Source organism: Gambusia affinis, linkage group LG14 (assembly GCF_019740435.1).
Source record: "Gambusia affinis linkage group LG14, SWU_Gaff_1.0, whole genome shotgun sequence".
Classification (NCBI taxonomy): Eukaryota; Metazoa; Chordata; class Actinopteri; order Cyprinodontiformes; family Poeciliidae; genus Gambusia; species Gambusia affinis.
In genome coordinates, this window is record NC_057881.1 from 9,666,484 (window position 1) to 9,778,010 (window position 111,527).

A 111,527-nucleotide genomic window follows, 5' to 3' on the forward strand; every position below is an offset into this window, starting at 1 on the left:
GCAAAAGTTAACTGTATGGTTTTCCAGGCTGGAATTAAAGCTGTTTATGACGGCCCTATAAGCTTCTTGCAGCCAACAAAAAATAAAGCAAATGCTCTCCTAAATTATAGCATCAACAATATGCACAGACTTCAGCATACAATATGCTGTCAGCACATGCACAGGAGCAGCAGCTAAAACGCTTACACTGTTTCATGCTGTCAATTTACGTGCAAATCCAGACTTTTTAAAACGCTTAGGGACTGTAAGCTGAACTCCCCTGCAATTATCAGTCTATCAGAGAAGATGAACAAACATCAGAGTGAATAGAAAGTTGTAATCTATGAACAGACATACTGTATATAGAGGTTATTGTAACTGGCATGCTATATATATATATATATATATTATAGCATCAACAATATGCACAGACTATATATATATATATATATATATATATATATATATATATATAAGACCAACCCAAAAATTGGAAGTGCAGAAACACTCCACTGAATCTGTTCCACTTCCTGATTTTGGATCTTGTGTGCAACATCAAAGTAAAAATCTCCTCTGGCCCCTTTTGTCCCTTTTTGACATGGACATTAGTGCATCTGAGATGTGTCCCTCACTTTGTCACCTCCTTTCTGTGGTGTGTAGAAGATCAGAAAGAAGCCGACAGGGGCGAGGGGGAGAAAGGAGAGTGATGTGGAGTGGCAAATCTGCAGAGACATGAATGGCTTGCAGGTGTTTTTTTTTTTTGTTTTTTTCTTTCAGAGTGACAGAGTGGAGAAATCTGGAGCACTGGATCTGCCTCCACTCCATGCTGTGATTATGTTTCATGGCAGGCTGTTCGTTAAACTCAAGTGAGAGCCTCTAAAGACGGACCAGTAGAAAAACTGATCCCTCATGCCCAACGTAAGTGTTTTTACCTTGGTGTGTCTAAAAACAGAGAGTTTATGAGAAAAAGAAACAGATCTGAGATCAGAACCATGGGAAAATCTAACTTCTTGCTTTTAAATAGTTGTACTTCAGCTGCACTCTAAAAAGTGTATTTGGGCTGTAGTTCATGTTGTGGATTATTTATATTAACCTCACTTTATTCTTTAGGGCTATTAAAGACAACTTTCTTTTTTGTTTTGGATTAACTTAAAAGTCACCCTTTTTTTCTTTGACTTCACTTGAAGCAATTAAGTTTAATGCCCCTATGTCATGACGCAAACTTCACCAGGCACAGATCTTATAGGAACCAGGGTGTCGTGGTGGTGCAGGGACAGAGCACAACCCACATAAGAAGACCTTATTCCCTGATTCCCGGCCTGATGACCTTTACTACACTTGTCACACTACTCTCAAATAAAGGCCATCTAAAATCCTAGAAAAAAGATCCTGTATTAGTTTCCTTCTGCGACAGACTGGCGACCTATCCAGGGTGATCCCGCCTCTCGCCCGGAACGTAGCTGGAGATAGGCACCAGCAACCCTCCCGACCCCATTAGGGACAAGGAGATGGATGGATGGATGGATTAGTTTCCTTCTTTATTTGAAGTAAACTAAATGATTTGAGTAAGACTGACTTACATCTGTCATTTTAATCACACTTGATGAATTCAGTTGAACCAACTTAATTGAAATATTTGTTACCAATTGAAGCAATTCAACTAAGTTGGTTCAACTATTTCCTTTTTTCAGTGTACAGGATCTTTGAAAAACTAAAATAACATGTTAAAACACATATTTAAAATAATTTTAATTCCAGTTGTATTTTATGTACAATGTGAGTGATAATATAATTAAATGTTTGGAAAAACTTGAAGTTTGAGTTGACTTTATGTAGAATAAAGTCAAAGAGATTTTAATTATTTATTAGAAAAAACAAAACAAATGATTTGAGTAAGAGTGACTTAAATTTATCATGCTAAACACACTTGCATTAAATTATTAAAACTTAATTGAGTTGAATGATCACAATATACTGAGTTGGTCAAACCTAGGATACGAACGCAGCATTGGCCTTAATTGTTTCAATTAAAGTAAAAAGTTCCTTTAAGTAACTTAAAGGATTTGTAACGTTTAAGTCAATTGAGCACAAAAAGGTAAGTTGTCATCACTGAATCAAAAGAATTAAGTGAGATTAATGTAAATAAGTCCATAAAAGAACTACAGCCCAAATGATCTTTCTATTCTATTCTATTCTATTCTAGAGTGTTGCTAACTTCACTTTCAGGTAATGTTTGTGCAGAGACAAGTTAGTTTGATGCAGACAGAAAAATAAAACCTCTAAAACAAGTTTGCAAAAAGATTTTAATTAGCATCATTTTGATCATTCTTGGTTTAATTTACAGTTTATTCATTCTTGTCAAACATAAACACATCTTGTGGTTGTCTTCAGTAAAAGTAAATGCTTTTGCCGGCATCTCGAGTCCCTTCCCTCCCTCCCGCCCTTTAAACATAAACTAACATGACTGAAAAGCGCATTCTCCCTCATACACGCTTGCATATTCAGATCCTACAAATGACTCCGCTAACGGGTACGAAATTTTCTAAATGCCACGTACTTTAAAAGCGCGGACAAACACGTTCCACCTACATACATCCTCTCTTTCACTCCCAAGCACGCAGACATACGCACATACAAAAAAACAAACAAAAAAAAAAAACCACACACACACACCCGCTAAAACATTCATACACATTCTGGAACCCTGCATGTATTTATAAATTTACATTACAGTGCAGGCTCAAACGACACCAGTTCTGTCTGTGCATTCCCAGTTGGTTTATGACATGCTTCTCAGCAATAGTATCAGCTGCATCTTTTTACACAAGACTCAGCTAACTGAGTGTATGCTTGCACTGAATCATTAACTAATAACTGTCTGTGACCGGCTGAAATACATCTATTTGTCTAAACAAGCAAAATACTGCAGTACAAATCCAATAGTTTTGAGAAAAATGCTAAAAAATGGTACGATAGCTTATCGTGCATTCTTAGGCAAAGACCTAAGAATGCACATTAATAAATTATGTAGATAAATACACTTTAATGTCAAAATAAGAGCATTTTAAAAGTAAATAAATAAAAACGCACAACATTGTAATTTGATTTAAGGTTTGCCTACGCAGTATAAAAGAACTTCTCATAAGTTTCACATTCACGCATTTTATTTATCTTTTGATTTTAAATTTTTTTTATCAAGATGGTGCCACAATTAGCTCCAGACACCGAAGAGTAGACGCTGCATTGGCCTCGATGCCCCACAGAGACGATCCATTACCACATCTGCCATATTGCGAATTCTCTTTGGAAAGCAACAAAAGCTTGAGTTCTGAATGAAGCACTAAAGTTTACAATTAAATCATTTTTGCATTTTTTTTTTCTAGAAATAATGTTAATGAAGTGGAATCTGATAGTCTGTCTAGGAAGCTAAAGATTAGTTATGGAAGGAGGCTTTCCAAACTTAAAGACTTGAAGCTCATAACCCATTTGTCAAAATACCATCGGAATAAAGAAGGTTAACAATTTTAACATTGGTTTATAGTTGCAGCAGGAGCAGTAGTAGTAGTAGGCTGCATGGTGGCAAAGTTGATTTAACTGTTACCTTAAAGCACCAAGGTCCCGGGTTCAAATCCTGGTCTTTCTGCATGGATTTTAAATGTTCTCTTATTTATGATAGAGATCAAAATTGCGTGTTTTTTATTATTATTGTTATTATTATTATTAGTGGAATACTGACAAGTTTTTGCACAGCTTTCATTGCCCTGTGATGTATGGTGAGGTTTTAGTGCCAACATTAAGACCATTTCCCATCCAGTGGTGGTTTCTCCCTCATCACAGGAGACCATCTCCATTCCAAAGCAAGCTACTGATCTGATTTATGATGGGCAAGCATCAGAAACCAAGCGACCAACTATTTTTCTAGATAAAGTTTTCTTTAAAGAAAAAAGTATGAGACACAGGAGACCATCAGCTATGCTAGTCACCTGCCTCTTCAAAGCTAACTTAAGTGATAAGTCTCTTTCTCTACTGGCACTAGCCGCTCAGTTACCATGCCAACCTACCAAGAATCAGATCAGTAGTTGGCTTTGGGATAGAGATAACTTCCTGCGACAAGGATGTAGTCACTACTGGGTGTGTAATCTTAATTATGGCACTACAGCCATGCCTTAGTGAGGGCTGGTGTACCGCCGCTTGCCCAATTCCTACTGGAGATGGCAGCAACTTCCTACTGGAGATGGCTTGTATATTGTTCTGGAGTAAAACAGCGCTCTCTAGTGAATTAGTATGGACTGATTCTGGTTAAGTTCACTGACCTCAAAGCAATTTTATGCGGTACACGGCGCTCATGGTGATCTGTCAAAAATGTTTTAGTTACATTACGGCTACCGTAGTCAAGAGTATCGCAGAGTAATAGATGACTGACTTATCTGACTGTTTTGTTTCGCTTAAAGTCCCTTGTAATGCTTTACATATGAATAAAGATCGGATGCAGAAAATACAGTTAACTAACTTGTCAGTGCCAGCTTTTTGCCTGTTTACACAAGTAATTTGATGATTAATCTTTGGGTTGAGTTCCAACTTAATGAAGGTTCGAAGGCGTTCTTTCCATCACTCTAATCTTTAGTTTCGTCCAAAGATTCTCTATGAGATTCAAGCCAGAAAACTGACTGGGCCACTTCATTATGTTAGTTTTACTTCCATTCAGAGGAAACAGGTTGGCAATAATGATTAGCACTACATCTGTCAGGAATATGAATAATTCTGGAGACAACAATACCATTTATCTTCATATAATTTAGGTTAGAATATTTCTTCTTTTACTTTAAGAGTTTTGTGATGATAGCACCATTTTTCATACAGCGTTACCTAAAAAACTTTGGAGCAAAACTTTGTTGTTTCCATAAAAATGGCTCTCACAATACGCCGTATGATCAGGAATGCTCATACTGGGTCTATTTTTCCATGCCTACAGATTGAGATTCTAAGCATAATTTCTCCTCAGGCACCTGCCGCACTTTGGCGACTGTATGGGGTCGTCTCCGTGGTAACTGGGACTGCTGCGGTGGCTATCAGCCCTGATTGGCTGCGAGCCCCTGAAGTGGAGGGGAAAAAAAAAAAAAACAGGTAATCTGGGAGTGAAAAGAGGGCAAGTTGCTGCTGACAGTTTCTGAACAATTGCAAATTAGAGGCGTTTCTGAACAACGGTGCTGATTGCTGCAATTCTTCTATTTTTTATTTATTTATTTTTTAAGATTTGACATCTGGAACTTTTCTAAGCCCGTTGCTGGAGGTAAATGCGGCGGAACAAAACGCACGTCTATGCCACATCTAGTGCGTCTAAGTGCAGTCAAATTACAAGTCCAGGGTCTGTATTTTTCTCGCGTTGTTACAGTGCGAAGGCAGGAAACGCAGACAAAAAACTGAGGGACACTCGGTACCCTTCGAAGAAAAGCAGGCTTTGAATCTGTGCCTATCACAAAGCCAGAGAATATTTGATGTCTGGAGAAAATGAATTACTGAAGGGCCCTTGGATATTCTTATAAATTCTCACCCTTTTCCCTGGGCTTTGATCACCAGCAGCTACCACACACCAGTATGAAAACATTCTACAATGTCCAGGACAATGACAGTGGTTTTCATTACTCACTAATCATATAAAGGCCTTGTTACAGTTTCCAAAGTCCATCTTGCCTTTTTTCTTTTTACCACATCAAAGTTTGGTTTGATGCAGCAAAGCCTTAAAAAAAAAAAATCCACTCTAGAGTCTAAAGTTGTCATCTTCTTCAAAGCCAACACAAAAACCTTCCTTCCGATGAGAGTTATGCTTCAAATTTTCTGTTCTCTATCATGCTACAAAAAAATCTCTCATCTGCATCCATTGAGAGCAGCACAAGAAAAATTGGATTCTTAATATTGGTTGTAATCTCCATGTGGTCATCACACCTGCATGAAATATTGTAGTTTTAATGTGATACAGGTGTAAATATGACAGCAAAAAGGCCTCGCTTCTTTTCTCTTTGTCTTTGACTTTTCTTCGTTTGCTTCGTTGAGCAATCACATCTTCAAAAGAAACAAAAAAACTCGTAGGGATACAAAGCCCTTTGGACAAGATGGTCCAACAAGCTCCCTGTGACGGTCGCTAGGACAACAGGACGGCCAGCACGAGCATCGTTGCCACGGTGAGGAGTAGGCGGTCACGCGACGGGCTGCTGCCGCTCACACTCTTCTCCAGCTTGGGAACTTCAGGGTTAAATTCATCTGGAAAACAAAAAGCGCAGAAAAAAATAAGCAAACCCAGAGGGAACAAAACCAGGACAAAATATTGCCGTTTTATAATTTAATCAATTTAAAATCGCCGAGCGATGCATGCAAATTGGGCTTTCACATATGCAGGGAAAGAGGCATGAAGCGATTATCAACAAACTACCAATTATCATCAGCTACATATGGCCTTTCCCTGTGGGAGAGAAAATTAAAAAACAAAGTCGTATTTGATGTGCTTTTTTATGTGTTCCGTTTTTCAGGCTAATGATGTTTTTGTCCTCGAGGGAATTCAATCAAATCAAATTACTATGGCCTTAGCATTGATTTGACACAACAGAACATTAGCTCGAGGGGAAAGATGGAGGAAGAGCTCGAGGAACGTGTTTAGGAATATTCAGTAAAAGTGGATTACAGGCTCATCATGTTCATTTCCTAACTAATGCTTCCCATTATCTCTACAATATAAGGCAAACAAACAAGACAGAGCTGATTAAACCATCACAGGTCGTTATATAAACCTGAGGTAAATGTTGCTCAATTATTGAACGCAACACACCGTACAAAAACAAACCACTTATTAAACATGAAATTACTTAAGATGATTACTTATGTTTTTGATTTTTGTCACATTTTACAGTTTCAGATTAGATAGCATTTTACATCAAAGATAATCTGCAAGACTTGAAATGGATTGAGAAGCTGTAGCATGACCTTAAAAAAATAACTTTTTATTGAAAATCATCCAATGTAGTTGAACTGAAACAATTCAGCAAAAAAAGAGTGGGTCAAAATTAATTCACTGTGATGTAAAACTCTGGAAAAAATTAAGAGACCACTGCAAAATAACCAGTTTCTCTGATTTTAATTTCTATAAGTTTATGTTTGAGTAAAATGAACATTGTTATTTTACCCTATGAATTACTGACAAAATGTCTCCGAAATACCAAGAAAATATTTAATATTTATTTGCGGAAAATGAGAAATGGTCAAAATAAGAAAAAGATGCAGTGCTTTCAGACTTCAAATAATGCCAACAAAACACATTTATATTCATTTAGAAACAACAATATTAATGTTTTAACTCAGGAAGAGTTCAATTTTTGGTGGAATAACCAGGAGGTGGAGTGGGCCCTTAATTACTTCCACAGCTGTACATTACTTGACGGTAGTTGCTATAATCAATTTAGAGGGCAATTAAGGAAATAAAGTATGTTTTAATTCAAAAAACAAATGTACGCTTATAGATGATGTCAGCTTTAGTGAAGATCAGATCAAAACAGATTTAATTTGTTGGGTTTACTTACAAGCTGGTATTTATAGGAAACAAAGTTTGCTTATGCAGTCCACAGCTTGAATTATTAAGGTTAACTTTAACATGTAGTGCTCTGCTCTCTAATCCAAAGATAGCATTATTATTCTCAGAAATTGCAACCCAGGTAACCACAGATCTCAACATAAATCGTTGAACAGCTTCCAAACTCTGCCAGATCAAATGTTGTACAAGCAACCTGTGATAAAATCAATATACCTGTCCCAAAGATAAAGCCTCTGTGCTTGCATTATAATCCCTTATAATCATCACCTTTAATATAATCCGACTGTTATGGAAAATTAGGATTACAGTACATGAGATAAGATTATTCCATCAATGTTTATGTAATACTCTATGATGTAAGAAAAGGTTTTAAATGGTTTTTAGTCTTGGAAAAGTGCAAGGATAAAATTGCTCATCGGATCAACTCAAAATAACAAAAAGATCCAATATCTGATGATCTAAACCAGAACAAAAATGATTCATTTCACCACATTGATGTTAGAAAAGTTCAAACAAATAAACTGTTTTCCAGCAAACTTGCAAGATGATGAGTGATAAGGAGAACAACGACCAGACGGCCTGGAAAACTGAGATAAATGGGTTTGACGTAGATTTATCTTTTGTTCCTTTTGAACAACGCACGTCTGGCTTTACGTCCAACACTGACATTTACGTGAGGTTACAGCAACAAATAGAGGAGGCTATGTGAAAGCTGGACAGGGAATCTAAAGCAGCACAGCCTTGGGTGACGTCTACAGCTCATATCAGGGATGCGCTGGAGGCATGACATAGATCCGTAGAACTAGATGAACATTTGGTCCCTGCAGAAGATGAAGAGCTTGACATGAAACGCCCTCTGGTCAAAATGTTATCTTCAAAATAAATGTATCTGATGATTTTGCTCTTTCTTTATGCTTTACGTTTTGAGTAAATCGGTGTCTAAACGTTTATTCAATACTGTGTTCATGTTTCCTGGGGTTTATTAACTGAAGCATGAAGCCAGCGTCTCTTAGCCATTCTTTAAAACAGAAAGATAGTAGTCAACATCACCAAGAAAGGCTTCATCTTGCAAATTGAGTCAATGTTAAGGGAGCTAAAAAGATTTCTGCAAAACCTGCAGCAAGAAGTGGCAGCTTAGAGTATCCTGAACACCATAGCAACCATTTGATCCATCTATATACCAAACTAAGTAGATAATTCTCTGTGCTAGCAACATAAAAGGTTTTCTGAACCCTACTCTGTTCAGATGAGACAAAATCTGAGCTCTTAAACAGAAAATATACCAGGTGGGTTTGTGATAAATAGGATGAACATTAGGAAAAACATGTCAAGTTTACTGTCTGGTATGGTGAGCCTCTTTCCAAAGATCCTGGAAAGCCTGACATGGTATCAGGTACTTTATCTGGAATAATGGGCAGTTTAAATATTTGATGATCTCTGTCAGAAAACTAAATATTTATTCCATATGGATCTTTCTGCAAGACAATAATCTAAAAACATTTGGCCAAATCAACACAGAAATAGTTTGACAGAAAAAAAAAAAAATAATCAACCTTCTTCTATTGAAGAACTTTGCCAGTAAGTCCAATAGAGGCAATCAAGTTAATCAAGTGTCACTAGGTAGTGGTATTGTAAAAGAGAAATCCCAGTGCAACATCGTGACTTAAAAGTACATAGCGCCACTAAAAACACAAGTCTCATTGTGTTCAAAAACTCAAGTCCTTTCCAGTCTTAATGGGATCTGATTTCAGTCAAAATAGAATGAAGGACAACCAAATACATTATGAATCATTACAGGTCAAAACATGTTCGTACAAAACATCCAAACTGGCACTTAGAGGCTTGTTTACAGGCTCCAGTAACTTGGACACACTGCAGAGTAAAACCCTCGTTTTTCAAGAAATCTTGCAGAAAAAAAAACTGCGGGGGATGCTAAACGCCTCTGGGCTGCTGCAACTTATCAAAGGTCTCCAGTATGGCACCTGTCTCCACGGTCCAAATTTAGGATCCAGGAATCAATTTCCGCTGCTGCATTTTTGCCTCTCTGAGGCCCAACAGCACAACGGGAGGCTGTGTCCACAGAAAAAACACCCGAGGCGTTTCCAGTGAGATGAGAAACATCAACTCTGGACTGTCGATAGGTGGGAAAGGTTGTCTGGGTGGATAAATCTTTCTGCCAACGACGCTGCAGCAATGGTGGATTTACAGCGAGCCATAAACAGCAGGAAGAGACGCACATCTACATCTGGATGGGAATAAAATACACAGTATCTCTGAGAGTTAACTACTTTCAGTAATTCCAGAATTTTTTTTTTTTTTAAAATAACGCCCACATTCAATAAGTTCAGCCAAAAGCTTATTGTCTCATTTCAGAATGACTTTGATTAAGCTGTTGATTTTAAACAGGCTTTCAGAATGACCGAGTGCTTGGTCAGTGCATTGCTCAGACCGCAGTCTATTTATTTTATTGTTATTGCAACCTGTGACACTTAGACACTTGGTTTATTCAGCTCAGAGACCACATGTCTATTATTTGACTGTTACAGCAGCAGAGGCGGAGCGCCACCGCTACAGCTGCTCTGTTTGCAGGGTTCACAGAGTTTAGAGATCAAGATGGATTCAATCCTTTTTTTTTACACTTTTTGAGAAATTCTGCTCATTAGTAGGCTAACAGGGCTAAATTGCAAATTTTTATCAAATCACATGCCACTTGTTGCTTGTAGAAAGTTTGTAGCAGATGAACAGCTATATGAAGAGACAAGATGCTTTAGGAAAACAAAAACAAGAGCTGTGAAAGTGCTACGTCTTCTTCTTTGCTTATTTTGTCACATTTAAATGATCCTCAAACATAATTTAATATAAAAAAGAACTTGAGTAGCTACATCATGTTGTTATACAGATACTATTTAGGTGATTTAATGGTACTAAATGTGATAAATTAGGCCTGAGTTTGGTGAATAAAACTGAACTACTTTAATTTCTTTAATTTATTTCTATAGGTCTATGTTTGAGAAAAATTAACATTGTTATTTTATTCTATGAACTACTGACAACATGTCTTTGAAATTCTAAGTAAAAAAATTGTTTTTTTGAAGAAAATGAGATATGGTCAAAATTACAAAACAGATGCAACGCTTCCAGACCTCAAACAATGCAAAGAAAAGAAGTTCATATTCATTTACAAACCACAATACAAATGTTTTAGCTCAGGAAGAGTTCAGGAATCAATGTTTGGTGGAATAACCAGGAGGTTTTCAATATGGTTCAGTGCGTTGATCTCTTGCGTTTTCCAGAGCCGTTTGTTTTCCTTTCAAAATGTAACACATTTAGTAGATTGGTTTTCCCTTAATAAACTACATCAAAAATTTAAAACATTTTTCACACAGGTTGTCTTTATCCGATATAAAAGTTTGCTTGGGGCTAATTCCAATGTGATAAAAATGGATTAAACTGTAAGAGGAACACTGTAGATAATTAAATCAACAATCTCGTCTGTAAGATGGTCAGCAATAACACACTGCTGCTATTCATAAATAGCGTCGTAAACAAGCCAAAAGAATTGAGTCGCAGAGAGTAAAATAGCAAATCCAATTATTTCATAGTTCATCAATCATTTCTGTGGGTTGCGTTGTGCACTGGACCAAGCAACATTAATTGCAGAGATGTGGAAATTCTTTTTTAATAGGGCAACAGCAAGCAAATTAGACAAGATGACAGACTGCAAACAAATAGTGGCCCTGTTCCTGAAAGTGATTTGTAAGTGCTGCTCTCATGCAGCCTGCAAATGGCCCTAGTTTCTGGAGAAACAACTGATTAAGTGTGATGAATGTTTACAGCGGACTGTCTGAGTAGTATTTAATTGTTCTCCCTTACTTTTCTCGCCCAGGTTAGTTGGGCTGACTGTGAAATTTCTCTGCAGAGGATGCATTTAACTGGTTTTGTTTGTTTTCCCTCACATGATTTCCTGCATGTAAAAATCTGCAAAGAAGAACTAAAAGAACCAAAACTTCTAAATCTGGGACATGTAACCACTGTTAAAATGTAGCCACCATATACTCCACTACATCCTGAGTCTTCTTCATTTGGAGTGATATTTGATACTCCTCCAGTTAGTTTAGCATAATTTGCTAAAAATAAGTCTTGTATTATCATACAAGCAGAACGCAGAAATTGCATACTGGTAACAGAGCAGTGTTATCCTTAAAGCACTGAGTTAAATAAGGAAAATGTGACGCAGAAGGTTAGATAACAATTTAAGTAAAAAAAAATAAAAAAATAAAAAAAAAAAGATGGCAGAAGGGCAAACATATGCGATGGAGAAACGTTGACGCTGAGCCAGTCTGTGGGCTGGTCTGGACCTGAGGCTGAATCAGAGTGGGAGTCCAGCGGTCAGTGGAGCCACAGGGGGCTGTGTTGTAAAGCGCGTTCCTGTGAGTGAAAGTCTGTGCATGTGCATCAATGTGTATCCTCCTCCAAATGTATTCAACAGAATGAATCACAGCACTGGAGGCTGTCATATTTTATAATTTCCTGCTAGCGAGTGTGTGTGTGTGTGTGTAAATTCTACGCAAGCTGGAGCCTGAGTTACCACTGAGCAAGTCGTCTACCACTGAATTTCTCTTTTACTACGTTCCTTCCCTCTACAATCTTTTCTTCACCTCTCTTATCAGTTTTTTTTGTTCCTCGTCTGTCCGTTTTACTTTACTGCTGCATTTCTCTCTGTCATCTTTTATCTCACTGACTTCCTCTTCTCCCTTTAACTGTGAATCCTCATATTCTCTCAGCTCGAGCTTTTCTTTTTTTTTTTTTGGTTGGTCTCTGTTGGTCATGGTTTCCATCTCAGGCGGGTCACATTCTCTCAGACCTTGTCACAGACTGCCACAGTGACCAGAAAAAAAAAACGCAGTAAATGATTCCCAGCAAAAGGCTTTTGTTTGAGGTGGTGATAGAAAAAGACAAAGAAAAAATACAGGGTTTACATTACAGTTCGACTGAACAACTGACTCGTTCTCTGACATTTGCTCTCCGAAGGTAAACACAAACCTTTAGTTTACTTGTAAGACCTCAATTTTCTTTGCGGATTTTTGTATGCAAGAAGAAAAAGCAGCTGAAAGAGTTTTCTGGAATAACCTCAGTTAATCTTAATGCTTTTGGGCCTCTAGGATTCAAACAATGAACTTATCCCGACTTATTTTAATGGTTTCTTGGAGGCATTTGCTTCACCAAGCAAAGATTTTCTTTCACAGAGTCCCTAAGTAATTGTTCTGTATGCCTCACTGTGCTGCTCATTAGGCTCATTCTCATGTAAGATAATGTGAGGTCATGAAATTTTGTGTCGCATTCTGACTGGATTAATGCAGCTGATGGAGGAAATAATTAATCTTACAATGACAATGATAAATGAACAGCGTAATAAGGTCAAGCAATGAGGCTAATTCTGTTTTAGAGGTTTGGTTCAGTCCACCCCCTCATTTATTGTAATTATTATGTTAACATTACCAATACAAATGATTGCTGGTTATAACTCCAGACTTACTGTATGCTGCTGTGTAACCTTGATTCAATAAGTGGCTGTTTACCCCAAATAATGAATGCAAAAACTTAATCTAAGTTTAGAAAAGCCAAAGTTTCCGCCTTTCAAAGAACATTTTGATTAATAAATACAATTAGACATTAATAATACTCACAGCTAATGAAAAACAAAATACAGTTACGTTTTATGACACCAGTCATGCTACTGAAAGTCCCTACATGATTCTCTAATGTTTCCATAACACTCTATGATAATGTCTGAACCACTATACCTGAACTTGGTCACTAAATCTATAGTGCAAGTAAAATAGCTAAACATAATCTGGTAGAATATTTTAGTTTAGGGTGAATCTATCTTGGCATTCTGGGTTATTATATTTATCTCAACCTGCAAAGTTTAAAAAACAAAAAAAAATTAAAAAATAAAACATAAAAGTGTGTGAATCCCCGCTCACTCCAGAATGATCCAACTAAAGTCCGAACAGCCTAAGTATTTTAGATTTTTAGAAAAAGATTGCCAAAAATTGTCCAGATTATAAAAATAAAAATAAAAACTGTAAAAAAGGGCTGTAATTCAGAGCCAAATCTTAATGTTATAAAACATTCATATTGCTTTTGAATTTTTTAGTGTTTACAATTAAATCAAAATCCAATTAAAAATATGTTATTGATCCCAAGAGAAATTAAAAGTTGTTGTAGCTTATTTAATTAAAGAGTTATTGTAGATGATGGCTGTGGGCAGGAAGGATCTCCTCCATCAGTCTGTAGTACAACAAATTTAAAGAAGCCTCTGACTGAAGACATGACAGTTTCACAAAGAGGATGCTAATAGTTTCCTTCATTTGATGTAAAAATCTTTCATTTTTGTTGGTTTGTCTTGTAGACATCTTCACGGCTGAGTGTCCAGTCTCAAATGAGTGCCATGTACTCAACTGACTGGACATGAGCAACATAAAACTCAGTTAGTGCTCAGGTGTCCCCTGGCAGAATGGTGCCCTGAGTGGAGAGTCAATCATCCATATCAGAAGCCTCCAATTAAAATGTGTGCAAATGAAAAGACCAAAAATCAAATTCTCAAAGATGTTCTGCCACTTTTATCTAAATTAAAGCATAATTTAAAAAAATTAAATAATAGGAGCCTTTTCAAGTATTTTAAATACCTGCAGGAATCTGACTCCAATTATTTTAGAGGTTTTATGGAAGCAATGTTGGAAAAGATGAGTAAGGAGTTGCAGTACAGCTCTAAGCTCTTCCAGTTATAAAAAAAACCCTAATGTTTTCATGGATTGTCTTCAGCAAATCACAAATAGGAAAATAAACAACAACTCAACATTTTTCCACAAATTGAGATTTATATCAACCTGCCAGTATGGATTTTTTCTCGCTTTTGTGTCGACTAGTCACTTACCAATGTTGTGTATTTTGATGTTCGGTCTGACTGTGTAGTCGGGAGAAGTTTGACTGGAGTCGTCATCTGCCTGAGAGGCTGAGGAGCACAACAGAGACAGACAGATGGAGAGAAAAGGGAAAAGAAAAACAGGAGAAAACAATTATGGGAGACACACACACACACACACACATACACAGAAAGAGAAAGAGAAAAGTGAGATTTGCAGCATGATCAATCTGCGTACATTAATGGGTCAGCTTGGTGGAGTTAAAGTGGATTGGAGAAACAGTTAAGAAATTGTGGACGGTAAATCCAGACTGCGCCTGGAGGATTTAAAGAATTTATTTAGGCAGTGCAGGACAAAAATCATTACTTTGACTGTTTGTCTAGACTTGGAATTAAATCCAGTTTGCTTTTTGAATGGATGACATCTGGGTTTGCTAATGTAGGCATGAATGGATTAACAGTGAGCAGCAGTACCAGCGTACGCCGGGACAAAAGTAGCAGCAGTATGCTCTACTTTGCACAGCAATGTCTATAATTCTGACTAGAAACTAAAAATAAAGGAAGGAAGTTCGTGATAATAAAGCTGTGACCAAAGCAGCGGGGTACACTAAGGAAAACTGAGCAGAAGCAGTGATGACTGGAAATGATGGAAAGGCTTTAATCCACAAAGATGATGGAAATGCAAAAATACTTCAGCTGGAATCTTTGCAGGTTACCGCAATTTGGCTCAGACCTAACCAAGCTTTAATGTATGCTCAGCTGTTTCTCAGCTAAGAAAACCTCTGAAGGTGAAGAACGTCCCCACTGAGCTCCTGCAGACTAGCAGCAGCAGCAACCAGCAGCAGCAACCAGCAAACACAGGTGGAACTGCACAGTAATTCACTTATACGAACTACAAAGCTCCAAAGAACGGTTGTAAACAGCATCAGTGAAGAAACATTGAAACTGAGTGTCAGAAAGAGTAGGAGGTTCTTAAAGAGACAGAGCCCAATTTCAAGGTGTCAGATTTATTTTAAGTTGTTTTTGATATGTACAGCATTTTCATAACAACTTTAGGTAACATAGTTACTTGATTGTGGTATAAAATTGCATCATATGCCTGGAAAATACATAATACCCCCTTTAGCAAGTGTTGATAGTTTAAAGTAGTTGAAGAAAGTCTCTTTTCTCTAAAAAGAACACGTTTGTGAACTCTTTTGAATTCGACAGTGAAATGTGAGGACATCTGTCCAGCAGCAGAAGTCTGACTGCAACTAGGTCATAAAAAACACAATGTTCAAAATTGCTCCTCCTGATGGGGTTTAGTCAACATATCATCATTGTTAAACATCAACTATGCCACAACAAAAGAGCTGAATTATGTACCCAGAACATTTGAATTTCTTTTCTTGAACACGCAAAAGCCAGTTTCAGAAGCAGAGAAAAACACTGAAGCAGTAATTTAGCAAACACACTAATTTTATGGAGAATCTGCGTAGATTTAGGACTACAAGACACTGCAGCAACTCTGCAAAAAAAAGATAACAATTAGATTTTATATTTTTTAGCTGTAAAAATCAAACCTGAACAACAGCACTGAAATTATTGTCTTGTTTAGGCCATTTGCTAAACAACACCAATGATTTTTGGTGTCTGAAAAATGAGACACCATCATCCTGTTGATGGTGAACAGACAGAAGCAATGCTTTGCATTAGCTAAGTCATCATTATTCTCCCCTCTGTCTCATCTTGAAGCCTTGTTCTGTCAGGGTTAAAGCAGGCAACAAAAGAGAACGAAGGGCAGCTGAAGTCAATAACACTTCTGAAAGCACGCTGTAAAAATGACAGGATGCCATGAACCCTTCAATGCATGTGCACACATCAGACAAATTGACGGCAGAAATGTGAAGACAGACATGAAATGCCCTCAAACGCTTTAGCACAACAACACAGATGCAAATGGAGGTGCATCAACAGATTGGCAGTGACACTGGGGTGTGTTAAGGTGATCTGTACATGGGGAATGACACTGGCCTCAGAGTGGGATGTATTAGTGCTGACAAGGTTAGAAGAGAGGGGGAGGGAGAGCTTTCTGTACCACGCTGCCTGATCAAAGGCCTGCAGGGGAGAGCGCAGACTACCAGGGTAAAAATAACACACACACTATACAGAGCAGCAGGGATCAGAGAGGAAGAAAGAGAGACGGGGAGAAAGGTGGAGGGGTGGTCAAGAAGAAAGCTGAGGAAGGGGAGTGACAGACGGAGGGGAGGGCAGAGAGATCTGAATCTCACAGTTGAATGTATTTTTTTCTTCTCTCTACATCTTTTGTAGATCTTCACGAAAGCATGTCAGTCACAGAATGAGATGGAGCATTACTGTAATAGAACAGACAGGGAATAACATCAGGCTGCCATTCTCAAAGAGCTGCTTTGAGGGAGAAAACTGCATCATCAAAACCTCGTCAAGGCAGCACGGGGGAGACGAGCCTCCCTCTCTCTCTTCCTGAGATACAACTCTTAGATCTTCTTTATTTCTTTCTCTGTCAGCAGCTTTCTGTCTCTTTGTTTCTCTGTTTGTGGAACAAAAAACAGACATGAGCAGACTGGCGAGTGGAAGCAGAGTCGTCTCACCAGTGGAGCAGCAGACGAAGACCCTCAGTCTCAGGCAGCTGTGGCCGTGATGGTGGATGGGTGTGGCTAAAACAGAGAACAAAAATACATAAAATGTCAACATTGTGCCCTCTGCAGGCCACATCATTCTTACGGCCTTGTCCATAGCTCCTCCAGAGTTACTACCATCCTATTGGCTGGTTCCCTGGTAAATCCTTGTTCCACCTTTCAGCTTAGGTGGACAGTCATGTCTTGGTAGATTTGCAGTTGTGCCTTTCTCTTCATCTTCAAATGTTAGATTGAATAGTGCCCTTCAGAGCTTTTGTTTTGTTTCATAATGTAATCCTGCAATCAACTTCTCCACAGCTTTATCCTCGGGCTGTCTGGAAAGTTTTTTTGTTTTCAAGATGCTGGGGGTTTTTTTTCCACTAATCTTCTTTAACAAACCCCACAGGCTTTAAAAAAGCCGCTGTAATTATACTGATATTAAATTACACACAACCACACTCTATTTACTGACTACAACTTCTAAAGGAAAATGGTAAATAGACATTGAATAGTCATTCACCCATTCACGCATACACTCACGTGCAAATGGTGGCAAGTTATACTGCACTTCAGCTGTATTCATCTGTAACAGAACACTATTATTTTTCTCCCACTTCACAACTCTGCACTCCTTGTGATGATCTAGCACATAAATTCCCACTAAAATAAATTAAAGTTGTGGTTCTAATGAGACGAAATCTGAAGAAGTTCAAGAGGTGTGATCATTTTTGCAAGGTTCAGTACACAAACTATACAAACTGCAGCACCAGGAAACTCAATGTCCTCAGCTAAACTTCGACAATCTATTACCAAAACCCACACGGCATCAATACACGTGGGCGAAGAGACGTTCTAAATTACGGCCTCGGATCACGATATTGGATGTGCAGCACCCTCAGGCCTTTTCCATCTATCACAATGAGCTAGTGACTCACAGATGTAATAGTACTCCTGGCCCACGGTGAACTCGTAGCCCAGCGAGAAGGCGCTGTACCGCTGGAACTTCTCAGAGAACTTGATGGGCGTATGCGGCGCGTGGGGCCGGTTGCACTCCCAGCGTTTGACACCCATCTGGGGGTTGCAGGTGTAGTAGCCCCGGTAGTTCACCATGTAGAGGATGTACTGCTCGGCCACCACGCGCTCCAGAGTGCCACGCTGGCTGGTGTTGTAGTGCGGGCAGTAGATGTCCAGGTAGTCGTTGACGCTGACTTGCACGGTGTATCCCTCTCTCCGAAGCCTGAAAATTAAAACACAGATCGGGATGAGAAGCTGCAGTTAATAAAAATTCATTATGCATTTCAGAAGAACGTTTGGCTGGAAAATTGGTAAAATGTCTGAGGCTGCGTTCACACCATTTCTGTTTAATCTGCTTTAATCAAACTCCAGTTGGTTTGGGGAGGCGTGGATACGCAATCAACAAAGGAGGTTTTGCAGCGCCACCACAGGCGAGGAGGGTGAATAGGTTTTCGTTTGACACTAACTCCATTTCCAGTACAAATGTGTGCAAAACTTGGTTGATATTCCCCTAATGTTGGGAAAACACAGTTTCTCAACTGCGGCCTTTCCATTAATTAAGATCAAGAAATAAGTTTGTTCTCATGATAAGTAATTAAAAACATACAAGGCCATCATGCTCCTATCACTTTTCATCGTCTTTTTTCATCTTTTGATAATAACATCCGATTGCTGATCACATAACTCATTTGATGCAAAAAGTGTTTCCATTGCAGTTTTGGGTGAATTGTTGCTCATCCAAAGCATCAGCTTTCTATTGGAAAACGTGACTTTTATTTTTCAAAATTGGTTTGTTTCCGTCAAGCAAATTTATTCTTGTAACTCTAATTTGCAAAATTTTATCATCAATGGACACACAGCGACAGTGCAGGGGGAAAGCAAACTACAGCGGCTGAAAATGCAACAAGTGGTGCAATTTTGGTCCCCAATCAAGTGTTAAAACATCCTAACTTAATGATTGTACTTTTAGAAAATATCTAATAAATAGATACTGTGATTACATAAAAATTTAAATAAAATATCAGATTTTTTCAAATGTATGTAGCAGTAAAGCAGGAATATCATCTTCACATCAGCATCCATAAACAATAGAGGCTATTAACATGGTGCACAAGTGCAGTTTGGACCCTCCACGTGTGAAAACACGTTTCCTCCCTTAATGCATCCTGGCGAGGGCCGAGGATCATGCTGGGAATGATAATCTGCCCTCCTGGGTGTTAACACCTGCTCTGAGCACGTCCGTGTCATTGAGGTAGAAGGAGATCTTGTCAGGAGCGATGTATGTTCTGGATGCAGAAGAACCGGTCTGCACATTGTACCCATCATGGAGCTCGCTCCTCAGGGATGAGCTTCTGTTCGCAGGCAGGCGCAGCCTCTCTGTGGTCAAGCAGATGTGATGGTAACATAACCCTCTCAGCTGACTTTACGCCCCTCACTGAACAGCTGTGAGGGTGCTGTGACTGCTGTTACCTACACTGTGTGTAAAACTGAGTACACCTATTATGTAAATTACACAGTCTGTAATTAGACAAAGTAGAAATCATTACAAAGGCTCTTGCAGGTGAGCTGATGAGATGGGAATTGTCCTCTGCTGCAGTGATGTGTAACCTGCGCTTACTAACTGTAATGACTCCTTTCTACCTTTAGGTGGAGATATTGTGCTGAACAAAAGGTCCAACGTGTCCATGCTTCCCTATGCAACATTTATCTCTTGGTTGTCTTCTCCTCCATACACATTATCTGTTCTGTTCCTATAGCAGCACTTACAGAGCCATAACTATCCATCATCAAGCTTCTTACAACAGTTTCAGACTCATTACACGTTTAGGCCTCCACAGTTCTGATTGTTGAATTAAAAAAATAAGACAGGAATGGCATAAGCCTCTCCTTTTCTCTCTTCATGTCTCACTATCGAGCATGCTACAACTGCACCTTTTATTTCTAGATTTTTATCCTTTTAGTCATTTGCCCACATGCTGAGACAGATGTTTATCTACTTTTTAATGGCTCCTCTTCTTTTTCTGGCCATCAATCTTATCTGTACTTTCTGTCCCCGTTGCTGCAGATGTGAGATGACAGACTTTTGTCTCGCAGCGTTGCAGGAAGAGACGACGCAGCTACGCTTTGCAGGGACTATATTTAGTGAGACTGGGCTGGGGGGAATATGGTGGAGGAGATGGGGGTGAGTGATGAGATGTGTATAAAAAGTTGGAGGGAGTCAAGTGTTGTGTAAAAAGTAAGGGAGAGTTATTATCCTAGAGGATGGTAGTGTGTTTGACTAATGCTGAAGCTACCCGAGGAGGGTTTATGGCTGACTATTTCTGAAAAATAGAAATGCTTTGTTCTGTGATACCTAAAAGTGCCAGTTAGGTATTAAAAGGCAGTCCACCTTGAAATTTGCAAGTAAAGACACCAAAAAATTGCTAATTGTACAGGAGAGGCTACCAAAGTGGCTCATTTGCACATTTTAATGAGGTTAAAACCACATTAGCTTATATTAACATTCATACGTCAATCGGTCTCACAACTTATTAAAAAGAACTTTGAAGAGAGGATAGTTTTCCCTCCCACAGAGCTCCATACATTACCCTAAATGTTCTGAAATTATGTAAAACCAATTCACAAAAAAATTTAGCTAAAAATATAAAAGATCTGAGAACCAATAGATTCAAATGTATTATTAACTGAACAGCTAAGATGAAGTATAAGGACTAGTGGACACCACTGTTAACACCACCAATTCCCATTACTGTTATAATGACAATACTATGGGTCATTTTTATCAGATGTATAGAGATAGATAGATAAATACTATAATATAAAAATGGCAAAGGGGCAGACTGAGCTTTAGTAAATTTTAGTCCAACTTAAAATAAAAAAAAACTATTGGAAATGTTATCACATGTAGAATAAGAATACACTTTGGCATGTAAGACGTATTTTCCGCAAAGGTTTTTAAAGTATTTATTTCTGGGACACATATCTACTGTTAAGGACATAAAAATACAACTAAATATTTTAGATTTACAACGTTACCTTTTATTGAACCTTATAAAAATGTAACACATTCAAACTATATATTTAACTCTAAAGGGAACAGACCAACTAATAAACAGAACATAAAGGCGGCAAAACCAAAAGCTTTCTGGTATTTTTCTGCAGAAAGTGTATTTATGTTGAAAATTCTTCCCAAGGGAAAAAAGTATAACATTGTCCACCATGGCTGACAGACAGCTTGCAGCAACATGTGGAGGAGGGGCATCAATATTCTGTGCTGATTAAAACTATATAAAAGTTTTCACTGTCTTTGGAATCCAAATAAAAAGAAACTTAAGCCACGAGAACAGCATGATGGAACGGCTTTTTCAAAATTGTGATGCAACTAAAGCCGACCCAGACTTTCCTTAACTCATTAACCAAACCTCAACTGCAGAAGAGCCATTTGTTTCAAGCATAATCAGCTCCAGAGCGAAACAAGGAGAAAAGAAACAGGAGGCGAGCCAGATGAGAGAAGAAAGCAAGAGCAAAGGATGGAGAGAAATGATGTGGAGTGTGTGGGTGAGAGGAATAGAGGAAGAGAGGAGTCCCCCCTCAGGTGTTTCCCGTTATATAAGCCGTCCACTTAGTGGCACAAGACAAAAAGGTCGCCGGGTAGAGAGAAATGAAGAGCAGACAGGAGAAGAAAAGTAAAGAGAGGGGGGCTGAGCTTGACTTCATAAGTTAAGATAGGATGAGGAGAAGAGAAGGGAACAGTGAGGGGAAAAATGCACTGAATGACAATGACAATAAAGAGCCAAGAAAAGGACAGGAAGGTCCAGAAAGAGACATAATGCTTTTCTGGAATGAACATACGTGGTAAAAGAGCATTAGAGAGAAAGATGGCTCTCTTTCTTACATTTTTTTTTCCTGCAGCTCTTTCACTTTCCTCCTCTTTCTGCCCTGCATTGTCTCTGCCGTGATTTTGCTGTCTCATCATCATTTCTCTACGAGTGGGAGTGCACAGCTAGTTAGTAAAGGCTGCACAAGCTGGAGAAGACTGCCAGGGGAGGCAGCTTGCAGGGGGTGGAGTAAAAGAGCAGGGGGAGAGGTGGAGTAAGTGAAGAGGACAAGAGGATGAGACAAAGATAGCACCACTATACCTTACACATCTGCACAGAAGGGAGTCTTTGGAGAATACAGACAGCAATAAATAACAGCGGTAAGGTCGGGATATAGTAGGAGACACTGGTACTGCTAACAGAATATTTGAAGCGACTGCATTAAATAAATGTAATAAAAACGAAACTCATCATTCTGAAGATGCAACAAGGTCTAAACAATTAATTGTTAGAGCGATAAACGTCTCTCCAGTTTCATACTTCTGTGCAAAAAGGCTGCCATAGAAATACTATCTGTTTGTTTGTGTAAATAATTAGGAGATCACTGCACTGAACCCCATTAAACCTCCTGGTTATTCCATCAAATACTAATTTCTGAAATCTTCCTGAGTTAAAACATTAGTATTGTTGTCTCTAAATTAATATAAACTTGTTTTCTTTGCATTATTTGAGGTCTGAAAGCACTGCATCCTTTTAGTTATTTTCACCATTTCTCATTTTCTGCAAATAATAAAAAAAAAAAATTGCTTAGAATTTCAGAGACATTTTGTCAGTAGTTCATAGAATAAAAGAACAATGTTCATTTTGCTCAAAATAAACCTATAAAGAGTAAAATCAGAGAAACTAATCATTTTAAGTGGTATGTTAAGTTCTTCCAGAGCTGCATACATTTATATATATCCACCTTTTTATGGATGCCAGTAGTAAGCATTACTGGAAGTGTAAATAAATTACCAGTGACACTGATCATGCTAACTTATTATTATTAAAATTCATACTTTTCTCCACTCTATTCATTTCTAGATCATAATAGAAATATTAAAGGGAACATATTATGCAAAATCTACTATTTTAGCCCTTAAATGCATTTTGTCGGGTACTTGGAGTCTTTAGGAGTGTAAAAAAGTTAAATTTAGTTTCTCCTGGTGCAGCTTAGCTTTAGTTATATTCTGCCTTAGTCATATTTTTAAACATTTGTTCATGTTGTCTCTATTCTATTGCCATTTTCTCTTCTTCTTCCCCTTTAAATAGTTGTAGCTCTACTGCTAAACCTTCAAAGGGTTTGAAAGTGCTGTATAACTCTGATGTCATTTCATTACTATCAATGTAAAAAAAAAAAAATGGCCAAACATGGTGGAGTGGAATGCTCTGGAGAGGGGGCAGGGTGTTAAATGCCTTAGTTTCATTTGAAGGGACCAAACCAAAACAAGTCGCTCTCAGATGCACCTCAGAACAGGAGTAAAAGAGAGGCCTGTGCAGGTACAATAACAAAGATCTGAGAGCAAAGCATTGCAGTTCCACTTTACATAGACCATACCCGAATTATTTAAATGTGAAAAGGAAGAATTTAAAAGCATATGTTCAGGTTAAACACCAATTATTTTTGTATCTTATTTATCACAGCCATAAATAAAATAGACCCTGTCTGACAAATAGATCTCAAAAAGCAATACATCATAAACTTATTAAAGAAATTTAGACACATGAGTAATTAAGCTACTAATATAATTTATAAACCCTAACAAACCACAATGGAGAAAACATAAAACAATTCTGAGGTTCTGAAGAGAGTGAATGGAAGACCAGAAGTATCAAAGATTCACCCAGTAGGTCGCAAAAGACCCCAGAATAATATCTAACAACAGGGCAACAATAAGGTCAGAGCTTGTGACCAATAGTAGAAAACCCCAAGACTTATGGAAAAATATTCTGTTGACCGATGAGACAAAAGATGTGTGTCCTGTTACGTCTGACGCTAAACTAACATGTCAGAACATAGTGCTGGCAGTGTGTTAGTTTGAGCCATTTGTTTAGCAGCTTCATTACTAGGATGGCTTCATGCAGTTGATAAAGTCATTATTTCTGCTTTCTACCATAAAAAAGCCTTAAGGACAGTTTGCAACAATCAGTTTGTGACCATAAAACTTAATGGGTAATGCTGCGGCAGGACTATGATCCAAAGCACCAGAATATCCATCTCTGAAAACATCCCAAATTTACATTTAAATTTGATTTAAAAAAAAAAGTGTAAAGTGTAAGAAATTCTGCAAAGAAGTCTGGGCTATGGGAGTTGTTGCAGAAATTGATTTTTCTTAAAGAGACATGCATTCCTTGGTTCCCCTGCTGCTTTTCATGCTTCCACATCTTCAAAGCAAATATGAAAACGGTTTTATAAACAACAAATGACATAACACAAATAGGACTTCATTGCCAAAGTAATTTAGAATTCATTGTCAGGGTAATTTGTTTTGATCTACTTCCATTATGCTTGTGATAATAAATTAGGAGAGTCTGTTAAATGTAAAAATCCTGCAGGTATGCTTTTGCAGCATTCCCACAAGACGCAGTGTTCCAAGATGCTCTCAGTAGTGATGAGGTCAGCTGGACAACATCAACGATGACCTTAAAAGGCCCTCCCCAGGGTAATCAACATCAGCCTCATCAGGAGGATAAACCAAGGCTTTACAAACCGCTGCAGCTCAAATGCCATTCACCAGGCCTCTGCTTACCCCCGCTAAGACGCTTACAATCAAGTTGGACAAGCAACACTCTGCTGTTTTTCTCTTTACGTCAGCAACTCATTACTCGGGCACTATGCATCCAAAAAGACACAGACAAAACCTGCACATGCACACAAGCTCCATCTCCAGTGAGTCATCCCTGATTGAGTTAACGCTGCAATTAACGGGCCAGTTTACGACGCTTCGATCCAAAATGGAGGACTGAGAAAGAAACGAGTGCTGAGCGAGTTAGTGGGAAGAGGCCGACGCTGCCTTCCTCCTCTGTTGCTATTAAACCGCAGGGAGACATTCATCGCTCTCTTTCATAACCTTTCAGCCATTCTGGCCTCACAAAAACCAATGAACCTTTTTTTATATATATTTATTTTCCATCTCTCCCCATCCTTAGTTTTGGCTGTTTATTTTTTTTACATGTTTAGGTTCAGTTTTATTATAAGAACACTTTGTAATAAATGTTTAACATTACCAATAACTACGATGAGGATCTGAGCAATAAAGCATGGATTTCTGCTTAAGTAAATGTGAGTCAAGGACACCTTGACAGAGTTGTCCTTTTCTAACCTATTACTTCGACAGCAATTTATTGATTTCTGTTCTCTGACTGGCCTTTCCCAAAACGCAGACAGTTTTTCTGCTGCTTCTTTAAGCTTTATATCAGAATTACAATCTGAGGCAGAAAGTAAAGACCTGGGGAGAAGTATTAACACCGAACATCACAATGAGCTCATCATCCCCATGGTGAGACACGGGGGTGGCAGCAACAGACTGTGGGGATGATTTCTTCAGAAGAGACAGGGAGGATTATTGGTGTTGATAGGAAGATGCATGGAGCTTAATACAGGGCAATCCTGACAGAAAACAGAAAATGAGACTGCCGCTCATCCTCCAAATTCAACTGAGAATCTGAAGCAAGAAAACTGAGGTTTAGAGAGAGAGGCTCTGTAACTAATCTGATTAAGCTTGAGCTATTTTGAAAAGAATAATGAGCATAAAAGTGTCTCTAAAGACTTAGAGGAGTTGGTTTTACAAAGTATCAACATGGTGAGGATGAATACATAAACAAGCCACAGATAGGTTGGTATTTTTTAAAACATTTGAAAACTGTCCATAATTTCTTTAAACCTCTTAGTGAAAGAAGTGCTGGTCTACTAAATTAAATACTAGTGAATTACATTGAATATTGTGCTTCTTAAGTGATAAAAATGTGAAACAGTCTAGTATGAAGTATCAATACTTTTCCAAGCTACTGAAATAATCGTGAACTTATCGTTTAATCACAGGGATTTTAGATTAAACCCCAAAAGCTGCTTGCAGACATTTGCAGAGCTGAGACATGTTGAAATGCCAAAGCTTTCAGATGAAGAATCATTCTGGTAATTGATACATTTGTGAGAAGTTGTCTGGTCATGACATTTACTGGGCATGCCAACAAAGATAAACTGAAACAGCTTCATAAATAAAACAATAACCAGTCAGAGCTGCAGTCCCACCCTGACAATTGCTAGATGTTATCAATCCAGTGTCTTATCTGTGAGTTCCCCTCTTATGGGAGCGAGGTGGGAGAGTTGCAGATGGTTCAGGCTGAAAGTGGACATTTTAGTAAAATTGAAGCAATGTCTTCCTCTCTGTGGTTCAGCTGCTTCGTGACCGTTTCCTTCACCATCACTTCAAATATGTTTGAGTTTTAGAGATCCGTCCTTCTCCTCAGTACCACGCATAAAAATGACTATTTTTTTCATAAATGACCTAGATTTATGTAACTACTAACATTTAAATCTATTTAAACTCTTAAGATATTTTTGAGCCATTAGCTGGTGACCAATTTTTCCTACAGCTGTGGCTAAAATTATTAATGTAATTGATTATCCTGACAATTAATTGAGTAATCAGATTTCTTTAAAAAAGGTAAACAAAACAATAAATACACCTACACTTTTCAGAATCAAGATACAGGAACTGTTTCCTGTCTGCCAAATAAATATTAGCTGAGATGAAATTCAGCCTTCAGTTTTTGCTTCTCATCACTCAAAAAGGAAAATTTTTTCGGTGACGGAGTTGGATAACGAAGCGTTGATTAAAATAGACACTAACAGATGTTTGTTTGAGTTGTAGTTGTGAAAATAACAAAACATGATCAACATAATAATGAGACTTTAGCATCTTCATCCTCTGATTTAATCACTTGCAAAGCAATATGAGTTACACTCAGCTTTATTTGAAGGGAATATGAACTGGCATCTCATTTTTAATAATACATGCACTTTATGATGTTGTTTACTTGCTGGACTTGCACAGAGTAAGTTTAAATGTCAGACAAAAATACAGTTAAAAATTAAACATTAACTCTCCACCACTCGACTTCCTGCATACAATAAATCTACCAGAGGACAGACGGCATTTTTTATTTGCTTTTATCACAGCAGGGATGTTTGCAAAGAGAATCTGTGTATCATTGTTTGATCCTGATCCCACTGTGGGTTTATAGGTTGAATAACAGTTTTCACCAGTAAACTGTACAGTAATGAGAAGTGTGGCAGTTCACATCATCAAAATGTTAAAAATAACCTAATACGCATTTTCAAACAAGCAAGGGGAATAGTGGACACTTTAATCTGTACAAAGTACATAAAATGTAATCTAAACAGATAACAGTTTAACTTTTATTAATCATTTAGTTATCAGTTTTTATCTAACATCCAGTAGTAAAAATGTATAACATTAATTTGAGGGGGGAAGTTTTTGAGAAAACAAAGAAAAATCAAATAAGATTAAGACATGTTAATTTTTCCCTACAAGAAAACATGATTCCTTACCGTAGCCTGGAAACTGTTTTGAACTCTGTGTAAATTTTAAAAATAAATTTAGAAGGATTACAGTCTATCCACAAATCTAGTGTGTTAGTGGCCACTTCACTGCCCGATGTACAATTTCTATGCGAATGATTTTTTTTTTTTTATCAAAACAAAATCTAATCATGGAAAAAAGAAATATATGTCACTAATAAATAATAATTACAATAATAGAAAAACTAACAAGGAAGCAAAAATGGTAAATTTGAAAAACAAATCGTGAATCCAGGCCGCATGGTGGGAACCTTGAACACCTTAAAGCAAGAAGGTCAAAGGTCAGGGGTCTGTTTAGAGCTGTAAAATGTTACATGACCACTAGAAAAAGTGACAGTTTGTAACTTTTAATAAGTATCTAAGACATTTGTAGTAATTTTTAAAGAACCATCATTTCATTTCTATTTTTAGAATAGAAGATGGATCCATTCTCTTCTATAAGCTGTTGATATTTTTGGAAAATGATGTAAGATTTTTTTAAAGAAGCACCTAATTTCTATATGAATGATAGAAAAAATTTAAACTAAGAAATATTACCAGTATTTTAGTGTCATTCTCTTGTGGAAATTCAATGCGACATCAGTTGCTTTTTTATCCTTTTTAATCAAAGTTATTGAGAGCCATTGCAGAAGCTCCAAAGAGCCACAGGTTGCAGACCGCTGTCCCAGACGACCTGTCCAGGGTGTCCCCCACCTCCCATCCAATAATCACTGGAGATCGGCACCACTGTCTTTTAAGGATAAGCCGGTATAGGCAGTGACTGGATGTAAAGTGGGAATGCTTTCTCACTTAATAGCTGCAGACAGAAATCCTTCATGGTACTATTGCATTACAGGCTGGTCCATACTCATGGACAGTCCTTATTAGTGATGTTACCTGCTGAGTTATTGCTGTGATTATACTCTGCGACATGCAGATAAAAAAGGCATCCATCTTTTGAAGGTGTGTCTCTAATTGTATCTCCCTATTAAAGGCTTTATCCCTCTCATCAGTTTCTCCAGCACAGAGTCAGATCAGCAGGATCATAAAAAGCACAAATCGTTCACTGTTTTCCTGTAAAGATCCAAAATCAACCTAATGAACTGAACCAACAGTTCAAATGACACTGCATTGTGGGACTGTGAAATAATGAGCTTAAAGGATTTTCATAAGAATAGTTTAAGTTATGAGGAGTAAATTGGAGGCGTTGGGGAGGCAGCTGGAAAAAAGACAAAGACAACACTGTCAGTGGCTGTGATTAATTTTCAGCGGGGATGAATACAGGAGGGACATGCAACTGGTTTTTGAAATGATAAATGAAACAGAAGGTGGCTTGTTGCCGAAATCCAACAGGATGGACAGATGATTCTTTTCTTGCCAAACACAAGGGGGGCGGAGGATTTGATTACTTGCATGAATGCTTGGATGTACTCAGATTTCATGATTGATATTCCCTTCTCAGTCTTTCATAATGAGACCTTTATATTAAAAAAAATAACTTATTTTCACTACCAACTGAAAAAGTAGCTGTAATACAGTTATTTAAGCAATATTTACATATTAATTGATGATTCTGTGACCATTTTTGGAAACTGTATGCTCAAACATTTCCATCTATAAATAATTTATGCTCCTGACCAGTCACTAAAACAGATGTGTACTCAGCCACATTTACAATTTAAGGTCATGTTTTCTAACATTTTACCACAGAAGCCCTATTTTTGCATCACTATGAAAGCTCACAATATCAGCACACAAGAATTACAGATTTACAAGAATTATTTGCAGCAAATGTAAAAGCACTAAACATCTGAACCACAGTGAACAGAGAAAGAAGAGAGTCTGACGTCCACAGCTGATTTATAACCAGTTGGAGAATACCGTCACCATCCAGTAGTCTGAGTTTAGCCTAATTAAGCATATTTGCATAATAAATGTCAAATTTTGGATTTATGTTTAATTGTTTAAATCAGCAATCTCTACTTAATTTAGAATCTGATTGACAGCAGATGCATGAAAAATGTATTTAATTGTGTAATTGTAATTATATACAAGCAGGAGGAAGTTAAACAAATGTTCTGTCCTGGTCATTAGGTCTTCTGACAAAATATTAATCCAAAATATATGATCAAATCAAGACCAAAATTGTTCACCTGATACAAAATCAAGATTTTTCAAAGCCCATTTCAGATATTTCAAATAACCTGCAGGACAAGTAAAAGAGATCATGAAGGTGAACCTACAACTCTGGATAATGAAGAGAGAAATGGTTAAAGATTCCTCTCTCTATAAGCTCTAACTTTGTAACACAAGACTAAGTGTGTCCAATTGGCAAACAGGGTCAAAGTATTGAAAACAAGGATGTCTAAGACCAAATCCTTTAAAACTTAAATTTGATCATATTTTCACCAAAATGATCAACAGCTTGACTTTGAGATAGTAGGATAAGATTTTCCTACTATATTTAAAAAAATAACATTAACATGTTATGTATATAGTGCATTAGACAAAAGAGAGTTTAAATAATGAACAATCTTGAAGGAAACATTCATGCTCAGCAAGTGATCCAATGTAAAATTCTCTTTTGAGTTGTGACAGACGTTTCAGCACTTTTTACTTCACGTTATTCTAGGGAAGAGGTTCGTTTTCTGTTTTGTTCATTTTTTAGTACAAGATTTTGACTTTAGAGAGAAAAAGAACCAAAATAGAGACGGCAAAGTAAACAAAAAGCAACCCAGCAAGAGGAGCTGTGACAGACAATAGACAGTGCCATCAAGATGAATTCTTCACAATACACACCCTCTGCAACTGTGCCAGGCAGCACACGCTGGTCCACCAGGCTACATCCAAAAACAAACTACTTATCCTGCCAATCTCCAGCTGGCTCGCTAAAGAAGAGACCACAAACCCGAGAAAAGGTCTGAGAAGGTTGCACATTCAGAAAAACGCAGCTGAGCATTCATACATAAAGAAAAAAGCTATAAATTAGTTATTAGAGATGGAGTAGATACACAAATGAAGACAACAATAGGAGACGAGAAAATATATGTAAAAATGTGTGCATGGAGTCTACAGAGAGCAACAGTGGCTCTAAATGTTATCTGTCTAGAGCTTAGTATGCAAGCTTTGAAGTTCAGAGTGTGAGGGGCTGCGTCTGCTCTCTCAGGAAGCCGACCACGGCAGGGAGTTCATTTTTGATTTTTTTAAGCTCCTTCTTAGGGCTGGCACACACACTGCCTTCTGAACAAGTACAAAAAAAAAAAAAAGCACAGAGAACAATGGAGGGAGAGAGGGAGAAGGAGAAAAGTGGAAAGAAAGATGAAGGAAAATACTTCTGGGTCAGATTTAGACTGGACCACTTTCAGGCAGCGCCAGCCTAATGGAAGTAGAATAAATCGGGTATTTTATCTCCTGGACCCAGCAGTGGCAGGGCTTCATGTAGACACAAAACTCCTCCTGCAAGGACTCAAATGGAGGCTCTTGTAAGAAACACGGACATGCCCAGTCATCACTACATGCTCTGGTAATTCAGTATTATAATATGAGTGCCATAGAGACCGTGTTTGCATTTCTAACAGCCACACAGAAAGTTTTTTGTCACCGCTGCTAGAAATGTGCAAAAAAACCAAAATAATATTTTATTGCATATTTATAATGAAATAATTAGCTTAAAAAAGTAATCCAACTTCTAACTGGAGAACATTCATCCAGTGAAGAAATAATGCTACGCCAAGAAATTGTTGTCTTTACAAAATCACCATACTTTTTAAGTTAGCTATTTTCTCTAGCAAGCCTGTAATAGTTATTTGTTATTTATTTATTTATTTCGGACATGATCGCCGTATAAAGTAACAGACATGAACAAGAAATGGAAAAGATGCATTTCATAGCACAATAGTAACACGCTCGAAAAGGAGAAGGAAGAAGTAAAAAACTTATAAACTCCTTCCCCATAAGCTCATACCATGTTTTCAGATGGGCCCTTTTTATTAAATGAAAAAAAGGAAAATACAGCATTTTATTTTCCCCTAAAGAATAAATTCACCTTAACACAGAAATCCATTTCTCTAAGGCGCTTTCCAAATGGGAAAGGCCAAAGAAAGTGCTTTCATTGCATTGATCTCTATAAATGAGAAAATTTGTAAAACATTTTTTGCCTAAACCTTCCTAACATTGCACTCAGCGATGCGAAAAAGTTTCTCCTTCCTTCCTTTCTTCCTTTTGTCTTTCTTTCTTTCTCTTTTTCTTGTTTGTTTGCATGGGAACAAATGTTAAGCATGAATAAATACTGATTTTGGCACATTTTAGGAGTTTAAACACCAGAAAATTTATGTTAATGTGCAACAGTACACACAGAAGAAAGTGTCTCGGCATTACCACAGAAGCCTTGTTTTTCTCCACTCTGGGGGCTGCAGCCAATCAGCACAAAGTAAAATGAATGGCACTCCTTGATGCTTTGCAAATACCAGCCAGTAGTGTGTCAAGAAGCATTGCACCTTGGGCTTTCTGCTTCCCAGCAAGCTCCATTTTATTTAGAATATTTTAGAAAGAAATCAACAAATTAACAAACTTTGTGGGAGTAATTTGCAGTTACAAATACTGAGCCGCAAACAGGTGGGTATCCCGCCGGGATCAACATGAATATATCCAAACAATATGTCTCTGTCGCTGTTTGATATCAGTTGAATGCTGCATCTTGACTATTTCATCCGGGACCTAAAAATCTTAAATTGTAATAGAGGATTATGTTTCGACAAAACTCCAAACACATTGTGAAAACTTGTGCATTTTCAAGAGATATCACACTCATCTGATCTCTTAACATTTAATGTTTTTGAATGATAAATTTTCTACAGTTTATTAGTTTGTAAAGTAACTTATTGTATTTTAACTAATTTATTTGGACTATTTTGGGTTATGCTTTGCAGGTTTGTTTTGTTAACCAGTTTCCTGGCCAACATAAAAAGTAAAATGATGTTTAGTTCATCATTAAGCTTGTGAATATTTTTGTAAATAATTGTTTACATTGTTTACATTGTCTCTGTGTGTAAAAAGATGTCTAATGATGTCTAAATGTGCTAGGTTGGGCAAATGGACGTAGCTCAGAAAGACAGCTCAATTTAACTAAATATTGCATATTATTTCTTTTTTTCCATCTCCACTTCTTTGTGCAAACAGCCCTCCAGCTTGCACACCACGGTGGTCATGTAGTAATTATTTACATGAGCCACCAGAGAGGACTGATAAGAGCCTGTCCAGATGAGGAGAGAGGCTTTGAGGGGGGCGAAGGTGAGGAGAGTCTGCTCAGGTAGCATGTCAATCTGTGGCCCATTAGCAGGTGATGCCAGGCGGATGAGCTGAAAGCCGCTCCCAGGATGCAACAGACCTTTTCTCTTCTGAATAATTGACTGGCTGCTGAACACGTTTTCTCACTCTCCTTCACGGCCCTTTATCCGTTCAGCTGCCTGCTTTCCCTCCTTTGATTGTTCCAAAACAGCTCCTGGGGCATGAACATGGTGTCAGGGAGGGAAACTGGGATCACTGGGTGCAGTGGCAATGGAATATAAAATAATTTTAAAAAAAAAGAAATATTTGTAGAACTGGAGCGTAAATTTATCTGGTGAGCAGATTAAGGTGAGTTTCAGCTTGATCACCCCTGACTGGTCAGAAATTATTTGAAAAACAAATTTAAAGCACTGCAATAATAATAATAATAATTTGCCACCAGGTCACAGTTTAAGTTTCTCTCTCTTACGCACACACACACGCGCATGCCCACGCCCACACACACACACACACCCACACACACACACACACACACTCACCATGTGACATCCTCTGCATAAACAGTTTTTGGGTCTCAAACTTAAATTTTCAAATATCTCAATGAATTTTCTCTGTTAAACCGGAAGCAGTGATGACTTTTTTAAACAGTATTTGGGAAATGAAATCTCAATCTCTTAACACTAAAAGCTCCAAAATCGCACAAGATCCACTTTGGCTTTGAATGTTTTTGATACTATTTACAAATTTGTTTAGCTCTTTATTCTCAACAAATTAAATATTGAGTTTTTGTTGCATTAAATTTCAATACCTCCATGTGTCAAGTGTTGGTTTTAATAAAAGATATAATAAAACTCACAAGAGATTACAAAACTGTCAAACTCATTTTCTTTAACAGTTTTCTATATCTCACTGTAATATGATAATATTTCAAGATTGTTTTGTACCAATAACAGAATTAATTTCTTAGAATAAGATTTCAAATTTGGTTTTTCATGATATAATTTAATGTCTCATTATTCCTGGATACCATCTCAATCTTGTTTTATTGTCTAAAAAAAAACATGAATTTCATTTTACATAAGTTTAAGACAATTATTATTTTCACTTCATTTTGAAATAAGGAATTGTTCTTCACATATTTGATGTATAATTGCATCTTCTAACTTGTTTTGATTTGACAACCGTTTCACATTTTTGGGTTTTGTAGCAATGATTGAAATATCTTATTAGTTTGAGAAAAATGTTTATTAAGAAATGAAGAATTTGAAGCCTTCAGTTTGAAGCCGTGCAAACAGAAACATTGATAAAGCACAAAACAATAGCAATCGACCAAAATGCTGTATAGAAAATGGCAAAGTAAAGCTGGAGCAGACAATATAATAAGCCACAAAGATGACAAAATATCCAGAAAAAATAAGAAAAACAACAAACATACAATTTTAATAATGACATCCACTTTCAAACTTATTGAAAAGCAACTATGCTGAAGGATTATTCTGGCCAGCTCAAAAGATTATTTTTTCCTTGTGATATAAGATACTAAACTGATGACCTTATTTATGTTCTTCCAAATGTAACATGGAGTCTGAAAATGTATACAGAACTGTTTTCTATCTTTATCCAGACTTCCAGGGCTTTTTAGGGCTGTGAACCAGACTTTACAAAATATCATGACTAATTTTCATCTCATTATTGTTACAATCTTATAAAAGAAAATGTTGTTATTTTTGGAAATTACACCACCTGCTTCCTCAAGTAGCCAAAGCCCCTGATTTCTGACAACCGGAACCTCGTCTCTGTAACAACTTTGTGATGCGGTGTGATGCATTATCCTGAGGAATCAAATAAAATTCAAATATCCCCACGCCTTCATTTCATGTGAAGCGCAGCGTCTGGCGGGGGCCATTAATGAATGCTGCCTCATACCATCTCCTAATGGAATTGCCTCGTCTTGGACTTCACTGCTGTGACACCGGCTCAGCAGTGGCAAGAAGATTACTGGACAGATTAAAAGACAGAATAAACCGCAGTCTGAGCATGAAAGGCAGCCAGGCGAACAGATCACACATTAGATAATTGGTGCAAAAGAAAGAGCGCCAGAGAAAAAAAATCCCTCATCTCTGCCTCATTTTTTTTATTACTTTTTGTACTAGGGTTTAGAGATGGTGGGCAGAAGATCCCCCGCCTGGCGCGCTGTCACACCTCCACAGTGAAAACTGTTTGAAGAAGCTGGAACAAAGCCTGCGTGCGATGAGTTATGATGTCTGTGTGAAAATGTTGCCTTTTCTTGACGAGCCATGGGTCTGATGCCAACAGCTTACTTGGCCATTCTTCATGCAGCTGGTTAGATTTGGTGAAAACACACAGCAGGTTTTACAGAGACACAAACACAAGCACACACACTTCCTGCATCCCTCCCTGGTTCCCTCCATCCATCCATTCGAACCAAACCCAACCAACCCCCCTCTTACTCCAGCACACATTGTATGTGTGAAGAGGAAAAAGAGGCACCACCGCCTTTTTTTCCTCTGCCTCCCTGCTTGCCCCTACAACATCTTTCTATCTACATCGTGTCATTATCTCCACCGCCATCTCTTTCCAGCAATGGACTTGTGCGCTTTCATAATTCATGGAGTTGTTCTTATGGCTCAGGCAGCCATGTCCTATGTGAATCTGTGCGCCTCAAAGGCTCGCTCAGCCTGAACTCCCTCAGTTGGGAGGGTTGCTGCTCCGCGGGCTCCTGGGCTCATCGTACAAGGCTGAGCCAGCCCGCTCGATCACACCTGGATCTACCTGCTGCCCAAGCAGATTGATTGTTTATACTTTCACACACATTTTTTTTTCAAGGAGACCTTGGTTTTATGTAGTACACTGTAAAAAAAATTCCGTTGTTTTTACAATAAAAAACTGGCAGCTGTGGTTGCCAGAATAATTCAGTAAAAAACACAGTGAACATGTAAACTGTTTTACTGACCAAACAGTAATTACTACAGTTTTAAATTGTGAAATAAACAGATTGTCCCACAGTTTTGCACAAATTTTAACTGTGATTTGAACAGGGTTATTTTGTTAATAAAACAGTTTTATCAAGTAATTTTAACCAACTTTTTCTGATGAATTATCATAATAATGCTGTTATTTAAAAAAAATTTTCCAGTAAGATTTACCCAGTTTTTGTTTGTTGTACAAAAAACTTCAGTTAGTCCTACTGATAAAATACCTTTGAATAACAGATTAAAACTGTTAAAATGTCAATTTAAAACATTTTTTTAATACTTTCTGAAAAACTGAAATTTGCTTTAAATTTTTTTTCTTTTTACTAATAATTATATTTTTAAATATCCATAAGCATCACATTTCAACAAACATTTCCCACTTAAAGGAAACTTTAAAACACAAGGAAGCCCAATATAAATTGTATCTATGATAATCTTAAAAAAATAAACATACACTTGCATGCCTTTGAAATATTTATTTTCAATGAAGTTCTGAACATCTTTTCTGAACATCATGAAGCAAATGCACCTGCTGAATAGATATACATTTCTTCAACCTTTTTAATTTTATCAGAAACAGTATGAGAACAAACTTTCACCCCGTTTTTTGGAGGGGGGGCTTGAAGATTATAACATACAATAAATTTCTATTTCCAGTATACATTTCAATAATAATGTTTGTTTGCTTCAAAAGTTTTTCTTATTTTAGAAACAATTCTATTTTCAAATATCTATAAACATCAAATTTCAACAAACATTTACCAGTTAAATGCAAATTAAAAACACAAGGAAGCCCAATATAAACTGTATCTATAATAATAATTCAAATTTTTTTAAACAAATAAACATTTTAATTGAAAACATATTTTCAATGAAATTCTCATTTGTCCTTTCTGACATGGAGCAAAATTTAACCACTGAACAAATATAAATATGTCTTTTCAACTTTTTTAACTTCACCAGACACGGTGTGAGATGCAACATACATTTACAAATCTATTCAGCTCTGTTAAGATTAAACACTGTCCTGATAACTCACTGACTTTAGTCCTTTCTCAAACATCACGCCACTCATAATCCGAAAGTTCCTGGATCAAGGTGAGTACACGGGGGTTCACATGCAGTCTGGGTTTACGGGTTTCTTCCACCTTACTGCCCTTGTCTGGGTTGATTGAGAAGAAACACCTTAAGATAAAGAGGACAAACAGAAAACTACATCAAAATGTGCCTCACACAGAAATAAACATTTTATTCAAGATATAAAAGTTGTCAAAAGTCAAATTAAACTCCCTCCAATTTATAAAAAAAGAACAAACAAAAATAAAACTCATACCTCTGCAGAAACTCCAGTGTAGACGCCAGCCCCGATGGATAATGTATGTTAAAACAATAATAGCTCCCAAACATCATGCAGAGGGCAGAAATAAAACAGGAGATGTTGTTGTTTCCAATCTGTTGATCCACACTCAGCATGAATCGTTTAGCATGGAAGCAGGATTGACCTAAGGAGAAAGAACAAATAAATTTAGACTCCTGATACAACAAAACAATGACATTTATATAAAACATAACAAATTAAGTGAAAAGTATGAAAAAAAATTAGTATAGTAGAAGGATAAGAAAAGAATTGAAAAAAAACCCCCAATATTAAACAAAATGCCAGATGGACAAAAGGGCAAAGAAAGGGGACAAGACAACAAAAAAGACAACAGGTCAAAGAAACTGGAAAAACAAAAATGAACTCACCACACACAATGATAGTGGGAGTCAAGGAGACATTCTCCATCTGTACTTCTTCAGCTAGGCATGTGTCCTCCACACAGAAGAACATTGCTTCTTCATTTTCATTGAAGTAGCAGAGAAGTAGGAGCATCAGCTCTTTAACATCTTCAGAGTAACCGTCCAGTTCTCCCTTTAACATCTTCAACTTTGTCTGAGCCTGGAAAAACCTTTTGTTTTTGTTCACACAAACAGTGTTCATGTAGTTCAGCAGTCTTTTTCCCTTCATATCCATGTTCCTCATGAAGGTTTCCTTCAATCCAAGTCCAGTAAGTTCCTTGTAGTGTACAGCCATCCCAATGTCATGAAATAAAACAGGCCAGGCTTCCAAGACATCTTGAATGCTTTTCCCCTGGTTAATATCTTTGCTGTGAGTAGAAAGTTGTCCTCAGTAATTGTTTCATCTCCTCAGGATTGGCCTCCTTCTGCAGAGACATCATCTTGAGCTTGTCCTTCTTCTGTTGCTGACTTTCAGCAGTTTCTCCAAGAGGAAGGAATTTTACATTCCAGTTGATACACCCATAGGTGTCCTGAATTGCAGCTCTCTGTTCCTGAGGAATTTCATCTGTGTCAGAGTTTTCAGAGCAGCGCTTTCGCTTTCTTTTAGGCTAGGCATTGTAGATCGCTTCACGTTCTCAATTCGATATTGAAGTTGTTTGACGAGTGAATGATAGCCAGGGCCAATGACATCTCCATCGATAACATCTTGTAGAGATTTTGGATATTTTGCCACCATCTTCTTTGCAACCTCTGTAGAACTCCTTTTACCCAAGTAAGAACTTTTTCGCATCATTTCAGACACCACAATCCTGACCATCTCCTTCCTCATTTTTGGACTTGGCCGTTTACCTCTCTCTAATGCCTGCATCAGTTCTTCTGAGAACTTTTCCCATGGTATCTCAAAGGTGTCCACCCAGTCTGCTGCAGATGACTGGTTGCTGCTGGAGGAGTTTGATGACACACTTAGCGGGGACAAAGACGGCTGTGATGGAGGAGTATCTGGTGATGCATTACTTGAGGACCTGCTGGTTTCAGGGGTCCGGCCTTCAAAAACACAAAAAAACAAATAAGTTATCAGAACGGAATAGGAATATTAGTGTTTAATGATTGATTTTTGCTTTTCTAGAATTTTACTTACATCTGAATTTCCAAGCAGCAAGTGCCTTTCTGGCTTGAATTGGTCTTAATGCTGACAGCAAGTCTTCCTCAACAATGAACTGGAAGTCATCATACGTTTCTACTCCAATTGACTGTAAAGTCTCCTCAAGAATGTCTTTTGAAGCCTCTGTAAGATCGGGCAACACTTCACTGATAGCGCTGCGTAAAAATGTTTGCTCAGCCATTTCTGGAATAAAATCAGACAAAATAATGGTAAAAAAACAAGATCACCATAATATAACATGTATTCAACTATGTACAAATTAAAGAGACTCATACTTAGTGTCAAACAAAATATTGTGCCCAATTCACACTTTTTAGTCATGTACTTCCTTAAATTTCTAGTCAAACTTCTCTCCCTGTTTTTTCTTTATTATTTTTGTTCACATCAACCTATCTGTTTTAAGTGGACTTTCCATCATGGTATATAAAGACATTTTTATTTTGAAAACACACTGTGTTTCAGAGGAACAACTTGTTGTCCATTTACCTGATAAGAGGTCAAAGGGTAAAAGTCAACCAAGTCATTTATGTTAATACACAAAGTGCTTGAAGTCTGTTTTGTCACTGAATACAGATGGTAATCAGGATGATAGACAGCTGTTTGTACATCCATAACACAATACACATCAGTTTCATTTTGAATCAGAATTAAAACCAGCTCTCCAAACTCCATATACTCATCATTCTTTGAAACCAAGAAATGCCCCTTTTTATACACTGTTCCCTTATATTGTATCTCTGTGGAAATACTTGTGTCTTTTTCAGAAAATCCCAGGTATTTTACTGCATGTTTTATTTCATCACTGTAGAGGCTTGAGTAAAAAACACAACTGTCCTTGACCAGCAGCAGTTGATTGCATCTAGGGCCAGCTGAGATGTAAGCCTGAAACATCTGGTGTCTTTCTGATAGTGTCAAGCATATGTTTTTAAAATTTTTGAAATGCCTTGCACATCTTTTAAAGTAGACATGTTTACTCTCAAAACGCATTGTCCACAACCTAATCAAAGGTCCAAATTTCAAAATTAGGGCTGGATAGTGCCGCAAGAAATGATGTTTTGGTTTAAGTGAAGTTTCAGGAAATAAAGATTTTCTTGATTCCAAATATTCTTGGATTATTATTTCAAGAAAGGCAACCTGTGGCAAAGAAATTTGTTGTGCACAAATCAAATCCACAATGTCTTTGAGCTGGAGAGTTATCTGCCAAACATCATCTTGTGGATTTTGTATCTTGTCACCAATAATCACTGGCAACAATCTCAGCAAGTTCCAGTTTTGAACAGCTTGACCTGAAAGCCTGATTGCCTCAGAGTTGACAGGGCATGGCTTTGTGAGAGCATCTGATCCTTTGTACTTGAATTGCTTGATTCTACGGTTGAACTGGGAATATGTAAACCATTTCTTTGTTTTAACGAAATATTTCAAGTATAATGCAAGATCATAGGATACGACACCCTCAAATACGTCGTGGCCTAAGCAAGGTGGAAGACCAGGTTGGCAAACATGAAAAGACTTTAGTGAGTTGAAGTCAGAGTTTACCTTAACACCTTTGATGTCTTGATTGCTTCCAATCTCTCGATGATGGACAGCCAAGTTGTAAGCTTCAGGGGTTCGCTGTGGACCACAAGTATTTGGATCATTAAGAAAGTCTTTTCTTGTGATTTCACAGTACCTACAAAAGTACTGAGAAGTACTAAAGTTTTCAGTAAACCCACCAATGCTGTGTGATCCTAAATTGTCACCAGCAATACAGAACAGTGCCCCTTTGACCGTTTCTTCACCTGCAATAATGCCATGTTCCTCTAAATCTCTCAAATCCACGAGAAGTTCAGAGCAAACCTTTGCAGTTCCAAACTGTTTGAAATCGTTTTCAGAACACAATGAAACTAGAGACATGTGATCAGTGCTTGACCGCACGTGAGCAGGTAAGTTAGCCACAGATAGATAAATAGCGACAACTTTGTGTTTCTTCTTTGCTGAACCAAGGGGGTTAACAATTTCAAAGGCATCTTGGTAGAGAATAAGCTTCAGGCACCCAGGATTTTCAATGAAGAACTGGTTGCACTTGAAGTTTTGGCCATCACTTATGTCACAGAAAACATCCGGGTGTGAGTCATTGGACTGTTCCAACACTGAATTCTTCCATAAATCGGATTCTAAAAGTGCACTTAGTGTCTGTTTAATGGGTATGTAGTAATAAAATCTCTGGGTCATATTTTCATCACTTCCTAAAGATATTTGCTTTGGTTCTGTGTATTTGAACAATTTTTTAAAAGTCTGACTTCTTGAATATGTTGTTCTCAGTGGCCCATGATGACAAACAGAAAATAAATCTGAATCTCTTACACAATCACAGATTTTAGCAACAGCATCATCTGCAAGACACATGTCATCTTTTAAAAGCGACTTTAGTTTAGTTAAAGTGTAATCCATTCCCAGCTCATGCACATTTTGCATCTCTTCAACGATGTTCTGTATTGTGGAAGCTGGAAGAAGCAGCTGTCCTTGAAGTTTCAGGTAGAAAAGACACAAGTTTCTGAGATAATCCTTGTTGAAATTTGGAGATAATTCGTGACTTTCATTAGTCAGAGCATCATTAAAGCTCTCAGAAGGCCCATCGTTTTCTGACAGACTAACGATCTTACTTGTAGTTTCCTTGTACAAAACATCAATGTCATTAACAGAAAAATCTCTATGTTTACGGGACATATGAGCTGTAAATGATGATTTGACGCTGAAAACTTTTTTGCAGGCTTTCACTGGACATGCTACAGGCCGCTGTTATGCCGAGAAAAGCATGCCTGCCGAGAATTGCATCCCCTGTCGCGGGAGCGCGCATCGCTCTAAACTCTCGCATTTTAATGAGGAAACGGACTGAAATATGACCGAAGACGAAACTTTTAAAGATATTCGTAACATTATCACGTTTCTTAACGATGTAAGCCTTAAAACGGTGGGTTTTATATCGCAGATTAATTGAAATAAATACGGTTTTTACACCTTTATTGAGACAAATGAGTCGAACGTTTTTGAGTCAGTGTCTGAAGAAAATATTCTCCGCATTTGGTTTTAAATTTCCCGATTTTTCTTTTAACAACATAATAGCTTAAAGTATTACAAAACAGAGGCCCATTATGTAGAACATTTTATATCATGCTTAACCGTCTAGTCTATTAATGCAGAGGGGATGCATTTTAATTACTGAGCCTGCCAATATTTGTATCCCCTGTTTATTGTTGATATGAAACGTATAGCAGTAGCACAGAGAATAAGTGTCAATACGTAGGAAAGGTGAAGTCCCTCTTAACTCTTCATTTCTTCAAGTTAGCAGAGGGATGCATTTTTTGGCATAGCAAAAAATGTTTCCTCAAATTTTATTATTACCTTGCCAATATATATAGGCCTTATATATTTTACACATATATTATTCTACTGATACAAAATGTATACCAGCAGTTCATAAAACAAGTGTGATTGTATAGAAAAAGTTATTTCACTCTTAACTCTTTATTTCTCCATGAAAGCAAGGGATGCATGTACAGCAAAGCCTATTATTAGCCTGCCAAAATATGCATGGCCTCTCCATGTTCTTCAAATATTATCCTATTGATATAAAACTCATACCAGTGATTCATAAAACATCTCTGATTATGTAGAAAATGTGAAATCCCTCTCTAACTCTTTATTTCTCCAAGTTAGCAGGGGATGCATTTTTTGGCAATATGGATGTCGAGCCTGCCAAAATATGGATGCCCTATCTATTTTCCTGAAATATTATCTTATTGATTTAAAACTTATATCAGCAGTTCATAGAAAATCTCTGATTATGTAGAAAAAGTTATTTCACTCTAAACTCTTTAATTATCCAAGTTAGCAGGGGATGCATTTTTTGGCAATATGGATGTCGAGCCTGCCAAAATATGCATGCCCTATCTATTTTCCTCAAATTTTATCCTATTGCTATGAAATTCATACCAGTAGTTCATAGAACTACTCTGACTATGTAGAAAAAGTTATTTCACTCTAAACTCTTTATTTCATCAAGTTAGCAGGGGATGCATTTTTTGGCAATATGGATGTCGAGCCTGCCAAAATATGCATGCCCTATCTATTTTCCTCAAATTTTATCCTATTGCTATGAAATTCATACCAGTAGTTCATAGAACTACTCTGACTATGTAGAAAAAGTTATTTCACTCTAAACTCTTTATTTCTCCAAGTTAGCAGGGGATGCATTTTTTGGCAATATGGATGTTGAGCCTGCCAAAATATGCATGCCCTATCTATTTTCCTCAAATGTTATACTACTGCTTTGAAATTCATACCAGCAGTTCATACAACTACTCTGATTATGTAGAAAAAGTTATTTCACTCTAAACTCTCTATTTCTCCTTATTAGCAGGGGAAGCGTTTTACAGCAACGCCTATTATTAGCCTGCCAAAATCTCCATGCCTTACTTATTGACCTCTATATATGAAATTAATGTATTCCTTATTATTATCATGTAAGATGGTCAGTTATGATGTCTTTAAAAATGTCATGTGAATGATGCTTACACAATTGTCTGTACTGTTGTAATTGTAAATGGTTCCCTTTCTTACAAACTTTAATTTATTAACAGCATCATTAAATATGAAATAATTTCAACTGATGGTTCCATACAGTAATTGTATTCACTTAAAAGTCACACTTGTCTATATGACCAGGGTCCTTTTTATGGTATTGCATGTATCCAACAAGGTGAGAAAAACAAGAACAATTATTGTTTATTATAATCAAAAATGTCATAATTGGGTAACTAGGATGTTAATTTAACATTCTATCCTCTCAACAAGGGCATTTATGAGAAGCAAAGGGATGAAAGTGTCAAGATGGAAATGTGAAACAGTTCAACATCCAGCAAGATGTGGTTTCATGTTGTGTGTTTGCTCTTAAAGTAAGTGATGTTTATATATATATATATATATATATATATATATATATATATATATATATATATATATATATATATATATATATATATATATATATATATATGGTGAGGGCGAACCAACCAGACATAGTCGTGATGGATAAACAACAGAGGAAAGCCGTTGTGGTGGATGTGGCAATACCAAGTGACTGCAACATCAGGAAAAAGGAGCATGAGAAACTAGAGAAATACCAGGGCCTAAGGGAGGAACTGGAGAGGGCCTGGAAGGTGAAGACCACAGTGGTGCCTGTGGTCATCGGGACCCTCGGGGCAGTCACCCCCAAACTGGAACAGTGGCTACAACAGATCCCAGGAACAACATCAGACATCTCAGTCCAGAAATGTGCAGTCCTAGGCACAGCCAAGATACTGCGCAGAACCCTCAAGCTCCCAGGCCTCTGGTAGAGGACCCGAGCTAAGAGGAAGAAGAATCACCACCCGTGGTGGGTGAGAAGGGAATTTTTTATATATATATATAAAGTTACTTATATTTCCTATGTAATGTTGAACATTGTCTGTTTACAAATTCATTTATATAACCTTTATGTGCACTGTTCTGTCACTTTCCACATATATGTATATCTATCTATGTCTGTAGATAGATAGAATTGTATATCACTATATTTGTGTACATGCTAGTTTATGTTTTTGATGTTTTGTTGTGAAAAAAGAATAATATGAAAGTGGTGGTCTAATAATCACAACTAATGCATTAGATTAATAGCATTAGATTAATTGTTATTAATCTAATGCTATTTTGCATGAGTAGAACTTTTAAGATGATGAACAGCTTTTGCTAAGTTAAACTGTGCATATCTGCCGGAAATATAATGTAGTTTATGAATTATATTGCTTTATTACATGGTTGATTTCTCTTAATGACAATGGAAAGATTCTGAAATAAGTATAGCAAAAATGTTTAATTATTCATAAATGTCATGACCTCGACTTTGACAAATATTTTATCTTTGTATTGTGTCTACTGTTTATCTTCTTTCCATTTAAAAAATATATATATTTGTCGTTACAGTTTGCAGGGTGACCTGAACTTTCCATCACCAGCAGAAGCTGTTAATACCATGAGACTCAACATTTCTTCCACACTTCTTTCAGGATCAGGTGTCTTGAAATGTTTTTATTCAGTTCCCTTGTGCGTGGGATACTATGTTTTGTGTAAAATCATGTACGCACAAAAAAAATTGTGTTAGGTCAACTATTTTATCTAATTAGAAATATTAAAACACTGAACTTTGCAGATGTGTGAAGTACAATCATGTTAGTGTTTATGTAAAATTCAATTAGTGAAGAACATTTCAATACACCTGGCCTTGATCTCTTATAAATAAATTACACATAACAAAGCCCAATGTAAAACTATTGATGCAAAAAACATAATAAACAAACTTAAAATTGTTCTAGAATACAATTCCACCTTTTGTGAGTAGCTTTAATGTAACATAAAAAGCAAAAAAGGATTTGCAGTTTATGAAAGTACAAAACTGGAATGAGATGTATCATGTGAACCTTTATATTCATTACTGTGTTTTTATAAAATTAACATTTACAAAATGACAACTTTCACAACATATACATACATATGTAGACATATTAACATTTTCTGAATGCCATTTTTATAGTTTCAGTCGCATAAGTTGGAGAAAATTATAAAAAAGTAAACACTCAGTGATACTTTCTTTTACCATAAATCCCAAAAATACCTTAAATACATATGTGTTTCAATTTATGAATAGACAGACACCATGTGATCTTGCCTAATATGCCAATATGATGTGCAGTTTCTATTACTTGTATCTGTTTATGAGACCAGACATTATCAAAAAGGGATGATTAGAAGACTGAGACACACACAGAGGATTATTGTTGTTCAACTTTCTAAAGAGCACTAACAAATGTAATTATTAAAAAAATAAATAAATAATAATAATAAAAAAGAAACGGAAAAAAATTACCGTTAAGTTTATTTTCTAACATTGATTTACAGTTGCGGTTTGTTTTTCTGTAGAGTTAGTGGATAAACTCTGCAGACACTGTGGCAGTGAGGACAAAGAAGATCAGACGTGGGTAAGACAACAATGTAATGCATTGAAAACTAAATTCAAGTAAACCATATACCTTAAAACAGCTGCAAAGTATTGAGATATACAAAGGGTTTTTTTAAGTACAGTCGTAAAACATTAAACACAGTTGCTTATGTTCCCAGAATTTGTTTTTACCTCCATACATGTCAGGAACAGGCTGTAATCTCCTCAAATATTGGGCTACCAAGCATATATTGATAATTAAGAAGAGGCTTTATGTTGACTAAACCCAATATCACCTTCAGTAAACAGATAAAGAACTAAAAACATTATTTATGTTAAATATTCTTTATGTTGTTACTTGACCATTTTGATTTTTTTATTTACAGATTGCATGTGACAGATGCAAGTGGTGGTACCACCTAGGCTGTGTTAAGTTCCCACAAACCGACACAAACAACTGCTGTGCAATGTGTTTGTAGATTTTGTTTGCAGGAATCTGGACCTTTAATGACTGCAGTTCAATGGATTTGCAGTTTAAACATGTGACATAATTTTACTTGACATAATTGGTTTTCCAAAAAATTACTGTTATAAATATTCTTTTGTAGAATTTAATAAAAAGTGATTTAATTTTTACGTTAAACCAAAATGAAAATTGTTGGTGCATGCTTTACATTTACCAAGGTTGCATTGTCTGATTTATTTCTTTAGTATCCTTGCAATAGATAATAAAGAAATAACATTTTCCACATGATCACGCTTTTTCTATGAACTGCTGGTATGAATTTCATAGCAATAGGATAAAGTTTGAGGAAAATAGATAGGGCATGCATATTTTGGCAGGCTCGACAGCCATATTGCCAAAAAATGCATCCCCTGCTAACTTGGAGAAATAAAGAGTTTAGAGTGAAATAACATTTTCTACATAATCAGAGTAGTTCTATGAACTACTGGTATGAATTTCATAGCAATAGGATAAATTTGAGGAAAATAGATAGGGCATGCATATTTTGGCAGGCTCGACATCCATATTGCCAAAAATGCATCCCTGCTAACTTGGAGAAATAAAGAGTTTTGAGTGTAATAAATTTTTCTACATAATCAGAGTAGTTGTATGAAGTGCTGGTATGAATTTCATAGCAATAGGATAACATTTGAGGAAAATAGATAGGGCATGCATATTTTGGCAGGCTCGACATCCATATTGCCAAAAAATGCATCCCCTGCTAACTTGGAGAAATAAAGAGTTTAGAGTGAAATAACTTTTTCTACATAGTCAGAGTAGTTCTATGAACTACTGGTATGAATTTCGTAGCAATAGGATAACATTTGAGGAAAATAGATAGGGCATGCATATTTTGGCAGGCTCAACATCCATATTGCCAAAAAATGCATCCCCTGCTAACTTGGAGAAATAAAGAGTTTAGAGTGAAATAACATTTTCTACATAACCAGAGTAGTTCTATGAACTTCTGGTATGAATTTCATAGCAATAGGATAACATTTGAGGAAAATAGATAGGGCATGCATATTTTGGCAGGCTCAACCTCCATATTGCCAAAAAATGCATCCCCTGCTAACTTGGAGAAATAAGTTTAGAGTGAAATAACATTTTCTACATAATCAGAGTAGTTCTATGAACTACTGGTATGAATTTCGTAGCAATAGGATAACATTTGAGGAAAATAGATAGGGCATGCATATTTTGGCAGGCTCAACATCCATATTGCCAAAAAATGCATCCCCTGCTAACTTGGATAAATAACGAGTTTAGAGTGAAATAACATTTTCTACATAATCAGAGTAGTTCTATGAACTACTGGTATGAATTTCATAGCAATAGGATAAAGTTTGAGGAAAATAGATAGGGCATGCATATTTTGGCAGGCTCGACAGCCATATTGCCAAAAAATGCATCCCCTGCTAACTTGGAGAAATAAAGAGTTTAGAGTGAAATAACATTTTCTACATAATCAGAGTAGTTCTATGAACTACTGGTATGAATTTCATAGCAATAGGATAAAGTTTGAGGAAAATAGATAGGGCATGCATATTTTGGCAGGCTCAACAGCCATATTGCCAAAAAATGCATCCCCTGCTAACTTGGATAATTAAAGAGTTTAGAGTGAAATAACTTTTTCTACATAATCAGAGATTTTCTATGAACTGCTGATATAAGTTTTAAATCAATAAGATAATATTTCAGGAAAATAGATAGGGCATGCATATTTTGGCAGGCTTAACATCCATATTGCCATAAAATGCATCCCCTGCTAACATGAAGAAATAAAGAATTAGAGAGGGATTTCACCTTTTCTACATAATCAGAGATGTTCTATGAATCACTGGTATGAGTTTTATGTCAATAGGATAATATTTGAAGAACATGGAGAGGCCATGCATATTTTGGCAGGCTAATAATAGGCTTTTCTGTACATGCATCCCCTGCTTACATGGAGAAATAAAGAGTTAAGAGTGAAATAACTTTTTCTATATAATAACACTTGTTTTATGAACTGCTGGTATACGTTTTCTGTCAGTAGAATTATATTTGCAGAAAATATATAAGGTCTACATGTATTGGCAAGCTAATAATTTGATATGTCAAAAAATGCATCCCTCTGCTAACTTGAAGAAATGAAGAGTTAAGAGGGACTTCACCTTTTCTACGTATTGACACTTATTCTCTGTGCTACTGCTATACGTTTCATATCAACAATAGACAGGGGATACAAATATTGGCAGGCTCAGTAATTAAAATGCATCCCCTCTACATTAATAGACTAGACAGTTAAGCATGATATAAAATGTTTTACATAAAGGGTTTCTGTTTTGTAATACTTTAAGCTAATATGATGTTAAAAGAAAAATCGGGAAATTTCAAAACAAATGCGGAGAGCATTTTCTTCAGACACTGACTCAAAAACGTTCGACTCATTTGTCTCAATAAATGTGTAAAAACCGTATTTATTTCAATTAATCTGCGATATAAAACCCACCGTTTTAAGGCTTACATGGTTAAGAAACGTGATATTGTTACGAATATCTTTAAAAGTTTCGTCTTCGGTCATATTTCAGTCCGTTTCCTCATTAAAATGCGAGAGTTTAGAGCGATGCGCGCTCCCGCGACAGGGGATGCAATTCTCGGCAGGCATGCGTTTCTCGGCATAACACCGCCCCTCCATAATATGCTCCTTTAAATGAGCAACGACTTCTTTCAGTTTGGCTTTGGTGCCCACACAATGAAATGGTGCATTTCAATTTAGCAACAATGGCTTTGGCTGATTCGGGTTGTGAAGCCACGTTGTGAACTCGGTAAAAATGAGTCTTAAACGCTGCATATGTACAAAATGTCCGCTTACATTCTGTGCTGAGGCATTTGAATACACAACTGGGCTCGTTTCTGTGCACTCTGCAATGCAACACATAGCCCCTCAATGCTTCTAGTGTTTTACAGCAAAACCTACATGTAATCATGTTTAAACAATTTCAACCTACCCAACAAGTTACACGTGTTGCAGGTGTAGCAAAAAATGATTCTACTGCATATTGTTCCAAGAAGCAATATGACGCCTTAAAAACAAAATTTAATCTCCCGAGAAACACAAATTACCGTGCCTTTTACGTTTGAAGAAAATAAAGTTTAACTTACATTTGCTGAAAGCTGACGAGGTCCAAACAGCGTTCTTTTCTTTGTCGAGGTTTGAGCACAATTCAGCTTCTTCTGAGATGAGAACCGTTGTACGAACTTGTTCAAATTTCCGGCGCCAGGTAAGCGGACCAATTAGAGAGCAGAACAGACCGCACCGCGAGCGAAAGGGAGAACTTGAGCACAAAGCGGTGATCTCTGTCTTTCTTGCAATAGCCGAACTTTGAGCTTATAATGGCAACGGTGAAGGTAAAAAATCCAGTGTTAGCAAAAAAATAAATATATAAATAAAATACATGTACCAATAAGCAAGTACGCTACATGACTTCCTTGTTGATTCAGGTGTTTCCTCCACGTTAGTCGTGAAATATGAAGAAATGATCCAATCAAAATAGACAAAGAATAAGTAAATGAATTAAAGAGGAAATGACGATCTAAAGAAGTGGGAAAACACAAGTGAATATAAATAGATAACTAGTAAACAAAATTGGAAGTAAACAATGTGGAATCATAATTACTTAATTCCACATTAATTTCCAAATCTATTAATTTATTCATTTATTTCATTGTCCATCCATCCATCTTACTTATCTGGAGTTGGGTCACAGGAACAAACAGGGAAGCCCAAACTTACTTCTCCCTAGCAAAAAAAGGGTAAGCTAGCTTCCAATTCATTTGGATTTAATAATCACAGAATGTAAATGTTAGTTTTACACTGCTGAAATGAAAAAATGTTGTGAAGGGTACAACTTTTTCCATTAAAAATACAAAATGTGTGTTTTCCTCAACAAAATACAGTATTATTTGCAATTTTATATTTTAAAATTTACAATAATTTTCGGTTCTACATTATACGACATAATACTGGTTAATTAACAAAATATCATTGTGTTTTGCTTTACAAAATTTTTCTGTCATGATTTAACAGAATTTTACTGTTTATTTTACAATTTTATATTTTAAAATTTACAATAATTTTCGGTTCTACATTATACGACATAATACTGGTTAATTAACAAAATATCATTGTGTTTTGCTTTACAAAATTTTTCTGTCATGATTTAACAGAATTTTACTGTTTATTTTACAAACTTTTTTTACAGTGTAAACAACAAGCCTGGGGGAAAGTAATGTAGTATTTTTGTAAGCTAGGATACATTTTTAAGGTTGCAGAGCTTCGCTTTCAGGTATCAGAACAGAACAGAACACACTCTCCGTGGGATAAGAAACATCTCACCAATAAACAGAAACAGAAATGCTTTTCTTCCCATAAAAGCTGTCCGGATATTGTTTAGGGTGCAAAGGTCTCCAAATGACAACCCAATCCTTAACCACTCAGAAAACTTTTCTGCCAGTTTTCAAAAGTTGCCACTATTAAGCTATATGCTGGATGAGTGTTGTGAATTGGGATCAATCCTTGCTCGGTTTTAATACGGTCAAGGTAATCTGTGTACCTTCATGTTCAATAAATTATATTTTTGAAAGGTTAATTTACTTTAGTAGCTCAATTCACTAAATGAGACACATAGATCAATAATTAAACCTCAGATTGACGTTTTCAGATCTTTATTTCTGATACTTGTGATAATTTTCTGCTTACAGCTATTGAAAATATAACATTTAAGAGGAAAATATTACATCAAATCAATAAAAAAGCTATTTTTAATCCAGAAAGGTGGTATTAATGAAAAGTATGTTTAAAAACTTTTATAAACAGTGTGTTTTTTTTACATATATTTGTTAAAACAGTCATGCTGTCTTAACTACATCACAAATGCTGGTTGAGACATATGTGCCCCATGAAAACGATTCTATTTACGGTGATTTGTCACCATCTAGTGGTACTTGTTCACGCTACTTGTTCACGCTACAACAGGGATGTCATCCTCTCACTTTTCTATTTTAAATAAAATTAATTATATAACTGCATTATTTGACACTGCAAAGCCACTGTCTTATGTTTATGCTCATTTACATGATGTAAGTCCAAGAAACAGTGTCTAAATGCCAAAATGTTTGGATGCTAATTTATACTTTAGCCATTTGAGTCACAATAAATCTGCTTGTGTTCAAAATGTAGCATGTGAAACAAAAAACATTAGAGTCTTGATTCATTTTATATCTTCGAATCCACTGTAACACAGATATTTGGGTTTATACAATCCAATTATAACTCTACACCTCCAGCTCCCGCAGCTGGACTTTTCTTCTCCAACGCCCTGCAGAAATGAGTGACAGCTTTATGGACACATGTTGAACACAAACACACGATGCCTCACAGCTAAGCCCAAGTGTTGAACACACATGCACCTTCAAATCAGCAGAACGAAAAGGAGACTCGTTAACCACTTTAATCAGTGTTAATCACTGCAGACTCGCCTCGCTGTCAAGGCTGTGACAGCGTCTGCCTGAGGAGGAGACGGAGAGGGAAGAAGCAGGAGAAAAAGGGGGAAGGGAAGAGAGCGCAGACAGGATGGGTGGAGCAGGGCGTAGGCAGGGGTGTAAAAATACACACACTGCCCACAAGCGGTGAGCTACTGCAGATTTGATAAAGTTTATCTCCTTTTTCAAGGTCTGCTTTCTTGAGGTCGGCGCTGTTGAACCAACTCACGTTGACTGCGTTTAATTTCACCCGAAAGAGACGGGGGCCCGGGGCAGGAGGACGTACGGAGGGCGCACGGAGCATGAATGTGTGAGAGGTAGCCAGGCAAAGAGAGTAAATGAAAAATAAATAAATAAAAGAAAATGAGATGAAGGAATATAGAGGGCGAGATAAGAATTGTGTTGAACGGTGGGGTAGTGTGCCCCGGCATGGAGATAGCGGAGAGGTGAACCGCTTTAAGCGAGGCAGAAGAAACGGATGTAGAGACAGACGGCAGCAAAGGAGAGAAAATTGAAAGATGAGAAGACAGATTATTAGGAGATGTATAATGCATAAATAGCTGGTGACAAAGGGAACAGTTTCAGTGAATTCACAGTGAATGTGGGGGACATCAGTGGCAAAGGCAGAAGGGAGGATGGAGAAAGTCACCGACAGATTGGCTTTATCTATCAATATGCAACAGAAATATGGGTGCTATGAAATGGACTTTGGCCTGCGCGCTTTCACTGAAACTTTAGTCCAAAGCTTAGGAGGTTACGCAGGCAGTCAGTAGGAGCACAGACTGAATAATAATGTCTGTGTGCGGTGATTAGAATTTCAGATACAGACAGGCAGAGCGCCTAATGCAGCCGTCCTGTGTGGCGAGGCATGCAGCAGCTCTGAATGTGACCTTATGAGTGTAAAGATGGGAACAACTCTCAAACACTCAGCCATGTGTGCATATACATTTATATCTGTATATTGATATGCGAGCAAATTAAGCCAAATCAAAGTACAGAATTTTAATGTCTAACTTTTTATGTTTTACAGTGACCATAACCCTAAATGTATTCCGCATTTCTTCATGTCAAAACCTCAATCAAATTTCATGCAGCAGAGTAATTTCCACTTGCGAAGTGAAAATAAAAGGTATTTATTTATTTTTATTTTTTTAACAAACTAAAGTCAGAAAACTGTGGCGACAACATGTCATGTTTTAATTACAGCTGGAGGGTGTTTTTTTTTTCCAGACCTGAAAATCTAGTAATTATAAATTCTTTCCAATCTTCTCTGCAAAATAGATGCAGATGCAAAATACATGTAGTCATTGGTGGATGGAGCAAGTGTGAAAATCAATTTAGTTTCTCAATCTAATTCATGCATGGGCTTTGATTGGGTTATTTTAATATATGAATATAGTTTCCTGTAAACCATCTAGTTTTATGTTCAGGCAGATTGTCGTCCAACCAAAACACAATTATTTTTAAGTCTCTGACACATTTTATTCCAGAAATGCTCCAAATTTAACTCCATCCATCTTGTCCCTGGTAAGAATAAAACCAGTTTTCCCACAGCATGATAGCGCCGCCAACATGTTTCACCAAGTAGTGGAGAGGTGAATTTTATAGCTATTTATTTTAAATTACTATTATTATTTCTCTATCTAATAGTGATTAGATATACCGTTTAGGAAAGGTCATCTAGGGAAACATGCTGCATTAACTGTGTAAACTGTTTTATTCAGTTTCTAAGACACAATAAAAAATGCAAATAATTAAATAAATTTTTTACATAAGAAAATAAACTATCACCAAAAATGGAATACCAAAGTTTACTTGATTATTTGTATCAAAGAATGTGTCTGCAGGAAAAAAAAAAAAACATGTTCTAACTTCATCATGAGAAAAGTGCAACTCTTTCTGCAGGATTGATCTCTTGACAATATAGATTCTTTAATTAACTGATTAATTGATTCGCCAAATGTGCTTGGCAGAAGTTGTTTTTTTTGTTACATAATTTGAACGAGGTGAAGCTACAACTGTTTCAGTTCATGAGTTCATGAGTTAGTTATGGATAGAACTTATTTACAGACAATGAAGTTTTAAAAAATCAAATCAAATCAAATCAAAAATGTATATATTTTATACAGGTCTATATTAATTACTGCTGTGAATGTGTTGTTCTTTCAGCAAATTGCCTTTTTTGGAGTCTATATCTTCCAGTTAACAATTAGGCTAATTAATTACTAACTTAGTTGATGCTTCTTTCAATAATCAATTCATTACTATTAATACGATTAATTGCTCCAGCCCTAGACAATACTGACTGAGGAGGGGAATGAACACAAATTCAAGGCACATATTTGGATGTTTTTAGTGAGAAGCTTAATTTTTCTCCTCTTTAGCAGCTACGATCTACTTGGTTTGACACAAAACACCCCCAATAAATACGACTGAAGTTTCTGTTTGAGTTTGTAAAGTTACAAAATGTGTAAAATGAACAGATGTCCTTTCTGAGAAGTTTCTTTGTTGGTGGTTGGGAGGAAGAAGGAGACTGGGAGCAGGAGGTGAGCAGAAATATAAAGAGATGGAGGCAAAGAATAAGAAACAAAGGCAGAAATAAGAAGTAAGGAAAGAGAATAGAGGTTAAATCCCTCGTTGCATCCTTGTCAGTCTTTATGATCATCTATTCCTCGTCTCCTTTCTATCAGCAACTCGGTAACCTTCAGCGCAGGACCCAAGTAAGGGATGATGAATTGAGATGGAGAGCGGCGAGAGGATGGAGATTAGCTAACACACAAAGATGATGAAAAATGACAAACACAGAGAGAGAGGGAAGGGAGGTAGGGGCGGAGAAGGAGGAGAAGGCAGCAGAGGAAGAGAGGAGGTAAAAAGTGAGGGGAGGAAAGGTGACATTGAGGGAGGAGGAGAGAAAGCCACTGGCTTTTAGCTGGAGGACGGCCACAAGATGACATTAGAGGAATGCTCTTTGGCTGCTCCTGCTGGGAGGTTCTGCACACGAGCGCACACAAACAACGCAGGGAGAGCGGCGGGTAAACAGACGCACGAACCGCCGGTAAAAATAAGCACCTGGTGCTGCATACTCATGCCTCATAATCTGCAGGGAGCCTCCTCAACACCTCTGGTCTGGTTTGTGTGCTGGCCTGATAACCTTCATGGTAACTGGGCTGAACACACACACACCCACACACGCACACACACACACGCCGACAGGCCTGCACAACTGGAAAAACAATGATAACTTCTTCTGGCTTCTGCAAAATAATCTCGCTGCTGATCAAATTATAAGCAATAAAAATTTCACCTTTGGTATTTCAGATAAAGTTAGTGCTTTACATTTTAGTCGTGTTTCAGCACTTGTCTTTCAGAGCAGACATTACGAACTGTATGTGTCAGTGTACCTACAGAGTAGGGCTGTCAATGTGAACATGTTAACACATGCGATTAATCTAAAACGTTTAACACGTTTACACAATGCAGATTAATCGTGTCTCTTCATGAGCTACCTTAATTCAAAGCAGTGCGCTATGTGGTCTTGTTCTGATTCAACAATGGAGAGTTACAAACGTGAGTGAAAGAATGAGCAGGGTGAAGGAAACCAGTGATCTCAGTGGCATGTTACACTTTAAAATATACCACAGTTAAAGTGAACCACCCGTGTATAGACCCCGAGTTTGAATCCCATCCTCACTTTCTTTGCCACACATCTTTGCCTCCCTACTCTGCTCACTTTAGATTACTGTCAAATTAAGTCCACTAGAGCCAAAGAAATCTTAAAATAAACACCATCAACAACACCATCTGGATAAAACCAAGGCAGAATGTAGCCTGCTTACTGTAACGATGAATTATCCTTCCACTGAAGAACAACCAATTAATAGAAACATTTCTAGAAACTTGTTTAAAATTTTCCTCAATATGAAAACCTACAAAACTGAGATGAGGCAATAGAACATCTTAAACATTTTTTTAAAATATTTACCATTTTAAGCTTATACAGTTGAGCACATTGATTAATCATGATTAATCATTGCAGTAGAGTGTGATTCAATTTGATTACAATTTTCTTATCAGTTGGAAAAAATTATGAAAATGTTTTCAATTTTACATTAAAACTATTTTTTTATGAAATATGTTTTCAGCAAAATGAACAACGTTGCTGAAAATCAAGATTTTTGAAAAAAAATTTTTTTTTTGAAAACTTTTTGAAAAATCAAAAATGGGATTTTTAGTTATTTATTTTTCCCGCAGTGCTGTGAAGAAGTGCTTGCCTTCTCACTGTTTGCTATTTTGTCACTCCTAAATGTTTCACATCATAAATTAATTAATTAATTAATTAATTAATTTTAGATTTTCTGCTGCAGAGTATGAATAAATAAACACATAGTTCCATCAATCACAGGAAGTTGTCCTGATCCCGATGAAACACAGCAGCCCCAGAGAATCGCACTGCTACCATGGTGAACATAGTTATTGTCTTTTCTTTAAAACGTGTCTTAGTTTCACAGCTGTACAGCTTACCGTCACATTCTTGGGTGTTTGGGTTTAATTTGTGTGAAAGTCTTTTTCTCTTGAGGGTTGATTATGTTCATAGTTGTGGCTTTTTTTCTCTTTGTTTCTTTGTACCTATTATTGCTTTTAATGTGTTGCTGGATAAGTCTATTCCTTTGCTGTTACTCTTGTGTTCTGGTTCTTGTATGTATATATAAATATTTCCTTAGATTATTGCCAGTTTTTTTTTTTTTTTACTTTGGTTTCCGTATCGTTTTAGTCTCAGTTCAGCTCCTGTGTTAATTACTCTATTCCCTCAGTTTCCCTGCTCTCTTTTTTCTCGGCTGTATCACATTTTCCCTGATTAGTCTATCTGCTTCTTTATGCCTTTGCTTTGAAGATCTCAATTTTTCTTTGTTTCCCGTTGAATCTTTCTGTCTATCATGTATGATTTATGTTACCTACTGTTGCCTGTCATTCTGTCAATGCTCCACGAACAGTACAAGACCTGTAAGTTTCTTTTTATTATTATTATTATTTGTTTTGTGTTTGGAAAGTGTGAACAAACTGTTGTGTTGTTTTTGTTTGTGTAGTTTTTGCCTTGAAACTCACCTTAGCCAGTCTTTGTTTTATTGTTGAATCATGAAAACTGATCATAACTGAGACAACTAACTCCTGCATTACTTTAGATGTTGTCACCTCGAGGATGAGTTGATGATGAACTGTTGCAGTAATGTCAGTAGGTTAGTGACTTCCAGGAAAGTTCACCGCTGTTCCATGTTTTCCCCAGTTCTGAATAATGGTTCCCATTGCCGTTCACTGGAGACCCAAAAAGCTTTGTAAGTCTAGAGTCCAACAGCTATTTTTTCTATCTGTTTTTGAATTTCCTTAAAATTGAGTCATGGATCATGAACTACTACTTCATGCTGTCAGACATTAAAGTGATTTGCTGATTCTTTGTTTTCAGCAGTAGACGGATCTGGGTTTCGTAGCAAAATTGGGAAGTGACGTAATATAAAACAAGTTACACTTTAAGTCAAGATTTAACAAGGGAAGCAAAAGAATTTCTAATATTCTTTGTCTGAATTGAGATTAGATTTATGATCATAAACTGTTAGCTTGAAACAAATAAAAAGTTCCGCTAATATCTTCCATCCATCTTTCTATCCGAATAAAAGCAGAACATTTGACATGTTGTAACCTCAGTTAACTTTACTGGATTACATTTTAGTTTTCTGTTTGTTATGGGGCTGATATTACTTATTCCTTACAACAGATTACTCAACTTTCTGTACATTGAGCTCATAATGGCTTTTAATAATGATGATTATTATTGGAAGTGAATAATCCAGTGCTAAAAAGCACATTTATGAACAAATAGAATAATTGTATAATGACAGTATCCGCGGTGATATAAGATGATTTCCAAATATGTATGCAATTCATCTGAAGCTTTAAATTCGCCTGTAGTTTCCAGACTGGTGTTTGACTAAACGGTCCCATGCTGACTTTAAATTAATTCCATTACTCAGCAGCAGAGAGCAAAAGTGACTAATTCTAATTACCATTTATGCTGGAACAAAGTGACCTTTTTTTTTCTTCTAACATTTTGTACTTTTAACAACCAATAAAATGCATTTTATCACACTGAAAAACTTGGACTATTACATTAAAAAGTTTAGAAAATATACTGCAAAACATCAATGTCTAACTATAACTAAGAACAGAACCGTAAGGAGCGACTTATGATGAATTTAGACAGCTTAATATTTTGATATTTAAATAATTGCTGCTGTGTCAGTGGCTGCCTACAGGAAAATACACAGCATGTGCAAAAATAAGAGTTGTTTGCTACTTAAATTTTAATGGAAAAAAATGAAAATGTTGCTCAGAAATTTTGAACCGATTTCTGATCAAACTTCACTTTAAAAAATGTATTATATTTGTACTTAAGATTCATGGACAGTAAAAGGCGATATGGCACGTCTGCCATCCTGACCCTGTAAAATCACAAATAATTGCATAGAGATAGCAGGAGAAAAAAAAAATTAAACCACCTCTTTGAATAAAAGCAAAGCAAAAAAGTTTTTGTAAATCTAAATTTTCCATTGTGTGCAAGACTGAAAACAAAAGGTATAAATACTGTTTATGCCTGTATAGCTCAAACTGATTTATTTTGATGATCCAATCTGTCTGAGGGAGAAGTTTTTGTTTTGTTTTTTTCTTTGAGGTTTACAACTGAAAATTACCTCAGAAAAGAATAATTTTAGACCACAACGCAACAAATGTGCTCCTTGCATTTCCAACTGTGTCTGATTTGAGATGATTACTGTATTTTTTTTTCCAGCATCATAGCTGCTGTGTTGCAAAAGTGCTTGAAGTCCGTACAGTATTTTGTGCTCCGTCTCTAACCGAACCAGCCATTGTTTTACAGAACATGAGAGCAATTATTTCAATCAAACTTTAGTACTCGTCGAGATCGAACAAAACACAATCATGAGAATAACCTTTCCACAAATAGGCAGAGAACGAGCAAGAGTGAAAAGATTATCTGAAAGGGGAAAAAACTGAATCTGAGGGAAGAAAAGCAGCATAATGAAAGGAAGGGTGACTCATTTGGTGATGAAAAGAGCACTACACTTATTTTCCAAATTGCTCCCATTTCCACACGAGCCACCTGAAGCCCACAGCACACACACCAACAACTCGACACCCTTTCCCTCTGCCTCAGAGTGAGGCATAAACGAGTGGAGTGACAGACAAGTAGAGCCGATGGGCTCCCTCCCCAGAGAGGTGGGACGGGGGGACGCACTCATCCGTACTGATCTTAAAACAACAACCTCCCTCCTTTTAGCTGGCTCCCTTTTCCCTCCCTTCCTGCTCTTCTCACCGGAGCCTCCACTTCTTCTCTCTCCTCCTTGACTTCGTCTCTCGCTGCCCATTTGCTCTCATTTGCAGCTCCATATTCATCACCCTGTTCTGTTTGTCTTCTTGATTGCCGAGGTTCGGCACGCTGTTTGCTCTCGTTCATTCTTACTCTGCAGCTCCACATCAATTATTGCTTCTCATCCCCTCACCGGTTATTGTTGCTCTTTCAGGCGTTCATTTTTTCACTCGGTCTCTTCAATGCGATCACTTTTTTATGACACACTTTATGTCTCATTAATGCCAAATGAAGAATCCCCGGCCTTACTCTAGTTTCAAGCAGCATCTCCTTTTTTTTGTGCCTTATGTTAATACATTTGGTGCAACTTTATATAAATAAGTGGCCTCATTCATTCATTGCATTTTTACCTTTTCTTATCTATGTATGAGAGAGGCAGAGAAAAAGAGCAGAGCAACAAAACCAAGACTTTAGCTGCAAATTGCACCCTAGTATAGCTTTATATATCACATGGAACCAGGTCAAAACTCTGACAAATGTTTCTGACACCTTGTTGAATCTATTCAATTATAAACAAAGGAAGTACAGAAGACAACAGGCCCGACCCAGCAAGATGTACCTAGTAAGGCAGACATAGATTAAAAAGAAATTTTTAACCTTATATAACCTTTTTACTGGAATAATACAGTGGATAGTAAGTATTAGGGATCACAACCACCCACTGAAATCTGAGTGCTTGAGATCTCCTCTAAAAATGCTTAAAACTGTCTGTTCTAATAGTTCAAACACCAAATATATCTTAATATAAATCAATATGCACAGTGGAAACCCTCTTTGTACTTGGACGGTTTCTATGGGTTTACGCTGGAAATGTTTTTCTGAAAGAGGATTGTAATTCTTAAGCTCCAGATTTACTTTTTTTATATATATAAATAAAGGTTGAGATGAGCTTCAGGTTTGACTGACTAATACATCAATAACAAAATATATACTGTAATAAACGTGATCAATATCAATAGAAAATACGTCCAACTGAATGTTCAATAATTTCACTGAACCCAGAACTGCACAGCATTCTGGGGAATGTAGGCAGAGGAAAAGCTTCAGCTGCTTAATCTCTCACAGCGAGTTAAGCAAAGATGGTGGCATCAAGTAACTCACTCACTCTTTGGTTACCTAGCAACTCAATTACCCTTGATTACCTAGCAACAACCTGTTGAGTAACTGTGGCAGTTTCAGGTTTGGCCATCAAGCCTCATGACTGCTTAGAAATGAAAGAAGTGAAAGAAGAAAATGAGTAAAACGGCTTGAGAAAAAACAGAATAGAATGGAAAATGTTATCAGTTTGGCAGCATTTCAGATATTTAAGACTAATTAATAATTATTGATATTAGGGGCGTGCTGTGGTGGCGTAGGGGATAGCGCGCCCCACGCTTGGAGGCCCTCAGTCCTCGACGCGGCCGTCGCGGGTTCGATTCCCGGACCCGACGACATTTGTCGCATGTCTTCCCCCCTTTCCTGTCAGCCTACAGTGGTATAAGGGACACAAGAGCCACAAAAAGACCCCCTGGTGGGGGGCAAAAAAAAATTAATGAGTGATATGAAACTTTTATATCATGATACGTTTTGTTTACCATATCATCCAGTCCTTCTTCTAACATTTTGGGATCTGACAGACTGAGTTGGAGGATCCGTTGTTGTTAATAGGGAAGTCCAGGTTACCTTTTTAGCCGTTACCTTGGCAACCTGATCTTGGATAGACAGAAGAAAATGCATGAATGGACAATGATGAAAGCACCCTGTTTCTTTGGATCAACGAGTCTTTGTCTGTAATGTTTAGCATCTGTTAATGGCAGAAAGGAACAGCTGCCATCACACTGGTCAGAAAGTCACCATTCTGCTCTCAGTCTCAATTTAAATGTCGTAATTATTTTTTTTTTTCCATCTGCTGACCTTTTAAAGAGGCTTTTACGTAGTAGCCACTGGTCTCCTTCAAACTACAGCGTCAATAAAAAAAATATTTTCGCCCTGCAAGATACCATCTGCAGCCCTCTTTTCCTCCATCTTTCTCTCTATCTCCCTCCCACCTCCTCTCATGCTGCCCTGTACCGTTTAAGAATCAATCTGGCGCCAAAGTGATGTGCCAGTGCCCTTAGTTTTTATTGTTTTCCAGTCCACATTTAAGACGGTACACAGGCAATCTGTGGCAGCTTCTTTCCCATCTACACTCCAGCTGATACAGAAAGCCACTCTGCGCTCCACGGCGCCGCAGAGATGTCACCGACGCACTCCAGCATTTGACAAATGAGCCAGCAAATTGACTTCTCCCCGATATTCACAACAAAAGCCAAAAAGAAAACAAATCTCGTTTAACTAAATGCTGGATGAAATGGAGCATTAGAGCGCACACGCTACTACAAATTATTCCACATCTCAGAGCTGCTCTCTTTCTCTTAATCTCCTCTTCTCCTTTCTCCATGCCACACTGAGCTTTTTCCTCGTTTCCTGTGGCTCGGGCCCCAGACGTACATTGACCCACGTGCTCTGGCCCCGGGAGGGGGCCTTGTTCCTATGTTTCACTCCACTGCACATGACTGACACTCTCCTTATGGAGGGAGGAGGAGGAGGTGGCGTAGACAGGGAGGAAGAGAGTCAGCGAGCGGAAAACAGAAGAGCCCCAAGTTCAACAGGGAGGGAGTCTGAGTGGATGTGGTTCATGATCAATGGTGCTGCTCCAATTACCTTCCAATTAAAGGACAGTCTCAGACATGCTTGTGATACAGCACATGGGGGTTTTCGACAGGCTTCCCACCAAGCATGATACCCCCACTGCAATATCGGGTTATGCAGGACAAAAGCAGGGTATGAAGCAGGGAGATGTGACATCATCGGCATGGTATTGGTATCTGCCGATATTAGCTATAAAATTAAATATTGGGCATAAGCCGTTCTGTCAAAATAACTTATTGATATAAAGGCTGTTGTTTTTATATGACAAACCAGTGATGATGATGCCTACAGCACAGCACAATATCAGATTTCCACTGTTTGATTCTTGTCATTGTCTTAGAGAGAGCAAATGTTGTGAATAAATCCGACATTAAACATAACGCAAGTTGAAAGTGTTGCATCAATTTCAGCCTCCTTTTTAGCATTTGCATTTGCTAGCAGGCTAAATTGAAAAAAAAAAATAATGCAGTATTTTAATTCCACAGTAGAGAAAGCCATATAACAAACATTACAGACTAGCAAACAGAAGTATTGATCTACAAAATAAGAGCAAAGTGAAAAAGCAACAAAGAAAAAGCACACATTAAAATAAATATATTTAAGACAACAGAACATAACCAAGTGTTGTCACAACAAAAATGAAACAGTTTAACTTATGTGAGTTAATCTATGAATTTTCTTTTCATCTTGGCTCTTATTTTCTGATGGTATTTTTCCTTCTTTTTCCCCAATATTCATTGTTTTAACTGATCTCGAGTCACAGATAATTTGGGTAGAAGTGGGAAAGAAGAATAAATAAATTAAGAAATTAAGGCTAACCAAAGATCATGGTTTGTGATATTATTAGTAGATTATCTACTCTCATAGTTTTTGTTTCTGCAGTGGCATTTACTCACCGACATTTAAATATTCAAATAGATTTTTTTGTCCATTGCTGATTGTTCCATTGCTGTCAGTTATGTGGAAGTACTAATACTTTTCCTGTTTTTCCAGTCAAATAGTATTGCTTCTAATTAAATTTTTAAAAAGCACCTAAAATATATATACTTTTTTTGTATCTTTAATATCTGAGACATGGCTGTCATAAGGAGCCATGAGGACTGACTAAATTGTGAAAACGGTAGTAAACAACCAATGTCACCACAAAGAAATTGCTTTTATTTTCCTGTGCAGTACAACTCAAACAGAGAGAGTTTTCAGTTTAATATGTTCGAGCCGTTGATGCATAATGCACAACCCCATGATGGATGCTGAACTTGGGAAGAAGGAAATTGTGTCGAGGATTACGATCGTCTCCAAAACTTACACATCTGATTACATTCAGCAAACATTTCTGTATTTTTACTGTTGTTTACTGAGAAAGTGGTCATAGAATAAACTGAAGTGACATATGAAGGCATGGTTGGATTAGTTGGTTTCACTCAAAGTCTATTTGCCAGTTATTTTGGGGGTTGTGAAAGATGACATGATGTATTGTTAGAACTTAAAGAAATTAATGACCCGTCCACTCTTTCATGGCTCTATTTATCAATCTCTCATGCATATTTTTGATGGAAAGGGAAAAAAAAATATGGCAAAAATGATTGCTTTGTTTTCAGTGGAGTAAGAAGAAATAATAGTAAATGCCACTGAAAGAAAAAAGGTGCCTTAAAAAATACAGTGATTTTGTTTTTGAAGAACAAAATCACATTTATAACGTCCCGGAGTGACAAACATGAAAATAAGTTGGTTTGTTTTTCAAAGTGTAAACTAAATTTCTTTATATTCTTGGCAGATTGAGGTCTTCTTTCCCATCATGTCTTCATTTTTTGAGAGATGTCTGTTAAACAACCAGAACTTTTTGGACAATCAAACACTTACCAGACTAATGAATAGTTATTGATATTAAAGTCCAATCAAATAACCAATTAACAGCCAAATAGGAAAACTAATTTTAAAAAATCTGACTTTGGTATTTTGTTTTCTTGTAGTGGGACTATGCATTGTAGTTTTTGAAGAATTTATAAGCAAAGTGTGTCCAGTATTCTTACATCTGTGTCAAACTCAAATAATTAAAATACATGAATAACCTTAATTTTACTGTGACAAGCTGTGTTACATGGGTAGCTATAGAAACGATTGCTGCTTTTCTGGTTTCAATAAAAGACATTTTGAAAACTTTTGCATTGAATTTTTATGTAAATATATAATAACGTGGCATTCTTACCAAGGTTATCACACGTTTAAAATCTCAAGCCTCCCCATTCCTCTGTCTCCTTCTGCTCACCCGACCCAACATTAATTCATTCACATGCTGGATGTTTGCAAGTCAGCAAAATAAATGTGAGTTTATTACAGGCAGATTAAGGGCAGTTCAAAGGGCTAATGCCTGCTATTACATCGATGCTGGTTTAACACCGCCTTGTGCTCAACAGTCAATAAAGAGCCCGAGGAGATGGAGGGAGAGCAGTGGACCAGAACCGCTGGGGATAGATGGAGAGCAAAGGGAACAAGAGTGGAAAGAGGGATGGAAAAAGAAAAGCTGTGTTCGAGGGGACTCGAGCACAGCTAACGTAAATTAGAGAGCAAACCTCTGAACGACTCGGGCTACATGTAAGTGATCAATTAGGTTATTACACTGGTTAGATTAGAGCCGGCACAATGCAGATCGCAGTCGGAATCAGTCTATTTGTTATGTGCAGCAAATGTAACACGGATTATTTACCTTGCAGAGACACAGAGGGAGACAACGTTTCCTTTCTAGCTCAAGGATGCAGCAGAAAATGAGCTGAGAAGCAGAAAATGACTAAAGGACACAAACAACTGAGTCATGCCATGAATGGTAGATTCTACCAAGGCCAAATAGTTTCTTCTTCTACGTTTCAGTCAAATACAAAATACTGGAACATTTCCAAACAACAGTTATGTAATATTTATTACATAACTCTAATGAACATTACACTTAAGTAATGAGCCACATTATGTGTGGCTCGTCCTCATTGAGCCAGGAAGTTTGTTTCAAACAGGAAACAAAACAGATGATAAAACAATCAAACAAAATCACAGTTTTTTAGAACTTGGTAATTATTACACCCTTTTCAGTAACCAAGTAAACCGTATTTTCTGGAACTAGTTTGCTGACCTGCTTTTTGCATGTTTTCAACATATTTCGACATTTATTTTTGAATTACCACAAGGTTGCTACACAAACCACAATATGCGTAGCAACTTGTTGCCACACAAAATTTCTAAACTGTGTTTTAATACAAAGTCTTGACCTTGAACCAGTTTGAATAGTAGTCAGGTTTTTTCTAAAATGCTAAAAGTAGCTTCTGATTTTTAGACGGTTGAATAAGGTCACTCCTTTTGTGGTAAGCAGTTCAATTTAGATCAGCTGTGTTTCAAGAGTCTGGCACTCTTGGACTTGTCAAATAAGGAATATTAGAGTAAGTTATAGTATTTTATTTTTTATTTTAGATTAAGAACCATCGGTCACATTCGGCCTGATTTTGAAGTTGTTTTGATGACAAACAGCCGATAAAAATGGGAATTTATTTAATCTGAATATTGATGCGGAACTTGATCAGATAAAATATGCCAGTTTAACATAGAGCAATGTAAAGCACCATTACTTCCATTTTGTTGTAGAAAATGGACAAATAAAAAATAAAAATCTGTGTTCAAACTTATTTTTTGCCATATCCAAGTCTTCCAAAATAATAATCAAACTGCATTTTGTTTTTTTTTTTACTTTTCAAAACACTTATCAGTGTTTATTTAGTATGTGATCGCTGCCATTATCCAGACGTCGCTTAATTTTTCTAAAATAATGGCTTCAAAATGGTTTACAAACCAACTTTGTCCATAATTTATTGGCACATTTCTGTAATCACTGATCTCAAAAGAATAAATGAGTTGAGTTCACACCATTTTAAAACATGAAAGGAATATTTTGATGAAAAAAAATGAAAATTGTTTGATTGTTGAATAGAAGTGAGTTCAAGCAATTCAATCAATGCAAAAGGCTGTCAGTGATTAATTAAAAAACTGTGCAAATCAAAAGAAATGTTTTAATGTGACAAAGCAGACATTATGATTCTGCAACAAACATTTCAAAATTTAGAGAATAAAGTTCTCTCTGGATAATTACAGCACAGCTGATTAATATCCATCTAATTGTAGCGCCACTTGCTGACATAATGATGAAACAAATTGCAAATCAAACGAAAAGTGTGAAGCCTATAATCATTCACAACAAAGATGGATGGCTTTCTGATCACTGGCTGATTTCTCACTTTCGGCAACAACATCCTGGCCATCAGCTTGAATTTAACAGCAGAGTTAATTATCTCATGTAACATGCTATAATTTATTATTAATGTGTGTGAGCAACATGAGTCAGTGTTCGGTGGCCTCTTAGGGGCGTTTGGCTCAAATGGAAGTGTTTGGTCATTAATGATGTAAAATCTGGACAAAGCCTTGGATGGGAGAAAATTGCAGGGAGTTTGAGCCAGTTGGCAGCAGTTTAAGACTCCTATTGATCTGGGAGGAAGTTAGAAGACCTCAGAGTAAAATTTGTCCCATACGTCTCCTTCAGCTGGGCTGCAACACAAAAACAGCCCAGCTGAAAGAGAGCTGGACAAATTTTATTTTGTGGAGGTTACATTTCACAAAACATGCACATTTCTGGTCAGTGCTGTCCAACATTAGCAGAGGAACTTAAAATCAAAGTGTACACTGTAGGAAAAAATAAAAGTGCTGTTGTGGTTAGTGAATAAATGCTTCAAAATTAGACACTTCTGTGACAATGTTATGCAGGACAGACCTTTCCTTAGTAGACCTGGTTCTCTGCTGCGCGCACAATGTGAGTTATTTATTTTTATTTTTTTTTATTTTACCAAAGTGGGCCGAACCAGCAGACACTAAGAGGCATGGCCAAGTGTGGGGATGAGTGAGGCGAAGCGGGGCTCTGGTCAGGAGAAGGGAAATATGGATTCATGATAAGAGCAGAATATATGTTAAGATCTGATATGTTTGAGGCAATGTATAAAAAAAACCAAAAACTTTTTTTTTTTGTATCCACGTGAGTGGGACCACGAAATAAAGCCAACCCCTGAAATATGAAGATTCAGTGATTAGGGATGATGAATGACTTTATGTTATTTAGTTTCAATATTTACAGTATATTTTTAAAAGACGATTCAACACAAAGGGCTGCACTGAGAAACAACAGCCTCTGTACATGACCCCTAATTCCCTTTACATTATCTAACACACTTGGAAAAATGCTCAATCAGCAACAGCTGACTATGTGATCACTTAGAAACAATGATTGCTGTGTGAGATGTAAGTAAATAAATGAAGTGGCATTAAAACAAAATCCAGATGAGCATATGAGTGTTTTAGAGTGCAATTTTATTCATTTTAAGATGATTAGAGCTAAGGTCTCTGATCATTTTGGAGATTCACCCAATTAACATCCCTCTACACATATATTACTATATATGTGTTACTATACAAATTAAAGATTTCATTAGTTAAAACTGGGATTTGAGAGTTTACATGACAGGTTTAAACGAATAGTGTAAATGGGCAGATTCAAGTGAAATTTCATCCATTTTTAGTCTCAGTAAAATAGAAACATTATGTTTTATTAGCGCTGCAGGCCTTCTTCCATTGTTAAACTCCTGTTATATCACACAAGATGTAGGAGCTCTGATGATCAGAGGATTATAGAGTCCAGAATCTTAATCTTAGCAGATAAATACAAAGCTTCAACCTGGGATTATCAAAATCGTCTCAGACGGTAGAAGCCGGGCATCTGAAAGTGATGGGGATGCTTAGTCCTGAGATGAATAGGCGCCATATTCAGCAGCCAGACCCATAAATTAAAACATGCCTACTTAATGTGGTAATTTTGTCCTTTTGTGAGTAATCCATCATTTCATATGAGGTGTGCAGGTTAAAGCCTGAAACTAACACACTCTTAATTTTGCATTCCTTAATTTGTTTTATTGTTTCTCATGTCTGCAGGTGCCTCTTCATTCTTCCATCTCGGTTTTCTTCCGCCCCGCGCTCCTTAAATTCAATTTAACTCGGCTTCCTCGAGCAGAAATTGCGCGGCTGGCATGACAAAGGAAACATTTGTGTTGTAAAAGTGTGAAGACAAACAAACAAATTGAGAAAGGAAACAATGAGCATGAACAATGAGCAGTGATTATGAAGCAAAATGAAACCAATAATCCAGTGAACGCATCTACAACAATTAGAGGAGAATGCTGACAGGCAGATGTTTTGTTCGTGGGCTTCTTATTGGCGCCCTACCTGCTGGTTTGCAGGTTATGACAGGTGGCGATGTTCTCAAGAGGAGTTCAGAATTAACGCCAAACCTGCGTTCCCATTCACAGGGAGGTCGTGCTCTCCGGTGAGGGGCTAGCGCGTTCTCTCTGGCGGTCAGACGGACAAACATGCAGATCCACTGACACTCACCGCGCAGAACAATGGCTGAGGCACAGAGAGAACAGCAGCCTCTCCAGCTGACGTCCTTCTGCCCCAGGCAGGCCTCCCACAATGCAATTTGGAACCCACACACACATAATTACCTGTTGCACTGAGGCTGCCTTCCTGTTAGTTTTTTAAGTGTCTTCTCCTTCATGTTTATATGGAGCAATATAAAGAGAGAGATTTGAGATTCTGTTTTAAACAATGCTAAAGGCAGCAAAAAGAAATAAAAACACACTGTTGTTCACATAATGGGGGGCAGATGGACATTTTGAGTCATGTGAAATGCAGCAGTCTGCTCCACTAGGCAGCAGGCTGCAAGCATTTGCTTCCCACAGACGACGCTTCTGAGTGCATTGTTGTTTGAGAGCCACTTTTATAACAACTCTGTAAAAAAGAAAAAGAGCAAACCTTTTGTTTTTTGTAGGTTTTCGCCTGTTTTCCCTCGCAGATTTTGAGTTAAATTTGTTTTTAATTTAGCCAAAAACTATCTTTGTAAAACAGAAATAAGACCTCTCTCAAAAGAAAAAAGCAATGTAGAAGTTGCATCTGTTTTATTAAGTGTTAATTTAAAAAACAGCTTGTCCACCGTTGATTTGATCTTGCTCAAAAATCAGTGGAAAAATCTGCAATCAAACACTTATGATTGCAGCTTTTCCTGTAGCTCCCGCCGGTATTTTGATGATTTATCTTTGTAATCTTTATAAGCCTGCCAGCATCATCTTTAAGGCGCTCCATAGACTCCATATCAGATTCAAGCTGGGACTCTGGCTTGAATCTGGGCCATTTCAACACATTAACAGTGGATTCAAGGTTCAGAGTTTGCAGATATTGAGAGTAAGGAGAGAAGTGAAAATGAGATTCTGATATGACAGTGACAATTTTGCAGATCTATTCAAAATTCAGTAAGACTCCTCTTGTTGCTGGGAAAATAACAAAAATAAAAGAATAAATAACGACTAAAGAATATAGAAATTGTAATTTTATGCCTTTCTTTTAAAAAAGGCATACAATCTTTTTTTTTAATCTATGATTTACAGTTCCTTTTCACAATTATTTGTGTGATCAACATATAATGTGCAAAAAAAAAAGAATGACAATAAAAGTAGTTATGTGTTTTAATAGAAAAAAAGTTTTATGTCACTTTGCAACAGCTTTTAAATAGGAGCAAATTTAAATCATATTCAAGATCAAGTGAGTAGGGATGCCTGAAATACCTTGAAGTGATTTCAAAGTCTCTGTTTTCTTCCTATATTACCATCAAAATAAATTATTAAATATGTCTATTAAATCTCATCCCAGTTGGTTGCATTTTAGTGTTTTAATAATAGCAATTTGATTATGTTGATGTTGTAATTATACAACTCTAAAATAACTTACAGTGGCATTATTTTTGCTCACATTGTGATACAATCAGAAGCTTAATCGGGGGTATCTGTCGTAAAAACAGAACAAACTTGTCATAACAATAAGCACATTTCTCTCTGCTCATCATTTCCACACAGCTCTATAAACCAATGATCCATTCTGCAGCTTTACAATGAGCCCACAAGTTTGCTATTGACAGAGACACACTGCTGTAGCCGTTTAATCTTGTTTCCAGTCTTTGTGCAAAGCTAAGCAAACTGGAAGCTGGCCAGTAACCAGTCAGACAGGTGGTATTGATCTCCTCAGCCAAATGTTCACAAGAAAAAGAAGTCTGCAGCCTAAGATGTGAAAACTAAATCCAGAACTGAAAACATTGCAATGCTTGTAATATTTAGAAGCTTTCTTTACAGACACAGGTGCTGCTCTAATCAAGTACTGCCAGTATTTGCGTATGGAGAAAACAAGATTCCTTGTTTTTAGTTTAGCTTGTGATTAAAAAAAAATTGCTTGGTTTAATATGGATTAGCCAGGCTAAATCATTGGATTTGGATTTAAATATTAACAATCTCTTGCAGAATGCAACGTTGCCAGTCAAGCTAAAATAGAAAATCAGATTAAACAAAACAATAAAACAAAACAATTTGTTCCTGCCTGTAGTTTTGACATCTTTTTACAATACCCAGCATAATTTTGGCAGCTCTGTTAAACATTTGCATTTGCATTTGCACAGCAGCCAATCAAGAAGCATTGTGCGTTTTCTGTGGCACTTGATTGGCTGTACCCCTTAAAAGGGAAAATAAAAAGTGGATTTTAGCTTCTGCTGTAGTGCCAAGATTTTTTCCACTGAGTCGATTAAAGGGAGAGTTTTATGTGTTTTCCTGGCACATGATGCCATTTTATAGAACACTGAAGTCCTATAGGTCACTCCAGTTTATATATATATATATATATATATATATATATATATATATATATATATATATATTAAGATCCTGTGGGACTTCCAGATCCAGACAGACAAAATGGTGAGGGCGAACCAACCAGACATAGTCGTGGTGGATAAACAACAGAGGAAAGCCGTTGTGGTGGATGTGGCAATACCAAGTGACTGCAACATCAGGAAAAAGGAGCATGAAAAACTAGAGAAATACCAGGGCCTAAGGGAGGAACTGGAGAGGGCCTGGAAGGTGAAGACCACAGTGGTGCCTGTGGTCATCGGGACCCTCGGGGCAGTCACCCCCAAACTGGAACAGTGGCTACAACAGATCCCAGGAGCAACATCAGACATCTCAGTCCAGAAATGTGCAGTCCTAGGCACAGCCAAGATACTCAAGAACCCTCAAGCTCCCAGGCCTCTGGTAGAGGACCCGAGCTAAGAGGAAGAAGAATCACCACCATGTGGGTGAGAAGGAATTATATATATATATATATATATATATATATATATATATATATATATATATATATATATATATATATATATATATATATATATATATATATATATATATATATATATATATATATAAGCTGGCAGGATAGCTCAATAGATAAGTCATGGTTTTTCACCCGGTTCAATCCAGGTCAAACCGAAAAGGGCGCTATCCTGTCTGGGTCCTTAGGCAAGATCCTTCAAGCTACAGCCTACCTCATAACATGAGAGACACAAAGAAGCAAGGAAACATGCCGGCTCAGACGTCGCCCGGCCAAACAAGGTCTGCGTCAGGTGCTGGGGAACCAGAGCACCTTGACGATAAATGGGCTACTGGAACAATGAGGCGGACAACGAAGCGGAAATGGGCAAGAGGTGAAAACTTGGATCTGTTGGAATGCTACTACTCAAGTAGCCCCGATCGGAGGGGCTATATGCAAAGACTGAGGGAGGAATGGTTACTTCGACATCCCCAGTCCACACTAAGTGCTAAACAGCTAGTAGCTCAGTGTTCCAACATCCGCAAACGGCAACTGCTATCACAGCTTGAGATTGACGAAGTACAACACAAACGCTACGGCGAAGAGGAGGAACCTGGATGTCAGAGAGGGCGGGGCTTAACTACAAAAAATAAACAAAAAATTCCTTAATAAATAAATTAGCAATAAATAAATTATTTTAAAAAATTATCTAGAAAATTAATTGTCGGTCTGACAAAAAAAAAGCACTGGCCAAAAAAGCACAAACACAAAATCCGCAAGGGGCAAAAACTTTTTCACAGCCCTGCATCTGTGACATTGAGTAATGGGTCTTTTAAGTGATTGTGTGTAGACGCCGACAGACATGAACTGGTTAAATATATTCTGTTTTGGATGAGCAGGCTTTCAGGAAGTGCAGATGATACAGCATGTTTGTCTGACAGGTTATGTACTGCACACAGCTTGCATCCATGCGTGGTACAGATTGGCCCTATAAGCTGTCAACCGGTGGCGGAGCACCGTGTGAGGCCGACAACACGTTCTGCTGCTCTCTCCCAAGCCACCTTCGGCTTTCTGAGCCACAGAACATTTTTGAAGTTTGGGCTAAAAGAGGGCAGAGAAATGCAATTACTGGTAAATAGAGACTCCCTGGTACTGCAAATTTATCTAGGGTCCGGAATATTTTTCCCCACAAGGCTGCTCGGGGTCTGTATGTGTGCGTGTGTGTGTGTGTGTGTGTCATGGTGTGAATCATTGTGGCAGTGCCATTAAAGCTTATCAGACTCCAGTGGAGCTGCCAAGCTGTGCTCGTCTCTCTCCTCTCCCCACCTCCAGTGTTTCTCTGAGTGGCTGTGACTGAGGGCTGTTGCCGTCTCAGGTGGTCCGGCTGACCCTCGCTGGCTCTCCGACAGAAAGCCTTTGGCAGCTAGATTGTAGAAACCTTTAAAGACAAGTCAGTCTAATTCAATTGCCCCAATTCAAAGCTCAACACCGGTGGATATAGTGCCCTTACTGGGGGTTGTGATAATGCTACTGTTTCTTTTTATGCCACGTTCTTCTCCCTCCTCTTTTTATGCCCCTTTTTGGCGACCTCTGAACCAGTGTGGTTTCCCTTCAGACCAAAATTTGGGTTTCAGTTACTCGTTTTCCTGCAAACACTCTAAAGAAAACGAGTTGTGGCAATTGTGAAAACAGAAGTCGTCCACAAGGGCTGCACAGTGGCGCAGTTGGTAGAGCTGTTGCCTTGCAGCAAGAAGGTCCTGGGTTCGATTCCCGGCCCGGGGTCTTTCTGCTTAGAGTCTGCATGTTCTCCCTGTGCATGCGTGGGTTCTCTCCGGATCCTCCGGCTTCCTCCCACAGTCCAAAAACATGTCTGTCAGGTTAATTGGTTTCTCTAAATTCTCCTTAGGTGTGAGTGTGTGTGTGAATAGTTGTGTGTCCTGTCTGTCTCTGTGTTGCCCTGCAACAGACTGGTGACCTGTCCAGGGTGAACCCGCCTCTCGCCCGGAACGTAGCTGGAGATAGGCACCAGCAACCCTCCTGACCCCATTAGGAGGGGTCTCAAACTCCAGGCCTCGAGGGCCGGAGTCCTGCAGTTTTTAGATGTGCCACAGGTACAAAACACTGGAATGAAATGGCTTAGTTACCTCCACCTTGTGTAGATCAGTTCTCCAGAGCCTTAATTATTCTATTCAGATGTGGTGCAGCAGAGTTGCAGGACTGAGGCCCTGGAGGACTGAAGTTTGAGACCCCTGCCATTAGGGACAAGGATGAACAGAAAATGGATGGATGGAAGTCGTCCACCAAAGGTGACATTGTGATCAGTAATGGGTCAAAACTATGGAGTCTGGAGTGGAGCTGCAAAGTTAGGACCAGGGAACCAACATGTTCAATGAGCATCAATAGAGCCCAAGTTCTGCTTAGTTTCTGACCAATGTTTCCTCTCCGAGTGAAAATTAAAACACAATTTTAGAAATATTTGTTTTTAAAAAATGGAATCAAACCCACTCACTTTAAAAGAGGCCTTTGAAAATGCTTTTTTAAACATGTTTAAAATGTTTTTGTTTTTTTTTTAAGTTTTGACAAAAGTTACTTCTGTGGGCGACTGTTGCAAACCGAATAATTGTAGAGTAAGTTCCAGCTTCCTCATGTCACATGTCAAAGTTCCCCTGAGCAAGTTGTCTACAGATATGCAACATGTCATATATGAATGTGTGAGCACTTGTGAGAGCAACTTGGTGAACAGGACTCTAGTGTAAAATTCTTTGAATAATCCATCAGACTAGAAAAGTGCAGCACAAATGCAGTCCAGCTACATTTATCTTCTAACACAGATAAACATGTTAGGCAAAGGCAACACAGTAAACTCTCGGCAATATTTTTATTAAAAGTACTATTGCATACTAAATTTCCTTATAGGTATGAATTCCCACCTCATTCAATTTATACGTTGACATTTTGTCCCAAACGCTTATTCTATCCCCTTGAAAGACTATTTCTTACATGTATTGAACTTTGTTTTTCCATTTCTCTCTTTAAAATTATGTGCATAAAATTAACATCCAACTTTTCAAAGATTTTCTGCAACACACTAATGCACTAAAACATGGACTAAACCAAAATCATTTTGAGTGACATGCTGATAGATTCATTCAACCGATTTATGTCCAGCTATAATTGCTCTTTCTCTCTGGGACCACATTCCAAATCTAAAAATACAAAATTACCACATTAGAGTAGTCAAATGCACAAGTAAAGAACTCTTTTTTGGAAGCAAAAGATAAACAAAACACAAAGTCAAAGTCAAATTAAATTACGTCTTTATTTTGTTGCAATATGTTCCTCTAATTGGATCAACCTGATGAGAAAAAAAACAACAACTGGGAATTGAATTACTAAAAATTGCATTGGAATCTGTCAGGTCAGCAAAAATTTGTTTAAATTCATTGACTTCTGATTTAATTTTCTTGCATATTGGAGTCATTTGTCCTGTATAGAGCCTGGTGATGATGGTGTTGTGATTTGGTTCTGTAAAAGTTAAACTAAGCAAAGCTAAATCACAAAATGAAAAATATGCTAACAAAATAATGTTATCAGTGGAACTGGACATATAGTAAGTCATGGCTCTACTGTAAAGTGAGATAACTGTGGCTCATCACCATTAGTTGGATAAAACTAAAACTTTTTTACATATTTAAATTTGTAGAGAGATTTTTTTTCTTTTTGACTGATTAAATATGAGGAGAGAGGGAGGTTGTGTTGCAGTGTTTGAAATAAGCAAGTCAGGGTCAAAGGTGACAGGCTAATATAATGTATGTGTGCTGCGGGATATATTTTTTTGTGCACCAAGTTATTTTGTTTTGAATCTTGAAAATAATACGACGTTTTTTTTCTCATTAATAAGAAATACAATGGAAAAAAATATAAAATATGGAGCTCTCAAATAAAGAAAGAATGAGTCATTCTGCTGTTTCTGTTTTATGCACTCACTATGAGATTCAATTTTCATAATTCATAACCTTCCTACAAGTCAACATAACAGTACATTTTTCATGTTTCACTCTGATTTCCAATAAAACAAAATGCATGTTTCATATCATCCAACTGGTGTAAAGTATTTTTAAAGGCAGCAATCTAATGTTTTTTGTAATACGGAAATGTTAATGAGAGCCTTGCAGCAAACAAAAAGTATTTTGAATAAAAATTTAAATGTCAGAAAGTGTGACTCTGAGGTCTGCTAATGGGGACAGAACAATTACTCTCTGGGTGTTAAAAAGTGGGGTTTGTTTAGGTGCAAAACAATTTCACCTTCATCTGTTTTTGACATTAATTTTGGCACATCTTTGTGAAAGGTGCCAGAAAATTAATTTAAGTGGTTCTTTTGAACATTGTTTTGTTACAAAGATAAAGCATGCCAATTACAACATTTTGTTTTGCACCACTTAATCAGTTTTTGCAGATGCTTTGAAATATTGTTTTTTCAACGGCTTGCTTTTTTTTATTAATTTACTTTTGCTTTAGAGAACAGGGACCCAGAAGAAAACCAATCATGTGTTTTCTTAAAAACTTGTATTCTTCAAATGTGTTAATATATTTTGTCCAGCTACATCCCACAAAAACATGACGGTTGGCTTATTTGGTCTTTGTTGCACCGGGTTCAGACTTGGTTAGACTGAACCTGGAATGCACTTTTGAAAGAGGCCAAACCGAATTACGACAGCTGGTTTTTGGGAGAGCTATCAAAACAAGATGCTAGCCAGTATGAGCAGCAGCAAGGCAGTGACATATAACCATGTTGCTCTATTCAAATGAGACAAATCCTGCAGCACATAAGAGGACAGCCACCAGTGAGAGAGCGTGTGTGACGTGCTGCTGGAGTTAAACAGATGCAGAGAGAAGATTTGTGGCTTTTTGGATCAGTCTGATTGCATTTCTACTAAAAGTAAACAGAGACCTATGTTTTAGGGTGGATCACAGGTGAGTTATTTGGTCAGCACCAGAGTTCAGATGAGATTGCAAACCTGCCAAAATGAAGTGGACAATCTATCTGTGGAAGCAGAGGCTGGTCTGTTTCAATTTTTGGGGTTGCACCGCCAGAAACTACAATTAGCAGGTTTCAAACTGGCTCCGAAGCTGCTTCAGTTAAAAATAATTTGATTATTTCACACATCTTTGGTTTTGTGCCAATACAATGAAATTAGTTTCACTCAGAGTAATAATATGTGGCAACCTTGAACCCAGTCCATGCACTGACATGATTGGAAAATGTGCCTTTCAATTGCAAGTCTTGTTAAAAATATCCTTTTGTGTCGCGTAGTCTAGTCTGAAACCAGCAAGTGAAAGATCTGTGAGTGACTGAGATCAAGGGATGAGAGTGAAAATAACCTGCTTAAAGTCTCTGAAAAGACATGAAAACTATATCTTCTTTTGATTAGCAAAACAGGCATCTGAGCACTTTAACACTTTCACTCGAAATATGATGTGTCCTCCCTGGCTCACCACACACACGTCAGATGGCTGCCAAAAGTCTGCATGGTGACAAGACGTGTCCAATCCATAATTCATCATGAACAACATTATTGGGTCGTGTGTTTTCCACTGACCTAATCCTTTTTATACATTCATTTTAGGAGCCGTTTACTCACCAAGGCCCAACACATAAAGGTTACTGGGTTTTTAAAAATTTGCATTGAATATTTTTTCCTAATTATTTTGATTTTATTAGTTGCAAAAGTGAAACAAAAGAGTAGTTTTTTTTAACATCCAAATAATTAACTGGATAAGCAATGATATAAATGGATGATAGCTGAATACTTCCTGTAAAAAACCTTTTTCAAATTCATTAGTTTTCTAGACTAGTTCCAATTACTGTAAAACCTTTTTCTACTGTAAAAAACTCTTACAAATTGTTCTACCAAGCAGCCCCAACTTTCTGTCAATCAATTGCCAGAGTTTAGGCGACTTAGTGGTTTTAGCAACAATTACTTGGCATTGATGAAGAGCAGAAACTGTCACTGTTCTCAAATCACTACCAACAAAACACAACTCAAATCTAAGTTTCTAAAAGTGAGTGTGATTAGTTTACAGTGATTCTTCCACAAATCCACAAGACATGAGTTTTCTATGCACGATTCATTCTGGTCAGATGCGAACGACGGGATGCTTGGAGCAGCATCGCCAAGCAACATGTGCAAAATAATTAGTTTTGAAGTGAGTCACAGTGGCTAAAGAATCCTCTATGAAATCAGATTTAATAAGATAAGTGCGTCTAAGTAACGTACAAAAAAGTTGATAAATTTGTTCCAATTTGTTTAAGAGGTCTGAACTAATGTGCTAAATGTTAGTTCCTGTAACTAACATTATTAATCAATTTATCAAACGACTGAATTCATGTAATCCTCCTGCAGTATTATGAAAAGACGAGGCCATTTTTGAGAAGCAGATGTGCGCATGCTAATTTTTCACATTACCTTGACTGTCAGCATCAGACCATACATGCCACACGTCACTGATAGGGCCATGCATTTTTTATGAGGCGCCACCTAATGAGCTGGGCTGATGAGGTGTGGTGCATGGAGGAAGGTATGGAGGAAAGCCTTCAACAACCTTTATTTCGCCCTGCATCCCACAACTTCGTCAGTCAGCCACTTCAAGGCCTCCTCACGTCTGTCTCTAGTAGTACTTTCAAATATCAATCACGCAGAAATCTTTGCATATTTTCCAGAGATAATTAAGAAGAGATCGCAACACTGTGCAGACGATCAATCTGCAAATCAGCGGACCAGATTAAATCCAAATTCCGACTCGGTTTCGCAGATGGCAAACTAAACAGCCCAAGCCGACTGAGATGTGTTTGGACGGCATGTTGAACACCCCCACGTCGCGTGGAGAAGGCGATGTCAGTGCGGGAGTGTAATTTGGAATTAATGGGACGGTAAAACTTTTAATTCAAAATCCCAGCCTAAGGGACAAACACATTTGCATACAAATGAACACAATTTCCTGTTTGTTCAGTATGCAAATACAAAAGAAGCAACTTGCCGGGGTGCGACGGGTGGGGGGACTCCAGGAACTGAAGAAGCGTAGCGACTGTCACCCTGGTGCAGACAGCGCAGGCACCCAACCGAGCACTTCAAACACGACTCTGTTTGAGATGTCAAACTACAGCAGTGTCTGGCGGAGGCCATCCTGAAGGAGTGCGCCGTCTGACGAGGGTTCTCTCTTCACCTCATTCACACATGGAAGTAATAAATGAGAGACTTCCCTGAACACGAGGTGTAATTAAAGACTACTGACCTGAGATCCAGGTGTCAGCTGCTGAAAGTATCTCCCAAAGCAATTAACACATTACACTTCTTTAGGTCTGGTTTACAGGCAACACATTTTCCATTGGAGTATTCCAGACTTCTCCAGACATAAATTTAGAGTTTTCAATTCTTTTAAAAGGAACATATTATGCAAAAGTTTAATTTTGCATATTTTCGTAGTTCTATTTGGGATTTTACTGCTTCTAAGCAAAAGTCGAAGTGCATAAAAAAAAAAAAAGAAGAAAACCCACCCAGCTGATTTTGGCAATAAGTTAATGTTTTTTTGGTGTCCAGATTTTAACGTCACAAATCAGCAGGCCCTGCTTCTCACCTAGCAACCCCAGTGGAGTTCCGCCCATCACCTAGCAACCCAAGCTGAGTTTCAGAAAGTTTAGTCACCTGGCTGTAGAACTGTATTTGCTGTGCAATGGCGAAAACAGAGTCACCATCCAGAAACCACTTGCTGCAGTCTAGTTGGTTATGCAGGAGGCTCTACTTCTGCTTTTCAAAGATGCACACTTGTATAATTGGTTGTATAATTGTGCATCTGTTTGCAGCCATTTTCACATGCTATTGTAAGCATTGTGTCGACGGCTTTATTTCGATTTAAAGTGACAAGAGGCTCTAAAACAGCTCATTCTGAAAGGAGCACAAATTAGGCAGAGCTGAGCAGACTAAAATCCCATTATCTAAGAATAATTTTGCACAAAAAATGTTAACGGACATGTTTTGTATAGCCCATACACCCATAGTAAGTCACCTTTAAAAATATAAATATGCCATGAAATTATAACTGATATGTCCATATAAGTATGGAATCTGAAGTTCTTTAGTCTTTTATTATTATTATTATTATTATTATTATTATTATTATTATTATTATTATTATTATTATTATTATTATTATTATTATTATTATTATTATTATATTTTTTATTATTATTTTGTGCTAATTCAGTTTTCTTCCAGAACAATTTAAGAAATGCTTTTCTGAGCAAGTTAACAGTTCCTGCATTTCACTGACTGGATTTTCATTAAAAGTCATTACATTTATATCCCAGACATCCATAATCTGACAGCCCAAAGCTCCCCAGCCTAAACACTAAACAGACAGAAAACAGAAAATCTTGTTTGCATTGTGTGGCTGGCATCCAGGAGGAGGTAAACCTCCCTTCCGCCTCTACACCACTCCTTGTTAAATTTGCCAGCCAGGGCAAGCTGCTTGCCAGGTTGGATTTGGCTCAGACAATAAACAGCGCTATAAGAGCTGTGGTTTGTCGTGTTTGCATTGTGTGGGTCGCAGCTAGTTGAGGCGGCCATTATTTATTTATGTTACACATTTCGAGTAACAGCCAGACAGGATATTTTTCCCCTCCAAACATTCAAACACTTACACACACAAAATAGTGGGATCTGTAATTAGGACTCGTGTCAGGAGGAAACGACCCCCACAAGTGGAGCCGTGCTAAAAAGCAACCCTCTTCCCCAATAACTTCTCATTAGCAGGCTCTGCAGCAGCTCGTGTGTAAAATCCTTCCCTGGATTTCTGAAGGTGACACAGCAGTTACAGTGGACTTTGATGGGGCACTCGGGAGCTTTACTTCATATCACAGGACTGCTTCCCACACACAGTAAAATCTTTACTCAATCAATTCCTCTGTGCTTCCATAGATTCCATAGAGCGACTGGTAAACACCCCAGAAAAGAGATTGTCTCCCTCAGACACAGATATAATCCAGCTCATAAATCAGTAATTAATTGAGTGTTTTTGCAAATCTCATAAATCTCCTGTAACCACCTTTGCATCTAATTGCAGTGAATCAACAGGTTAGAGGTCGTCAGGACAGAGGGAACTGCAGAGAATTAAGGACCCGGCTCCAAGAAGTTATTAAAAAACTGGATCTAGAATCCATCTGCAGATACTGGGATGTGCTCAGCTGACAGGTCAGATAGGATCAAGGCGTCTCCTCACCCACTAAGCCAATCTCCCAGCCTGGGGAAGGAAGCAGGACGGCAAACCCACGGCATCACCGCTGGGCCTCCGGTCACCGCCGGCCCCATCGCATTGCGTATTCACACACCGACTGCAGGGCTGATTAAATCTGTATTTAATTGGATCAGATCTAGTCGTGATGAAGCGCTCCCCCCGGCGTTTAACCTACGGTCCTCTGTCAAGTAAGAAGGGGGAAAAAATACTGTGGGGGAATCAGGAGCGGGAAATGAATACCAATGATAGGCTGTGCTAATAACCGGCGCGGGAGGAGCCGACCACACCTGCGGAGCTTTGCAGGGAGGAATCAAAGTTAGCGGCTTTTCTGAATGTGTGTTTGTCTGCGCACCTCACAGGAACTCTTTCTTCTCTGATTAGTTAAACATTATATTATTCTGATTGTGCCACAACTTTTTTTTTCTCAAATTCTGATTAGATGTTTTATAAAAGCACATTACGGATAACTTAACAGCATTCAAAAGCTTCCCTCCAATCAAAATTTTAATCAAATTGCCATGATTACCCAACATGTATTGGAGGACATTTGCATAATAAAAGTAAATACAAATTAATACTCATTTTCCATTTGAGAGCATGTCAGCTTCTTGTTTAAACATGTGGGGCCTAAAAGCTTGGAACTTTAAAATAGATCACATTTTCTCCATATAAAAACAGCAAAAGCTTTCATATTTTCTTCACGGAATCAAAAATAAAAATCTTGATCTTTTATCTATCACAGATCTACATGAAGCAGTTAATCTGAATGAGTTGCTGCTTCAAAGTTTTGCTTAATTTAAACTATTTCAATCAAGCAAAGTTACAACAAAAATCATCTACACTCTAGGAGAAAGCATATCCAATTCAAAATTTATCCCAGGACTGGGCAAATAATTTCCCCAAAGGGCCACATGAGTAATTAAGATTGTTGTTGAAATTGACTGAACTCAAATGTGACTTTTTAAAATTATGGTAGTTACTGCAGCTGAACAATGAACTTTAAAACAATCTTACAGCAACTAATTAACTTTCTGAAAAACAATTTCCAAATATTAGAAAACTGTATGTTTAGTTTAACTGTGATTGTGGTAATTCAGACTGTAACACCCGAGAAGAGCAGTTTGTTTTTTCTAACTCCAGAGCCACAAAGCTTGATCGCATTGGAGTTGTATTATATTAGAAAAATAAAATGCAATATGATTGATTCCAACACTACTTCCATTGCAACACAACACCGTCTCTATTTGGGATGGTGGCAGTTTTCACGTCAATGACCCCTGGGTGAGGAGCCCCTTCTTCTGCTGTCCCACTGCCAGTCAAAGTGTAGAAAATCATCTATACATTGTGCAGTATGTAAGACTGTCCTCCTATTATCAGCAACAAGTGTGGACAACCCATAAATAAAAGCAACAGAAAACATGTTTAAGACATATTTGACAGATATATTAAATCTTTTTATCTAGCGCTTTCTCGCCCCACCTCATTCTACTGCAGCCCTGGGCAACCACCCACATGGTCCTTATTGAAAGGTGACACTGGTAAGGTGTTTGCTGCACAAAGACTCCACCCAAACACTGCGGTTCAAGCAGTCTTAAAATATTAACAAGTAAACTAATATTACAACAATGATACATTGTGAAGCTCTAACTTAGGAGTCGTTTTGTTGTTAAAAAGTTCACATTCAGCATAAGTTCATTTCTTTTTAGAATGAGCCAGCATAGGTGCATAAACAAGGGTGCTATCCAAATAGTAAAGGGACAGCAAAAATACTAAAAGGACAGCAAGAACTTTTGTTGAAAGTTTTATTTTGCTTTTTTTTTGCTGAGCACATCTGACTAGTACAGAACACCTAAAAAGAGACAGATATAGCTGCAGAGACTTAAGGGGGAGAAGGGAAGCTGCTCCTTTAAGAGCAAAGAGGACTGCTGAGGAAAGACATGTTAAACTGTAGGCATTAATTTTAGAAATGTAAGCAAACACAGAAATAGCATGTTTGTTCTATGTCATTTACTAACCAGAAGAGTGGATAATTTATATTGAAAATGATTTTTTAACAATTGCTTTCATCCTAAGTTATCTGTGAAATTCCTTATTTGAACTCCAAAATGTATTGTTCCATTAAAAGGGAGGTTTGTGAGAATTTCAGAAAACAAGATACCGATGTTCATAAAGCTAAAAGAGATTCAACCACCACTGATGACATTCAATACCAATGTTAGAGCTTTACCAACAAGGATTTCTCAGAGAAAATTAGCGAAATAGTCTAACAGGTTAATAATTAAACACATTCTAAGCAGTTAGAAACCTTTATTGTTGTTGTTGAGTTCACATTACGATAACAATTTTTTTTTCTGCACATCCTTAAAGATGCACACATTTGAAGATATGCTGAACATTTTGAGGATAAATGAGACTATATCTGTGCATGTTACAAGATCTCTGTTACAAAAACGCTGGCTGAGAATTTGTCACAATTTCCTGCTGCCGTCTCCTCCAAAAAGTGGCTCTGACAGCATTTTTTTTTTTATTATGGCCAACTATCTTCACTTTAAGCACTGTTCTAGGAGATATTATCTTTGCTCCTTCACTTTGATGGTTATTATATTTTTGACAGTCTTAACATTTCTACCATGAGCACCAAAGAGAAGGTGCATGCCCTCATATTGTCAGCTGATGAGCTTGTCACGACTCAATCTGACAGCCACAGAGCAACAAGGCAGGGAAACGGTGAGGGGTATATAAAAATGTCGTTCTGCAAGGTGACTTGTGTGCGTACCGCTGTCACCAAATGAGGGCACGGACTTTGGGTCAATTTCATTTTAAACTGTTTCAGCCCCATGTTATCACCAGCACAACGAGATCTCCTCGTTTTTACAGCCTTCTGACGAGTCTCACAGCTTAGGGTCCAAAATGTTTGTTTCCCATCTTAGTGGCAATTTCTGTTAAATAAAAATTAACAGCATGGTTTTCGAAATGATCTAAAAAGTTGCAATGTGACGTCACAAAATTTAGTTTTAATGAAAAAAAAAGGGAGAGGGAAGTAGGTCAACTATGCTAGTTTGACTTTGGCAACCTTAACATGTAGAAGTGCTTTGCCGTGTTTCGGTTCAGTAAACGAAAACGCAACCCGCACACCAACTCTTGACAGATTATCAGTGGAGCAGGTGTTTAAATTGGCTAATCAAACGCTGCTGTGTTCAGTTGATCACTTCAATCAATAATAGCAAAATAAATATCAAACATGAAAACAAAATACTGTAACGGACTGAATGTTCTGTTTTTTGTGGGGGAAAAGGTTTTGTGTATTTTTTATGTTGAATCCTGATGCAACAGTGCAGCTGTTGTCAGTCAGTTGCTATGGAAACGGGTCTGGGTGTAGAATAGCTGACGCAGAGAATGAGAAAAGACAAGAATACGAGTGGTTTTGAGTTGTTCTTCACTGGTTTTTATGGGTTATTTATTCCCTTTGCTGTGGCGCACTACACTAAATTAATACCTACAACTCCAGGTTTCACGTTGTTAACAGTTGTTTTACTGCGGCAGCGCGGCTATGGGTGGTATGTGCCCTCGTTGTGCACATGCGAGAAATGTCTGGACGTAAACAAAAGGACTGAGAAGTTTACTTTAAAGAAATATAAATTGCACACAAAAAACTCAACTGTATTTTGGGATAGCTTTATAGGGAACAGCATGTGCTCTTTCTTTAATGAAAAAGAGTGAAAAACTTTAACAAATTGTAGAGGAATTAGCTGTAGGTAAGCATTGGCATTTCATTTGAAGAATACTAAACACTGTTTTTAAACAGAAACTTCTATTATTTATGAAACCTTTTTTTGTATTTCTCCCTGAATCATATTAGGACAATGTTTCATATCTGCGTTTTTCAGAGAAGACACTGGAATAATTTCTACCTGCTGTGAGAGTCTTTTTTTTTTTTTTTTTTAATTTTCAAGCAATTGCAAAACCATTTAGCCGTCCCTGCTGCAGGAGAAGCGTAGAGGAGGAGGCCTGGACAACACACCTGGCTGGACACATAATCGACTACCTCACCAACAAGCTTTGGTACGTGATGCTGCATGTCTGAGGTGGTCGTCAGCACAGGAGCTCCTCAGGGAACAATGCTCTAACCTTTCCTCTTCGCCCGTCACATACTGCATGTACAACACCAGCAGCTGTCATCTCCTGAAGTTCTTGGACGATTCAGCCATTGCTAGCTGTGAGTCTGAGGAGAACAACCTGCAGTGTAAGTCAGTCAACAGGGATTTTGTGGACTATCTAAGCTTAAACTCTAAACGTTTGGAGTAACACACACCACCTCACACACCGCTCAACATTACGGGCTCAAACATTGACTTTGTGGATGCTTTTAAGATCATTAAAACATCCCTCAGTGTCTCAGCAGATCATTCATTACCATTATTTAAGACTGTAGAACCCCGCAGTTTATTTATTTTCCTCTCATTAACCTGTCCCTTAAATGCTCTTTTTGTATTTGTATTTATCTTTTACTTTGTGCTCTTGTTTATGCTATTCGACTGTGTGCCTTTATTTTGTGTCTGCTATAACAAGTGAATTTTCCCACCATTGGATCAATAAAGTCTAAGTCTGCCTCTGGGACTTTTGTTCCTGCAACAGGAGATTTTATTTCATTTTGAATAATCTATTTATAAAATACTATAAATATTTTACTATAAACAGTCATACTAAATAGTATGACTGTTTAGGGTTTCTAAACAGTCATACCAGAAGAATTGTGATTGTGTATTTTAATTTTTTACTTTGTATTTTTTGCTGCCTCTTGGCCAAGATTCCCTTAGAAAAGAGGTTTTTAATGTCTATGGGTTTTTTATCCTGGTAAAATGAAAGTTAAAAGTTAAAAATGGGTGACTTGCACACGAATCAGAATCAAAATGAATGGAAATAGAAAGTCTTCAGATAAAATTAAACAATAAGATGACATGGAACTTAACTGTTTTTAAAACTACTTCTCTCCTTAATTCATCAAAATCTGTCTAAACAGAGAAGAGAAAAAGCTTTTGTTGAGAATGAAATCATCTGTCTTTTTTGCAATCTAAAGGTAAAAGTATCAATCAAATCAAAACTAAAGAAAAACCTCCTCTAAATAAGCCAAAGTAAAAAAAATATTTTTTTTTATAACTTTGGCAACTCAAACTTCATTTCATCATTAATGTTTCCATACAATTCTGGCCTTTTCCAGACTCTGTAGGAACTTTGCTAAATGAAAGTCTTCTTGAGGTGTTCCAGATGGAGATGCAAAAAAGCGTAAATAAAGCTTTGGACTCACTAAATCAAATCTAATAAAGAAGAAATGGTTGAACCAAAGACGAGGACGTAAAATGAGAAGTACGGGAGCAGTAAAAAAAACTTCATTATATTATTTAGCAAGAGTATGTAGACTGATTTCTAATATAGAGAAGGAGGAATTGTACACTTATGCAACATTATTTACTCAATATTGTATAGTTTTATTCAAAAAATCCCAAACAACTTTTATTCTTTTTCTTTTTTGATCAACTAATGAGAATTTAATGACGTATTCAATCAGATCTGAGAAGTAATCAAAGGACAATCCAGATTTTTTTACCATTTGCTTTTACTTTTCCAAAAGGACAAACATTTTGATGTTTATTCAGGCAAATTAAATAATCTACTTTTTGTTGACTTTGTTTGTTTAGGATAATAATCACCCAGAGACAGATGCTACTTCTGATGCTACTTCTGAGTTAAACAGTTGAAGTCGACTGCTGAGCAGGGAGAGCATTTCTCAGAATGACTGTACAGCGTTATAATGCAAGTCCTCCCTACAGTTTCACACCTAAGGCACAGGCTGCCAGGTGAGACTCTGTTTCATTTAAACTCTTTACTGTATCTGTTAGAACAGCAACCAGAACACAGGTAGAAAAAAAAACACAAAACAGAAAAACCAGTTCTGTATTTGTTAAACTGCGTCACTTGAGAAATTACCAGACCATACCCTGCTCACAGTTACTGAGGGAGTAAATGTTGAGAAATTATATATATATTTTTTAAAGTGATTTCTTCTTTATCAAAGGGCTCAAGACCCTTTAGCTGGACTCTTCTGCTCTGCTAATTACAGATTTGTTTCAGGAGTCAAACTGTGGTCTCCCACATCAAAGGCAGATGAGCTTTTGAGCCATCTGCCTCCACATCAACAAACAAGCAAATCATGGGGAAAAATGGGAGAGCATAATAGAAAATAAACACTGAAATATGCTGATATCATGGCAGAACATGAACTTAAATGCTTTTTTATGAGGCAGCTGGATTGAAAAATATTTTATTCAAATGGAAAATAAAATAAAATCTTGCAAAGGCACAGAGACCGAAGCAAAAATAATAAGTCAGAAAACAAGATTTGCAAGTCTTTGTAAGTAACTATTATTTAGTGGAGCCAATGAGACAATATTGCCTCATTGGCTCAGGTCTTCCTACCGTTCCTCTATGGATGAATTTTCCTGCCATAATCCAAGAGTGCACATTTTCAGTCTGAAAATACATTTAATTTTGAAAGCAAGACTTCATGTTTTTCTTCTCAAAACTTGTAACGTTTGTACTCAAAACCTCTCCTCACGCTCAGACTTAAGTCTCTGCTCGGACTCTCTGCTCTTGGATTATGGCAGAAAAATTTCTCCATATACCACTGCTAAAATATTATTCCACATTGACAATTGACAATGTGGCTTATAAAATGTATTTACTCTTGATTTAATTTGCACCAGTGTATAACAAGACAACAAAAAAACATTCAGGACAGACAAACACACTCATACCAAAGTGCAAGGGACAGATGATCAATTTGTCACTTTTGGCCTGCCAGAGTACCAGGAGAAACATGCATGCATGTGGAGAACAAGCAAACTCCACACAAAAAAGACCATATAATTTTAATTACCTAGACATTTGGGAGCAAAAATTAGTTCATTGTAATAAAAAACTGATTGAAGAACCAAAAATGCAAAGGCAATACGCAAATAAATGCAATTTAAGCTGTAGTATGAAAAATCTATGCATTAGGCGCTAAAATTATGATCATTAAGTTTAAAACTTTGTAAAACCATAAAAAATGTCTCCAGTTTGTAAGACTGGACAAGGTCTAACGGTTGTTCAAAATCAGTCTTGGATGTTGTAGTTCTCTCCGTAGTTCAACTCCTTGGTAGCAACATCCTCCTCAGAATGTCAATGTGCTGCAGCGGTCTGGAGTCTTAACAAACCCAGAAACAGTGTAAGGAAGTACCATGACAATAGAGAAAATGAAGACAAAACAACACACGGGACAAACCAAACAGATCAGATTCACAAACTGAAATCCAGAGAGGTCAGAACAGGAAGATAATGCAAACCTCAGAACACCGCAGCCTTGAAGGCTATGATTTCTCCACACCTTACTAGTGTTGACACCAGTTGGGAAAGCCAATAGCTCATTACAGTAACAATGTATGTCTGCACTTATTTGCAGTGAAATGCTGCCTGACCAGACATCGTCTCATTTGCTCAGGTTTTCCAACCAATTAAAATAAAAACACCAGCAAGTTAACAGAAATCAGCAATCATTGGCCACCATTGTGATTTACTGTATCTGCAGCGCTAACAGCATCCAGTAACTGGGATTACAGCAGAACGTGGCTCATTAAACAAGAATCCAGAGCTATTTTACTTCCTGTCTCTTCTGGTCACATTTTCATTAAAAGTGGTCAGAAAGTGTGGTTAAATTACCTTGCAGAGGGCTAGACCTGCATCGAACACCTCAGAGTGAACAGATAGACGGACAGATAACAACTGAAGGTAACAGTTACATGACTGTGCTAAAGAAATCTGATCATCTGCTTGGAAAATACATAATAACGCCCCTTTAAGAGTTTTAACATATAGGATTAGCTGAGCAATATTTAACACTGAAGGTTAGGATCAAGATTAATAGAACACGTAATTTGATTTAAATTTCATGTCTTCAGTAAAACTGACATTTTTACACATTTTAAGTCTTAAAAATACAGTGGAATGCCTATATTTATGAGATTTGGGACCACAAATAGCCAAGATTCACATTCTTGACAGCTTCAGACTCCCACTAGAAACGCAACAGCCAATTTAAAAAAAAAAAAAATCAGACACCAAAGCAATGGTAAGCATTAATGCGCTAAGTGAAAACTGTTTTTGCATAAGAGCAGAACTTAACATCCACAGTGTTCTTTATTTAGACTCTTGGACGTACAACCATTCAGCAGAAAAGAAAGTAAGCTACGCTCTAGGGTTGGCGGCTTTGCAAAAACGAGCCAATAGTGTGTCAAGTGCAATTGCTCCTACTGCGCATAAGTAATTTTGCTTCCTAAGCTGCAATTTTTTTAAATTATTTGGGATGTGCTCTACTAAAAAAAGTTAGCAAATAGGCAAAACATCAACCATTAACTTGGAGACAAATAAAAAAAAACACTGAACAGCGAATAGGTGGGGGTCCAATGTAGTTATAGAGAAATTTTAACAACCCACAAAGGAAAAGACAGATGAATTTGTGTACTATATCTTTAATGATAGCAATGAAGAACAACGGTAACAGAACGGCTCCACCGTGATAACAAAAAGCACAGTGGAGTAATATCACACCAAGTTATAGCATAACAGTGCAATGGCATGTGTACAGTAATACTAATGAACTAAGGTTGACAAGTTCTGATCGAAACATCCTTCCAATTAGAAAAATTAAAGCTTTCTAGCAACATAATGTCTTGTAATTTATAAATGCCAAATCACAAGTTGTTCCAAATTTTAGCTCATGAAAATAGAGATTGTTCCACAGTGGTGCAGCACCTCAGATTATATTGGTAAAACTGCCACGCTGTCATCATCACCAAGGCAATCTGAGATAAAAATAGCAATAGTTACACACCACATAAATGTTACACATTAGCTGGGGAACTGTAACAATCTAGGCACCAATTTACCTCACTCCAACAATCAATTGAGGTTAAAATCAAGACTGGTGGAACCTTTAATGACTGAAAGTTCAGACCAATTAATGCAATTGAAGCAATTATGAAGTGCTCTGTAATTTGCAAATACCAATTTAGAAGTTACAATTGTTCTGATGATAATTTCCAACAAAAACTTTGTCTCAAACTTTCAAATAAATGTTCCTATTATAAATCCAAATGAAGAATAAAAAAATGCAGCTATCCGTCCAATCAGAACCACAGTATTTCTACCAGCATTTGGAGCTTCAAGGGAATAAAACTCCCAGCATTGGCCCTCTTTCCACAGGGGGAATCCATCTTCTGCAGCTGCCGTGTGCGTGTCACCCCTGCTATTCCAATAATACACAACAACCCCAGGCTGTGTGTGTTATTCCCCTGGCTACATCATTTAACTCTTAACAATGTGCTTCTCTGGCTGTTCTCCCTCCTCCTGCTGTTCTCCGAGTCCCGTATTCGTTCACCCCGCCTCCTCGTTCTTTTTTGGTTCACGTTCTTTGGTTCATTTGTGTCTTACATTAGTTATGTTACGTACGGTTTATTAGCAGCCCTTCTCCTTCCCTCTCTGCTCCATCCATTTCAAACACACACACACACACACGCGTGCGCATTCACAGACATCCGTAATTCCCTCTCAGCTCCTTTTTGGTGTAGATCCCAACAAAGATGACAAGCACTCAGAGGGATTTCAGGGTCCTGTCACAGAGGCAAAAAAAATGTGGAGCAGGATTGCATTTAGATAGATTAGATTAGACCGATATTCTTCTTCCTGCCACACCATTAATATTCTCCATACACACTCTTCCTCTCCTCTTCATACGAATATCCCCATCCCCCTTTTGCAAATACTCACTTCCACACACACTCTTTCACTGCCTACACATCTCAGCGCTGCTTTATACTGTATCACCCTCCCACATCTCTTCTTTTTCTGAGTATTTCCCTCCAACCCCTCTTTATTCCTCTCTCCTTTCGGTTATTTTCTTGTCGCAGTTTTTCCCTTTTATTACCTCTTCCTCCTGGGAAGTGGCACAGAATCCCTTTAAGTGCAGCAAAAGCAAATCTATTCATCGCAACCAACCTATCTCCTTACCTTATAATGAAAGACATACAAACAGTCTGCAAGGAAGATCACAGATTCTTTCATGTGTTTTAAACTGCCATAGAAAGCAATCTGCATGTACTAATGGTCTGAGGCTGCAACCAGCATCAAGGTGTGCCAGTGATTAAACAGTTACCGTTTCAAGTCTTCCTTCATCCCGTTTCCATGGATTAAAGGCTTTCAACAAGATGCCAGAGAAAATGCCAATGTAACCAGAATTGCCTCCACCTTTTTCACAGCTTAAGTGAATTAGATTTATGACTTAAAGACCTTTTTAAGTCCATTATGCATCCAAATTTAAGGCGCAGATGAAGCTACAACCCGTCAACTTCAACTTCTGTTGCTCTCGCATGTAACTCCAGTGCTTAAACTTCAAATTATGCTTCCAATGCAATACATTTCTTAAACTGTTGTGTAGTCAGCTTTCTGACTCCCAGTTTTCAAGCCAACAATTTCTAAATGCATATGTCTTTTAATCATTAAGAAGACAGTTATGGATAACAACAAGAGAACAGTTTTACTTTAGTTTACGTTCAAATTTAAGTTTGTTTTCGGAAAGCAGTTTGGTGGGTCAGACCAAGAATCTGTGGACACGTTTCTTTCAATTTTGTTTATTGCTTCCCTGAATCATAACCAGGAGTAGTGAGGCTATAATACAAGTTTAGCTCTGACCTGTTTATTCTGACAAAATAAAACAAAAAGTGAAGTAGGCTCTTCATTAGAGAGAAAAAGGTTTTGAATCTAAAGAATTTCAATTTTATCTCCAATTTGGGTATCACTATATTTGTCCCTAACCTTCAACTTTTTATTAAACTAAAACATAAAAAAAGAGCACAAAAATGCATCTTGTGGATTCATGTGTGTGTAGACTGTAAATAGTGGGAAATCTGAGTGTAGACACTTTGATGAATCTATCAAAACTAGACCTGTTGATCAATAATTAGAGCCGATCAATAGAAAACTGGCCAATTCTGATATCCAGCCAATTATTCTGTACATTTTGAATCATGGAGTTCAAATTGTGATCCCTAACTGATCACAATTAGGGATGCACCAACATGGAAATTTGGACCGGTATCAATAATGTCTCAGACTAACAAATCAGGGAACAAACAAATCTAATCTGTAAATTTCTCACTAACAAAGCAGAACAAAAGAATATGGAAAAAGTATTTAAGCAAGAATGTATTCTATTCTGATTGCTTTAAAAAAAAAAAAAAAAGTTTAATGAACACAAAAAGGGGACTGATGACAGGCTCAACCAGAGCGCAAATAATTATGAGGAATGCAACTGTGTGCAATAGGTGGAGGGATTTCCAAGCAACGAGACGATATGTGTGATCCCCTCTTTCAGTTGCTGTGCTAATGAATGATGGAGCAAATGGAGGTAAATGGGCGGCAGGGCCATCATCCGCCAACGCACAGCACTGCGGTTGAGCGAAACAGTCTTCTGGGACTTCCCATTGACTCCACGCAAGGTGAGAACTGAGCAGGAACAGAAGGCTGAGCGAAAAACACTTCAAACAACACGGCAGAAAGTCACAGAGTGCTGCTGCTGCTGTTGCGGAAGCCGTGCAAGCACTGACCGAAAGAGACAGAAAGTTCCAAGATACGCAGACAGAATCGTTACTCCGCTTTCACAATCAATCAATCAAACAACCGTGCACAACCAAACGCTCTGAACGAGTCTGACAATAACACATGAAAATACCTGAAATGCCAACTAACAGCAGCCAGACAAACACAGGAGTGAAAGCACAGCAGGATATTGATATTCTATACACCCACACACAGCATGGCGAGGAGCCGGGCTCTTCTCTTTGCTTCTCCCACTTTTACACACTAGTCTAGATGCAGGCTTGTGCTGCATTGAAGACGTCCTTTTAAATTATGCAGATAATCAATTTTCTGACATGTGCTGCACACACAAATCTTGCTTTTGCACCGCTTAGAGTCAAAAAGTGGGTTTTACCTTGCCTGCAAACATAAGGACGTGTCTGAAATAACCCGGCACAATAAATAAAAATAAAAAAAACCACATTGATGCAGACTGTGGAAATATGCTGCTTTCTATCTCTGTGCTAATACCGTTCAAAATCATCTCTCTACAGGCCCCACAAATAAAAAACAGACTGTACTATAGAGCTATTTCTACTGAAACACCACCCAGAGGGGGAGGAAAGGAAGGGGAAAGGATTCTCCTCCTACACCTCCACTGACGGAGGATGCCGTCACGTACCGCCCGAATAAATCAATGACTGATAACACCAGGAAGAGCGGGGGGGAAAATCCATGTGTGAGCATAGAGACATGATTATGCATGCGCCGTAGCTCATGTATTAACCATAACTGAATTTACACATCAAGGCGGTGAGCGAATTCCCGGACAGATTTTTGATGCGGACTAACACGAGACTTGTTTAAATGATGAGGTGGAAGATGTGGAGCAGAGGATGAAATGGAAGGAGTGTGATATCACAGCGTTACTTCTGATCTGCTGACTGCAGCTCAGACAGTGGATTATGTAAGTGTAGAGATGTGGGGAGGGAGGAGGGTTGCATGCAAGCATGACTTTGCAAAAACATTGCTGCAACTTTTCCTCACCCAGCTGATTCCGTTAAAATGCTGATAAACACAAAGTTGTGAAATAGTATTTGTGCCTTTACAGATTTCCAGTTTTGTGCTCCACGTAAACCTTAATGAAGGGAGCGGATTGCTGCTGCTGCTCTCTGTGTGTAGATGATCCAGTTCCCAAGTTAAAGGGGAGCCATTACTTTGCACAGTCACCATATGCTTGTTTAGTATGAGTGACCGGTGCAGAGTTTCAATTTGCAAAAATAACTAAAACATAAAACTTTGTAAGCATTTCCAGCATAAACTGACTTTTACTGCTGTGAATTATAACAAAGATTGAACTAGAATGTTTGTGGCAGAAATTAAATCTGTCTGCATGACTGACTCGACTATATATTTTTATTCTTTAAACCGAAAAAAATAAAAGACCACTTAAAATGATATGTTTTCTGATTTTACTTTTTATAGTTAAATGTTTGAGTAAAATGAACATTGTTCTTTTATTCTATGAACTACTGACAAAATGTCTCCAAAATCCTAAGCAAAAATTTAGTATTTATTTGCAGAAAATGAGAAATGGTCAAAGTAACAAAAGACATGAAATGCTTTCAGACGTCAAATAAAGCAAGAAAAATAAGCCCATATTCACTTAGAAACAACAATAGTTATATTTTTACTCACGAAGAGTTCAGAAATCAATATTCGGTGGAACCAGGAGGTTTTCAATGGGGTTCAGTGCAGTTGGCGCTTAATTTTTTCCAGAGATATATATTTACTTAGACAACAACAAGAAAAAACTAAGGAAAAAAAACTCAATAATAATAAGCAATAATAAATCCTTATTTCCACTCTACAGACAATCAGCGACAAGGAAAACAAATGCGACTCTTGGATTGAAACTCTGCCTCGTTTCAGTTTCCCAGCTGAATTTTCTTTCAAATATTTCCATGAATAGTTTGTAATTGTGTTCCACAGTAAAATCCACCAGAAGGTGAATTCATTTACACATTTTTGTTTCATTAGCTTATGACTTGTGATCACACACTGTTGTGGGACGTTGCCAGATTTGTTACAGTCAAAGTTTATGGATTTTAGTCTCATTCTACTCAAAACTTTTGAGACAAAAACAGTTGCGATCTGGAGGCAAATGAGCTCCAATGGTCTTACTGGTAAACAGCCCAGTAAAGATATTGGATTGGGACATTTCAGCGTGTCCACTTTGCCAAGTTGGGTGGTTTGTCCAAAAGTTTGACATGAAATAACAGCTCTGGTATAAAACTGATACTTTAACACAACATCTGAAACTAAAAAAGATGTTTAATTCTGGCAGAAACCTGCCTCGGTAATTGGGTAGGAAAAAAAAGAAAAAGGGAAGTCGACTCCTGCGGAAATCGAACCGAGCTGAGTCAATGACAGACCGGAGCTGGAAACCGACTTTAATAAGTTGACAGGACTGTCTGACATGAGACAAGATGAGATTACTTTCTCACACAATCTTCCATCCACACGATTTTAAGCTCTCCTCATTTCTCCGGTTTAATGGAAAAGGAAATTAGAAAAAGCAGTTAGATGTCTGATACAATGCGTCAAATATTAATTCTAATTTCATTTTTAATATTGTGTTACAACCCCAACGTGGGCCAGCATTTAACTCGCACAGCTGGATCCGACCTTTAACCTAGAGACACTCTCTTTGTCCACATCACTTCAGACTTTATCCTAGTCGAAACAAAACTATTTTTCCCCTCACCTCAGGGTGACAATTCCTAAAAAAATAAAATAAAAAAATAAGTTTTTCTGACTCTGCTTACTGTCCGTTTATACAAAAGCTGCCATTTTCCTGAAAAGTGATTTCAAACTCAAAACCTTTACAGACGTTTGCGTTTAATATCCCCAGTGAACACGTTTAATTAGACTTTTCTTTAAGATTGCTTTCTTGTATATGCTGAGTATGCAAGAATGGAAAACATATATTTTTTCTAATTTGTCAAGATTGGAAAATTGCATTTTGTCTTTTATTCTTTAGAGTTAAGCCTCAAAATATCTTTAAATTAACATTTTTATGTCTACCAGCATGTTTCCTCTGACTGGAAGTAATGTTAAGCTTTTGGAGCGGCCCAGCCAGGGACCCAACGTGAATCTGAAAGGGAAATTGGTAAAGTTTTTTTTGTTTTTGTTTTTTGTTGTCGTTTTAAATCGCACGGTCACATTTTGCTTGTTTCCTTTTGGATTAGTTGGGATCTTGTGGCACTTCAATAGAGCACAAATAGAGCAAAAATTTTAAAAAACACAAGAGTACAATTAATTTTTGCATTGATTATAAATACATTTTACCCCTCAGAGAGAATCACTCTTCAGAAAATCTTTGATGGGTTAATGACATGGAGTAATTCCTGAACAAGCTTCACAGGAATAATCACAAGACAGTTTGAGAATTGCATGCTCAATTCATCTCTTCATATAATACTTTAGCAATATATTCTGCAGGGATGAGCTTTAATATCTTCAAATGTTTCACACAAGAAAATATACTTCTGTAGCCAGCAGAAAAAGTTCTCCAACTTTCAAACGCATCAAACTTTCAAGCTTTAAAGACTTTGGTGTTTCAGTTGAAGGGGATTGAAATGTTTCAATAAAAGAAAAAACTAAGAATCAGATCCATTAACTCATTAAAGACAGCTTCTGCTGTTACTGAAGGGTCAAATTGGAGACATTTCCATTTTCTTCAAATAGTCTTATTACAGGAACGACAGCTGCCAGAGGCTCTCAGAGTCTTCACGTAATTACATCTTCAAAAGGAAAAATCTCAATTGTAACACAATATCTAATTATTAGGACTGCTCATATCAAAAACTGGCCTCCCAAAAAAGAAAAAGGTGGAGCCGTATAATCCACTAAGCTGTGTGGACAGTTCCCACTACTCCTTGCGCCGCTGCATTGGAGGGAAGACCCGTCACGCCTCAACACCTGAAGGGTACGAATAGAAAATAAGATATGACAGAGCACTAACTTCGATCCTCTTCCACTGCTTTTTTTTTTTTTTTTTTTTTTTTTAACGGGGGACGCCGATAACTCTAAGCGCACCAGTCGGTGTGAAACGCCACCTCTGCAGCCGCAGCTCAGAGGCAGCCTTCTGCTTTAATAAAAAAACAGATATATTTATTTTCACCGGGCGCTGAGCCTGCCAGATCGTTTTCCTAGCCAATGTACCATAAAAAAGACCCATTTCCCAAATAATCAAAACTCCAGCCAGTGGCCGTCCCCCTATCAACACCTTTGATCTTTTTCCAACATGGCAGCCATTTTCATCATTGCAGCAATGTAATTTCCCAGTGGGTAGCCGGGCCGCTGCGGTGCAGGTTCCCAGAATAATGTACTATGGAGCCTCCATTTAGAAGTTGGAAGGCCCTCTTTTTGTAGGAAGCATTTGCATTCAAATCATTGAGTCTAAAATTGGTTCTACCTGTCTGGGATCAGTACCATCTCCTGTGGGTTCCCACCGCCTGTTAGCCGCAGTTTTCATAACCTTTGGAAGGGAAATGCTAATGTCTTTTGATGGGCAGACTACATTTTTCTTTCATCTGTTGGGTTAGCTGTTGGATGAGTGCCTGGGCAGCTTTCCATCAGAGCTTATGGTCAGTTTATAATGACGTGCCGAACCAGTCAGGTCCTTATATTAATGCAAACTTGGAGCAAGATGGACGGGAACCAGGGAGGAGTAAGAGACAGAAACATTAAAACCGAAGGCTGAATCATAACAGATTAATAACCAAAGTTTCTATGGTTTATTTAGCTTCCATTGATCTTAAAGACCATTTTTGTCAGCTGAAATGTAATTTATATATACAGCTCTTGAGAAATTAAGAGAGCTGTATAATCCACTAAACCCATTGAAAACCTCCTGGTTATTCCACCAAATATTGGTTTCTGAACGAAACGTTATCTCATTGTAAGAATTTATTCATATTTTTAACGGGTTTTGTCAATACATTCTGGCACAACCGGCCCTTTCAGAGCATTTATGATCTTAATTTGGCCCAAAACAAAAATGAGTTTGACACCTCTGTTTTAAGTGGTGCGCGTTGTGAGGCTCAAGACCGATGCCGTTGTTTCTTACTCATTCTGCTGCATGTTGGCGCGCAAAACGTAACCGACAGCATCCGGTTTAGGATTTTCAAAATAAAAGCTCTTCCAGACTCAATACACAGAACGGACATATTTAATTATTTCTTGCGCGGCCCAGTACCAATTGGTCCACGGACCGGTACCGGTCCACAGCACGGTGGTTGGGGACCACTGCACCAAAGGACTTCAAAAACAATTTTCAGTCTGGAAAAGACTGCAAATCTATTTTATTAAAAGTTTTTGTATCTCAAATGTAGGGGTGCCAAAGTCGGTCCCTGAGGACGAATCCTGCGTGTTTTAGTTTCTTTCCCTGGTTTAACGCACCTGGATCAAATGATGGCATATCAATGTTCTTGACATGCTGAAAAGGCTGCTACTACCACCAGGGAAGGAACTAAAACATGCAGGATGCCGGTCCTGAAGGACCGACTTTGGACGCCACTGCTCTAATAGATTTTATTGTGGACAGGAAGAATGGCAAAGAGAGAGACGGAGAAGACATGCAGTAAACGGACCAGGAATCGAACCGAGGACAAAGGTGTTGTGGACAGTAGCCTCTGCATCTGGTGCGCCTGCTCTACCACTAAGCCACGTGGCGCAAAATCTTCCTAAAGCTTCAAGATTCCAGCAAACCACAATTTGAGAAAACATGAAGCAGTGCTGAACTTTCCCAGGAGTGGAAGGAGAAAGCAGAACAAGATCTAAAACATTACAGGCCTCCCTTGCTTCCATTAAGGTCAGTGGTCATGATTCAACGATAATAAGGAGGATGGGTAAAAATAGCGCCCATGCGAGAGGTTCAAGGTGAAAAGCACTGCTGACCAAAAAGAACAAAAAGATTAATCTTAAATCCCACTGAGATGCTTTGGGATGACCTTACAGTAGCTGCAAAAAATCCCTCTAATATCCCTGAACAAAAAAATAAATAAATCTGCATTAAAAATGGGTCAAAATGTCTCTCCAGTAAGTTGGTCATTGGCTTCCTTTGCAATTCAGCTTAATTCTCACCGCCCTTCAACGTTCAGGTGCTCTGGGATTTTTTTCTCTCATTGAATTTATTTTTTCCTGTTGAATTTCATCCGATTAGTGAACAGAATGAGGAGCTATAAATAGGGGTGCACCAAGTTATAGGCCAGCCGATTTATTGTTTGCTGATTTCCTTAATTTTGGGAGATCGTTGATCTTATCCACCTATTTTATCTACCTCGGCAAAGGTCTAAAAATCGACCACCGTCCTCTTCTGCTCTACTGAGAAAAAGGTTTGACTGACAGACCGGCCCACGAAGTCAAAAATTAGCTTTATATAATTGGTAAATGCCGTTTTCATGACTCAGTTTTACATAAATTAAGGTTAAACTGTTTAACATCATATATTTATGTTTATGTAAACATAACGCAGCGATACGCCTCAGCTAGACGTGTGGCCTCAGTGGGATGAGAGAGTGAGAGGAAGCGACTTGTATAAATGTGTTTGACTTGAGGAAAAAATTCAGTTTGGAAGTGGGAAAATGCCGTGAAAAAAGATCTGCAGCTGAGCTTCTGCTCACCATAAAATATACATGATGAGCTCCACTAGAGTAGAAGGAAGGAGGGGAATCCCTCCCGGTTATGAAAACAGAATTTTAATCCACAATATTCAGGATTAAATGCTCCATTTTCCTATTGTTTAGAAGTCACAATTACTTTAAAGGCGCCTCTTTTTCATCTGAGCCTACCTCTGTTTTTTAAACGTCTGAAGCAGATGCTGCAGCCATACCCAGAACAAGTTTGGTATAAACACACTCGTGGCCTCCGAGAAGCTCCAAGCCCACAGCAGTGACTGACAAGCCCTTAATAATCAATTCACAAGCATGTCAATCCGAGGCAACACTTGATCTGAGCTTCCCGACCCGAACTCCAAATGCTTCATGGCAATTTACTGACACTGCAAAATCAAATTAAAAATGCATTTAGAAATTGATTACCTGACGCGCCCAGATTGATTGTTGCTCAGAAAGCATCGTGGTTGTGTTTTTGTTCTGCTCAGGGTTCATTCACCTTCCCATACCATAGAAATGTATTGATCTGCTCACCCACTTTTAGGCCCATATGAACCATTAAACATACTCAGAGTTTGTCCATCAGGTTGTCACTTATAGCAAATACAAAGAGCAGCAGACTGGAAAACTAATCTAATTCTGGTTGGACGTACGGTAGTTAATTTGGGTGTTGGCGTTAGCTTTAGCAGTTAGCATGCAAATGTTTTTATTAAAACATTAACTCTTTGCTTTCAATATGTCTGAATAGTTTGGATCTTTTGCTCCTTTAGAAAGTTGGAAAACCAGAGGAACTCTCTTATAATAAGCTATCAGTGCAACTAGTACCGGTACTACTTTAGCAGCAGTAGCCTAGTGTGTTAGACATTGATATGTAAATTATTTTGAAAAAACAAAAATATTTGAGGTGTCCTATTTTTTCCAGAAATGTTCTTTGGCCTAAGTGCTCGGTTAAATCTCTTTCTTTAAGATTGTGTTTTGTTGTTGTTGTTGTTTTTTTACATTAAAACTGAAATAAAATCACAATTAAGGTTTGACTGTTAAAACTAAAAAAAAAACGTGATAAATCTGTTAAAACTAAAAAACAAGTTAGCTGTATGATACAGGTGTATCATGCAGCTAACTTGCTTCTGTTTGGCTGTTTGAGATGCCGCCATTATGCAATGACGGAAGAAAACATCAAATGCCAATAAATAGGATGCATTTGTATGCAAAATTGCAGAGAGCCCAGAGACAGAGCTGCAGACGGACAAACGTCCATGTAATCAGGTTGCAAATCTGCTTGTACCGTCTGTGCCACGGCGTGCGGGGCATGAGGGGAAAGGAGATGGCTGAAGCTATTGTCTCCAAGCGCCGGTCCACATGATTGACCCAGCCGGTGTCCATATTAACACGGATCAACTCCTGCGGGTATCATCTCCTCAGAAAACAGCTGCTCCAGCACATTTGGCCAAATAACTCAACTTCTGCATGTAGAAAAAAAAATACAAATGCTCTTTGTTTTGCCTTTCTGCCTTTTATCCAACTCAATCAATGTTCTGCTAAAGAAAAAGAAGAAAGCTTGCCAAGTCCTCTCCATTATGCGCTGTAAAACATTTCCCCATCTTTTAAATTTTTATTTTGCAACCCCCTTCAAAATCACTGAACATACTTCCTGTTGTGTCTTGATAATAGTTTCCTTCATTGCAGCTCAGATTTTCTCTGTAAGCCACCAGCTTTTCACTCACCCAAGGGAAACCACCTCCAGCTACTGCTTGGTCAAACCTCCGAGATATACCCGACTGCCAGTTAATGAGCCTGTTTAGAAAGACAGCACCTCCAATAAACATTGATCACAAAACCTAAATTCCAAACACTCTAGGGGAAGTCATTTGTCAAGGTGATAATTTATTTTCCAGCACTAGATATGGTGTGTCGGGACTTTGGTTGTTTTCATCAGGCGAGCTGGGGCTCTGACAGACACCATTTCAGGTCCAAATCAGGGTTATAATGTGCAGGATGAAACACACAGAGCTGTAAATCACTCAGGACCAGCCGCAAATAGCAGAAAAGATCGCCTTCCAGTCGCTGAGTGGGCAAGGGAATAGTAATTTAGCAAGGAGATGTGTGGCACATTTCCTTTGTGCTTCGGTGTTCGGCTGAACATTAGCAGGTACACTACGTGACTTATGGCAGGAGTAGTAGATTAAATGAAGGCCAGTCTCCTGTTTCCATCATGCTGACACGGGGTGCCCAATTACAGAGACGTGCCCCCGTGTATTCAGAGAGGCCAAGCACCTGATGGGAGGAAGTGGAAGGAGCAGGGGACACTGTTTGCGAGTAGGCGAGGCTACCGCAGTGCACCGCTGCTCCCGCGCTCTCTCAAGATGTTCCGCATCTCCCCCTCTAATTGGCAGATTGCCTCAGAAGCGAGATGATTTAATGGCCTGTGTGTGTGTTTTTTCCTGCCTTAGTCAGCCATTAGCAGGGACATCTGTAACGAGTTGGCCGGGCGCACTGCTGAGAGCAGAAGCTGAGACCAACACTTTCTAGTCGGGGGGTGCAGAGGGAGGAGGCAGTGTGGTAGTGACAGACTTGGGCGATGATCAAAGAGCTCCGAGGCATTTCTCTGGGTTACAATAATCGAGATATCTTGTTTGGAAATGTCCAAGGCAGCAGAAAAACCTGTAATCAGTTGTTTGATGTTGTGTACGTCCTAAAAGCGGCATAAATTCAAACGCTGGTTATCAATGGCGAAAGGGAAGGCTTTTTTTTTTCCAAGGAAGGCTAGCAAAAAATTTGCTCAAATTTGGCGCTAGCAGAACATATTAGGCGTGTATTGTGCCTTTGAAAAACATTTGTATCCTTTGAACTTTTTGCACATTTTGTCATGCCATCACCAAAAAACATTGTATTCTATGTCTTTTTTTTTTTTGTTGTTGTTGTTTTGGTTTTTTTAAGATTATAGTGCATAATATTTTATGTGTGGTGGGCATTTAGATTCAGTTCCTATATGTCAATGCTTGGTAGAACCACATTATGTTGCAGTTATCTCTGTACAAGCTTTTCACACCTGGAGCCCGACATTTTAATCAGATTGGATTACAAACTTCTTTTTTATGTCTTGCCAAAGATTCTGGAAGGAAACAGCTGCTGGAAGATGAACTTTCACCCCAATCTCAAGTCATTTAGATTCCTCAAGTTTTCTTCAAGGTTTGTTCTGGATTTAGCGCCACCCACTGTCCGACCAAATCTGCCCTGCTTCCCCGTGACTGTAAAAGAAAAGCATCCCCACAGCATGATGCTGCCAACACAATGCTATGTGACTGGAAACTTTTCTGTCCTTTTCAAAGACTTTTCAGTGTCTCAATAATGTCAGCTTGACCCAGTTTCTAGCCCAAATATCTTAGTATATTTGAAATAAGACAAAGCTAACTTACAAATAACTTTTTAGTGTTTCTTTAAGTCAATATTCATCGAATATTAATTAAAAAGTACTAGTTCATTGGCAGATTTTAAAGTGAAATAATCTACCGGTGGAGCTAGTACTTTTTATTTATCAGAATTATTTACCTAAAACAAGCTCGCATATGTTGATGAAATGTTACTAGCAAGTAACATTTGCCAGTAACATTTCATCAAATATTTTCAGGAGTCTGAAGATATTTTCACTACAAACGAGACAAAAATTCTTGGTAATATTTTGTGTTTTTGCAGAATGACAGGATGCATGGTCAATGATTGGAGTTAGAAACGGTGGAAACTCAAACTTCCAGACGAATGGTCCGAAATGGCTATAAAACTTAATTAAATACAGACAACAGTGGAGGCTGCAGGACTTCTATGAGCTAATTTATGCTAATATATGTGTTTAAAATTTATGACTGCAGTAAATCCCATCTGTATGACAGGGATGGTAATAAACCTTGACAAACTTGCATGTAAATGGTGTCTAAGTGCAGTTTTTGAGTGCCGTAATCAGTATCAATACTCCCCATCAACCTCAGCGAAGGCTGTCACAAAGTGAACAGCAAATGTTTACCTGCAAAAGCCACAAAACAAAAAGGCATCCTATAACTAAAATATCAGAAAATGACATTTTCACGGCCTCTGAGCAAACAGCTTGCCGTTACAGCGATCCCATTTCTCGCAGTTGTGCTGTAACCGTCTGCACTGAACGATGCGCTCACAGGTAAAACATTATAGCTTCAACCAAAGTTTGGCCCTAAAGGCTTCGGCTTTCTGGCTGTATATCACCACTTTCATTTCTTGCTTTCCCTCTCCTGGGCTTGTCTCCGTAACGAGGTCTGGATGACGAAGGGAGCCCCCTTTCCTGAGCGAGTGAGTCCTCAGATGGAGCTGTGGAGAAAGCTTTAAGGCCTTTTTGAAGCCTGACGGCCATCGGTATTCTTGCCATAGCCTCGGCGGATTTCTCCGCTACCTGCAAACTGGGTCAGGTTTTGCATTATTTTAGAGATTTGTATCTCAGTGGGAGGAAGGGAGGAGCTTGTGCACATGCAGGCGTGCAAACGAACACCTGCATTTTGTCTCCCTCCGTTTTCCTTCCACTCCTGTCTCTCTCTAACACACATGCAATATTGAGTATAATATACGCACATATTTGTCACCCCAACACGTAGATGTCAACTGAAAGCTAACAAATGAGCAAGCTTCATGTTGAGAAAATCATTTCATACGGAGCATTTGCCAAAAGCCTTCGCTGAGGTTGATGGGGAGTACTGATATTGATTACAGCACTCAAAAACTGTGCGCTTTTACAGCATTTACATGCAACTTTGTCAGGGTTTATTACCATTCCTGTCATACAGATGGGATTTACTGCAGTCATAAATCTTAAATTCAAACTTTAGCATAAATTAGCTCATGAAAGTCCTGCAGCCTCTGCCGTTGACTGTTTCGATTAAGCTTTATAGCCATTTCTGCCTCTACGCGTCTCGAATTTTGAGTCACCGTCTCAAGTTTTCCACCGTTTCTAATTCCAATCATTGACCGTGCGTCCTGTCAGGAGATGAACGAGGGACCAGGAGCAGATGCTGAGGGGCGACAATAATGAGACACTGAAGAAAGGTAATTGAAGAGGACAGAAAAGCTGGTGAGACACCTCAGAAAAATAAGTGAGGGAAGAAAATAACCAAGTAGGAGATAGAGAGGAGGTGTAGGAGAGGCCAGCATCTGAGGGGAATACAAATGGACAGACGTGGAGCATGGATGGAGGAGTGTGAGCGTGTGTGTGTGTGTGTGTTGGGGGTAAAAAAGATGGATTCAAGGTTGGCTAATGAGAAGACAAAGAAACAGAAATACACATCGATCCCTGACCCAGAGGAAGACGGCTTTCACACAGGTGTAAGCAGCCCAGATCGTCTGCAGAGGCTTACCTGAGGAAAGCAACCAGACTTCTGCTGAAGTCCAACAATGGGCAGGAATTATGTCTGCATGCTGAAAGCGTGGTAGGGATTAGTTCCTGGAAGTTTGAGCAGCCTTTACTAGTTAACACGTCCAACTGAAGGAACATGCATGTCATGTTGAATGAGTCAATCTGCAGACAGAAAGCTTTTGAAGGGACGGCCACTCCAACACTGAAAGTAATAACACCTCATCAAACTTTCTCAATAGTGTCACTATGTGTACATACCAGGCACTACATTATGACCTAATAGAGCATCAAGGCATGGTTTGATTGGAGTGAGATGTGGAGCTAACTCAAGTTTGTCATTTTCCTTATCAAATCCATTCCCAAACCTTGATGACATTGGTTCGTTTGCTTACAAAAGTAACCCACAAATACCTCAAGGAACCATTTCAGACCCCATAGGTTTTAGTAAAGCTGTTAATGATGTTCCAGAAGTGGGTCCTGATATTTGTCTGCTTTTTCTGTCAAAGACGAAATATCAGGAAATGCATCACCTATTGTTGTTTGCAGATCTATTTGGACTTGGTTTGTTCTGCAACATGTGGCCTCATGTCTAGTTTTTCATCCTACTCAGGGATCTTCCTGTTGAGGGTGTCAATCAAATCAACAGTGTCTCTCCCCAGTCATTGTGTAAACAGCTACAAATATTGCTGTTATTAATTTTCTACTTTTATTTTCCTGAGAACCATACAGTCTTGGTTCTAATTGCTTAATCCACAAAATGAACAAAAATAAAGAATTTGACAAGATCGCTCTGTATAATAAATCTGTTTATTTCCTATTTTGAACTGCATGAATGTGGTGAATCTGTATGTTTGGAAACTACATATCTACCACAGCTCAAATGTGTTGTAATTGATAACAGTGAAACTTTTCATTAAAAGATTAAAACAGAGAAGATTAACTATTAGTTTTTTGTCCAGATGTGTCCTGATTTAAGCCTTCAGACAGTCAAGAAGGAAGTATGTGGAGCACCACCTGCCCATTGATATTGATTTCTACATAGTTAGGAAATCTATTAAGACTTGGTTGACTTGGCAACAATTGTGCATCCATGTCAAATGCTTTCTTTTTGTTAGTTTTTTGTCAGAGATGTAGCATTAAAATTGTTTTCCAGGTTGTTGTTTTTTAAATCTCGTTACTAATAGATTTTGTGTTTTTCTTTTGTTCAGCTTTATTTTATTCTCATGAAACGCATCAACCACAATCTTGCACACAGTTCGCAGCACAGGTGCGCACCAGCAAACAAAGCCGCGTTCAGAGCCGCATAGAGAGCTACTTACTGCAGGTTCGAGCTGTTCCAATACACCGCATGACGGCTGCTGGCTCTCGAAAGGTGCAAGTTTGTAAGCACCAGGGTGACGAGGCTGAGAGAAAACGTTACGAGAGCCATAATCCCTCCGGGTGCTGGCCCAACCCTGAATGGTTCCCCCTCTATCCTTGTTTTTTTTTTTTTTCTTTTTCTCCTTCTGTCCCAAACGACTCGTTGTTCACAACATCCCAGCGGTCATCAGGAGCGCGTCTTCAACTTCAGCGACTTCTTTCGGAATACGTGTTCCTCAATTCAAGCCCCATCGCGACGAGAGAACCCGCTCAGGCATCTTTACTTGAGCCAATTCTGCGTACTTTTAAGTCCGTCCTATTGTTTCCAAGCTCAGCTTTCATTTAAAACAGCTGGTGAAAGGGCGAAACAAGCCGCCAAATTCACATATATCGGAGTTTATTGTAGGTTAGTCTGCTGTTAAAGTCACATCCGAACCACTGGATCTTTGCTGGGAGGTATTTTGGGGTACCTGCCACTTCTCTCACTAGAAGCCGCAGCAGCAGCCGCACGCTGCGCACACAACGACACAAACCCGCCCTCTGATGGCAGAGAGGCGCGCACATGTCCGTCCACTCATCCGCCACGCCCCCTCATCTCATGCACGGTGTGTGCATGGACTGTCTGTAAAAGAATTATAAAAATTTTCCTACCAGCACATATTTTGCACAAATTCAGTTTCTCCACCTAAATGATTTGTAAAAGCTCTGTCTGTAAAATCTTCCCAGTCCGAACAGAGGTAAAAAAAATAATAATAAAAATACAGCCAGTGCTTAAATTTAAAATAAAAAGGCGATTTTTTTTTATTTCTTTATTTGGTGAGTCGTTTCACAGATAAGAATGATAAACGTCTTCACTGCATCGCAAATCAATTAGTATTGAGATTTGAGCCATTCTGTCTTTGCTGTGCCCATGTTCAGTGATGTCACACACAGGATTTCCATATTTAAATATATATTAACAATATGGTAATCATTAACATAATTTGATAGAAATACAATACAATAACATTTGTATTTATTTAAGCACTTATTTATGAGGAACAGTGAAGTTTTTTTTCTAGTTTGTGGCGCCTTAAGTTTATATTTTGTTTTTATTGTCATTTTGTTGTTGTTCTGTCTGTTTTTGTTTATTATGGACCAGATTTGTGTCTGAATAAAAAGGATTGATTGATTGATATGAACAGCAAACCAAATACAACAGACTTAAAAACAAAACAACAATTGAAACAATAAAGCCAACACCTGAAGCTTTTTTCTTCTTTCCCGTTGAAAGTACTCCTGTTATTTTTGGACAAAGACATTCGGCTTCCACTGACTTCTTCTACTCTGCTTTATTTTACTTTCTCGCTCCAGATCCAGTGCTTCTCTGTTTGGATAAACCCAATAATTGAGCTATTGCTGTCATCAACTCTCCATACTGTTGATGTTTAGCTGCGTCTATTAGCTATTGCTGCCAAATGCTCTGATTACTCTTTAGCATAGAAAGTACCCCAGGCTCGGTGCTTCTCTTCTGTTTCTCTTTGATTTTTCACAGGTGAATTTGATCAAGCTGTTATTAACAAGACATTTGCTCTATTAAACCTAACCATTGTTATTCTAAACTCAGGACTTTTATAGGAAACTTTAGCTTCTTAACAGAAAAACTAAGTAAAACTTTAGGTAGATTAGGTTTAACAGAAGAGACATTTTCATTGAGGCTAAGTTATTTGGTCAAAGTATTTCTGAGAAAGTTCTGCTTTTCTGAATTTCAAGCCCGCACTGTACAGACTTTGCCAGAATTTCACACTTACTGGGTGTGGATCGGCTGCACAAAGGGATATCTATGTTTATGTGAAAGTCTTGGCTGAATGTGCAAAGTGTAACAAATACCTCACACAAATTTGATGCACATAAAGGCACCTAGTCCAAGTATAGACGCAAACACAAATTAAGCAAGAAATTCAGGTTAAACGAAGCAAACAACATTATTTGAATTGCATCAAATTGAAGAAGAATGTGCAGGAAAAACAGGCCATGCTGAATATTTCACATCTGAAAATACGCCTGCAGCTATAGGGAGTTTAATCACATTTTAATAAATTAGTGATTTTATTGATTAAAATCCATTCATTTAAAATACGTCCACTAAGAATGTGACTTGCAACCAGAACAGGATTAACTCCAAATTACTCAAACATGAACAATGTGGTTTTAAGACTTTTAGAATAGTGCACATTTTGTGCCTGTGTTGCTGTAAAACCCGTAACTTTTTTACATTCTGTGAATGTATGCACTTCTCTTCTCTTATTATCACTTCAGTGCAGCCAAACATAAAAAAAAAACAAAGCAAAATACGCTTCCCTAATAACTTCTGGTAATTTTGAGGCTCGACCAGATTTAGCACATGTAGACAAACATAATAATTACAGCCTCTCTCCTTTTGATATATCGGGGGGGAGGGGACATCCTTTCATGGCAACAAGAAAATATCTTTAAAATGCAGAACAGGCCTCATCCACTGCTGTTTACTTTGGGATTAAACTGAAAGAAGAGAATTTAAGACTAAAATCCTCTCTGGCTCATTATCCAAGGCTTAATCATTACGCTGTATTTACACATTGGCGTGCTGTTCAAATGCTTGTCAACTGTCAGAAGAAAAAAGAACATAATTGATACAGAAGCTGGTGGCAAATTAAGTGGATAAAAAAAAACAACATGACGCTGGTTAAAAGTGAATCTTTTCAGTGGATTCAAATGGAAACCAAAGAATGCCACGATGCTTATCATATTCACGTTGCTTCCAAATAAGTGTTTTTGTGCTGAAGTCAGTCAGCGCACTTAGAAAGTCTTTTTCAAAGATTTTGTTTGTCTTATCAATCGTCCACCATGCTGCTGAAACAGTGGATTTAGGACGCCGCCATAATGAGCAAATATCACGTTTTAGAGGGAGAAAAAGATTCTAGATATATTTCTTGCTGCTCTTTGCTTCACCCCTCCTGCTTCAGGCTGCTTGTTGATACGGGTCACTTTTCTCTGTAAAATTTGAACTTTTTGTTGTTTTGCGTCAAACTATACATATAAGAGCAGCACAAACATAAGTCTTGTTTTAACAGCGCTTTATAGAATGAGTTCTGCGTTACACTTCCAGTTGTCAGATTTCCTTTGTTGTGCTGTATTTGTTTCCTTGTTGTAATCCAACTGAAAATCTGTCGTCGTTTTCTCCATGACATTAAAACACAATTGTCTTGCGTGAAAGTTTGTGCATAACTGGGCTTCTGGCAAATGTTTCAGAGAATGGCGTCGCTTTCTAAGAGTTTTCTGTAGAATATTCTTGCTAATATTCGTCATGTTTGGGGTGGATAATAACTAGTCCACCCCAATTCAGTTGAGGTACATCAAATACTTTTTAAAAAAAATCTCGCTTGCATGCCCTTGAAAAATGCCATAAGATACAGAATTTAAAAATCAGGGCAATTGTGCTATTAATTGGGATTGTTTTTAGTTCAGAAGTAGAGCAGATCTGTCTGAATGTGTGGAAATGTAAATATATATTTGTTTTTATTATTTTTTTTTGGTAGAGAAGACAAATATTGTTACCTTTGTACTGTAGCTGTACAATATTGCTGACCCATTTGGTTGGGTAAATGCAAATAAATAAATAAATAAATGTATAGATGTTTATGTATCTATTTAAAGATTTGCAGTTGTGATGAAACTCTCCAGTAATCCTCAGGGATTCCCAAAACCTGTTTGGTTTGAAGTCGCCTGTAGATTCTTCCTGTCACTGCAGAAAACAATATTGGATGCAACTGAAAGGATTTGCTGAAAACATTTGGAGCTCCAGCATGAATTTCTTCTTCTTAATGACTTTCATAATGTGTTAGAGATATAAACAACCGAATTAGAAGAAAATAAAATCAAAATTGATGTTTGAGGTTAGTTGGGATTAATTTCAGATTAATACTTGGGGAAATTAATGCTGTTTGCAGGAAGCCATTGGACGTGTAGTGATACCAAATGTGTTGGCGCGATTACACGTGTGTACCTGCGTGTCTGTGTGTGTTTAATAGCAGAATTTGCACTGGGAGAGGGTTTGAACATTTGCAGCCTTTAATTAACCTGCTTCATTTTGCCGCTGGTAGTTTAACCACTCTATCGATCCTAATGGCGACCCGCCATATTAACAGCTCTGCTAATTTCAAATGTGAAACATTAGTCTTGGTTTGATTAACTCTGCTAATTCTGTGTCTTATGACATTTTTCAAGGGCATGCAAGCGACATTCACACCCATAAATCTGAATACTGTTGGTTAAACTTCAGAGGAGTGAGTCAGAACAAGATTCTTCTTGAAAATATACTTTTCATATTTATGTTGCAAGAAAACTTATTCTCACTGATATTGTAACAGTAATATGAAACTATTTAGATTAATTTAGAAGGCACTTAATTACAGAAAATGTGGAAAAAGAGGCTCTGGACAAAGAAGAACATAGGTAAATATTTTGACCCATCAACAAAACAGATTGTGTGGCTGGAAAATTACCCCAAATACACCATTCGCACTGTGAAACATGGTGGTGGTAGCATCATGTTGTGGGTATCTTCAGGAGGGACAGGGAAGCTGGTCAGAGTTCATGGAAAACCTGTTAGAGGCTGAAAAACAACAGGGAGTTCCAGAGTTACAATGGAAATGTTTTACACAAACCATTTATGTGTTAGAATGGCCAAGTCAAAGTACAGACCTAAAACCAGAAGAGAATCTGAAGAAAGAATTCAAATGGTCTCCATTCAACCCAACTGAGTTTGAGCTGTTTTGTAAAGAATCAGCAACAATATTATTCTCCAGACATGCAAAGCTGTTAGACATAATTGTAAAACTCACAGCTGTAATTACCAAAAAAAAAAACTGGTTCTACAAAATTTGAGTGAGATGAACTCAATATAAAACATACGACACACTTTCACATTGCAGTTGGTAAAATATTGTGAAATCAATCCATTCTTTCCTTCATGTTTGTCTCTCACATAAAACCCCAGCAAAGTTCTTTGATTGTTGTGATCGTGTCAGTCTTACATGGCTCCCACTTTTTGCAGCTCCCGTTTCTTTTAGTGCGACTACTTTGCCTCCCGTTTGCTCGCACTCAGTCTGCGCCTCTCTGTTGTTTTTGTCGGCGAAGATGCCTCTCTTGAGTGCCCTCCAGGCATGTTGCTGTGGCGACTGGAGTTAAAGGAGCGGATGAAATAAGCAAGTGCCATCGCTTCCCCCCGCCCGCCATCTCTCACTGTCCCAACACCTATCTGTGCAGCTCCACTGCATCACTTCCCTCCATCTTTGCCACCATTTGTTATTCTTTATTCTTTTGTCGCCTCTCGCTCAGGAGGAAAGCATTGCATATATGGAGCATCAATCCCACACTCCTTCATAAACCGATTATCGTGGCCTTCCTGTTGCGTATGCCAACCACACAGTTGCCAATAAAAGTGAGATGAAAATATAGGAAATGACATTTAATATGTTTCCTGAACTCGTCTCAAGCAGCAGAGGTCCAAATGCATATTTATGATGTGCTTTCTGAGTGTCATAAGTTATTGAGCACATTTGTTCTTAGGGGTTTGCACCACGTGACGCCATTCCTGCACATGCTTATTGCCTCGGCAGAGCCACGCTTTGTATTTTGCTACAGGCGTTGGTTAGGGCTGTTCCAACCTCTCGTTACCTTGACCATGGATCTGTTTGTGATTAATTCATGAACACCAGCTATGGGCATATTGATTATTCAGATAATTTGTTCTCATCAATCAGCCTCGACACCTTCATATATCCTTGTTGGCTACATATCGATCTCCTCCTTCATCCTACTTCATTACCGTTGTAAGCAATATTCCTGTAAGAGAAAAAATGTGCCGGTTTCTTCCTCTGTGGGATTTCCTTATTCTTCCTCGAGGCTTCTGTCGGCATTCTCACTGATT

General features: G+C 37.8%; 2 protein-coding genes across 2 annotated transcripts; both read right to left on the bottom strand.

Moving 5' to 3' along the window:
• Positions 1-4,664: 4,664 nt before the first annotated feature.
• Positions 4,665-106,126, bottom strand: efna3a (ephrin-A3a). Its single transcript, XM_044137595.1, has 5 exons — positions 105,538-106,126; positions 18,058-18,359; positions 17,096-17,161; positions 14,499-14,576; positions 4,665-6,237 (listed from the first exon to the last, which is right to left on the bottom strand). Exons 1-5 carry the CDS (start codon positions 105,645-105,647, stop codon positions 6,119-6,121), a joined length of 675 nt encoding a protein of 224 aa, XP_043993530.1. The 5' UTR covers positions 105,648-106,126; the 3' UTR covers positions 4,665-6,118.
• LOC122843093 lies at positions 35,738-38,234 on the bottom strand. Its single transcript, XM_044137596.1, has 3 exons — positions 37,606-38,234; positions 37,193-37,361; positions 35,738-37,044 (listed from the first exon to the last, which is right to left on the bottom strand). Exons 1-3 carry the CDS (start codon positions 37,931-37,933, stop codon positions 36,915-36,917), a joined length of 627 nt encoding a protein of 208 aa, XP_043993531.1. The 5' UTR covers positions 37,934-38,234; the 3' UTR covers positions 35,738-36,914.
• Positions 106,127-111,527: the final 5,401 nt, after the last annotated feature.

Coding starts and splice junctions, on each gene's coding strand:
- efna3a (XM_044137595.1), bottom strand. CDS start 105,647: ATGGCTCTCGTAACGTTTTCTCTCAGCCTCGTCACCCTGGTGCTTACA. Junction 18,360..105,537: donor TGGAACAGCTCGAACCTGCA/GTAAGTAGCTCT, acceptor TTTAATTTTCAG/GCTTCGGAGAGAGGGATACA. Junction 14,577..17,095: donor CTTCGTCTGCTGCTCCACTG/GTGAGACGACTC, acceptor TGTGCTCCTCAG/CCTCTCAGGCAGATGACGAC.
- LOC122843093 (XM_044137596.1), bottom strand. CDS start 37,933: ATGGCTGTACACTACAAGGAACTTACTGGACTTGGATTGAAGGAAACC. Junction 37,362..37,605: donor TCCCACTATCATTGTGTGTG/GTGAGTTCATTT, acceptor CTTTCTCCTTAG/GTCAATCCTGCTTCCATGCT. Junction 37,045..37,192: donor ACACTGGAGTTTCTGCAGAG/GTATGAGTTTTA, acceptor CTTTATCTTAAG/GTGTTTCTTCTCAATCAACC.